The 133771-nt window shown below is 47.6% G+C and overlaps 3 protein-coding genes across 6 annotated transcripts; 2 read left to right on the top strand and 1 right to left on the bottom strand.

The window, feature by feature from the left end:
- The first annotated feature begins 23255 nt into the window (after positions 1-23255).
- Positions 23256-30940, top strand: LOC138117741 (uncharacterized). Its single transcript, XM_069028299.1, has 16 exons — positions 23256-23371; positions 23723-23794; positions 24183-24248; positions 24449-24520; positions 24608-24706; positions 25158-25265; positions 25918-25977; positions 26065-26163; positions 26615-26722; positions 28599-28670; positions 29059-29124; positions 29325-29396; positions 29484-29582; positions 30034-30141; positions 30770-30841; positions 30936-30940. Exons 1-16 carry the CDS (start codon positions 23275-23277, stop codon positions 30938-30940), a joined length of 1275 nt encoding a protein of 424 aa, XP_068884400.1. The 5' UTR covers positions 23256-23274.
- Positions 30941-41364: 10424 nt separating this feature from the next.
- LOC138117674 (protein tyrosine phosphatase domain-containing protein 1-like) lies at positions 41365-62538 on the bottom strand. 4 transcript variants are annotated; one of them, XM_069028199.1, is made up of 10 exons: positions 62504-62538; positions 51914-52006; positions 49074-49245; positions 48266-48346; positions 47925-48043; positions 47015-47152; positions 45137-46341; positions 44231-44416; positions 42735-42845; positions 41365-41936 (listed from the first exon to the last, which is right to left on the bottom strand). In XM_069028199.1, the coding sequence occupies exons 2-10, from the start codon at positions 51996-51998 to the stop codon at positions 41820-41822; spliced, it is 2214 nt and encodes a 737-aa protein (XP_068884300.1). In that variant the 5' UTR covers positions 51999-52006; positions 62504-62538; the 3' UTR covers positions 41365-41819. The 4 variants fall into 4 exon arrangements, with proteins under 4 accessions (XP_068884300.1, XP_068884301.1, XP_068884299.1 ...); XM_069028200.1 differs by lacking the exon at positions 62504-62538 and adding an exon at positions 60591-60663; XM_069028198.1 differs by lacking the exon at positions 62504-62538 and adding an exon at positions 57257-57588.
- A 17648-nt stretch (positions 62539-80186) lies between these two features.
- On the top strand, positions 80187-83655 carry BARX1 (BARX homeobox 1). The gene is made up of 4 exons (XM_069028107.1): positions 80187-80391; positions 82226-82511; positions 82647-82731; positions 83198-83655. The coding sequence occupies exons 1-4, from the start codon at positions 80187-80189 to the stop codon at positions 83360-83362; spliced, it is 741 nt and encodes a 246-aa protein (XP_068884208.1). The 3' UTR covers positions 83363-83655.
- Positions 83656-133771: the final 50116 nt, after the last annotated feature.

The raw sequence follows: 133771 nt of genomic DNA, 5'->3' as shown, positions 1-133771 counted from the left end.
ACTGAAATGAAGCTTGAAAGCAAATGAGCAATTTTCAAATTGTGAAAAGGACAGGGAGGAGAGGCCTGCAAACAGAGGAGGAGAGGAAAACTAATTGAATTACCTGGCTGAGCAGTGAGCAGAACACACTGCACATCACAATTTGCACAGCAGAGAGGTGAGGAAGAGCAGTGCTAAGAGCAGAATATTGCAGATTAACCATTTCAGAGTGCCCAGAAGGGTCAAACAGGAGCTGCAGCTCAACTGAAGGAGCGAGGAGATGCCAATGGGAGAAGCTGGTTGTGCTGTCACTCCAGAACCTGACAGCACCAAGAGTGCGTGTGGGAATCTGGGAGGAGAAGGAAGAGCCTTGGATCAAGCATGGAGAAGGATGGGGAGAGGCTGGGCAAGAGAAGGGGCTCAGAAGCAGCAGGAACAGGAGAGATCCCCGACCGTTTGCACCAGGTCTGCTCCTGATCCAGAAAGCTCAGGGAAAGGAAGGTGCTTGGAGGAGGAAGAGAGCACAGGTGAGGCCCTGAGAGCTGGAGGAGCTGTGGGTGCCTGGGTGAGCACAGAGTCCATCAACAGCCGGGAGGGGAGAGAAAAGGAGGGGTGGTGGCACCGGAGGGCTGGTGGAGGAGAGGGGCTGGTGCAGCTGGGCAGAGGGGGAGGCACCTCGGCAGGACAAGGACAGGGACAGGGACAAGGACACAACCCAGAGCCGTCAGAGGAAGGGATGAGGAGCACGGTGGGAAGAGGATAGGCTTGGCACGGAAAACGGGAGGGCCTAAGGAGATAAGAGTGCCAGGTGCTGTGATGGACCAAGGGTGAGGTCAGAGCCACGGCAGACGGGCGCGTGTACAACATCAGAAAACAAGAGGCAGCTCCTGCCTGTGGTTTCCAGGTACAGCACTCGGCTGCCTGTGACCAGAAGTGATTGATTACAGAATTAGGCTGCTGCTATTTTGGCCCTGTGACTTCAGATGCTGTAATCTAAGGCTGCTGTGTGCTTATCCTTGCAGCAAGGATAACTCCTGAGGCATAGGGATGCTTTGGGGGGAGACACGTCAGAAAGCTTTTCCCCAAACTGCGTTTGTAATCCTGCCACTCCTCTCATCAATCAGCAGGCGAGCACAGAACTGGCGGTGTGCTTCCTGTTGGAGTGTTGTGAATTTTCAAAGGCAAAGTGCACTATTGTTTGATAGCCAATTATTCACTGGCATTGATAAACAGGCTCTGCCCGCGATTACTGCAGCAATTACTCACTCTCCTAATTTAGACACAAGGAAAAATTAATCCAAGCTTCCAGTTGATCATTTATATCTTTGGCTTTCGTAATACACATCACAGCACGCTGAAAACAGCTCCACCACAAAGGAAACTGATCTGCCCAAATTGATAAGGTGTTTTACTCTCATTCTGTCACTGAGAGAGGCATGGCTGAGTCCAAGCTGAAGGGCTGCGGCTGAAGGTGGGGTTTTTTATGTTTTGGGGACATAAAAATATGAAAATAATTTTGTTAGACCTTAAATTAAAAACAGAAGGGAGGGATGTTACTGCAGCCAAAGGGAACTCCGTGTACAGCTAAGCAAGCAAATAAAACATGAGGATGTTTAAGTGGTTTGACCTCAGCTTGCCCCCAGGCCACCCTTCAAGCGCTGAGGGACCTGACTCCAGCCAGCAGACATCCAAATGTTCAGGGGAGGCTGGTGGGGAGTAACTGGAGAGTGCTGGCAGCCTAGTTCAGGATGAAGTGGAGCTGGCAGAGGCACATAAAGCTGTTAACAGGCTTGGGAAGGGTAAATTGAGACCATCTACCGACTCCTTGTAGTAAGTCAGGAGCTGAGAGAGGGAAAGGGATCCACATGCCACGGGAGCAGGGAAATGTTTTTATTCATTTTCTTGTTATTATTAAAGTTCCTCCACAGATCGCAAAGGGCACAAGGATGCTGTAGGGGCTGTGAGCCTGAGGGAAGGAGCAGCACACGGGAAGTGCCTTCTCCAGCTTCTCCGTGGCCCTGCTGGGGTTTCGCTTTCCGTGTCTGTCCCTGCACTGGCTGCTGGCCGGGGTTCAGCTGTCTCGGAGAGGAGCAGGAAGAGCCTTTCCTTGGACCACGTCTGGCAGCACATCCCTGCCCAGCTGTGTGCGAGGTGGAGCCTCTGCCGTGCCTGGTGAGCGATGTGCAGGGCAGGGGATGCCCGCTGCTCGGAGCAGGGCACACCTTGCTGCGGTTCCGTTTGCCAGCTCCCAGCCCCGAGTGCTGTCACCGCAGAGAACTTTCCTGTTCAGGTGCGGGGCAGAGCCTGAGCGACCCCAGGTAGGATTTTTCACTCATCTCTCACCCTGGGAAGCGCCCGTGCCCGGCAGCAGGAGGAATGCCGGCACTCTCCCCAGCCCTGGGGGCGGATGGGGTGAAGCACGGACAAGGCTGTGGCCCTTCTGCTGCTCAAAGCAGACTTGAGGCAGGTAACTGGGCGTAAAACGGAAAGGCAGCAAAATATTGTCATGCCCCCGACATGTGTCCCGGCTGACAGCGCGGTGGCGTGGGGCGCGGAGCCGAGGCAGCGCAGGCTGGGCACAGCACTGGCTCGGCGACAAGAACGAGATTGTTTCGCTTGGGAGCCAGTCAGGCCTCCACTCACTGCTGCTCCAGCGCGGTGATGCTGATTAGCAGCCGCTCATTAATGGGCAGCCTGGGCAGGGGCACTGCCCGCGGTGGGCTCTGCAGGGGCTGGAGGTGCTGCTGCCCCTTCCCAGCTCTGGTGGGGCCCAGGTCCCGTCCCCCTCGCTGCCACCGGGGCTCTGCCCATCTTTGGGGCGCCTGAAGCTCCTGTGAGCAGTTTAAGTTCCAGGCAAGCAGAGCTGTCCCTGCCTCTTCAGGAGGCAGCGCTGCTCCTGTGCCCGAGCCAGGCGGGGTGGGCCGGGCAGGAGGGGCACTGCTCTGGGAACGTGCTGTGGCCAAACCCCTCCAGGGGCTGGGAATGGGCACAGCACTGCCCGTGGGAGGTGCTGGCTGTGAGCCCTGTGCCTGCACATGGCACAGCCACGGGAAATACACGCCAGAGACTGCAGCACCCCGAGACTCCCGGCCTTGGCGTTGGCTCCAGGTGTGCCTGGTCACAAAGCACTGACCGTGATGTTATAACTGGGCTGATCGGAAAGAGAAGAGAAAACTATCAGAGCTCATCTTATCTGAGACAATCATGCACGCTCAGGAACTGTATAATTCAGTTGCCAGGCTTAGCCAAAAGTTAAAGAGTTTCTAAAGTTTATTTCCTGTCTTTATAGCAACTGTCTGGCCCTTTATTTATTTTCACTGAAAGCTGCTGGTGTGCTAAAAATATTTTTTGGAGCAATTCTTGTGGCAGATTGTATAACAATCGCAGGCTGAAGCCAGAGCAGTTGGGAAGTGAAGGATGCCTCCTTGGGCAATCTCTTCTCATGAACTTCCATCATTTTTATTTTTAAGCTTTGTGCTATAGCATTTCATGTCCCTCGCCACCGAGAAGAGCTGACGGCTCGCATTGTTGTTACCTTGAAAGGGCAGTTATCACGGCTAATCCACCCTCCAAGGTTTTTCCTCAGGATAATTATTGTTTTGGTGATTCATCTTGCAGACCCTGCCCTTCCTTATTCACACAAAATATCCTACTCCCTGCAATATTTCTGGGTCAGGCTCGTGCCACACGTGATTTCCTCTTGGGCATGCAAACAAGACAAGATGGATTTAAAGGTCAGCCAGCGCCGGGCTGGCCACCCTCGGCACTGCCCTGGCTGCTCCGTGTGTCACCTGTGGGGACGTCGTGACATGGGGAAGGATTGGGGCTGGACGGGCACAGGGTGGTCAGGTAAAGGTCACTCGTGTGGGGTGGGGGGCAGTGCCTCTGTTGTTGTGCTGGAAAATTTCACTGCTCCTGTCTTCAGTGGAAAACATTATCACCAGCACATCCTGGCATGTAATTTGGCCTCATTTATTATCATCCAGTGTTGGCTTAATGCTTATGGTGCATTTCTAAGGTACTTAGAGAGGGCTGTGGTTTTTCAAGGAAGCATAACTCATGGAGGACAGGGGAGGGAGAATCCTGAAAGTTTTTGGCACAAATTGACTTGAATTTTACTGAACATGAAAAATATAACCTGGGCAGGCTTTGGCATGCTCTCTTCATGGCCCAGAGGCCACGGGGGAGGGAATATGCCCGGCAGGCAGGATTACCACCTGGGAGAGCTGGGCTCTGCTTTCCCTGCCAGCGTGCTTGTCCGGGTCTGTCCGTACATCCTGTGCTCCCCACCAACGGCTTGTAGCAGGCACATGGGGTGGGTTCTGCCTCAGCATACAGAACCAGCATGAAACCCAGAGATGGCACCAAAAAGGTGGATCAGAAGCTTGGTTTGGGTTTGTTTGGGAGCTTTTTTCCCCACTTTCACTTTGGTGTTTGTGCTAGAGGGGTGGGCTCATGGCTCACAGCTGGTCTGGCCCTCCCCGATGGTGTGACACAGCAGGAGAGAGGGAGCACTGTCACAGGGAGTCAGGAACACCCCAGGTTGGATTGGATTGGATTCACCACCTTCACCAGGAGAGCTGGCAGTGTTTTAACGTCCCCATGGCAGCACAGCACTGGCAGCAGGCTCCTGCTGTGACTCTGTCTCACACAGGTGGAGCAGGACGCCCACCTGCAAACTCAGGGTATCACTTTGGCTATGGAGGAACAGCAGCCAGCACGCCCAGTGCTGACACACACCGAGGGAAACCTGCCCAGGCACCAGCCAAACCCGCCTGGGGACACGGAGCCCGAGCAGCTCTCCTCAGGCACTGCTGGCCAGCAAAGGCTGGGAGGCAGGAACGGCCCCAGCCTGCCGTGTGAGGTGCTGGACTGCTGACCAGAGGGCAGCTCATGGGCTGTTCTTGGGCCAGGAGTAGCTCCTGGTGATGTTCCTGACTGATGTTACTGTTATAACACCAAACTGATTTTATACATGATGGTAGTCCCACAACCCCTCCGTGTGGTACGTAGTTCTGACCTGTTTCATGAGAAAAAAACACAAAATAGAATATTCTAGTGACTTCAAAGAAGTTAACATACACCATGACTACACTGGTTTGTTTTGAAAACTCTCCCAGCAGCCTACACTTACATTTACAGTTTCTTTGAATGTATAACACCAATGGCTCAGAGACCTGGGGCTGTCGTGGCAGAAGAGAGATTCAATCTGCTACTGCTTCCTTGAGTGTTAAATGCTTTGAATTGGCTTCACCATGTGTAAAATCCCATTTTTTAATTTTCTTTTCCTGGCACAAGAGTTCTGGAACAACACTGCTGAGAGCAGCTACCTGGGCAGTAAAGCTGCTGCCAATGCCTAAAATACCAAAATCACTTTTATTTGGGTAAACAGTGCTAAAACACTAATGCTGTACAGGTACACCTGGTAAAGATTTGCTTGGGATTTTATTGTACAAGGAAAATACCCACCCAAATTATCCAAGCAATAACAGATCCACTAAACATGTCCAGTAAGGAATCTAAAAATATGAGGGAGGGTTATATTCACCATGGTTTAGGTAGTAGAGAAAATAGAGTTTGGTTTGGTTGCTCACCCTATTTGTAGTTAACAGTTTTCGAAATGCTTAGTTGGAATTGACCAAGTTTTGATGAAGCTCTCACAGATGCATGTTAGAAGAAGATAATAAGAAAATACCTGTGTATTTTCTGTTAGGTATCAGAAGCAACACTTCCAAAGGTTTGATGGAACTGTCACATGAATTTAACATGCAAATCCTTGTTAAAAGCTCTGCTGACCATAAGCGGAGTTGTGGAAAGTCAACAAATCACCTCTGGAAAAATGGCATTTATGAGTTATATTCTCAGAAGAGTAAAAATAGAGCTCCATCTGTTTGTTTTCCTTTATGAAGTGGCCAACTGTAACACTCCCTTACCAGCCCTAAAAAAGAATTTACATAAAAGATGGTGACGCAAACCCTTATCTCATGACTGTGTCTCATTAGGTCATCGATGGTGGGCAAGAAACAGCTTCATTTTCAAAGTGTCTTTGCCATCTTCCCTGGCCGTGAACCAACTCGAGAAAATGTTTTGGGGCATTATCTGCACAGCAATCTGTTACCTTAATAGTGCAAATCTGTCTGTGGGACGTGCAGTAAAATCTGAGTTGTTTATCACCTGTAAGGCAGCACTGACAGGGAAACCCTCCCACGAGCAGTCATTAGCAGTGCTCAGAACTGCACTGGCCAAAGGGCAGCAGGGGCGTTCTCCCGGAGCACTGAGCTCCACAGCTTCAAACACTGCTGGGCAGAGCTCGTGGAGACCCAGACCTGCCAGCTCTATTTCATGATCTGTTATTTTATTGTAGGAAAAACACTTGCCATGGCTTATCTGTCTGACAGTGAACACATTTGGTGCTGGAAAACAAACATCTGAACCTGTGCCAGGGCCTCACCACCCTCACAGGGCATAATTCCTTCCCAATATCCCATCTATTCCTGCATCCTGTTCCTCCAGCCCTTGTCCCCAGTCCCTCTCCAGCTCTCCTGGAGCCCCTTTAGGCCCTGCAAGGGGCTCTGAGCTCTCCCTGGAGCCTTCTCCTCTCCAGGTGAGCACCCCCAGCTCTCCCAGCCTGGCTCCAGAGCAGAGGTGCACAGAAGATGTTTTGTTGTCATCCAGTCACAGAATTTGTAAATGTAAAAGCAGCACTGGACTGTCTTCTGTTGCAAATTTTGATGGAGAGAGCTGTGTTTGGAGAGGGATTACATGACCAGCTCAGTGCTGTTGTCCACTGAGTGCAACACCCTGTCCAGTACCAAATTCACTGAGCGGCACTTCAGACCTTTATTTTTGGAGATTAATTCCTGAGCACTTGCACTCCCACCAGTCACCCTAAAACCAATTAACACAGTCCCAGAGCAGCTTAGATTTGGCTACTGTCCGAGCTGCATCTCCACGGAGTCTTCAAATACCTGGGATGTCCCTCTGTGAGCCAGCAGTGGCATGAATGGGCAAAGTAGGCAGAAAACTTTGTGTACAGCCGTGCTGCATCTGGATCCAGACACAGGCTCCGAGATTCACAGGAGCACAAGGCTGCTCCCAAAACCAAAGGGAAGCGGATAGAGGGGAACTGGGGAGGGTGGGGTTGTTGGGGTGTCCCATGTAGGGCCAGGAGTTGACTCAATGATCCTCATGGGTCCCTTCCAACTCAGGATATTCTGTGATTTTTAGTTCCTATGTTTTAAGAGCAGTTGAAAGGAAAACTCCTATGTTGGCCCTGCTTGAAATACAACACTGCAGTCAGTGAATGGGATTTGAAGGACAAGCAGTAGTGGGTATTTTTTCTTTAAGAAGGTAATCTTGGAATTTCTTGGCCACATTTCAGAATTTCTGCAACACAATGGAGTTCACTGAGTCATGGCAATCCAGTGGGAACACAGGTTTTGCTAGGGCTGAAATGTGAAACTTAACAATTCTAATAACTTTAAAATATTTTAATTTATACTATGTTAGTATAATTAAGAATACATAATAATTAGTATCTTAGCTAAGACTTCTCTTAATATGTTAATGTAATAAGGAGTTAATTGTTCACTTTATTTCAATCAAGCATTTGAACAGCACCCTCAGGCACAGGGTGGGATCCTTGGGGGTCTCCTGTGCAGGGCCAGGAGTAGGACTCAATAATCCACCTGGGTCCTTTCCAACTCGGGATATTCAAGATTCTGTGAATTATTCTGAGTTCAAAGTGAAATCCTGTCCTGAGATTAAGGTAAGGATTTCCCTTGACTCAGCTGAACCCGGGTTTAAACACGTCTGTTCCTGCCTAAGGACAGCTTTGCAGAGCTGCTCGTTGGCACTGCACCCATTTCAACTCTCTGCACAGTAGTTTTACATATTTCACTGCACATTTTTGTGACAGTCAGCTGAAACTTTTTAACAGCCTTTAACAAGAATCCTATTTCCTGCCTTTGCATCCTTCAGATACTCATGTACTCTGCTTATTTCACACTCCTTGGTTATTCTCAGGCCTCATGTTCCACCTATTTCACTTACCTGTAGGTTTTTTCCATTGGTCTGATGAGGTGTGCCCTAAGCCGAGGAAGAGCTGCTGTGTTGTCTGTGCATCCCCAGGTTTCTGTGCATCCCCCTTCCTTGCAGCACGTAGGATAAGGCAATTGGGGCAGTGTTGGGCAGCTGATGAAGAACCCATCAGGAATTACATCAGGCTCTAAAAACAGCCCCAGCCTTACTCTGTAAAATAAACATTGAGGAAAGGCTCTGGCTGCTCTTTTGCAGCAAGACCCTTCAGTGCTGCTATGTACCAGGACCCAACAGCACCAGCCACAGCTTCCCCAGGCACAGTGTGAGCCAGGGTCAAATTTACTGTTGCAGGAGTTGGGAAGTTCAAACTACACCTCTCCTTTTCTTCCTTATCCCTCCTCATTTTAGGGAGCCACTGCAGGAGAAGCCACTTCCAGCTGAGAATTGGGTTTAATGTGTGGCAGCATTTTGGGACACTGGCATTGATTGACCACTGCTTGCTCCTTTCCCCTAATTTACACAAGAGTTCCTGGGAGTGTACTAAAGGGTGTATAATATATAAGGTGAGGTACACAGGGAGTAGAAAACTCCCTCACAGAACTGGGACTTCCATGACTTGACCCTTCTCCCTGCTTTTATCCTGTGCTGGGTTTAACTAATCAGCTTGACATCATCTGTATAGGAGAGTTTTAATGTCAAAGGAGTATTTTTTCAGAAACATTCTCCTATTTCAGAAAGGACCATTTCAATCTCCAAAAATACACTCCTTAGTAGCATTATGTGGCTTGTAATAGCTTTATTTTGAAGATTGCTTTAATACAACAGCCTGGAAGAGAACAGTGTCTGATTTTCCAATGCCTCTTCACTTGGAGTGGTTTTAAGTGTCTGAAACAAACCAGCCTAAAAATCCAATTCCACTACAACCAATAGAACAAATAAGAACAAATCTGATTTCTCGTGTTGCAACAACACACACACTGACATCTGATGCTTCCAGTAGCTCCTGCCAGGGCTCATCTTTACAGAACCATGACATTAAAGACACAGCCTCAGCTTGAGGGCTGAAGGCCACACCATGCTCTAATGTCTCTAGAACTGAGGGATGTCCACTGTCTTTTGGGAGGCTCAGCTGAAGGCAATAATCTCAGCTGGACTTGTCTCACTGGTCTCTTGACCAGTGTATCTGAGACTTCCTCTCTCTCAAGGGGTTTGTTTTTTTCCCTTTGCATGTATCAGGTCATTTGTATCATTTGTCTTGTAAAGCAAAAACCTGTCTGCACCTAATACTGAGTCCAGCCTGCTGTTTACCAGGGGACAGAGCAAGAAGGGCTTTTGGGCATAAAGGCATCACAGAATCTTTTCGGGTTGGAAAAGGCCCATTAGATAGAATCCAACCATTAATCCAGCACTGCCACTAATCTCCCATCTATCCCTGCCCTCTGGCAGTGGGAAGCCATTCCCTGTGTCCTGGCCCTCCATGCCTTGTCCCCAGTCCCTCTCCAGCTCTCCTGGAGCCCCTTTAGGCCCTGCAAGGGGCTCTGGGGTTTGCCTGGAGCCTTCTCTTCCCCAGGGGAACATTCCCAGCTCTCCCAGCCTGGCTCCAGAGCAGAAGGGCTCCAGCCCTCGGAGCAGCTCCATGGCCTCCTCTGGACTGGCTCCAGCAGCTCCTCATCCTTCCTATATTGGAGACCCCAGAGCTGGACACAGTAGAGGGGAGCTCTCGGCTGCCACAACCCAAGTTCTCAACATAAGAGAGAGAATTTTTAATGCACTAAGTTCGCCTACCACGACCATGGCACAAGCACCCCGAGCCCCCTCTGGAAGCACAGGGATGTTTATTAGCAGTGGTGTCTCTCATGGAAAAGCCCAACAGGTCTCAGCTTTCACACCACAGGGAGATTGCAGAGCACACCTTTCTGCATGGAAGGGCACAGCACACAAATAATCCTCCTGGGATGTGGAGCGGTGCTGGAGCCGTGTATTCTATTTTTGGAGCAACACTGGAATGTTTCCAAGACCACCATGACACTATCACTGCACTATGGGTGGTAAACAAGTCTCTACTGCTACTGCAAACCTTCCTGCACTGCTTGCTGTGCATTCTTTAACCACTCTTTATTACAAGCATTCTTGCCATGCTGCCATCTCATCCTTAGACCCCTCGGAATACACACCTGGAAAAGGCAAACCAACCCTGTGCCTCACTGAGCAGATCCTATTTACTGGGTGGAATCCAGAGAGAAGTCAAGGTGAGAAACTACCTGGTGAGACAAGACTGCTAAACCAGCAGCTGCAGCGGGTGGCACAGATTATTCAAACCTTTTGGAAGTATACCCCTTATAGTTATAAAATGTTTGTTAGGTATTTGAAGCTTTTAAGGCATTCGGTACTGCCAAAATCAAACTCACTGGTGTTTCTCTGCCTGAGCCTTACCTGCAGGTACCTTACCAGCTGCATTTATGTTAAAACTAAAGTCTAGATTTTTGTGCAGCAATTTGAACTCATGGTCAGAAACCAGGCCTGGAGCAAGCAGAGTTCCTGCACACTCAGCAGTAAATCCTTATTCCCCATCTGCAGTGAAGTCTCATACCAAAGATCTTAAACAGAAGTTAATGCCAGAATAATTTCTAGTTAACACTACAATAATTAACACTGATTCTAGTTAACACTATAATTAGTGATAGAATTATAGTGAAGACCAAACATGGCCTCAAGTTTGTTTCAGTGTGGGCACTGTTTTCCTTTAAAACTCATGTCTTCATTTTGGAGAAAGTAAAGGCAATTCACCATCAGTTGCACAAAATGCTGTATTTTATTAACTAAAAAAAAAGTACAGTTAAATTCATACAAAAATGTTCAATATAAGCAATACTTAACATGTTTATGATCTAGGATTGTGTCTGATTTGCAGTTTAAATAGTGGCTCGTGTAAGCACATTAATGCTACAAGGTGCTCAGCAAACAAGTCTCTGTACCCCACAGAACAGTGTTCAGCTGGAGCCCTACCACAACTACTGCTGTGGTGCAGTGCAATTACATCAGAAAACATGGACTCATTCCAACAATTCCATGAGAAACCACACCACCATCTTTAACTGGGAACTTTCCTCCAGCAAGACTCTAAGTAAGGCACCACTGAGAGCTTGTTTCACTCAGAGTGCCCATGCCTGGTGAAAAAGCACCAGATTTCAGGGGAGCTGGAATCTGATTCTCTTGGGGAAGGAAAACTGGAGTTTTTCTCCCTGAAATGCACCAAGCCAAAGGCAGATGTATTTTAGCTCCCTGTGAGCACACAGTACCAGTACCTTGACGTTAACAAGTTCACACCACCTTCATCCTAACCTCAGGGGCCTCCAGCTTACTCTGGGAGGAGCTGCCCTCTGACTTACACAGCCCAAGGAGACCACAGCCCAGTGTCCCCAAAGTGGCAGCCCCCAGTGTCACCATGCTGGATTCCAGCTAGCACTCCTACACTTCCATTTGGGACCAAATCTGCCAAGACACAGCTTTCATTAAGCCTCAACATGCTTAGAAAGTCCTTTCTCTCCATGTACCAAAGCTGCAGAGGTTTGTAGGCTGGAGCCAAAGTGGTCCTGGTGTTATACTAAAGCCCTAAGAAAGGCAGCAGGTTGTATAGTTACCTCCTTGTGAGCAAAATCCCTGCCCTAAAACTATGCAACCTACTACCTCTTCCTAGGAGCCCAACGCTTCCTCTGTGCAGTTCTTCACTCTCTGGAGGACTTTAGCTCACCAGCTGCTCTGGGTCTTCTGCCCTGGCTGGGCACACACTCCAAGGGGACACTGTCAGCACTTACTAACAGTGGCTCACTCCTTGTAACACTTGTGAATGGCTCCATTTTCACTCTGGCTAAGCTAAATTTGCCATCCTAAAAAGCATTTATTTCCATGGGATTTTTGTTACTACAGCAAGCTGCTTGCTGGGCATGCTAGCACAGAACCAGTTACAGACTGGGTACACCAAGGACAGCAGGAGGAAAGAGAATGCAATAAGCTTAAAAAGTCTTTTTACAGAAACAATACTACCTCAGAGGAAAGTGCTGGCTCTTGGATGCTCAAACTCCATAGCTTCACACCCCCCCAGAAAGGTGAGAGGTCAGTTTTGGCCAAAATTGGCCAACACTTAAATTTTGCATTGAATCTGGAAAAGCTGGAGAAAAAATGTGCAGACTTATTAACAAAGTTATTAACTTATTAACAAAAGATAATTTTAAGTTTTCCCTCCAACTTTCACCAAGCAGTTGGGAGTCACAGTATTTTAATGCATTATGGAAATTGGAGTGTCAAAACAGTTCAAGTCACAATGTACAAGCTTGAGCTACATGTATTTTACACTCTCCTGACTGGCTTGGAATAACTTCCCCCTCTGCAGTGCTCCACTCTACCTAGAACACGGGCATTTTCCATCTCCAGCCAGCACTGTGCCACTCACCTTGGGAGACAAGTCATGTTAAGTCAAATATATCCTGTGGGGGTTGCAGCATTCACACTGACTGCCAGTTCTGTACATTCTGGCACTGATGCTTTACAACCCTGATCTATCTGTTTTCACTCCATGAGTATTTTTAACCCACGACTGACTGCAGGGAGCGCAGTTTGTTTTACTCCTCAGGGAAGGCAATAGATTGTATAGTTATCTCCTGAACAGGGTAAAATAACTACCCTACAACTATACAATCTACTACCTCACTCTGACAGAGAAGCACACACTTCAGCAAAGAGCTCACACAGCCAACCCCAGTTTCATTCTGAAGGATGTTTGATGCGTCACTGAGCAAAGTTAAACACCCCAACAAGAGGAACACCAGTAATTTGTACTTGATTACCCCACCATACACATACAGGAATAATCTATTCTTTTTTTTTTATTCATTAGAGCAGAAAAATTAATGCAGAATGATACCTAGCTTTTCCAGGAACTAGAAAAATCTAAACACAATTCCCACAGCTATTTCACAAGTCTTTTGTCCTATCACAAGCACTACAGGTACAGAAGTTCAGCAAAATCTGACATTGAGCTTAAAACTGAGAAGCTTCCATTGTTGATTATCTGCTGCTTTAGGAAAGACAGTAGATTGTATAGTTATCTCCCAGTGGTGGGTATGACCCTAAAACTATACAACCTACTACCTCATCCCACAGTGCAGGCATCTTCAGAGCTGGGGAAGATTGCTGCTTCAGTCAAGATAAGTCAGGCTAGTTGCAGACAGCATCTGTAATACTCACCATAGAGAAAGCCTTCCCCTCGCTGCCCTAGTCATGTAAGGAAGTTATTTTAGTAATAAGGCTCCTTCATTTCAAAATTTTACCAATTGCTTGCTTCTTAAGTAAGCAAGTTGTAGCAGTCATAGCAACTACAGCCATTAAACTTCTGTTACATCACTAGTGGTGTTCCACAGATGTAACTTCTCACCTGAAATCAAAAGAAAAGTCTATCAGAAACATTGTGGGCAGACATACATTTCTTCCTCTTTAGAACTCAAAAATGATGAAATCTAGGACCACAGCTATGTGACTGATTTACATGGATCAGGATGAGACCCCAATATTTGTAATTCTGATTAAGTAAGTATTACTACATAGAGTGACCTTTTCACCCATTGTAACAATAGCTCAAAAAAAAAAAAAAATCATGTACTGTCAAAAGCACTGCTTCAAGATTTTTCTGCCAGTCTTAAATTACATTAAGTCTTGTGCACAGGAATTCTTTTATTAGAAACAAAACTCAATAAGATTATGGCTTCTACCCTGACATTTAATTGTTAAACTGCTTTACCAAAAGGCCACTGAAAATACGTGCTTTCCCATCAGAAAGAAGTTTGAGTTTCTCTAACTGCTGCTGACGTAACTTTAAAGCCAATTTCTACATTAACACAGCTCAACATCATCTTGAAGTAAAAAACTCTTAGAATACTGAAATGAAAACACTTGCCAGACAGATGTGTGACTCAGAATCCCCTTCTTAGCAAGGACAGCTCGAGAACAGGGCTGGAAAGCAAAATTACTGTTTGTGCAGGTAGTTTATACAATAGCTGAGAATGTTTAGAGGAAAGCAGTTTTTAAAACATTAAATACATTTTACTAGTACTTGATCCCAGTTGTACACTGCTGTTCTCAGCCCACTCTCCAAACAAAGCCTTGACAGAACAAGAGCACCCTCATGCACGTTCGTGTCCTTGCCAAGCACACAGCGCGTGATCCCGTGCATTCACACACAAAGGGATGACGTTATTCCTTGGACAGACAGAAAATCAAATTACTTTCCAGCCCCCTCAGTGCCTTACTACAGAATCCTTTATACAAATAGCGATGACAAATTTGGGTGAATCAACCTTAAAATCTTGCTTTTAACTGGTGTAAATCCTGTTATTTGCTTTTGCTAACTTACACATCGACCAGAAAATGAACTTCAGCACAGACACAAGCACTTGGTCCTGACGGCCAAAGCAGGAATAAATCAGAACAGCAGCTCTCGGCCAGAGTCAAACCTTTACAGAGCACTGGCCCCCAGCACATCCTTTTAAATCAGCTCAGGCAGAGCTGACATTCGGCAGGGAAGCTGACATTCCTTTCAGCTCCCTGTTCCTGCATCCAAGCCTTCACCAGCTGAGCAGAATCCCTGTGAATTCCCACTCCTCAGTGGGAGAGGCAGCCTGGCCAGGGAGCTGAGCTGCACAGCACCAACTCTGCACCCTCAGTTTGACACTGACCCCACAAAGTTAATGAAGTCCCACGTTTAGCTTCTGAAGGAGCTTTAGGATAAAGCTGATGGTTCTGTGATGTACTGAAAATGTTCGAAGCACTTTGAAAACCCGCACAGGTGTTACACACCTGTTTAAATTTTACGAAACATGTAAGGCAATGCTTCTGAATTTCTTTTTAAAATTAAGCCTGAGAGACACAAGGATTACAATAAACCTAGAAATTCATCTGTCCATTTCTCCACCTTTAGACAAAGTTTAGTTGCAAACCTACCCAACCTGAGATATATCAAACAACTTTTATTTTTATTTCCATTGACAGCAGGACTGCCCAATCAAGCATTACGATTCTAAACCATTTTGTACTGCCACCACTAGATTCTCCTGTTCAGTACCTGCAGCACCTCAATTCACAGGAATCTGCCTCCTTCCACCTTTCTGAAACAGGAGCCCTTCATCTACTGCAGGTCTGAAAATGCTGTTACTTAAGGTTAAAAATGTCCTTGAAAAAATATTACTTAACTTCAATTGCTATGCTGTCAGTCTGACTTGTGACTGTGAAGTGCACACAGGCCATGAGGAAAGCCTCCTTCTGTAACAAATGCACTTTAAGAAAGATGATCAGGTAACCTGTCCTCTACCGATTGCAGAAAGGCAATTACATTTTATCTTACATCACTCAGGTACTACTTTCTGTTTTGTTTTACTACTAGAGGGGTGTGTAATTAAAAGAAATAAAATTCTTGTCAAAATCTTGTATTTGGAAGAAGTTCAGGTTACTTTCTGCTTTTACTTCTGTTTCCTGTGTATTCCTGCAAAGTCCAGGTAATTAGCATTCTGCTTTACATTAATCCTGCACTTTGGGGCATTTTTAACTTGTGGATTATTTCTAACAGTCGTTCCAAGCTGTATCACCTACATGCCATGTTCTGTGACAGATGAGATCTGCCAGGTCCCCTTGGGGGCGTGCTGAGTGCTGCTTCTCTCATACCATGCATCAGGGGGTTCTGGCACTCGCAGAGACAGGCAAGCCTGACAAACTATCCTCCTGGCACAGCCTCTACTGATCTGGTATGTTCTCATCCCCAGTGAATGCAGAGCTGCAAAGGCTCCCTGCTGCTGAAGTCACCGTGCTGATGATGTCACACCCAGTGCAGCACCCAGGAGCTCAGGGTTATGCACCCGCACGTTCACTCCTTCAGCACAACGCACGCCACGAGAGACAAGCTTTAAGCAGTACCTGGGTCATTTGCTTTCCCTGTCAAAAAAGCCAGGTTCCCAAGGGCTGCTTTTCTTGTCAGCACGTGTTTAAAATCCCCAAAGCAGTGAAAGCAGACAAACTGACTCAAACTGTGGAGCTGGACAATCTCAGCAGCCCCAGCTCCCAAACGTGGTCCCAAGGCTGCAGCTCAGGCCTGCACAGCTCCCACCACACGATGGAGCTCCGGGATTTACAGGAACAGCTCCAACACCAACTCCTCACAGTTTTACCCCTGGATTCCAGCAGCACTCCCTGCACTGAAGCCGCACTTCCTGAATCCCACGAGCTTCCGCTGAGTGAATGTCTGCCGCCTTCTCCAGCCGTGCCAAGCATCCCAAATGACTGCACGCACACTCCTACCTCAAATGTGCTCATTGCATGGGGCTTTTGTTTGACTGGAGTGGACTACAGGAAGAAAGGGAGCAGCACAATTGATATAAACTTAATTATTCCTGATACTGCTTCCCCTCATTCCACTCAACCACCCCTGCACTGCCTGTCATCAGGTGCTACAGGCACATCTCAGCCCCTCATCCCAAAACAGGCTCAGGAGAACCCCATAGTGACTGACACCAAAGTTTTAGCATAAACTAAGAATTTTTCCTCTTTCATATTCAGTTTTGGATTGTGCCTTCCTTTGTCTTAATAACGTCCTAATCTGAAGGTAACACCTCCCAGCTCAAGCCCAGGCACCTTTTTAAGAGTCCCCTGCTTAGACCCAAAATTGAAAGATTTAACACCTTTTTCTGGACCTGCCAGCCCAATGAGCAGCACTACGCTGGAGCAAGTGTAAATCACACCAGAAAGGTGCTTTCAGCTGGGAGACTGTACAGAGGAGAAAAGGAGAACAAGCAGTCCCAGCACATACAAATGCACAGATGTGCTCCTGGGCAGCACCACAGTCTGCACACCAAGACAGGGATATGTGCCCACAATGGTATTTTGTGGAATTTTTTACACAACATTAAGATTAATAGCACTGACTGCTACCAATAATGCCTTTATCTACTGCTTCAATTAGAAATGCAGGGGTTTTTTTTCCCAGAATCTATACCCCCCTTGCATTTAATTAACAGAGAGCATTTTGGCTTTAACTAATTATCACAAGATATTACTGTTTCACTACATTTTCAATTAGTGTGTTTGGTTTTAATTTATTTTTCTAACCATGTAGTTATAGATGGAATATAAATATCCAGAAACCATGGCCTGAGAGAAATGAGAAGTCCCCACTGGCCACTCAAGCACTAAGTGAAGCCCATCTCCTGTGGAAAAGTAAAGTATGTGAGCACAATTAATGATTTCTACTATGAGCAGAGAACCAAAGGAACACAAATCCTGGCATCCTTCCCTACACACACTCGATTTTACAGCATTAGCATTAAACTCTCTGAATCTAAGGGGTGCATGTGCCACAGCACTGCACAGTGCTGTGAAACCTCAGGGAGGTTTGGTCACATTTTTTACTCCTCTTGGAGTACACCTCTCTCAGTACACAGAATAAAGGCAGATATTTATAAATAAGTAAATAAAAGTACACTTCAGCTTCAAACATTACAAAGGCCTCAGTGCCCTTCTCAAAGGAAAGCATCCATTTGGTTATCTGGTCCTGCTTCAAACAAAAATGTGTGTGTACATATATATACATAAAATACATGACTGTGGATTTATTCACTAGATTTGTGTCTCCTAGGACATGCTAGGAGCAAGCAGGCTCACTTTGTCTGCAAAAAGTTTACACATTATAACAGCTACACAAATTCAGCACGAAAATCAGTGCACAAAAATATTTCAAGATTGCTGTGTTATGTTATTAACTGGCAACATAATCAAACATCTGTTGCCCTCTATAAGCCCTGGGAGCCTTTCACTATTTGCAAATGAACTGACGTTTTCCACTACTAAAAACAGAGGAAAATACAGAAGGCATTTATCAAAAGGAAAGTGAAGTAAGGATACAGCTCATTGCAGTAGAAAAACAAAGCAAGTGAACTCATGTTTTATCTAAACTTCCTTTCAACTAAGGAAGTACTAAATCTCCAGTATTAGTATGCAAAATAATTTCCTAGCATGATCTGTGTGAGGTGAGGTTGCATGCAAGATACACAGAGTTCAGCTTGGGAAAAACTCAGTGAAAAAAAATTACAGCCAGCAATTTTCTATTCAAAATATCCCAATACAGCTATTTACTAAGTCCCTCTTCAGGAAGCTATCATCGGGCAAACAAAAAACCCTAATTACTGCATGTTGACTGCAGCGAGTTTGAACCACCACTGCAAAAAACTTTTTGGAAGTTCAGACTATTTAACACCTGAGTGTTGCTGTGAACAGAACTGGTGAAATTTGACAACAGAAGCCACATCAGCAAATAACTGTTTGGTAAGGCCCCTGGCAGCTGGGGATGTTTGAAGATGCTCTGTTTCTTAAATATTATTTTATTGCTTTTGAAAGGACAAATTGATTTTCTCAAAAATCCTGTGATGGATTCCGTTCGCCCCACTACTGCTGTTGAGCATCGGTCCTGTGTACATTTCTAACGGGAATTTTTCCCTGCCAGTTAAGACTTGCACTTCAGTCACAAAACTGCCTGTGCAGAGCAGTACAGATGGAGAGGAGCACCGACAAGGTGGGAAGGTAAACACGGATTATCCCGACCTTGCCCATCAGGCTGAGTTCTAACTCCTGCCAGAAATAAATCACAGAATTGTTAAGGTTGGAAGGGACCTCTGGAAATCATCCAGTCCAACCCCCTGCCAAGGCAGGGTCACCCAGAGCAGGTGACACAGGAACACATCCAGGTAGGTTTGGAATGTCTCCAGAAAGGAGTCTGGAGATGTCTCCACGCCCTCCCTGGGCGGCCTCTTTCAGTGTTCTGACACCCTCATGGAAGGTTGTAACGTAAAATCATAAAAAGACAATTTGACGGGGTAACACCTTCATCTAAAACTGACTGAGCTGCGCCAGAACAAAGTCACCAGCAGCAGCTGCGGTGTGCCAGGGCCAGACCTCGCTCTGTGCCACCAGCCCTACACGGGAACCCACATGTGCTGAGCCCTGACGCGGTCCGGGGACTGAGCTGCCCATGCCAAGGGCAAGAGCCACTTCTGCAGCGCCCAGAGGCCAGCCAGAGCTTCGGACAGAAACTGCATGTGCGTATTATATCAGGGCACATGTGTTCCACGGAGGAGCCGCTGCTCAGGTGCGCGGCCAGCCCCGAGCACGCCGTGACCTGCCCCGGCTGCGATGTGCCCGTGACACTGCCGCCGCACGCTGCCTGCAGGACCGCACTGTCACCGGTCCCACAGCTTCCGACCCATTTCCAGGACCAGCTGCTCGTGAGGAACGGGGCGGGAGCTGCCTGGGGGCGACGGGCCCGGGGAGGGCACAGCGCCCGTGCCAAGCAATGCCGCTCACCGCAAACGACACCCCTGAGCAGCCCCCGTGCCCCCCTGACAGGGGCTGGGCCGCCAAAGCACTTCCACCTACTTCCCAAGGGATTTTCTTCACCTTTCGCCCCCTCGGCTCGCGTTCAGCCCCCGCCGCCGCGCTCCCGGTGCCCGGGCACGGCTGAGCCCCCCAGCCCCGGTACCGGGGGGGGCTCCCCCGGCCAAGGTCCCCCCGGCCCCGGCAGTGACGTACCTGGCGCTGGCGGCTCCCGGGGGCGGCACTTCCGGAGCTTCCAGTGAGCCTGGAGGAGAGCGGGGGAGAACGGGGGGAAAAGGCGTCGATGAGGGGAATAAGGACAATGAACCGGGCCCGCGGCAGAGGCGGCGGAGAGGCCGGGCCGAGGCCCCGCGGCCGCCGTACGGGCCCTCCGGCTCAGTCCCTCCACCCCCGCCCTCCCCCCGCCGCAACCCGCTCCCGCGGCCGCTCCCGCGTCCCCCCGGCCCCGCGGCCGCCGCCCGGCCCCGCCGTCCCGGTACTTGCGGGACCCGGATGGAGTCGCGGCCGCTGCGGCCGCCGCTCCCGCGGCACCACGGGAAGGGCGCCGCGCCCCGCCCGCCGCAGCCGCCGCCCGCCCGTCCATCACCCGCCGCCTCCTGCGCCCATTGGGTGTGGGGCCGCGAGGTCCCGCCCCCGCGCGGGAATAGCGCTTCTCATTGGTCAGCTATGAACAGGGCTCCGCCCCCTCCGCCATTTATTTCGGGCGCGTTCCATGGCGCTCCCGTAATGGCGCCCCCGGCGGCCGCCGCGCCGCGCCTGCTCCGGGCCGCGCCCGCCCTTCCCCGCCTCCACCTCCGGACGGCCGGCCCGGCTCTGCCGGGTGTGACCCCCGCGGCCTGGCCCGGCTCTGCCGGGTGTGACCCCCCCGCGGCCTGGCCTGGCCCGGCCCGGCTCTGCCGGGTGTGACCCCCGCGGCCCGGCTCGGCCCGGCCCGGCTCTGCCGGGTGTGACCCCCCCGCGGCCCGGCCTGGCCCGGCTCTGCCGGGTGTGACCCCCCCGCGGCCCGGCCCGGCCCGGCTCTGCCGGGTGTGACCCCCCCGCGGCCCGGCCCGGCCCGGCTCTGCCGGGTGTGACCCCCCCGCGGCCCGGCCCGGTTCTGCCCTGCCTTACCCGGCTCTGCTCTGCCGGGTGTGACCCCGCGGCCCGGCCCGGCCCGGCCCGGCCCTGTCCTGCCCAGCCCAGCCCAGCTCTGCCGTGCCCGGTGTGAGCCCCGCGGCCTTAGCACCATTACCGGGCTTAGGGGCCTCGGCTTCCCCGTGGCCCACCGCGCAGAACCGTAGAATCATCAAGGATGGAAGAGCCCTTTAATGTCACCCAGCACTGATACTGTGAGCCCTAAACCGCTCAGCGGCAGATCCAGACACCTTTCGCACGCTTCCGAGGATGGGGACTCCCCCACGGCCCTGGGCAGCCCTCTCCAAAGGCTGGCCACCCGAACAGGGAAAATGTTCCTGGTGCCTACTCTGCATCTTCCCTGCCTCAGCCCAAGGCCGCTTGGTGTGATCCTCTCACTGCAGGCACGGCACAAGAGACCGGCCCCACCTCCCTGGGGTCAAAATAACCTTTTCTGGTTATATTCCTGATTTTTTAACATTTGGGGGTGAACAGGGTCTGTAGGGAGCATGAGAGCCTTTCAGACAAGGAGAAGCAGTCCTTCAGCTCATTAGCATGTCTGCAATATCACACCAGGACTAATACAAGCTCAGGGAGAGAAATGCTGTGTTTAAAATCGAACTTCAAACATAGCATTTGTTTTCCATGTCTCTTAATTTTCACAAGATTTTTGGGATAGATCTTGATTCTAATAAGTAAAAATATCCAGTAGTATACTCAATATAATATTTATATATATAACTGTATATCATTATATTCAGTATAAAATATTGAAGTAAATAAATAAAACTGTGAATGCATAGTGTATTCTTGCCAGAATTTTTTCTTCTTTTGAGAAATTTTTGAAACTATGGAAATTGTCAGTTCTTAACAATTTTTTTAAAGTTTATAGAGTTGGAATGATGGAGGTTTTGTGCATCTGGTGTCCTATCTCACTGCAAAATTAGTAATTTTTATCCCAGATTCGGGAAGGGAACATGTGCCTTGGTGGTGGTCATGAGATCAACAAACAGATTAAACAATGACCCAGCTGCTGATTTCATAAGGCAGATGTTTTGCATGTTGAACAAACTAAATCATGGCACCTTGACAGCTAAAATGCAGTTTTTAATCTTGTGAAGGTAAAACTTTATCAAGTGAATTCCTCTGTGTGCTGTATCGTGCGTTAATCTTCCACGCGGGGTGTAATTTGCCCGCTTGTCTGAGGAATGCAGGTGCTGCAGGGCGAGGAGCTGTGCGGAGGAGCGCCCGGGGACACCGAGGAGCGCCCGGAGGCGGCTGCACTTCCCCGGCAGCTCACGAGATGGGGCGTGAGGACCCGGAACGGAGCGCTGCAGGTCCGGCCCACGGCCCTGCTCTGCTCGGGCACTGTTCGAGCTCTGGCTCGCAGAATCGCCTAGAAGGAGTAGTTATTGCAGGGTATCTGCCGGGAGTCCTGCTCGGAAAAGGGCAGATATATCTCCGTTTGGTTGTATCTTGGAATAAACTCCTGTATCTTAATACTGTTTTGTTTTTGGTTTGTTTTTTTTTTAATTGTAATACCTTTGATAGGTAAGGACTTAGTGAGGTATTGATCAACAGTTAGGATTTCCAATAAATACATTTTGGACTTAGTAGGGAGTTAGCACTTACAGGATAGAAAGTATGCAGATTACTAAAATCAAAAGGGATAGATAAAAATTCATAGCAAGTTTATGTTTTCTCCAGTTTCTTAAAAGATTTGGGATGACTGTCTTTTCTCCTGAGTACAGATTTTTTCAAGCTCATATTTAAATCTCTCCAGTATACTTTCAATTGGACTATTTCATAGCAGACCAACAAGTTCTTCCATACCTCAAATAAATGATCTACAAAGGAAAAAATAAGTGGAACAGTTTGAGTGATGCAGGAGCACTTTATTTCTCTGATAACTCAGTGTAATGTAGAAAAACACTTTGCTGTAAGGCTTGAGTAGTTATCAAGACAGTACAATTTGGTTGCTGCTTTTAGCCAGGGATATAGAAACCACGAAAGTCATTCCTCATTTATTTTTAAATACAATATGTGTTGCACAGCAGCTAGGAAATCAGAGTTAATAGATTAATGATTGGAATAAAACCAGGTAACTGGACAAGTATAATCATGAACAGCTGGATAAGGCTGCCTGTGCACACACACAGATCAGACATTGCCTTTGGGGATGACAAGACCTGGCTGTCATGCCAATTATGCACCAAAACCCAGCACTGAGCACAGAGCACACACTTGGTGTCAGAGTGGCAATAGTGGGAATCACAAATGTGAGTTGAATTATGGACTTCACATTGACATTGCAGGTAGAACCATGAAATGTCTCACTTGTCCAATGTCATATAACTCAGCTCTTGTGAAAAAAACTAGATTGGATGGAGATGCCTGGCAGGACATACCCTCCTCACTGGGAGGGCAGCTCTTGAGATCCATTCCCACACGCTCCTGCCCATCCCTGAGGTCACAGCAGGCTCTGAGGTCACAGCAGTCTCAGAGGTCAGAGCAGGCTCTGAGGTCAGAGCAGGCTCTGAGGTCACAGAGGTCCCAGAGCCCTGCGCTTGCACAGCACCCCAGCGACCGAGCAGTCCGGCGGTGACCACGGCTGTTGCGGCAGCGGCGGCGGCGGCGGCGGCGGTGCTGACCTTGGGACAGCAGCGTCAGGACTGTGGTGGCAGCGAGAGCGGCGGGACTGGCTGAGGGCGAGGCAGCATGGCCCTTGCTCTGCGCCTCGTGCTCCTGCTCCTGCTGGCAGTGGCCCTGCCTGCCAGGGCTGCCCAGGCTGCTCCGATGCCAGCGCGCGGAGCAGGTGAGCCGGCGGCCGGGCTCCCCTTTCCCGGGACAGCGCTCCCTTCTCCCCGGGAAGCGTGGGGGAGGGTTTTCCCCAGGGCTGTAGGGAGGGCTGTGGGAGTGAGAGAGCCCTGAGGGGCCCTGGGCTGCTCCAGCCGCCCCTCCTGGGATGTTGCCCAGGGCCTGCCAAGAGGGAGGAGAGGGACCAGGAGCCAGCCCAGAGCTCCCCAGGCCCCTCTGCAGCTTTGGCCATGTCCATTGGCATCTGGCTCCCACGGCCTTTCCCAACCCCCTTGCCGTGCCCCGTTCCCTAAGGCAGAAGGGGATCCCAGCACACTATGGAATGGTTCTGATCTCTGCTCCCTTCTAGACTGGGATCAGGACATGGATTATCTGGAATCCCTCCTGGATGACGGTTTGAAGACCTCGGCACATGCTGGAGGCAAGTTCTCAATGTCCCTTTTTCCTGACACAATGATCAGTGTCACTGTGGCAAGAGCTCACTCATGTGCCACTCTCCTTAACGTCACCTCAAGGCTGAAGGGTTCTGGAGACCTTGCCCTGCTCCCTTCTCGAGCCCTGAGTGATCCCACAGGGTCGCTGTCGGGGCAGGAAGGAGCATTTAGCTGTCAGTCTCCTTCCCGTGTGCAATGCCAGTTGCTCCTTGCGTGTGCTCTGTGCAGCCACGGAGAAGAGCAGAGAGGGAAGGGGCCGGGCCCAGGGCTGTGCCCCGGGGCGCTGTGCCCGGCGCGGCTCCTCTGCCGGCCCCAGGCAGCCGGAGGATGTCGAACAGTGCCAGGGAAACTGTTCTGTCCTGACTTTCTTTGCAGCTGAACCTCTTGGTGAAGCAGCTTCCCAGCCCATGTCCACGACTGAGCCTCAGGGAGAAGATGAGGGTAGGTCAATGCCTTTCCCCGGGGAGAGCTGCCAGCTCAGAGCCCAAAGGTGGCCAGCGGGGCATCGCTGCAGGTGCCAGGACACAGCTGTGCCCGTGTGTGCCCTCGCCCTGCGGGATCCCCTCCCCGCTCCTGCAGCTCAGTGCTGCCCATGCAGATCAGCAGAGATGACAGAAGCTTCTCTGGCTGTTGAGTTACAGGTGTGTCTGCAGGGAGGACTTCTCCAGCTCCTTTGCTGGTTCCTGCACGCAAGCCTGGCTCCCATCGCAGGGGTGAGTAGTGAGTCCCTGCTGACCCCACAGGCTGAGCACTGGTTTTGTGGGATCCACTCATCTGAAATGGAACTACTTTCTGTTAAGGTCCTCCAAAAGGAAAGACCCAAGCTAGAGGAGAATATAAAGATCTGAAGCCTTCTGAACTTCTGGACCAGTTGCTGAGTGATCTGGAGAGACGGCGTGGTGGGTGCACTTCCCTCAGCCTTCTCCTGAGCCTCAGCAGCCGGGGCTGTCGCTGCACATCTGCACACGCCGTGCCCGGCACAGGGGAAGGGATCCATCGCAGCCTCGCGGCCCCGCTGCTGCTTTCACGCCCTGCAGGGCTGTTTCCCAGCCTGGCCTGGCTGCAGCTCCTCCCCAGCCTCTGCAGGAAGGCATTTGGCATCAGCTGACAGGGTGCCCAAACTGTACCACGGGCCATGCACACCCTGAGATCCCCTGCAATTTCCTGGTCTCTGGGTAGATCAGGAGTGGAGGCTCTTTGGAGGAGGGAGGGCCCTAAAGGGAGACCCCAAAGCCCATCCAATACCTGGAAGCTTATCCACGACTTTGACAAGAATTACCTCCTGAAGAAGCCACCACCCAAATGGGGAACGGTTCCACCTGACCCAGCTGTCCCTCTTCCTTTCTCCAGAGATGGAAGCAGAGGCTGTGCTGAAGGCGGCGTTTCCCGGAGGAAGCAGTGGCTCATTGGCAGCCTCTGCTGCAGGAAGGGAGGCCATGCCAGGCACAGTCACAGGAGGTAATTGCTGAGCCTCTGGGCCTGAGCCCTGCTGAGGCTTGAGCTGCCATCTCTGCTGCTGGGCTTTGGGGCACAGCCCGGGCAAGAGCGGCACAGCACAGAGGAATTCTCCCGAGCAGGCTCAGGGCACGCGGGTACTGAGCAGTCCTGCTGGGCTCCCTCCATGGGAGACATGTCCCAGAACCTGGGAGAGGCTGCAAGGGTGCCCATGGTGGGGAAAGGGCAGAGGGGCAGAGCAGGGCTGCTGTGTGTCCTGCCAGTGCCTGGCTCTGTCCCCCTGTGCTGTGGGAGCTGTCCCAGCAGAGGGAGGGAGGGGCAGTTGGGGCCCTGCCTGCTGCAGATTTCCCAGGGCTGTAGGGAGGGTTTCCACCGTGGCAGTGGGAGAGCCCTGAGGGGCCCTGGGCTGCTCCAGTAGCCCCGCTCTGATCATCAGAGAGAAGATGAGGGTGGGTCAATGCCTTTCCCCGGGGAGAGCTGCCAGCTCAGAGCCCAAAGGTGGCCAGCGGGGCATCGCTGCAGGTGCCAGGACACAGCTGTGCCCGTGTGTGCCCTCGCCCTGCGGGATCCCCTCCCTGCAGCTCAGTGCTGCCCATGCAGATCAGCAGAGATGACAGAAACTTCTCTGGCTGTTGAGTTACAGGTGTGTCTGCAGGGAGGACTTCTCCAGCTCCTTTGGTGGTTCCTGCACGCAAGCCTGGCTCCCATCGCAGGGGTGAGTAGTGAGTCCCTGCTGACCCCACAGGCTGAGCACTGGTTTTGTGGGATCCATCCATCTGAAATGGAACTGCTTTCTGATAAGGTCCTCCAAAAGGAAAGACCCAAGCTAGAGGAGAATATAAAGATCTGAAGCCTTCTGAACTTCTGGACCAGATGCTGAGTGATCTGGAGAGACGGCGTGGTGGGTGCACTTCCCTCAGCCTTCTCCTGAGCCTCAGCAGCCGGGGCTGTCGCTGCACATCTGCACACGCCGTGCCCGGCACAGGGGAAGGGATCCATCGCAGCCTCGCGGCCCCGCTGCTGCTTTCACGCCCTGCAGGGCTGTTTCCCAGCCTGGCCTGGCTGCAGCTCCTCCCCAGCCTCTGCAGGAAGGCATTTGGCATCCGCTGACAGGGTGCCCAAACTGCACCACGGGCCATGCACACCCTGAGATCCCCTGCAATTTCCCGGTCTCTGGGTTGATCCGGAGTGGAGGCTCTTTGGAGGAGGGAGGGCCCTAAAGGGAGACCCCAAAGCCCATCCAATACCTGGAAGCTTATCCACGACTTTGACAAGAATTACCTCCTGAAGAAGCCACCACCCAAATGGGGAACGGTTCCACCTGACCCAGCTGTCCCTCTTCCTTTCTCCAGAGATGGAAGCAGAGGCTGTGCTGAAGGCGGCGTTTCCCGGAGGAAGCAGTGGCTCATTGGCAGCCTCTGCTGCAGGAAGGGAGGCCATGCCAGGCACAGTCACAGGAGGTAATTGCTGAGCCTCTGGGCCTGAGCCCTGCTGAGGCTTGAGCTGCCATCTCTCTGCTGGGCATTGGGGCACAGCCCGGGCAAGAGCGGCACAGCACAGAGGAATTCTCCCGAGCAGGCTCAGGGCACGCGGGTACTGAGCAGTCCTGCTGGGCTCCCTCCATGGGAGACATGTCCCAGAACCTGGGAGAGGCTGCAAGGGGTGCCCATGGTGGGGAAAGGGCAGAGGGGCAGAGCAGGGCTGCTGTGTGTCCTGCCAGTGCCTGGCTCTGTCCCCCCGGGCTGTGGGAGCTGTCCCAGCAGAGGGAGGGAGGGGCAGTTGGGGCCCTGCCTGCAGCAGATTTCCCAGGGCTGTAGGGAGGGTTTCCACCGTGGCAGTAGGAGAGCCCTGAGGGGCCCTGGGCTGCTCCAGTAGCCCCGCTCTGATCATCAGAGAGAAGATGAGGGTGGGTCAATGCCTTTCCCCGGGGAGAGCTGCCAGCTCAGAGCCCAAAGGTGGCCAGTGGGGCATCGCTGCAGGTGCCAGGACACAGCTGTGCCCGTGTGTGCCCTCGCCCTGCGGGATCCCCTCCCTGCAGCTCAGTGCTGCCCATGCAGATCAGCAGAGATGACAGAAACTTCTCTGGCTGTTGAGTTACAGGTGTGTCTGCAGGGAGGACTTCTCCAGCTCCTTTGCTGGTTCCTGCACGCAAGCCCAGCTCCCATCGCAGGGGTGAGTAGTGAGTCCCTGCTGACCCCACAGGCTGAGCACTGGTTTTGTGGGATCCACTCATCTGAAATGGAACTACTTTCTGATAAGGTCCTCCAAAAGGAAAGACCCAAGCTAGAGGAGACAAGAAATCACTTGAGTCAAATGACGTCCTGAACCAAATTGTGAAGGAACTGAAGGGAGGACATGGTGGGTGCACTTCCCTCAGCCTTCTCCTGAGCCTCAGCAGCCGGGGCTGTCGCTGCACATCTGCACACGCCGTGCCCGGCACAGGGGAAGGGATCCATCGCAGCCTCGCGGCCCCGCTGCTGCTTTCACGCCCTGCAGGGCTGTTTCCCAGCCTGGCCTGGCTGCAGCTCCTCCCCAGCCTCTGCAGGAAGGCATTTGGCATCCGCTGACAGGGTGCCCAAACTGCACCACGGGCCATGCACACCCTGAGATCCCCTGCAATTTCCTGGTCTCCCAGGACATCTTGAGGGACGGCTTCTCGGAGGAGGGAGACCCCAAAGCCCAGCCCCAAGGACCTGGGCATTTTCCTGATCCTGATCCATGTCTTTGACAAGTACTGCTTCCTGAAGAAGCCACCTCCCTGATGGGGAACAGCTCCATCTGACCCAGCTGTCCCTCTTCCTTTGTCCAGTGGCAAACATGGAGGCTCTGTGGAAGGCGGCATTTCCTGAAGGATGGGAGGCGATGCCAGGCAAGGCCACAGGCAGAGGAGGTAATTGCTGTGTGGGCTCAGCCCTCGGGGGGGACGGTTTGGCAGCAGCTCTCCACCTAGGGCCGGCCCTGTCTGACAGGGCCTGGCTCTGTCCCCCTGGGCTATGGGAGCTGTCCCAGCAGAGGGAGGGAGGGGCAGTTGGGGCCCTGCCTGCAGCAGATTTCCCAGGGCTGTAGGGAGGGTTTCCACCGTGGCAGTGGGAGAGCCCTGAGGGGCCCTGGGCTGCTGCAGCCGCCCCTCCTGGGATGTTGCCCAGGGCCTGCCAAGAGGGAGGAGAGGGACCAGGAGCCAGCCCAGAGCTCCCCAGGCTCCTCTGCAGCTTTGGCCATGGCCATTGGCATCTGGCTCCCACAGCCTTTCCCAACCCCCTTGCAGTGCCCGGTTCCCTAAGGCAGAAGGGGATCCCAGCACACCATGGAATGGTTCTGATCTCTGCTCCCTTCTAGACTGGGATCAGGACATGGATTATCTGGAATCCCTGCTGGATGATGGTTTGAAGACCTCGGCACATGCTGGAGGCAAGTTCTCAATGTCCCTTTTTCCTGACACAATGATCAGTGTCACTGTGGCAAGAGCTCACTCATGTGCCACTCTCCTTAACGTCACCTCAAGGCTGAAGGGTTCTGGAGACCTTGCCCTGCTCCCTTCTCGAGCCCTGAGTGATCCCACAGGGTCGCTGTCGGGGGAGGAAGGAGCATTTAGCTGTCAGTCTCCTTCCCGTGTGCAATGCCAGTTGCTCCTTGCGTGTGCTCTGTGCAGCCACGGAGAAGAGCAGAGAGGGAAGGGGCCGGGCCCAGGGCTGTGCCCCGGGGCGCTGTGCCCGGCGCGGCTCCTCTGCCGGCCCCAGGCAGCCGGAGGATGTCGAACAGTGCCAGGGAAACTGTTCTGTCCTGACTTTCTTTGTAGCTGAACCTCTTGGTGAAGCAGCTTCCCAGCCCATGTCCACGACTGAGCCTCAGGGAGAAGATGAGGGTAGGTCAATGCCTTTCCCTGGGGAGAGCTGCCAGCTCAGAGCCCAAAGGTGGCCAGCGGGGCATCGCTGCAGGTGCCAGGACACAGCTGTGCCCGTGTGTGCCCTCGCCCTGCGGGATCCCCTCCCCGCTCCTGCAGCTCAGTGCTGCCCATGCAGATCAGCAGAGATGACAGAAGCTTCTCTGGCTGTTGAGTTACAGGTGTGTCTGCAGGGAGGACTTCTCCAGCTCCTTTGCTGGTTCCTGCACGCAAGCCTGGCTCCCATCGCAGGGGTGAGTAGTGAGTCCCTGCTGACCCCACAGGCTGAGCACTGGTTTTGTGGGATCCACTCATCTGAAATGGAACTACTTTCTGATAAGGTCCTCCAAAAGGAAAGACCCAAGCTAGAGGAGAATATAAAGATCTGAAGCCTTCTGAACTTCTGGACCAGATGCTGAGTGATCTGGAGAGACGGCGTGGTGGGTGCACTTCCCTCAGCCTTCTCCTGAGCCTCAGCAGCCGGGGCTGTCGCTGCACATCTGCACACGCCGTGCCCGGCACAGGGGAAGGGATCCATCGCAGCCTCGCGGCCCCGCTGCTGCTTTCACGCCCTGCAGGGCTGTTTCCCAGCCTGGCCTGGCTGCAGCTCCTCCCCAGCCTCTGCAGGAAGGCATTTGGCATCCGCTGACAGGGTGCCCAAACTGCACCACGGGCCATGCACACCCTGAGATCCCCTGCAATTTCCCAGTCTCTGGGTAGATCAGGAGTGGAGGCTCTTTGGAGGAGGGAGGGCCCTAAAGGGAGACCCCAAAGCCCATCCAATACCTGGAAGCTTATCCACGACTTTGACAAGAATTACCTCCTGAAGAAGCCACCACCCAAATGGGGAACGGTTCCACCTGACCCAGCTGTCCCTCTTCCTTTCTCCAGAGATGGAAGCAGAGGCTGTGCTGAAGGCGGCGTTTCCCGGAGGAAGCAGTGGCTCATTGGCAGCCTCTGCTGCAGGAAGGGAGGCCATGCCAGGCACAGTCACAGGAGGTAATTGCTGAGCCTCTGGGCCTGAGCCCTGCTGAGGCTTGAGCTGCCATCTCTGCTGCTGGGCATTGGGGCACAGCCCGGGCAAGAGCGGCACAGCACAGAGGAATTCTCCCGAGCAGGCTCAGGGCACGCGGGTACTGAGCAGTCCTGCTGGGCTCCCTCCGTGGGAGACACATCCCGAAACCTGGGAGCGGCTGCAAGGGGTGCCCATGGTGGGGAAAGGGCAGAGGGGCAGAGCAGGGCTGCTGTGTGTCCTGCCAGGGCCTGGCTCTGTCCCCCCGGGCTGTGGGAGCTGTCCCAGCAGAGGGAGGGAGGGACAGTTGGGGCCCTGCCTGCTGCAGATTTCCCAGGGCTGTAGGGAGGGTTTCCACCGTGGCAGTGGGAGAGCCCTGAGGGGCCCTGGGCTGCTCCAGCCGCCCCTCCTGGGATGTTGCCCAGGGCCTGCCAAGAGGGAGGAGAGGGACCAGGAGCCAGCCCAGAGCTCCCCAGGCCCCTCTGCAGCTTTGGCCATGGCCATTGGCATCTGGCTCCCACGGCCTTTCCCAACCCCCTTGCAGTGCCCGGTTCCCTAAGGCAGAAGGGGATCCCAGCACACCATGGAATGGTTCTGATCTCTGCTCCCTTCTAGATTCACAACGCGACTTGGATTATTTGGAAGTGCTGGCGAATGATGGTGTGAAGATCTTGGAGAATGCTGGAGGCAAGTTCTCAATGTCCCTTTTTCCTGACACAATGATCAGTGTCACTGTGGCAAGAGCTCACTCATGTGCCACTCTCCTTAACGTCACCTCAAGGCTGAAGGGTTCTGGAGACCTTGCCCTGCTCCCTTCTCGAGCCCTGAGTGATCCCACAGGGTCGCTGTCGGGGGAGGAAGGAGCATTTAGCTGTCAGTCTCCTTCCCGTGTGCAATGCCAGTTGCTCCTTGCGTGTGCTCTGTGCAGCCACGGAGAAGAGCAGAGAGGGAAGGGGCCGGGCCCAGGGCTGTGCCCCGGGGCGCTGTGCCCGGCGCGGCTCCTCTGCCGGCCCCAGGCAGCCGGAGGATGTCGAACAGTGCCAGGGAAACTGTTCTGTCCTGACTTTCTTTGTAGCTGAACCTCTTGGTGAAGCAGCTTCCCAGCCCATGTCCACGACTGAGCCTCAGGGAGAAGATGAGGGTAGGTCAATGCCTTTCCCCGGGGAGAGCTGCCAGCTCAGAGCCCAAAGGTGGCCAGCGGGGCATCGCTGCAGGTGCCAGGACACAGCTGTGCCCGTGTGTGCCCTCGCCCTGCGGGATCCCCTCCCCGCTCCTGCAGCTCAGTGCTGCCCATGCAGATCAGCAGAGATGACAGAAGCTTCTCTGGCTGTTGAGTTACAGGTGTGTCTGCAGGGAGGACTTCTCCAGCTCCTTTGCTGGTTCCTGCACGCAAGCCCAGCTCCCATCGCAGGGGTGAGTAATGAGTCCCTGCTGACCCCACAGGCTGAGCACTGGTTTTGTGGGATCCACTCATCTGAAATGGAACTACTTTCTGTTAAGGTCCTCCAAAAGGAAAGACCCAAGCTAGAGGAGAATATAAAGATCTGAAGCCTTCTGAACTTCTGGACCAGATGCTGAGTGATCTGGAGAGACGGCGTGGTGGGTGCACTTCCCTCAGCCTTCTCCTGAGCCTCAGCAGCCGGGGCTGTCGCTGCACATCTGCACACGCCGTGCCCGGCACAGGGGAAGGGATCCATCGCAGCCTCGCGGCCCCGCTGCTGCTTTCACGCCCTGCAGGGCTGTTTCCCAGCCTGGCCTGGCTGCAGCTCCTCCCCAGCCTCTGCAGGAAGGCATTTGGCATCCGCTGACAGGGTGCCCAAACTGCACCACGGGCCATGCACACCCTGAGATCCCCTGCAATTTCCCGGTCTCTGGGTAGATCAGGAGTGGAGGCTCTTTGGAGGAGGGAGGGCCCTAAAGGGAGACCCCAAAGCCCATCCAATACCTGGAAGCTTATCCACGACTTTGACAAGAATTACCTCCTGAAGAGGCCACCACCCAAATGGGGAACGGTTCCACCTGACCCAGCTGTCCCTCTTCCTTTCTCCAGAGATGGAAGCAGAGGCTGTGCTGAAGGAGGCGTTTCCCGGAGGAAGCAGTGGCTCATTGGCAGCCTCTGCTGCAGGAAGGGAGGCCATGCCAGGCACAGTCACAGGAGGTAATTGCTGAGCCTCTGGGCCTGAGCCCTGCTGAGGCTTGAGCTGCCATCTCTGCTGCTGGGCATTGGGGCACAGCCCGGGCAAGAGCGGCACAGCACAGAGGAATTCTCCCGAGCAGGCTCAGGGCACGCGGGTACTGAGCAGTCCTGCTGGGCTCCCTCCGTGGGAGACACATCCCGAAACCTGGGAGTGGCTGCAAGGGGTGCCCATGGTGGGGAAAGGGCAGAGGGGCAGAGCAGGGCTGCTGTGTGTCCTGCCAGGGCCTGGCTCTGTCCCCCTGGGCTGTGGGAGCTGTCCCAGCAGAGGGAGGGAGGGGCAGTTGGGGCCCTGCCTGCTGCAGATTTCCCAGGGCTGTAGGGAGGGTTTCCACCGTGGCAGTGGGAGAGCCCTGAGGGGCCCTGGGCTGCTCCAGCCGCCCCTCCTGGGATGTTGCCCAGGGCCTGCCAAGAGGGAGGAGAGGGACCAGGAGCCAGCCCAGAGCTCCCCAGGCCCCTCTGCAGCTTTGGCCATGTCCATTGGCATCTGGCTCCCACGGCCTTTCCCAACCCCCTTGCCGTGCCCCGTTCCCTAAGGCAGAAGGGGATCCCAGCACGCCATGGAATGGTTCTGATCTCTGCTCCCTTCTAGATTCGCAACGCAACTTGGATTCCCTGCTAGTCCAGATGGATGACGGTTTGAAGACCTCGGCACATGCTGGAGGCAAGTTCTCAATGTCCCTTTTTCCTGACACAATGATCAGTGTCACTGTGGCAAGAGCTCACTCATGTGCCACTCTCCTTAACGTCACCTCAAGGCTGAAGGGTTCTGGAGACCTTGCCCTGCTCCCTTCTCGAGCCCTGAGTGATCCCACAGGGTCGCTGTCGGGGGAGGAAGGAGCATTTAGCTGTCAGTCTCCTTCCCGTGTGCAATGCCAGTTGCTCCTTGCGTGTGCTCTGTGCAGCCACGGAGAAGAGCAGAGAGGGAAGGGGCCGGGCCCAGGGCTGTGCCCCGGGGCGCTGTGCCCGGCGCGGCTCCTCTGCCGGCCCCAGGCAGCCGGAGGATGTCGAACAGTGCCAGGGAAACTGTTCTGTCCTGACTTTCTTTGCAGCTGAACCTCTTGGTGAAGCAGCTTCCCAGCCCATGTCCACGACTGAGCCTCAGGGAGAAGATGAGGGTAGGTCAATGCCTTTCCCCGGGGAGAGCTGCCAGCTCAGAGCCCAAAGGTGGCCAGCGGGGCATCGCTGCAGGTGCCAGGACACAGCTGTGCCCGTGTGTGCCCTCGCCCTGCGGGATCCCCTCCCTGCTCCTGCAGCTCAGTGCTGCCCATGCAGATCAGCAGAGATGACAGAAACTTCTCTGGCTGTTGAGTTACAGGTGTGTCTGCAGGGAGGACTTCTCCAGCTCCTTTGCTGGTTCCTGCACGCAAGCCCAGCTCCCATCGCAGGGGTGAGTAATGAGTCCCTGCTGACCCCACAGGCTGAGCACTGGTTTTGTGGGATCCACTCATCTGAAATGGAACTACTTTCTGTTAAGGTCCTCCAAAAGGAAAGACCCAAGCTAGAGGAGAATATAAAGATCTGAAGCCTTCTGAACTTCTGGACCAGATGCTGAGTAATCTGGAGAGACAGCGTGGTGGGTGCACTTCCCTCAGCCTTCTCCTGAGCCTCAGCAGCCGGGGCTGTCGCTGCACATCTGCACACGCCGTGCCCGGCACAGGGGAAGGGATCCATCGCAGCCTCGCGGCCCCGCTGCTGCTTTCACGCCCTGCAGGGCTGTTTCCCAGCCTGGCCTGGCTGCAGCTCCTCCCCAGCCTCTGCAGGAAGGCATTTGGCATCCGCTGACAGGGTGCCCAAACTGCACCACGGGCCATGCACACCCTGAGATCCCCTGCAATTTCCTGGTCTCTAGGTAGATCAGGAGTGGAGGCTCTTTGGAGGAGGGAGGGCCCTAAAGGGAGACCCCAAAGCCCATCCAATACCTGGAAGCTTATCCACGACTTTGACAAGAATTACCTCCTGAAGAAGCCACCACCCAAATGGGGAACGGTTCCACCTGACCCAGCTGTCCCTCTTCCTTTCTCCAGAGATGGAAGCAGAGGCTGTGCTGAAGGCGGCGTTTCCCAGAGGAAGCAGTGGCTCATTGGCAGCCTCTGCTGCAGGAAGGGAGGCCATGCCAGGCCAGGCTGGGAAAGCAGCTTCCCAGCCCATGTCCACGACTGAGCCTCAGGGAGAAGATGAGGGTAGGTCAATGCCTTTCCCCGGGGAGAGCTGCCAGCTCAGAGCCCAAAGGTGGCCAGCGGGGCATCGCTGCAGGTGCCAGGACACAGCTGTGCCCGTGTGTGCCCTCGCCCTGCGGGATCCCCTCCCTGCTCCTTCTCAGGAGAGGTGGCTGTTTGGAGGAGAGAGGGCCCTCGCCCGGCTGCAAAAGCCGAGACGTTTTCTGAAAGTTATCCCAAATTTTTTACAAGCATGGCCTCCTGACAATGCCACCCGTGAAATGGGGAACAATTGCATCTGACTCAGCTGTCCCTTTTCCTTTCTCTAGGGATGGACCAAATGGCCACGGAGGCAACGGCACTTCCCAGAGAAAGCAGGGGCTCATTGGCAGCCCCTACTGCAGGAAAGGAGGAGCTGCCAGCCACGGGCACAGCCCCAGGAGGTAATTGCTGTGCGGGGCTCAGCCCTCGGCGGGGCTGTGTGGCAGCCACTCTTCCCCCAGGGCCCGCCCTTGCAGGGCCCGGCTGCAGCCAAAGCTGGAGGCGCCTCGGCTTCGAGGCCTCTGGAGCTCGTTCCGCAGCCCCTGGCAAACGGGACTCGTGCACCAAGGTCCCTCCCGCTGCAGCCGCCTCCCGGAGCTGGCCCTGAGTGCCCAGAGGCCCCAGGCACAGGGGCAGCCCCGAGCGGGAGCCCTGCCGCCAGCCCAGGGCCAGAGCCAGCCCTGGCTGCCACACTGGGCAGGGCTGCTGTGTGTCCTGCCAGGGCCTGGCTCTGTCCCCCTGCGCTGCGGGAGCTGTCGCGGGGCAGGGAGGGTCGCGGTGGCAGCTGCTGCTGCAGGGATGGCTTTGGCCCGTGTCCCTCGCAGGAGCCCCTGCCCGAGCAGCTGCGCTGCCCCCGGGCTCTCCTCCCGGCCCTCTGGGCTTTGTTGGTGGCACAGCCTGGGCCCAGGGGCGGCAAGGGGCCTGCAGGCCCCAGCTCTGGGGAAACAGAGAACGTCCTGGCTGTATGCAACGTGCTGCCAGCTCAGCAGTGGTGCCCAGCACGGGCTCACGCTCCCCATTGCTCCCACAGAGGCAGCAGGAACCACAACACGAGTTCCCAGTGACCAGAAGGGGAAAGGAGATGGGTTCTGTCAGGGAACACGTTGTTTGCTGGAGTTCATGGCCATCATTGGTGGTGCAGCGCTTGTCTTGATGTTGTGCTGTGTTGGAGTTTGGTATTGCTGGAAGAGAAAACGGTGAGTATTTTGTTGCTCTCCCCCTCAAACAGCTTCCTTTAAAGGCTGCTTATAGGCAGGAAACATTCCCAGTGAGGCTGCTGTGGAGCTGTGGCGAGTCCGTGGTTGTCCAAACAACTCTGCTGAGGGTTCTGCTGCTGTCCAGTGCTTTAATTGGCCTCTTAATTGCTGGGCCTTGTCCTGGGGAGCCCGCTCGGGCTGCAGCCAGTGCTGGCTCCCACAGAGGCTGCCTGGCCAAGAGCAGCCCCAGGAGCACCGGGCAGGGGCAAAGCAAGGCGGGGAGGAGAAAGAGCGGGGCCGAGATTGCCCTTGAAAGGCAGACGTGCTCTGGGGCCCGCTCCTGGCCAGGGACCCTGCCCAGAGCCATCCCCGGCTGGCTGGGGCCTCGAGGGGCAGCTGTCCACCTGGGCCAAGGTGTGCCAGCAGCTGCAGCCGTGCCGGGGAGCCTTGCCAGCTCTGGGCCCTGCTGGGAGGAGGGTCCCTGTGTGCCAGGTGCAGCTGGGGGCCTCAGACACCTCCTCTCTCCACAGGTACATCCTTGAAGAAAAGCTGAAAGCTGGTGGCTGGTCCCCAGACTTCTACAGCCAGAAGAGCTACAGCAGCAGCTCTGCGTCTGACCAGTTTTCATTTGCACCTTCAAGCCCTGCACTGCTTTGAGGCCACAGGCCCAGCCCTTCATCCAGAGCTGAAGGTGAAACTCTCAGGAAAGGATTTGGAAGTGTTCAACTGAACCTTGACTGAGAGCTTCTAAAATCAGCTCTTATGTTCCAATAAAGAGATGGAGCTGGCACAGCAGTGTCCAGGTGGTACCACCAGCAAAGCCCTCACAGCACCAGCACTGGCTGAGCTCCATGTCCGGGAGCAGCCGTGGATGCCCACGGTGCGGGCAGGCAGGAGCCAGGCACGGCGCTGCTGTGACCAGTGGCGAGGCCCTGAGGGGCTGGGGGAGCCCACGCTGAGGGTCCCTGGGCTGTGGGCACGTTTCTTTCAGCGGGATCATCGGGGCCTGGACCTCCTCCAGTGGCATGCCCAGGAAAAGAGGGGAGCCATTGGGAGCATCTCCAGGGACACAGCCTGACAAGCAATGTCAGCAAGCAAAACAAAGGTCCTCCCTAATTAACACAGACTTGATGGGACCTAACTGATGGGCCGTTACCAATCCAGGGTGCTGCATGGGGTCTGCTCCTCTGGGCGAGGGCCTTGGCGGGGAAGGGCCGCAGCCATGGGCTGGATGGGGCTGATGAGCAGCGCCAGGAGGCACAAGAACCCGGCTGCAACCACACTTGATTTCCAGGTCAAAACACTCAGTGTAGCTAGGCTGGGGTTCCCCAAAAGGCAAGTGGGGGTTTTGGAGTCCCCTGTAAGGTGCACGGGGAGCTGGGGTCCCTTGTGAGATACACGGGGATATTTTAGGTTCCCTCTGAACTGTGGAGGGCACTGGGGTCCCCCGTATGTAATGCAAGGGATTTGGAGTCCTGTGTGAGGCGTGCAGGGGGTTTGGGATCTCCATTAAGTGTGCAGGGGACTGGAGATCCCTGGAAGGCATGCAGGGGGCAGAGGTCCCTCTGAGGCATGTATGAAGGGCTTGGATTTGCCACTAAGGTATGCAGGGGGCTTGGGGTTCTTCCTCAAGCATGCAGGGGGCGGGAATCTCTCCTGAGGCACATGAGGAGGTTTTCAGATCTCATCTCAGGTGTGCAGGGCCTGATGACCCCCACAAGTCATGTGGGTAGTTTGGAGCCACTTGTGAGGCATGCAGGGGGTTTGGGATCTCTCCCAATGCGTGCAGGGCGCTAGGGTCTCTCGTGAGGTACATGAGGGGCTTTTGGGGTCTCCTCGCAGATGTGAAGAGGGCCATGGACTCGCATAAGCACGCCGGTGCTTCGGGTCCCTCCTGCTGCACGCAATGGCGCTGGAGTCTCTTGTGAGGCACGCAGGGGCCCGTGCGGCTCGGGGCTGCCGCGGCCCCCAGGGGCACCCAGGGGGTGCGCAGGGATCCTTGGTGTGAGGGGCCGAGGCCGCGGTGCCGGCCGGGCTCCCGCTGCACGGCGCGGCACGGCCGGTGCTGGGCGCCGGGCAGGCGGCACCCCGACCCCCACGGGCCCCGCTCTGCCTCCCTCAGCGCCGGGAGCGGGGCCCGGAGCACAGCCCCGGAGCCAGCGTGGCGGGACCGGGCACCGCCGAGAGCCCGGGGGGCACCGAACCGCTGCAGGAGGAGCCGGGAGCAGCTCCGGGCCGGGTCCTGGCGCTGCCCGCCGCGCTCTGCCGGGTCTGTGGCCGTCCCGGCCGGGAGGGGTTCGGTCTGCGCCGCGCCCTCCCCACGGAGCGCGGCTGCGAGTGAACACCCGGCTCCTACCCCTGCCTTGTGAACGCTGAGGAGGACTTGGGGGCGTCACTGAACTTGCCAGAGAGAGAAACAATTCCTAGGAGAGCTGTTTAGCCCTTTTAAAAGATTAACTGAGAAACACCTTAAAATCCCAGGCTAAATCGTGTATTTTAGTGTGCGGTGATTCCTTCAAGACACTTTGTTTGTAACTCGCATCAGGCCCGTGGTGCCGGGCCGCGCTGTGTCCCAGCGAGCACAAACACCCAGGAGCTTTGATGTGTGCAGCACGTCTGGGAAGAGGGAAACGAGTCAACATCTGTACAGATTCCCAGTCTGCTTTCAGGGGTGTCACACAACAGGAGTGTTCCAGGATGAAGAAGCATTTTTACATCCTCAGGACAATGTGCTGCTCTGGGCCTGGTGATGGATCGGAGAGAAAAGCCCCATTTGACAGACTGAATTTGACTGCAGGACAGGGATGGCTCAGCAGAGAGCCTGAGGACCTGTGGTGCCAGCCAGTGACCGGGCACTCAGACACAGCTGTAAGACCCCAGATTATCACCCTTCAGCTGTGAGGGTATAAAAGCCCAGGGGTTCTTTGTTCAGGGTCCCTCAGAGGCACCAGCTCAAGCTGTTGCTCTTCCACCATGAACAGTATGAACTGTTTTAAGGATCCAGAGGTCTGACACTCTGCTATGGAGTATATTCCACATTTCCAATCTCTTGGGCATTTGAGAGCTTTTGATTTCCTTTTGCACCCAAAATAAACAAACACCCAAAACTGCACAAATAACTCCTGTATCATTTCCTCCTTTTATTTTCAGCTGATTTTTACATTGTTCTATTTGCTCTGCTACCCTTGTCCTCCTCTTCCCAAAATTCCTGGGCCTATTCAACTCCAGTCTGGGATGGTGCACATTTCTTTTAGTTCTGTAGGAATTTATCCCTAGCAATCCTGCCAACAACACCCATTTAAATGCTGCAAAAACCGAACTCTCGGCTGCAGTGTATGAACCACACTCCGGTGTGTGAGATGGCAGAGCACTAGAGCAGGCACTAAAGAAGGGGGCATTTGGCTACACAGGGTGTAACTTGACCATTTTTCTACTCAAAGTCCTTACAGTGATATTTTGGTGATTACCACATCTTACCACACGATAGAAGTGAGATGGCTGTGGGCTTGAGGCAAGAAAGAAGAGCCCTAATGGTTGCAGAGCTGGACAGCACCACAGCAGTGGAGGGGTTTGTCCTGTATGGCACGGTGGGGATCCAAGGATTCTGCTCTGACGTGACTGCATGGGAAGTCTCAATAGAGAGAATGAGTGTTCAGTGCTCTACTGCAGTAGTTCTTGCAGGGGAGGCTGCTGCTGATATGGAGGTGACTCTCCAGTGGGAGGGGAATTCTCTGAACAACAGATCAGCAGAAGCCAGCTGGGTTTTGCTCTCCCATCCTGCTGCAGCAGTGTTTGGTCAGGATTTGAGAGTCAGCAAGGCAGGGCAGTGCTCCTGAGGAGTGTAAAGGGAAATCTGCCCACACAGCACCCCCAGCTGCAAGGCTGTCACACAGAGCTGAGTCAGGTTTGGTGCACGAGGACCCCATAAGGACTATTTGCTCTTCAAGGATTTTAGAGAATCCTCATTCAATTCTGGAAGGGACCTCAAAGCCCATCCAGTGCCACCCCCTTGCCATGGGCAGGGACACCTTCCACTGTCCCAGGCTGCTCCAAGCCCCAATGTCCAGCCTGGCCTTGGGCACTGCCAGGGATCCAGGGGCAGCCCCAGCTGCTCTGGGCACCCTGTGCCAGGGCCTGCCCACCCTCACAGGGAACAATTCCTTCCCAATCTCCCATCCATCCCTGCCCTCTGGCAGTGGGAAGCCATTCCCTGGGTCCTGTCCCTCCATGCCTTGTGAAGAGTCTTTCCTCATCTTTCTTGTAGGCTCCCTGCAGCTACTGAATTTGGTCACCCGATTTGCATCACCTTGGTCACAAATTAATTAACAGGCGGCTGCTGAAGTTTGTAGGTTTGATTATTCGCTTAGATGGGCAGTTTTTGGTTTTATCCATGATGGGTTCAAGCAGATGTGGTGGCCAGTTTGGCCATAATTCTAAACACACTTGTCAGTCACCAAAAAATGTATTAAACAAAAAAGCTGCCAGTTCTACACTATCCTGTGTAAGTGATTTTTCAAATGCCAACACCTGACATTAACTTCAGAAAGGTTATTGTAGCTGGAGCTAATGATATGTGAAAGCCCTTGTTCATACACTGCTTTCAACAATACTGCCCTGGTGTGTCTTGGGCTGTAGAAATAAACAGCTAAAACACACAGCTGAAGTAACCAGCGCCAGGAGTTGGTGCTGGCTCTTTTGGAACTGCAATCAACTCAAATAATTTCTTGGGAAATGGAGACACTTGCAAGTGCATTTTAGTGTTCCCAAGCCTGAGTGCTAATGCCTGTCATGTTGCCTTGCTCTTTGCAAAGCTGCATTTGTGTTTGTGATTCACATGTGATATTTTCCTTTCAAGTGTGCCTATTTTAGGATGATTCTGCCAAAGTAGCTTTTTTAATTTGGATTTGGTATAAAATCACCCAACGGTTGAGGCATGTATAAATTATCTGTATTTCAAACTGGTCTATATTTAACTCTAAATGTTAAGTCATTTACAGAAAGGAATAAAGATATTTCTGAAAAGGATAGATTCTTGTCTAACTACTTAAATCTATCAAACTGGAAGAGCTGTTCGTTCTGCAAACTGGCATTCCAGTCCAGCTCCTAAGGCTGTAATCCAAAACTGTGATGTCCCAGTTGTTTCTGTTTTATTAGATAACAATGCCTCTATAAAGTGTGTTGCAGGTAGTAAATTTTGATTAATTTTTTTTAGTATTATTATATCACACTTCTTTATGCAAGTATATGCTGAATGTAAGTATGGACAGAATCATATCTTGATGAAGATTTCATAATAAAGTGTTTTTTCACTTAAGATCAATAAAAGTTTCACTAATAAGATAAAAGTTTACTGTTACTCAAAGCACTTAAAATGCCTCAATCAATTTTCTGTTAAAAACAGTTTTTCTTAGCCAAAAAAAAGTCTAAATTAGGGCTTGATGACTACTGCTCAACACAGTGCATTTCTCTACTGCAACACCTTCTAGAAATACGTTGGTTACAATTATTTAAGAGATCTAAAGGAAAACATTGTCTGCTGTCAATAACAGATCTCAAGATCTGTCCATCTGTCCATTATTACTCTTGTCTTATTTCAAAATTTCTGGAAGGAAAAGCAGCTTCACAGGTTCAGTCAATATTTATTTTCTGCAAAGTGAAATCAAATACCATTAATGTAAACATATGTAATACATAAATATTAACTCAATCCATTAAACCTTTGTGGATAATGGCACTGAACTTATGGCAGTCGTGTAACTTGAAAAGGTTTCTTGCCAGTAGCAGAGGTTTCTAAATCAATAAACACATCTGAGAACAGAAGAACCCTTCACAATATAAAAGCACAGTACCTGAAACCAAGTGCTACAGAGAATGGTCACATGGAGCTGTTCTTTAAAACTATGTAGATTGAGCAATTGCCACTAAAACTCCCTCTAAAAAAATAAAATTATTTGTTAATAACTTCTATTACCTAAAGTTAGGTATATCATGCCAGGTAGCACAAAATACAGTAGCTGGAAAATGCAAAATAATTTGGTAGGCCCATCTAATGCTTCGCCAGAGCTGTGTAGAAATCAAGAAGGATTCTCTGTTCCTTCTTTAATCCTTTTCCTTTTTTCTTCCAGTGCTTGTTTAAATACAGTTTTCAAGGTATTGTAAACATATGGTCCATTCTCAGAATCGAAGCTTGTCTAATAAAAGAGAGAAGTTTCAGTTCAGTTGTTAAATAGATGTCATACAGCAAAATTCAAAGTAGATGCACAACATTAAAAAAAAAAAAGAGCTTTGAGATTTATCAAAGAAAATACGCGTTTTTGATGGAGTGCTTAATGGTAAGTGTTTTCAGTTTTATACTGACTAGACATTAAAATAAACCAGAAGACGAAATTTAGAGATTGTTTTAACAGGCAGATTTACAAGAGATGAGGAAGCAGCATGGTGAACATTCTGTTCAAGTTCAGATTTCATTGGCTGAATCTGAGAAGAAATCTGAGCTGAGCAATAACTTCACCTGTCACTGTTATTAAATGAGCCCAAAGCAAAAATTAGTTATTCACATCCTGTGGTACAGGCCTGGAACGTAACTGACTTGCAGTATAATTTCAGAAAATGATTTAATTTGATGGAAAGACTTCATGTGGTACAGAATTTACCAAAGCCTTTGGTAAGATACTCCCAGTGATTAATCAGTGTCACCCCTTTCCCTAATTTGGAGATGTTCATGAACTGGCAGTGATCCAGAAATAGAAAAATGAGACTCCAGGATTAAGGCTGTAGTAACAGAATTTAATTTTATTGAGAATATTTCCAACTCTCTATGTATGTGATTATTGTAAAATGTAAACTCTGAAATAAATAAGTTTCACACTGAAGTGTGAAGGAATTACTGTGGCCTTTCTCACAGAGGCCTCCCTCTGTTGACTGATTCACCTTTCATGATTTAAACCAAGTAAATACAATATCACAGACAGTTATTTAGGATCACTTGCCTTGGTGAAAGCTTTAATAGCACGAGCAAGTAAGGCCTCCTCCACATCAGCTGGCAGCACTTGCAGGTTCACTACACAGTGTAAAATACAAAGGATAGTCTGACACTGTTCCTGGTGGGTAAAAGGAACAGCAGCTCATTAGAAAAAATACTTCAATGAAAAGCATTTCATCAGTCAGGTTTTGTTAACTGCTGTTTGAACATCAGGTTGTGCCTTCCTGTACTGAAACCTTTAGGTGCAGGAGTTGGTGGAGAATTCCCACCAGCCTAAAGAGCCTCTGCATAATTATTTCAGTCACAATGGGAAAACTCTTCTGAGTACCACAAACTGCTGTGGGAATTCCTCAGAATTTCTGTGAATTTCAAGATCCCCTCCATGAACAGTACCCTTCCTCTGAACTGGCATAGGGAAGGTGAGATTTGATCTTTTCAGCCCCAAATCCTCCTTCCCATCCCTTTTCCAGCTTAATTAAGGGGCTGGAGCATGTGTCACACAAGCAGCCTGCTCTAGGTAACTCTGTTTTGAGCAAGACACTTGGACTAGAAGATATCCAGAGGTCCGGCCAACACAGCTGTTGTGGGATTCTGAAATAATATAGGATAAGGATATTTAAAAAAAAAATGTTCCTTTCCCATTCATTTCTAACAGATGTCAAGCAGTGTTTATGTAATATGAATAGAAAGTTAAAACTGATTAAGTGGAAGAACACTTCAGGAAGAAACAATGTTTTCAGATGAACTTGGGAATTCTGAACATCATGTCATGAAGATGGAGACTGCACATGAAGTTCTGACCACCTATTAATCAGAAGTTGTATTTTTGGGTGTCTGGGGCCTCTATTTTCTTCATAAATACCTGGGAAACAAGGAGTTCCCGGAGAGTTAGGAAATTTGTATAATTAAGAGACCAAGAATGGAGAATTTTATTTATTTTTTTCATCTACTGTGTATCTAACCTTTGGGGAAAGCACAGTTAAACAATTTGGATCAAAAGTAACTGGTTTGCATAGGGATTTCAGAATACAGGTGGCCACAGTTCTGACTTCTGTAGAAAAATTAGGCCTGGCTTCTGATTCTCTGAATTAGCAAATTCGTCCTATTCCTTGCCCCAGCTCTCGCACAGCTGCCAGGTTAAGATGTTTGCACAGCAAATGGGACAACCATGAAGTGCAGCTGCCAGGTGGGACATAACAAAAGCCACCATGGAGTCACAAAGGTTTCTCATCTTTGCCTCCAGATCCCCAGCTGAAGGATGTGCAGGGAAATGTGCTGCAGTTGAGCTGCTGCTGAGTGGTGTTCCAAGGTTGTGTCTGGTATTTTTCTTGTCATATGCATTGCTGTAGTATTGATTGTGACAACATAGCATTGAGTGACAACTTATACAATTCCATACAGAATGAATTCTCATTCTGATTTTGAAAGAGATTGAAGTGGCTTTTTTCAAGTGCAATTCTCTTGCCTAAAGTTAAAGAATGAATTGTCAGATCCAATATGTACCTTTCTCAGCAAGTAGAGTGCATCCTGGGATTCTGTGCAATTTTTTGCCAGCATGTCAATATCATCTTTGGATATAATAGGTTCTTTCAGCTGCTCTATCCACGACCACATCAAGCTGCAGAGGATAAAAGGATCTCTCTCGGTGCAGATTTTATCCCAAGCTCCATCTCGAGAATTCAGTTCTTTCTTAAAACAAAAAAAAAAGAATAAAACAAATCTGAAAATGCATCATCTATTTACCTTTGCCAGCATTCTCTTTGATTGTACAGTACTTGGCTGTTTATGTTCCAACAAAAAACACTTAAGAGTTATCAAAAAAATTTATATTTTTTTCGGGAGTATCAACATTAATCAGCAGTAATACAAGTGATTCTTTAAAACAAAAGGATGACATAAGCAGTGCAGCTGAGAACCTCCCAATACTCCACCAGAATACATAAACCAGCTTTGCATTCCAACTTCAAAGCAAATGTTGCTAAGAGGATTTGGGTTTGAGGATAAGCAATTAAGTTTCTACTAAATTCTTTTTCTTTTACTCATGAATCCTCTGATCAGTTCTGAGAAAGCACTGATGATAACCAACTCAAACCCTTAAAACCTGTACTACTTCTGTGCCACCAGCAGCCACACTACAACCAGAGATAATGGCATCAATTTCCCCCAGTCAGGAAAATTAACATAACCAGAACCTCCACCCTCCTGCTAGAGACCAGAATTTGCAGGTGCATTTTGCCAGCCTGTGCAAGAACTGACCCATAACTGACAAGTACAATCATTTACTGGACCTCGTATAAACTGCTATCCCAATGTGCCATTTCAAAGCTCCACGTGGCATTTTTGTCATTCCAGGAACTCAATGAAGTGAAATATGCAGAGCCCATAGCATGGAATTGCGTTCAAAATTACCTGCCACATTTCTACCTTCTGCTTCACTTCATCCTCTCCCAGAAATTCATTTATATCTGCAAGTGCTTTGGCTGCCAAAACCCTTCGGGCTTCCAAACTTAACTCCGACTGCACAACAATGTGTGGAATTGTCTCTGACACATGTCTGCTACCTTGGCTTTCATATCCAATGGAAAAGTTCACTTTGGAAGAGGAAGAAGAGTCAGAGTCCTCAGAGAGATAGACTCTTCTGCCATATATATTGGTCTTGTGGTCCTTCCTATGACCAGTCTCGTTGGCAAAGTTGTGCCTCGACACCCCAGTTTTGGGATTGTGGATGGATGTGAGGCCTGAGGAAAAGGTCCTGCTGCGTTGTATTTCTTTGGTAGAATTCCTTCTGTGATAAAGTGAGGAGCCATCCTTCCGTCCATCCAAACTGAATTTCCCTTGACTCCAGAACGTGCACGTGTTATGCACTAATGCTTCTTTGTTTAACTCCAGCTGTGGCTTTGCTTCACCTGTGGCAGAACATTCCTCCCCACTGTTTTCCTTCTCTTTGTTGTTCACTAAGATCTGAGCAGGCACTGTCCAGACAGTGTCATCCTGTTCCAAGAGAAACCCAGTTCTCCTGAGATCTGACTCACTGTAGCTCAGACGCCTTCTCAGATGAGTAAGAGGCTGAAGGCATTCGACATTCCTTCTTCTACAAAAAGAGTCACATTCATGTCCCAGGGAGAAGGGACAGTCCTGGGTTTCGAGAGCAGAGGAGTGGGTGTGGGACGAGTCTGACGTGTCGCTGTCCTGCCTGGCCAGCTCCCGGTCGAGCTCCGTGGACGCCAGCTGGGACACGGTCTTCTCAATCTCAGCCGAGAGGTCTGGGATGTCCAGCAGCTCTGCCTCTATCACCTGTCTGTTTTCAGCCAGGTCCAGCAGCAGCTTGCACACCAGGTGGATGAGTTTTGGCACGTGTTTGAGGTGCCTGCTCTCGTAGCCGTGGAGCAGGTGCCTCTGGCGGGTCAGGTACTGTGCCAGCGTCACCGCGTGCGCCTTGGGCTCGCAGCATGAGAAGACATTGCGCAGGGGGACCAGGAACTGAGAGAACTCCCTGACACACAGTAACTGCCCCCGGGTCTGGATGGAATTGGGCCTTTTTGCTCTGACAAACAGAATTGCTTGGTCAGCACTCATTCTTGTGGCAAAAACTAAGTAGCAAGCTATTAGAACACCTGGAAAATACAAAGACAGGGTTAGTTGAGGAACTGTCAGACTAAAACAAATACTCAGTGGAAATATGGGATAGAAATTAATATAGGTGAAGACACAGTGTCCTCTATTACATGATGCTGTTACTTAAATGTAACTAATTGCATGTGCAGAACCACCAGACAGTGAAGCCCTTCTCACTGCATTGCAGTGGGAGCTCACCACAGCCTCTCCAGGAGCTCCACCATTCGCAAACACGGGAGCAACGGGGCTTCTATGGGGAGGGCACAACCAAAACGGACTTGAAAGGAGCAAAATAAATCTTAGGTGCTCCACCAAATCTACCTCATCCCACAGTGAGTGGCACATTTGTGAATGTGTAATAAATACTAGACAATGAAAGTGTACCAGGAGAATCTTTCCCCACCAAAAGCAACTGTCACATTTGAATGTAATGGAACCATTATACAGATTAAAAACTTCTCTAACCCTACAGGTCTTTGGTTTTAATATACTAAAACTGATCTCCTCTAGCCATTGAGGACATTTGGACAAAGTAGTTCAGCACTTTTAACCATTTTATAGAGGTACATCTTGCAATGATGTAGAATGTAGCCCAGTTATGAACAGTTTATAACCAGAGAGGGTTGGAATTTCTAGAGGAACCCTTGTGCTGCTCCTGCATGGGGCACGTACCTGTCCTCCCGAGCCCTGCGTGGCAGTGAACAGCCACCCTCCCCTCCTGCAGGGCGAAAGCCATCACTTTCACCATGTCAAGGATAGTCGTGAGAGATGCCACTCCATAATCCTTCCATCCAAAATTATAAAAATAAACTAAAATAAAAAGAGAGACAGTGATTTTCTGCCACACCGAATGTGAAATGTGTAGCACTATATGCAGAGTAGAGATTACTAATAAGAAATTATAGTACTAAAATTACATAATGGAGCTTAAAATCTGACTAGACCTTGGTTGCAAGAGATTATTTTCCCATTTCAGTGTATGCTTGCTATTGAAATTTGATAGATACATGAAGCTAGCAAAGATTTGTCAAACTCAAGTTCAGCTAGAATGTAAAAGGTGTAACAAAACAGTGACTCATGCAAAATTACCAAGCTATATATAGGAAGAGGGTAATTTTTTCTTTTCAGAAATAAAAGCACTTCTTCAGTCAACAGCTGCTTCCTATGGAGAGGAACTTTCTTTTCTCACCATAATATGAAAATACAAAACCACTGCCAGTGGCAGTGTCCCCACATGAAATAACCTTTTATAGGGTAGATATGAAAACATGAGTGTACCAGAATTTGACACACCCTTTGTGGTTCAGATATTTGTGAATGCAGAAGAAAAAGAAAAATGTAACTGTTGCCTGCCCTTTTTTCTAAACACCTGAACACAAACCCTCCATCTCTCTCTGCATAATACACAATCTTCAATAATATGTTACTTGCTCTTTATTTTATTTGCCAGGTTTCACATCTACATCCCATTTTGTGCAATATTTCTTACACAGCTGCGTTTAACTCACAGGAATTCAAGTAAAAATATCCTTAAATGCCAAACTCAATAATTAACGAGGAACAGCAGCAGGAGGGAACTTACTGCCAGCCTCCATGAAAGCCTCAGGAAGGTAGGTGAAGCCACTCTCCTGCTCCAGGGGGTTCCCACAGCTCGCGTGCTCCCCAGGACGCTGAAGGTTAATTACGGTTTTTATGGCACATCTTAAGGAAGGAATAGATGAGTCAATGTATTACATGCAGCCAAAATCTCATTATCCCTTATTTTCTGAAACATACATTTATTCTTAGTGGAGAATAAATCTTTACCTGTAGAGCGTTAAAATGAAAGGATCTTTATCAACAATCCAAATCTATGTTGAAAGAGAAAATGGATCAGGAATTACACCAGTAATACTTACAATAAATAATGACTAAATTTGTTACCTTTCAAACTGCTCAATAATGTTGTACTTTTCAATTAATTCTGTCGAGGGTCGAGCCATAGCCAGAATGTTATCTGTTATCCTAAGAAATTAGAAAAGTAGATAATAATGTTATCATGAATCATTTCCTGGGTATGAGTCTTCCAAAATAAGAATACCATTATATTCAAGAAAGAGAGAAATAACCTTTCTGACTAATTAGAAATTACTTTTTAAAAATTTTACTATGCCACAGTGTTCATGATGAGTCTTATTAAACTGATATAGATAGAATATTATCAAAAGACAATTACTGGAACTGCTTAAATGCCAGGACATAAGTAAAAATTCCTTTGAATAGAAATCTGGACCCAGATCCCTGTTTGTCCCTTCAAGGTTTGTAACTGCTGTTCAAGCATTTGCTGTTAGGAAAACCAGTAAGAACGTAAGAATACATTTCATGTGACTCTTGCTGCACATGAACATCCTTCTGAACACATGCCCACATTATTTCATCTGCAGCAAATGCTTTTACTTTTCAATTCAATTATTAACATGTTTAATTAATTTGCACCCTAATCCTTAGTAGCCCAGAACAGCTTTTTTATAATTCATGACAGATAGGTATTTATTCTTTTGGATGTGAACCAAACTCACTGTAAGTCAACAGAAACCTTTCATCGTCTTTCCTGGGCTGTGTACAACAGCCACTACGTCAAGTCCTAATTCCAAATCAAATTCTCGTTTTGCTTTACATTTAGCAGCTGATTAAAAAAAAAAAAAAAAAAAAAAAAAAAAGCCCAGCTATTTTTCTTTGTTGAGCTGCTCACCAGGAGGAGTAGAGCCCCTTGACAGCCTGCTCGTGCTCGGCCCAGCGCGCGGGGTTCTCGTACTTGCAGGCGCGGCCCCCGCAGGCCATGGAGCACTGCATGTGCCCGGGGATGACGTGGCGCAGCCGCTCCCCCACCTTGGTGTACTTGGCCGTCGGGCGCCTGGAGCTCCCTGCGACACAAGAGCCGCGTTAGCGAGGGAGCTCAGTGCAGCACCCGCACCTGCACGCTGCCGGCTCAGCCGCGCGGGGAGCTGCCAACGCCGTAAATACATGGAATATGCATCTCAGGCTCATTGTTCGAGTAAGGATTCTGAGGGGGAAAAGTTGTTTGCACTACTGCCAGTTATTTTTTCTGATGAAGTTAGAGGTGAGTGACATCCCATGCAGCTGAAAAAAAAGTCACAGTCCTCTTCAACCTGAAATCCAAAACAGTTAACCATATCCTTGGTGTATGCATGAATGTGTGCTCTGTTCTACCTGTTGTTTGTAACTGAGCTGTTAGAGTAAAAAGCATGTATTGACACTTGAATAAGAAAACAATGAACAAAATGTAGAATACAAAATACAGGAAGAAAATCAAACCCCACTATTTTATCCACACATAAAAAAATACAGCTAACAGAACAAAAGTATAGTAATACCGAGAAAATACCCAGAACTGCCAACAGTCTCAATGAAAAGTACTTTACTTTTTTTTTCAGGAAAAGTTGCATCCAGCTCCTCGGGGCTGAGCGACGACAGAGCCACCATGACCCGGTGCGTGGACGAGGAGAGCAGCTCCACCACGGAGCTGCGGCGCCGCTGGCTGAGGCGGAGAAGGGGATCGGAGGAGGAATGCCTCCGCCCCTGGAAGAAATGGCTAAAGATGCTGACGGCCGAGCGCCTGCGGGGGGAAGGCTGCATGGCTGCCCGGACCCAGCTCCGCCCGGCGCCGCTGCACCGGGGCGCTCTGAGCGGAGGGGAAGTTGCTCAGCGCTGAAGTTGCGGGGAGCGGAGCATCCCCGAGCGCGCTCCGGCAGCTGGTCCCCCGGGCTGAGCTGTCGCCATGGTTACGGAGGATGCAGGCGCTTCTCTCAGCCAGCCCCGGGCTGCTCCCTTCCACAGGGATTGCGTCTGCTTGGGACAAACTGTTCCGCCGCTTGATGAAAATAGTTGCATTTCAAGTAGGTAATTTTCAAAACGCGCTGGGAACAACCAAAATATTTTTCATAAACAATGGGAGTATTTAGTTCCTGCTCAATAACAGGCATTCAGAACTCACTAAGACACAAAATACTCGATTCAACAGAACAATCAAAATGTAGCTGGAGGCTCTGCCTCCTGAGAGATCTGTAAGGAAGTACATTATACTCCCCCACCTCTTGGTTCTTCATTCCACAACCACCTCTCCTCCTCCACTTTGCTGCTCCAAAATGCATCATTAGCTGCGTAATGATTGGGATTAGTGTGTTCCTGCTGAAATGCTTCAGTACATGATGAATTGTAGACTGTTTGCCTGGACCATTCACATCTTCTAACAAAACACAATTTGTTATTCCAAACAAAAGGCTGATTTTTTTTCAGGGCACAGCTTTTTTATGAAGCAAAGCTGTTAACCCTGCAGCCTGAGAGAAGGCAGCTCATGCGGAGGAGAAGGTGTGTCAGCTGGGTGCTTCAGGCTTCTGAAGGTAGGTATGAGGTGGCAAATTGCCTCCCACTTTGCTTCCAGTGTGCTGAGCAGAAGAATGAGGTGGCCAGGAAGATTGCAGCACTCAGAAAAGCAACTGTGTGAAGAATGGATTATATTGATGTAAAAAGCCTCTGTCATCCCAGTATCTCTACCTTAGACTGCACGGAAAGAGGAAGGCTAGGGAGATCAAGAAAATCCACTTTAACTTTGTCAATAAACAAATTAATCCCATTTCATTTTCCTAAAATACATACTATTGTCAGTCTGTGTTTCTTCTTGTACTGCAAAACTTCTAGAGAGGAATTTGCCTAAGAGGAAGTTCCCTTCTGGGACAAATTCACCAGGCAAAAACCTGCTGCTTCTAGACAGTGACAGCAATTGAGGGCCTGAACTGTGACTGCTGCTCCCCAGCTCTTACAGAGATGTGGCAACATTTGCAGTGGGTACCAGGCCTAAAACATCAGCAGTGGTATCATGTGAGGAAAGGAAAATGTTCAAAACCTTGACTCTTCATTCATCAATGAATCACTGATGAAACAAGTAATATCCACAGGTGAGGAAACATGTAAATACACTTTTATTTTGGGCATTGGGTGGAAGAGAAAGGAGATGAAAAAGGCTATTTCAAGTGCTACCTGTATCCAAGAAATGTGAAAAATATTTTCTAATTAACTATATTCCTTTCTTATATTTAATAATTTTTCTCTTTCCAGAAACTTCTTTTCAGTATATATCAAATGATAATGGAGCCAGAAATGAGGAAAATAAAATGCTGCACATCATTATTTTCCTACTGAATCTAGCAGGTTTGCCAACAAGCACTCACCCAAAACGGTAAGAAAGAATTGCATCCTGTAAAAGTTTAAATAATTAGAAAGGGGAGTTTTGTTGAAGGCAGGTTTGTATTTTCAGAGAGCTAGGCAGTTTCTCAACACAAAAATGGCATAGTTTCTTCCATCACGAGATCTGACAAAATGAAAATTGCAGCAAAGATCAACGTATTATCACCACAACAAGATGATGAAATAATGCAGTTTGGTTGTGTTGTAGACATTTTAAGTTTATAAACACAGATAATATTTCTGAGGGTTTTTTAAATTTTCTGTGGATTTTTTCCAGAATTGGTCTAAGCGTTTATTGTGAATGGCACATCAGAGACAAATTCTTACCTGAATTCATATTTGCCAGATACACGCTGCTCTCTATCAACGAGGAGTATGGTAGTTCATTTTGCAGCAAAACTCCTGCAGCCATTGCAGTACCTGTTGAAACAATAAAATATTCACTGAAAATCTACAACAGAAGCTCAAAAAATGCAAAGTAAAGCCAAGTATCTGGCACCTGGTGATGGAGTCATTCAAGATTTGGGCAGTCAGGCATGGGCTGGTACTTGATAGACAGATTGTCTACAATCCACGTGCCCTGTCTGCTCTCTTCCCTCCACTCCTGGGGTTTGAAATCACATCTGTGATGATACTTCTCTAACAAGGAAACTGAACCCAGGAGTGTCTCTAAGCAGAAGACAGATTTCTCTAATGTTATTGCTAATACAAGGTAGGTCCTGCTCTGAAGACCTTCTATCTGACAGAAAGATAAAGGGAAGCTGTAAATATGGACACGATAATCAGTCACTGTGATGGTTAAATAAACTCTTTATGTGGCTCTTGAGTGGAAATTCTTACTCACTATAAGATCACCATTCTGTTTCTCTTATCTCTATAGGAAAATAGATGCAAGCATAACAAAAAAAAAGGTTTTTTTGTACCAAACCAAGTACATCTCTGCTGTATCGTTAACTATAGAAACTTTGCTAAATAGACAAACCTTGCGTTCCCAAATCTGCAAAACCAGTATTAGGATTCAGCAGCATAAATAGGGTTTTAAAAGACAGGTTTGCTAAAAAAATACATTAAAAAATAGAAGAGTCTTGTAGGGATTAGGTGATACAACAGTCCCGTGTGGTGCTGTTTGCTGTTCATTGTCCAGCTTTTATCTCTAATTCTGCATAATTATTTTTGTGGTATTTAAACAAACTTTATTCATTCAGATATTACATTATCTACCACATATTTGAATAAATTATTCTTCCAACAATGCTAATGGACTTTATTCCACAAAGTCACCCAGTACAGCTCTGTTCTTTTCAAGATGCTTAATGGTGGGAACAGATCACAGATCCCCATTAAGAACCCTTTCATAGTGCTGCACCAGTCCTCTCAAAGGGATGAGAATTATTACATTTGTCAGTGAAAGACAAAGAGCCTTCTGAAACTTCAGAGATGCTCAGAAATGTATTTCTAATGTAAGTACATTAAGAAGAATATGAATTAAGAATACTCTAAATAAAGATTAAAAGAGTATCTGGAGCGTTTTCTACTCAGCTACTTGACCATCTGACTCTGTATTCTGAAAAGTCAATCTTTTAATAAAGTACCTTCATATAATTGCATTCTATTTGGAGAAGCTTCAAACCCTCTATTTTTTCTTCAATGGGCTTTGAAATCAGTAAGTGATAGCTTCCATTATCAGAGGAAACTTTGTACCTAAATAAATAACTTGATTTTATCCCCAGAATTTCTTTTTTAGAGTTAATAGTGCTGGATTAACAAAAATTGTTGGTTTCTGTTTCTCAGAAATTTCTCCAAAATTCTTAATAGCTTGTCCAGATAACATTTGAAAAAGATATCTCATCATACGGACAGCAGAATCACCACCACTATGACTATTTAGTTTTCCTATCTCCTTGTACTCAAGAGATTAAAAAGAAGAGAGAAAAAATATCAGGGATATTTCTATCATCTAAAATTATTTTCCTTTTTTTTTACTCAGGAATCAGGCTGATAAGAACTCTTAACTGGAAAGGGATGAGATGGAGGTTAGTGCAGAAGAGAATATACCTAGAGTATTACAAAATAGTAGCAAGATTCTTCTAAGTGGCAGAGGTGAGCTATGTGTTTCTTTCTTGTCTGACCAATTTTATTTCATTTATACACCAAATCCATAATTCCTGCGCTGCCCAACTGACTTGAATATTTTGTCTGTGCCTTTCTGTTCGCTAAACTTGACTGACAGCTGTTAAATTGCACTCCCTCAAACAGATGTAATGTGGTAATTTGGCACAGCTCAGTGCTGATGTTCCTAGAGAGGGGCATTACGTTTCTGCACCGATAAAAAGGGTGTAGAAGTAAAAATAGTGCTTAGGTAAAAGCAACAGCTCTCTCCTGCATCATCTCTGTACCAGATATTCACATTTTAAAGACATTCTTCAGCATTTTGCTCATCCCGTGAACGCTCGGTGGCTGCGGAAGGCACAGCCCGGAGCGTTATTCCAGGTCACGGTGCCCGTGAGCTGCCTGGGGATCCGAGTCACGTACCTTGTGGCAGTCACCATATCGCCTTAATCAGCTCTGCTGCTTTATCTCTGCCGTGCATTCCTATTGCCATGACAGCAGAGAGGCCGCCCTTTAATCCCGGCTCCCCGAGCGAGAGGAGAGGAGCGGTGTCTCCCTGCGGTGAGGTTCCAGCTCTGTTCCAGCCCAGGCAGCGCTGCCATCCAGCGAGCGGGAACACCCCGGCTCCGGACACCAAAACACCGGGAAATGTGGCTGTGCTGTCGGCTGGCAGGAGGGAAGAGCAGGACCACACTGCCCAAGGAACCTCCTGGAATCCTGATGCCAAGCGCTCGGGGTATTTCAGGAGGTGCCCTCCAGGCGTGGGTTTGATACGTGGTTTGATGTCTGCATGCAGTTTTGAGTCGCTTTTTCTTTCCCCCCGCTTTTGAGCTGAACAATTTCTACCAGAAGGGGTTTTTGTTTCCTGTTGCACTCGATTCACGTGTTGCATTTGGTAACACGACAGCTGCCAAGTCCCACTCGGTGCTTCACACATGCAGGGGTGGCTTTCCTGCAGAGGAAGCACTGTGGGCACCTCGTGCCGCTGGGGGTGAGCTCGCTCCGGGCATCCACCTTCTCCTAAGCAGTGAAGCCTCTTGCCCACGGCCATTCCCTCTGGAATAAAGGCACTTCTCTTTGTAAGGTCGCAGGTGGAGCAGTAGAGTGCCGCGCAGGCAGCGGGACAACTGGGACATCAGGGATCCCAAGGAGCAGGTTCCATGCTCCTTCCAAAGGCTGCCTTCCACAGGCAGTACTCCTCACTGGCTCTCAGGAGCCAGCAAATTAACAACTCTGCCTTGTCACAAAAAAGGTTCCTTTCTGGTATTTTGGGATCTGGAAACCAGTGGCTTCCAGTGACTGGGTTGAATTTTTGCTCCAGACTGAAATGAAAGGAGCAATGTCCAATATTGCAGCAGCCAGAAAACAACTATACAGCCAAAAAGTGAGGAGACAAGAAGATGCTGGTTTTGCTCTATCTCAGCAATTAGGATGGTTATTTAATGAATGCAATTACTACCTTTTACTTCAGAACACGTTTTCAGACAGAGAGAAGAGCTTGCATTCCCAGCTGGAAGGATTCCAGTTAGGGCAGTGTAGCTGCCAGCACGGACAGTAATCCCATTGTAAGGCTGTGCCCCTGTGCACCTCTCCACTGACAGCGAGGGCCCAAATCTTTAATTCGTGTGGCTTTGCTAAAGAAGAATGCCCCAGCAGACCATACACTTAAAAAGATTACGTGTATGTATTAACATGAAAAAATTTTAGTACGTTCTCCATTTTAAAATACCAGTAGATGGAAAAAATTATTTTAAACCTCAAATATATTCATACAATAGAGGCAAATGCTGATGCTTAGGCCTGTCACATGAAATTCTGAGGTTATTTTTACTGTTTTCTTGTCTTCTAAAGTGAATTTGTTCTTTCCCTGTTGCAGTCACGTGTAAGTAACTACCAAGCAGCCAAAATTTTAAAGGAACATAGTCAACTCACTGCAGGTAGGGGCCAGGGTAGCTTGGTACCTAAGCACTTGGGTAACACCTCTAAAATTTCCTGTGGCCTAATTCTACGAAGCTTTGCTTTTGTGAGCAGTCCCACAGAAATCAACAGAATGTCTAAATATAAGATCACACGGGATAAAGTTTCACTGCCAAAATGCAAAATCCTGTAAACTGCACTAATGGAGATGTTTTAGGCAGATAACTAAAGATAACTTAGATGATTAAGACTAAGTAAAAATAGGATAGTGTAGAGAGGACTGGTTATATTTAATGAAGTGGTTAAGAGCTACTAAATTATAACTTTGTCTCTCAATTCAGGCTTCGAATCTGATGCTTTAAGATTGGCAGATCATGAGAGTTTCTAGCAAAAAATCTTCTAAATTGGCTGAGACATAGTCACAGGTACAGGAAGCACTGGTAAATGAAACTGTGTTTTAAATTACCACAGACTATCTAATTTTAACATTGCCAGGAAAAACAAAGCATTTCTAAAGGTTTGTAAAAAATTATGATAACTGGGGGTTTTTGCTAAACTGCCATTATTATGATTAATGAAACAGGATGCAAAGGTTGTTGTTCTAATGCCTGTATCAGTGAAAAAGCTCACTGGTAACAGATATTTCATGACTGCTTAAGCTACACTTTAACCATAGTCTGGAAGGCAGTTTTAGCATGGAGCACACATTTCAGTAGGCACACACCTCAATTCCTGAGCTGTGTTAAAAAGCTCAATTATTTGAAATATGAAATGTTTACTACCTGTAAGCAAACGCCAAAATATTGGAAAAGCAAATGAACACACGGATAAAGGACAGAGAGAAAACTAGGTAAAAATTTTAACAAATTTTCATATAGTTTAGTTATACAGTATTTACACAGCAGAATGATACTACAGCTGCTGTAAAACTCCAGGGATTTCACTGGAACCATAACCAGAACGATTTGTTATTTCTACATGTGTTTTACCCTCTTTGGGAAAAAAATATTCCCCACATGTCTTAGCAAAAGGTGAATGTCATTTAATCATCAAGTTTGATATTTACAGAGGACTCTAACTGCTTTCATGTACAAAAGAGACAAGAGAATATAATTCATTAAAAAGTTATGTAGGTGTTGGTTTGGTGATTCAGTGTTTGCTATTCATGGATTTTTTGACATAAATAGCAAGAAACTGCAAGCTAAACTGATGGACATGTCTCTCAATTGACTTGAGTCATGTTATTTAAATCACCTCTTTCTGGGGTAGTGCTAACCCAAGAGTTACCAGAAGTTATTTTAAACTACCTTGAACAGACTGGCAGGCAGTAATTACTAGCGAGACTTATCAAGGAGATGGCATAAAGTGAATATATTAACAGTTCTACAAACAAAAATGGTGACTCCGAGACCCTTGATCATGAATATCATGCTTACCAAGAGACTCTCAGACTCGTAACACTGACTACAGGCAGAAGAATGAAATATTGTCAGTAACTGTCAGCATTCTGACAGCACTCAGAAGTGAAAGTTTAAAAATTATCTCTGCAAGTTAGAGGAATTCTTTTTAAATCTAATACAGTCAACACCATAGTAAATTTACATGAGTTTTAATAGTTTTAATAATTTCAGTGTAACACCTTACCTGTTACCCTGCAAAAAGAATGAGTGAGAGCTGATCCCTTCATTGTTGCAGTATCAGCCTCAAGAAACACGTTGTAGGGGAGTCACGTTTTACAGAGGAGAAGCTGAATGAATTCCCATGGTGTTTCCTGTGGCTAATCCGATCGGGGATGGTAATCTGGGAGGAGCCAGCAACGATCTTTTCTTAACCTAAGGCTGTGCGGGGAGTGCCTCGGGGACTATGCAGATAATCATCCCTAAACTGCTTTCTGCGTCTGCCCGGCCTTTGAAGGGATTGAGGCAAACAGGCCACACCAGCCTCATATTTTAATAACTGAATCTTCCAGCTCTGCTCATCCTGTTCACCTCATTTCCTGTTATTAACGAGTAAATATATATTTATTTGTGTGTGTCTACATGCATCACACAAGCAAACACAGAGCTATAGAGATAATTTTGTGAAGTGAGATTAATAACAGTTAAACTGATACATTGATTTTGAAATGCCATGCAAAGAGAATTAGATAGAAATGTTCCATTGTTATCTGGACATACTATTGTTATCTGCACAAAATATTTTTGCTCAGCCGGTAAAAGCACAGAATGTCACTGAAGTATTTTCAACAAGTATAAATTAACTGCATTTAAAGTAATATCTCAAAACCTAAAAAAAAAATCATAAAATTCATAAAATTCATAAAGTTCATAAAATATAATCAACTGTAATCAATGAAAAAACAAAGATTTTGTTGATTTAAGTAAATACTAGATAAGTAAAAAATGTAAATAAAAGAGGATAGAATACCTTATTCTATTTTTAAAATAGATCTTATCTCCAAGTTCAAGCACTGACAAAAAAAAAGAGCTTTCATTTCTTTCCATCACTTCCCTCCATGTTTTGTTAAAAAGTCCCTACCATTAATGAAGCTAGGGATTGACTAAAAATACCTCCCAATTATTTAGAAACAAAGTATCCTTAAAATTACACATATAGTTTCTTAGTATACAAGAAAATCACATGCACGAACTGAAGGGTATCCAGCCATTTCAGTAAACAAACATCACTTTTATATACAGGTATGGAGTTTGCCCAGAGCAGCTGTGGCTGCCCCATCCATGGCAGTGTCCCAGGCCAGGTTGGACGGGGCTTGGAGTAACCTGGGAGAGTGGAAGGTGTCCCTCTCCATGGCAGGGGGTGGAATGGGATGAACTTTAGGGTCCCTTCCAACCCAAACTGTTCCTTGATTCTAAGTTTGTGGCGGGGGGGGAAAAGAAATTGCGACTTCAAAAGATTTGTACACAATTTGGGAAAAGCCACTAAGATACCTTGGCTACTAAAAAGTCCGAACAGATTGAGGAGCCTCAAATCCTCCTTTGCACACCTTTCTTTGGTGTGTTGGTAGAAGTTTCAACTCCAAAGGGGCCAAGCACCCACAGCTTCCCCAGTCTGCAGCTGCAACTGGGGGGTTTAAAACCTCCAAAAATTGATCCATGTGGGTTCCCTGGGTGCCAAGAGCTGGTGTCCAGTGCCACTGCTCCAGCAGCCCTGCTCAGGGCCAGGGAGGCAGGCACACTGACTCACTCACTCGGGTGCCGGTGAGAGCAGACCCCGACAGAGGCCCAGCAGAACAGTGCTGACTTCCTGGGAATTACAGACCTTCAGCGGGAATCTGTATTGGGAATGCAGGGTACAAAGAATCAGAGGTCAGCTATAATGAAATACATATTATACAATGAAATAAATCTACTCTTTGCATTTCAGCTGTGGTCTGATGGTTGCCCTTGGTTACCTGCCTGGGTCAATTCACACAAGGAACAGCCCCACAGCAGCACTCCTTCGTTTCATATTGTTCAGACACTACAGAAGTGGCTCTAGAAATCTGAATCTGTGAATTATGAGTAAAGGGACACATGTATTTTCCAAGTGTCAGCACACAAAAATGTGTTAACAAATGGAGCATCTGGCAAAACATTTTGTAGGAGGAACTGGAGGAAGCTGGCATGATTTTAGTTCACTAAAGAACAAAGAGCAGCTTCAGAAAACTAATAAATATTAATTAAATTCTTAATATAACCATACTCTTTGGGGGAAGTTCTGAATGTTCACATTTGAGAAGCTGTCACTGACATACCTAAGTTTTCTTTCCATGTGGATAATATAACGCTATTCACCTATCTGATTCCAGAGGGGTGCTAATTCCTGGAGGGACAGGTAAGGTATTACAGTGCTCTGCTGTATCCACTTGTAGGTGTCAGAGCTCTGCTGGCTGCCCCTTGTATCTGTTCCCACATTTGTACTCCTCAGTATTAATGACACTTTATTCAGCTGAGGAACTGATTTTTTCTAGTGCTTTGCAGAGTTTAGCTAATTCCAGGCACCCCTGCCAGACGTGGTTGTTCTAACAGGCCATGTCACTGTATTTTAGTCAAGACAAGGCTTTGTGATAACTGAGGGTGGCTTTTTGGGAGAATTAACCAACAGGCTGAAATAATTTGCCCTTTCCAAGGAAAGAATACAGAGTAGGTGGGATGCTAATGACTAAATTAGCAATCTTCATGTCTCTAGGCTTGGCATTCTCCTGTTTCAACAAAATGAAGAAACTCAGGTCCTCTGGAAAATTCTGCTGAACTATTATTGCCATTTAAAGAAACTAACAAGCTTTCCAGGTAAGTGGAACAGGATCACTAGGCTTCTGGCAGCTTATTTCTCTTGCACTGCAGGAGCTGCTTCATGGCTACTTCACAGCAGACGTAGCAAATCCACCTGTCCCGTGACCTTAGGTACAAGTTTATCAGATTAGGCAGGCAGAAAAGTGTCTGAATTGCCTCATTAGAATTCTGACCACTGCTTGCACTGCACTGTTTTCAGGGTACATAGACAGAATCAAAACATCACATTATCCTAAAACTTAAAGATGACTAAAACCTAAGATTCATTTTCATTTAATACAAACTATGGGTTTGGATTCCTAGCTGGCTTTGGGCATTCCCAGCTGCTCCTTTTGCTTTTTGCTCTTCTCATAGTTTGGATCATAAAAATCAATTAATATTGCTTTATTTTCAGTTTGTATTGAAACACTGCAGGGAAGGCTTCAGCTTTGTGTAACTTTACAACTGTATAAATGTTATTAAAGACTTTCTATAAGTTCTGCTTTTAGATATTTATATATATATATACACATACATATACATATAGATTCTTTTCTGTCCATTAAGCATAATGCTGTACCACCACAAATCAATCACAAAAGTAGAGTCAAAGCCTCTGGTAGACCTTGATGATACCAGCAGTATTACAGTTGTGAGAGAAATGTACACATTTAGCTGCTTAATGAGATCCCACAGCAGCAGCCCACCTGTGATCCCTGTCCTCTTTCATCATCTCTACTTCTGACAGTCTCTCTTTTCCTGTTGGTTCCACTGTTACCTAAAATTGCCAGTAAAGGACAAAATGTAGTGAAATGTTAGGTAAGCAGCAGAGTAATATGAAAATTCCAATTCAAAAGACAGTTCTAAACCTGAAAAATTGTATCAGGTGTTATTCACAGGTCATTCAATGGACTTACAATGCAAAAGGTGACTACACACCTAGGAAAACAGTGTAGAACCACTTAAATTAGATCTAGCTATAAAAAGGAAAGCTCTGATTTATGAGACAACTACCTTCTTCCAGGTCAGATTTCCCAGTTTCTAGATAACTCCTCTCACAATTTTACTGCTGTTACACAAGATAAAATAGTCATAATGGTATCATTGGATTTACAACAAAGTGAAATATTTACTCAAACATGTCGAAGAAACGCTTTTCAGGTCATTTTATGCATCCAGCCAAGCAAGTACATCATGAGAGAGGATTACATTGCTAATTTTATCTCTGAGGTGATACTCTCAGAGCAGCTGGCCCTGCAGACTGTCTCCCTCTCTTACTTCATCTTGCCTTATATATGCAGGTACTCTCTGTGTTTCACATAAACTACTGATGGAAACAAGAGATGGAAAAATCACAGAATCCCAGAACAGTTTGGGTTGGAGGGAACTTAGAGCTCATCCAGTCCCACCCCCTGCCATGGCCAGGAACACCTTCCACTGTCCCAGGCTGCTCCAACCCCCTCCAACCTGGCCTTGGGCACTGCCAGGGATGGGGCAGCCACCACCTGAATCACAACCTGAAAATGCTTTCAAGCAATACAAAAGTGCAAACACATTTATTTTGTACACATTATTTTGGGATTAAGTCCTCCACAGATGTGGAGCTCAGTGTTGCTAAGTGGGGTGAAGGACTCCCAAAAACACATCTCTGAGAAAAGCAAAATCAAGAGATCTGTGTAAAGAGAAAACACTGAAGTCTAGATTATTAATATATCACATAACCTTTAATCTTTTTGTTATCCTACTGAAGAGTACAGAGACAGTCTATTACCAAAAGCAGTTATAGCTACATCTAAAAGTTACTATTGAGTGTGTGGATTGACCTATGCATTGAGGTCCCTCAAACGGGACTGACTGAGCTGCGTTTTTCAGAATGATTAAGTGATGACTAGAGGTGGGGTACCGCCGCTACAAAACATGAAGACATCGCTGAGACAGGGAAAATCAGTTTCCATTGCGCTCCCCTGCTGTCATTCACGGTCCTCTCTCTCCCTGACAGCTGTGGGCCTTTGCGAAGGTAAAACGACACAGATCATTTATTAAATTAAAAGCATTTTGAGGTTGTGATTCAAGAGGTGACAGCCCCATCTCTGGAAGTATTCAAGGCCAGGCTGAACGGGGCTTGGAGCAACCCGGTCTAGTGGGAAGTGTCCCTGCCCAGGGCATGGGGTGGAACGGGATGCACTTTAAGGTCCCTTTAGCCCCGACCAGCCTGGGCTGCTGCGGTTCGGTTCTGTGACTGTTCAGCAGCGGGCGGCAGAAGGGCTGGTGTCACCGCGCAGCCCCCGGGCGGTGCCGGGCACGGCCCGGGGACAGCAGGAGGAGCCCGGGGAGCCGCGCGGGCCGCAGCGGAGTCTCGGCGAGGGTAAATCCTTAGCGGAGGGGCCGGGCCGAGGCAGCGAGCGCGGGGCAGCCCGACAGCCCGGAGGAGGGCGCGGGTGCCGCGGGTTCGGCCGGGGCCGGGCGCTCTGAGGGGCTGCGAGGGGCTGCGAGGGGCTGCCAGGGGCTGCGAGGGGCTGCCAGGGGCTGCCAGGGGCTGCGAGGGGCTGTGAGGGGCTGTGAGGGGCTGCGAGCGCCGCGAGGGGCGCGGGGCGCGGGCGCGGCGGGGGCGCGGACCCACCTCAGCTGCAGGGCCGCTCGCGCCGCTCCGCCGGCACCGCCCCGCAGCGCATGCGCGGGGACACGGCCAGGGACCGGGAGGCGGGACCGGGAGAGAGCGGGATCCGGGAGAGAGCGGGATCCGGGAGAGAGCGGGGTCCGGGAGAGAGCGGGATCCGGGAGAGAGCGGGGTCCGGGAGAGAGCGGGGTCCGGGAGAGAGCGGGATCCGGGAGAGAGCGGGATCCGGGAGAGAGCGGGGTCCGGGAGAGAGCGGGATCGGGAAAAGCGGAACCGGGAGAGAGCGGGATCCGGGAGAGAGCAGGGTCCGGGAGAGAGCGGGGTCCGGGAGAGAGCGGGGTCAGGGAGAGAGCGGGATCGGGAAAGGAGGGACCGGGAGAGAGCGGGGTCCAGGAGAGAGCGGGGTCCGGGAGAGAGCGGGATCGGGAGAGAGCGGGATCCGGGAGAGAGCGGGATCGGGAAAGGCGGGACCGGGAGAGAGCGGGATCGGGAAAGGCGGGACCTGGACAGAGCGGGGTCAGGGAGGGAGCGGGATCCGGGAGAGAGCGGGGTCAGGGAGAGAGCGGGGTCAGGGAGAGAGCGGGATCGGGAGAGGCGGGACCGGGAGATGCGGGATGTGGGAGAGCGTGCATGCGGGATCGGGGGACGGCAGGATCAGGGAAGCGGGGAGTGGGATGCAGGGGAGGGTGGGATCGGGCTCGGGGAAGGGGGGAGCCGAGGGTCTGGGGCGGGGGTATATGTGTGTATATGTGTGTGTTTGCATGTTTGGGTGTGTCTGTGTGAATATTTTCACGCCGTTTTACTGACACGGTTTAATATTTAATCGTGGGCCATAGAGTTTTGGTGGTTAAAGGTCGGGAATTTAATTAAAAATGTCCAAATGACCGTGTTTTTCAGGTGAATGGTGCCTACAGGTGGAGGTGTGGTCGAATTGACACCCTGAAGGTTTCAGCTTCATCCCTCTGCACCATCCATGTGTTAACATCTCAGCAGGGATTTTATCGACGAGTTGCCACACAGACATTGGTCAGGGCTTTGAGAGGCTTAGCTGAAGTTTCTTGATAGGCATGAAAGGTATTTAGGTCTTGGACAGAGTGTAATAGGTTCATAATGGTTTATTTTCATACTGGAGTTGAATATACAGTCACTGATTAAAGGAGGAGCGAGAGCCATAAACTGGTGCACAAATCACAGTGCTGGGCTGAAACATCTGTCCGAGGGTCAGCAGGGTGTTCTTGGAGTGAGTGCCTGGTAACACGCTTGGGAGGTTGAGTTGTGGTTTTCAAGGTACTCACAGATTTTTGGCAGTGTTCTTTGTCTGCCTCGTTAGCTACATTAGTACATTAGCACCTAGAAGCGGTGTCTCTAGTATATCATATCAATTACTTCAACACTATCAGGGCTTACATACTTTTAATTTACATTTTTTTAAAGGTAAGGACAGGGTTGGGAACTTTGTGGAAATGCTGAGAAGAATTCTGTCGCTCCTTTCTGCTAAGCAGAAGGAGGTGTCAGCATAGGAGACACAGGACTTCTTAAAATGGTCAGTCCCATTAGTACTGAAGTGTCTTAAATACGTCTTGATTTTTGGCAACATAACATATTCCTACAATAATACTGATTAATAAACTAAAGATAAAGGCTGTGTGACTCTTCCTTCTGTCTCCCTCTAAAAGATTCAAATAGGGTTTCCTTGTGTCTGCCTATGAGAAAATGCTATTAAAATTCACAAGTTTCATTTTTTAAATGACTGCAGGGCACACATTAAGTGTTCAGTCACACAGTGAGATTTGTGCCTTTGCCATCAATTATCATTCTCATGTGTTTAGGGTTTGGCTTGGGGCTGGAATGCTGTGATCGCACTATGTGATCTGTTCCCAAAATTTGTGTTTATCGTTACATAATTACATGAATAAACAATCTTTTGCATGCTTCACAAAGAATCTGTAAAATTCAGAGAAGAAAGCACAAAGCTTTCTTTGTTTTGTTGTAAAGATGCAACCACAACGGCATGAAAATTAATGCTGGCTTTGCTCTTTTTGGTCTGAAATAAGGAAAAAGTTGAGGTTTTTCACCACGTTGTGTCCTTGGTTGGGCTCGTGGTGCAGCTGCACAAGCACTTGTGCTTTACAGTGGTGCAGAGGGGGCAAGGCTGCTTCTGTTACAAGGTGAGCATGGACAGCCCCTCAGGACCATAGCACAGAGAAATCCATGTTCCTGGAATGCTCAGAAATGTTGTACTTAGAATTATATGGGATTTTTACGTCAGAGGATGAACCAGAGCCAGCAGAAAACTCACTGAGGTTGACCATGAGGTGCAGGCTCCCAGGTACAGCCAGGAAAAGGGGCTTTCCTTGGTGAGAGCAGCTCCAGGCGTGGAAAGGGGAAAAGGAGACTTCTTACTTCCCCAGGAGGAAGTGTGAGTCCGGGCTGGGGGATGATCCTAGGAGCATAAGGAGTCTCTCTAATGCTGTGGGGCCGAGCTGGAGCCTGACACAGAAGGAGTAGCTCCAGGGATGCTGAGCCTGCGGCCGCCAGCCCTGCGCAGCCCTTTGCTGGCTGGAGCTCATTTCACATCAGCCCGTGCCGCCGTGTGGCAAAGGAGCACGGTGCAGCTGCCGGCTCGGGAACGCTTCGTTCTTGTAAGGTTCTGCCCGCTTTCTGTGTTCCTTGGGCTGCTGGGCAGAGGGGCAGGGTGGGTTTCATCTCCGATGTTGCTGCGCTTCGCCTCAGCAGCTCCAGGGCAGCGCGGGAGTCCCGCGGGTTCGGCGCGGTGGTGGTGCGCACTGTGATGTTATTCCAGCACAAAGTGTGCTGTGCAGCCAGGTCTCCTGAGCATTTCCTGATTCCAGCCAAGCAGGTGACTGAAGAATAACTGTATGGGGATAATCCATAAAGTGGGGTATGAAGCCTTTAACCTTTTGTCTTCATTTTTTCATCCAAATTGCTCGGGGTCCTTTCCTCCCTTACACAAGCACCAGATTTTGCAACCTTCCAGTGCCTTAAGGGGGAAAGGGACTTTTTGTATGGGCAGATAGTGATAGGATAGCGGATAATAACTTTAAACTGTCAGAGGGCAGGTTTAGGCCAGATATAAAGAAGAAATTCTTGCATGTGAGGGTGGGCAGGCCCTGGCACAGGGTGCCCAGAGCAGCTGTGGCTGCCCCTGGATCCCTGGCAGTGCCCAAGGCCAGGTTGGACATTGGGGCTGGGAACAGCCTGGGACAGTGGAAGGTGTCCTTGCCCATGGTGGGGGTAGCACTGGATGGGCTTTAAAGTCCCTTCCAACCCAAAGCATTCTGTGATTCCATGATTCTGTGATTTGAACACTTATTCCACTTTTTGTTTCCTGCCACCCCACTTGCTCCCTGGGGATAGCAGCATTCTTTTCCAGCATAAACACAGCCTTTACAGAGATGATTCAGGTTTTCTCTGGGAGCCTTTCATTTGCACTGTTTATGCAGGCACATCGTGCATTGTACAATACCTCTCTTGTTTGCCATGAACATCAGCCTGATGGGAAGGCAGCAAAAGACTCTGAGGGATAATCAGCAGATGTAATGAAACAATGCCAGCAGCAGGAGAAAATAGCTGGAGAGGCTGCTCCTGGGGCTGGACACATCCTCAGTGGAGTGTGGCAGTGCTGTTGTGAGTGTGGAGAGGATCCCAAGTGAAGGCAGGTTTGTGTGCAGAGTCACTGGAGCTGGTGGATCATCTAGATACTGAGTAATCTGCTGGAACTCTCACCTTTTCCTGGGAAAAGGTTTCCTGGGTTTTCCGGGGGATTTAGCCTGGGCAGGATGTTGGTGACACCTCCTGTCCTTTGGCACACAGCAGTGCGAGGAGACCCTCACTGCCCACTGGCTGTGGTGTCAGAGCAGGACAAGTTCAGCAAATGCAATTCTGCTTTCTGTAGAGACCATTTCATATCCTTTCTTTTGGCTTTCTGTGGATTTGATTCCTATTCCTCCTAAAAATGTGCAAGGGCACTCTGCCAAGTTACCAGTCTGCTCCCAATTCTGTAGAATTTTCTTGTTCTCATTGTTTTTTGGGTTTTTTTCCCTTTTTTTATGGGCCTTTGTATTCAGTTTCCTTTTACTCACCTTTTTGGTCTTCATATGATTCACATTTGTTAACTTCAAGACCTTAGAGCTGTGCTTTGGCCTTTACAGCTCTGACAGTTTGCTAAGTCAAGTGAGAAGCTGTTCAAAGCAAGTTTGTTATCACAGAAGAGTAGATGTTTCTGTAGTTTACATTCACCTGGATGTAACTGTTTGGCTTTCTAAAACAAATACTTAAATATTTTGTGTTTACCAAGCCTACGATGGCTGAAGTTACTTGCAGCTCTGTAGCTGCAAATTAATATGAGCCACCATGGAGGAAAACAGATTTTACTGGGGTAATACAGCAACTCTAAGTTTGCAGGGAGCTGATTTAAACCATATGCACTCAGCCTTAAGCATTAGTAAAAATATCTTAAGTGAGATGTAGTTCATTCTGGTTGTGATTCTAGTGGTAATTTTTCTCATGGTTGAAGCTTATCAGTCTACAGCTTTTTTTTTTTTCATCAGTTGAATGGGGTTTTGGGTGACTTCTGCATTAGACTGGACTAGTTTTGCTGACCTAGAGGTAATAAATGCCAGGTTCCCTATGATGCTTAGTGTAAGGTCAAAATCATATACAAAATTTGTTCGGTTTCCTAAACTCAAGAGCTGCCAAGGCCCTTGGTGTACATCAAAGGGGCTGATTTGCTGCCAGAATGAGTATTATCCCCATCTCAGATTAGAAACAGCTATTAACTAAATAACAGTTTTCTATCCATCAGTTCAGCAGAACAGAATGGCTGCTTCCTCAGGGAGACGTTGAAAGAGGAGGGATTGAGGCAGTGAGATTTATTTTGAGGTGGGTTTTTTTGGTTTTTTTTTTTTCTGGGAAAGAAAGAACAAGGACAAAGAAATAAAAATAAATTTTAACAAAACTCAGGAGCAGAATGAAGCAGTGTGAATCTTCTGGTTGCCAAAACAAACCACCTGCCACAAGATTGCTGTAGGAAGAAGATCAGGAAAAGTGAGCTGCAGAAGTGAAGTCTTGGGGGTTCTGAGCATTTAGGCACTGAGCAAAACCCACAGAAACCTCAGGGTGAGTTAGACTTGGACCAAGAGAAGTGCAGGTGTTGGTAGGAATTTGCTGGCACACCCACAGCTGGGTGTCCAGAGGGAAGGGACAGCTCTTGGTACGTGTGGAAATATTGCTAGAGATGCCTCACAGGTTCTCTGAGCAGCAGGGCTGTTCCAGCTACAGCTGCCTGGTAAATTGCATGATATGTTTAGCTGGGATTTTCATTAAGTCACATGGAAGTCCCTGAATAAACCCATCCTAGCAGAGGAAATTGTTTGTGGAGCAGGTGATGAGCCAGAGCGTTCAGCCCTCTGGCACTGCAGCAGCAGGAGCAGGGCTGGCGTGTTCTGGCTCAGCGCAGCAGCGCTGGGGTCGCATCCCAGCCCCTGCCCTGGGTTCAGCCACGGGGCTGCCCAAGGAACCTTGTTCTCCAAGCTGCAGGCAAATGCACAAACCATAACTCTGCCTCTCGTGACATAATAGTGGGGCAGCAGGAAGGGATTTTAGGAGCTTGGTGCTACTAAAAATACACTGAAAACCTTTAGGTGAGGGGTCGGTTTGCTCCAAGCTCGCAGCATCTGCAGAGCACTCCAAGAGATTTTATGGACCATCAGAGAACAATGTCTTGGAGCATTAGCAGAGCATCAGGTTGTGTGTGAATGCAGGATGCTCAGAAAGGTGTATTTGGAACACATCTCCACCATGGGAAGTTCCTTCAGTGCACCTGGGCTTGTGGAAGGTGTCCCTGCCCATGGCAGGAGATGGGAACGAGATGAGCTGTAAGGTCCCTTCCAGCCCAAACCATTCTGGGATTTGATGATTTATCAGACATCAGTCTATATTGCAAAAGTGGAGTGTTCAGATTTTAAAACAGATTTGTTTTGGCTATGGGCTTGTCTACCATCCATGGAGATCTGTGCCAGTAAAAACAGATGTGGAAGCTGTCTGTCCAGAGGGGAGCTGAGAGCATGTGCAGTCATGCTGGAACAACATGGACTCTTGGTTCCTTGGGGACATGAGCAGCACAATGTGAAGGACCCGTTAGTCACAACTAACTGTTCTGGAAGTGACTTTTCTGACTCCACAGAGTGATTTTGTTTTTAATAGAAAAACACAGTGCTTTAAAATTGTAATTGAACTTGAGGAAACTGCATTTGATTCAGGGATATTATGGAAGCAATAAAGAGATTTAAAAGAAATCAGCAGTTTTCTGGCAATTATTTGCTCAGCTCTACTATTAATATTGGTTTGTTTGCCAGAACATGATCAAAAACATTTGGCAGGCAAGACTTGGTCAGGAAAGTGAGCCAGTAAAATTGAGCTGTCATCTAAGTACATACAGAAAAACTGTTCACTTGGCATGAAAAACAGACTGTTTACAGAAATAATAAACATGCCCTTGAAAATTATGTTCCTTCTCTCTAAAATCACGGAAGGTCACAAGACTTTGACCTTACAGAAGGAGCATAACACTTTATGAGACTCCTGTCAAAGCACATGATAAAAAATAAATACACTGAAATAAAGAAGTGTCAGGCTGATGGCCCAAATGTGCCTTCCTGCTGTATCCTGTCTCCTTCCCGTAGGATGTGGTGAGGCTGCTGCCAGGCCGAGACAGCCCAGCTGGAGGGGAGGGCAAATCCATCCATTTTCCTGACATATCACTTGATGTAATTAACTCGTGTTTCATCTCCCAAGTAAACCTTGCGAACAACAAAACGTGTCAGAGTGAAAGAGAAGTTATTGAAAAGCGTAATTTGCAAAAGCCCTTCTGGTGATTCAGCTGCTGGATAGAGCCCCAGATGCTGAGTGTCCATGAGGAATACGCTGCGCTGGCCAAGGCTTGGTGGTTTCTCTGAGCCCTGACATGGAGGAGCGAGGAAGGGAAGGATGGTGGCTGGCTACAGCTGGAGGAGGTGCTCACCCCCTGGCCAGCTCCCCCGAGGGCAGTGGCCTCACCTGTTTGCTCCTCAGGACTCCCAGGTTTACTCTTTATGTGGATTCCTCCTTCTGCCCCCATGAAGCTGTTGGGTTAATGCTCCTGCCTGAACTCCAGGCCTGGCAGTGAGACACACCACTGCTGTGCTACCTGGAGATTTCATGGACTGACATGATGCCATACAGCCATTCTCCCTTCCTCCCACACCCCTGTAGTTCAGAGGGAGCAGAAGCGTTTCCCCACTGCCTTCCTCCGTTGCCAGGATCCTCCTCTCACACACAGCCCGAAACTAGCCAGATGACCTGTACTTTGGAAGTCCCCCAGTATTATACATGTGCAGAACATAAAAGATACCTAAATTTGTAAAGCCTGAGCTCTCTGCATGCTGAGGGTGAGTGTGCAAGTATTTGGCGTTGGGTCCGTCTGCCCCCAGCCCCACAAAACAGTTTAATCCAGAAAAAACAATCTAAAAAAAACTTCATTTGCTGGCAGTTTAGATTCTGTTTAGTTATAACTCACAACCTCAAAACATAAGAATTAAGTTTAATAGTTCATAAATTATACAACACACAGCACATACTGTTGTAATCTGTGCTGCACATATCTATATGAAGTATTAACATCGATGTTTAAACAAAATACAAAGTCACCACAGGCAGTCTTAAATCTCAGCTGTACAGTTTTGCTGAACTATTTTGGCTATAGACATGATTTTTCACCCCTCTACCCTCATATGGTATTAATTCAATTGTTTTATATGTTATACACGCGTAAGAACTAGAAGGGATTTCCTCAAACAACAAACACTGAGGATTAAAAGGTCGATGTTTATAAAAATGTCAAACTCCAAGGCTCTTCCATGAGTTGTGAGAGGATTGCTCTCAGTGAAGACTCAGAGCCAGTCATTCAAGAGTCCTCCAGTGAGAGAAGCTAATCCTGAGTTTCCACTCCTGAGTTCGTGGTCGTGTCCCTGAACAGAGCACCAGCAGCAGGAGTGCTGAAGGGAGAACAGGGAAGTTTGGACGTGGTGATCACTCTGCGTTGGGTTTGTGCTTGGGCGCTCCCTGGGAAGCCGCTCCCACACGGTGCTGTTGGCGCTCAGGCCGTGGTCTGTGGCTGCAGGGTGCTGAAAGGGGACCACAGGCAGGGAGGCAAAAAAAATCTTTAAAAGATGCTGTCTTAACTTCTTTTAAAGAGGTTTTTGTATGTCTCTGCTTTTTATTTGCAGCTCTAAGTGTGTTCTGGAAGGCGGTGCTCAGTCACGGGATGAGGTGGGAGAGCTTCTGGGGTCATTGGGCTGTGCCCATTCCCTGGGGAGCCTGTTCAGTGCCCAACCACCTTTCCCTGACATCCACCCTAACCATGCCTGACACAGCTCCAGCCATTCCCTGGGTCCTGTCCCTGGTCACAGAGAGAGGAGCTGTTGGTTGTGCAAATGTCTTGGTGCTGCCAGTTACCTACCAAACCTCCAGTGCCCTCCCAGCCTCCCCGAACTCGCTCCAGGAGTTCCAGACCTCTCCTGTCCAAGGAGCCCAGCACTGGACCCAGCACTGCAGCTGCAGCATCCCCAGGTCTGGGAAGGGAGGCACGGCCTGCTGGCAGTGCTCCCTCTCAATATTCCCTCTTTCTCTTGCCCTCTGCACTCACATTCTTCCTACTCTGCAGTTCCCTTTTGCGGGTGTCTCCACGGCAAGCCGAGGAGTTGCTCTCAGCTTGTATTTAACATGAAAACACCGAACGGGTGCCCACCCAGCTCCCTCTCCCTGCGGTCCCACCGACCCTGACTGCTGGGGCAAGGCTGCTCTGGGGGCTGGCAGCCCCTAACACGGGGCGAGCCCGCGGCATTGGGAACAGGGACCCCCGAGGCACCCTGACCCCATGGCACTGGCAGCAGGGACCCCCTGACACACCGTGAGCCCCTGGCACCGGGAGCGGGACCCGGCAGACCCCGGTCCCGCGGCGCTCGGGGACGGGAGTGTCCCCACCTGGCGACAACGGGGCTACCTGCGCTCTGTCCCGCCGCCGCCAGGGGGAGCTGGCGCCGCGGGACACGGACCGGGAATGGGGACCGGGAATGGGGACAGGGAATGGGGACCGGAAATGGGGACAGGGGATGGGGACCGGGAATGGGGACAGGGGATGGGGACAGGGAATGGGGACAGGGGATGGGGGAGACGGGAATGGGGACAAGGGATGGGGACAGGGAATGGGGACAGGGAATGGGGACCGGGGATGGGGACAGGGGATGGGGACAGGGAATGGGGACCGAAAATGGGGACAGGGGATGGGGACCGGGAATGGGGACAGGGAATGGGGACAGGGGATGGGGGAGACGGGAATGGGGACAGGGGATGGGGACAGAGAATGGGGACAGGGAATGGGGACAGGGAATGGGGGATACGTGACATGGGGACAGGGGATGGGGACAGGGGATGGGGGATACGTGACATGGGGACTGGGAATGGGGACAGGGGATGGGGGATACGGGAATTGGGGAGACGGGAATGGGGACAGGGAATGGAGGATACAGGACATGGGGACAGGGAATGGGGGATATGAGGTGCGGGAATGGGGGATACGAGATACGGGATACAGAGATGGAGGATACGGGATGGGGGATATGGGGTGCTGGAATAGTGGGCACAGCCTATGGGACGTGGAAATGGGGGCTATGGGATACAGCCTGTGGGACACGGGGGAGAGAATGGGAGATACGGGGAATGGGAGTGGGGATGCAGGAATGGGGGATACGGGATGGGGGTATGGGGTGGGGGATACGGGATACAGGGTGCAGGAATGGGGAATATGGGATAGGGGTGTGGGAATGGGGATATGGGATTGGGATATGGGAATGGGGCTGTGGGAAGAGGAGATACAGAATGCAGAATAGGGGTGCAGGATGGGGGGTGGGATAGGGAGTGGGTTGGGGGTACGAGATACAGGGCACAGGATAGAGTGCAGGATGGGGATGTGGGGTGAGGGTGTGGGATGGGGTTGTGGGATACAGGGTGTGGGAGGGGGGTGCAAGATAGGGGTGCAGCACAGGGGTGTGGGATGGGGTGCAGGATGGGGGTGTGGGATGCGGGATGTGGGATGCGGGATTCAGGATCACCCCAACCCAGGAGAGAGGCTGGGAAAGAGCCTCCAAGCCCAGCAGGATGATCAGGGGCCGTTTTAAATCAATCCATCTGGAGCTCGGCAGATCGCTATCAGTGGGTCTCGGAATGCCGTATTAGTGTCCAAAAATTTGCAAGTGTCATAATATATGTACGGGAAGGGATATTGTTTAAACTTCTTAAGCAGCCATGGCCATATATGGGTTTGAAATGTAGTTCTGAGCACAGTAAATAGAAATTTGCCATATCAGATGTAGGAATTGTAGGGTAAGCAATGTGAACTTCAGGTCTCATCTCGCCTCAAGTGGATGGCAGATCTCCTTCTGGTGGCTTCAGTGTGAGCAAGGGTTTCTCACCTAGAATTTAAAATACCTGCTGCACTCAGGTGAAGGTGAGGAGAGAAGCCCAGCCCTGTCACCTCTGTCCCTCATGCTGAGCACAGGTGTCTCCCTTACATATTTTAACCTCATCTACTGGTTTATGACCAAGGTACTTTTATCACAGGTTTTTAAAAATCTGTTGAACCTCATCCAGGCTATGGAGATTAAAATAGGCAAAGACTCTCAGCAGCATAAGCAGTGCATAGAAATCCTAACCTGCACAGCACAACTTTATCAAAAATAGCATATTCAGTGCTTTTGTGGTTCCAGCTGCAGCAGAGCAATTGGCCTGCTGGGTTGAATATCAGCAGCAGGCTGCAATGCAAAGAGAAACTTTTAAAAATAGAAGCCATTTGGGAGATTTCAGACACTGGGATATTCATTTTTGGAACGTATTTTTGTTTGGTGTGATTTTCTTTTGTGAGGCCAAGCTGCAACCATTTGTCCTGTTCAAAGACCATTAATTTTTTTAGGAATGAAGAGAGATTCTGTTCCTAATCCTTGTTTTAGGGGCACTTTAATGTTTTTGTACCTGTAACTTAAAATCAGATACACATACGAATCAAAAGGCTGTCTAGGAACAAACTGACAAGAGAAGAACCCTTCATCACTTAATGGTTTTGTATTGTTTGGCCTTTAGTGAGAGATATTTTATGTAACTAGGTCTCTAACTTCGGGGGTTTAAATACCTGTAGTGGTGCTTTTGAGGGATGGGGAAGCCAGCTTTAATATGATTTTAATATGTATAAAACATCCTGTTATTTTTAAAATAAAATGTTTCAATTAGCCGTTATTGAGCTAATGATTTAAACATCTCCCTGCTGATCGATAAACCCAAATCATCCAGATCTTACATAGCACTCAAGAACTGGGAACCAAAAGTGACTGGAGGCAAACCATAAAACTGAAGAGTGTAAGGATTTCATTCTGTTTCTTCACTTTCAAAAACCGAACTCCCCAACCCTGCACAGATGTAGTCATTAACTTAATTTTATGAACCATAAACAGTCCCGGTGCCGTCAGCCATCGAGCACAGGGAGCAGCCTCAGCACACACTGGGTGTTTACAGCTAACGGGGTGTCACCAAAGCGTCCTTGACTTCCACACAGATGCAGGGCTTGGCTGGATCTCAGCTCATAAAAGAGTGATAAGGACAAATCATTGTTTTCTGCCTGACCCTCGTTTATCACCTAGACACGAACGGTGCAGCCAGGGGTGCTGTTTCAGATGGAGCGTGATAATTCTCTGAACCGGTGCACTGATGTTTAACTCTCCCTTTTATATGTATCCCACCATTTGCAGAACCTGTCACCCGCAGTGTCACCTGCCCAGCTGCTGTCCACAGCTCCGGTTGTGGCCAGGTCGGGTTTGATGTGGGCTGGGGGCTTGGTGCTGAGCGCTGACTGGAGCCCAAGGCCATGGCACCACTTTTCCACAGCAGCTCTGGGCGGAGAAGGACGGGGGTACAGCTGGCACCAAGGGGAGCGGTAACTGCACTCACCTCTTAGCTGGGACCCCGGTTTTAGAGCAGCCACCGTGCTCCTGGCAGGGCTGGGGAAGCAGCTCTGAACCTACAGATCTCTTCATGGCCGGGAATCAGTTCACAGAGAAGAGGCTGTCCCAAGAAATACTGCCTGGACTGAAATCCAATCACGTGTGTGGCGAGTTACTGGTTTGTATTTCCAAGCATTGCATCCCTTGTCTGTGAACTAACTAAAAGTAAAACAAATAAATAAAAATTTTAAATCCTTTATGTAAAAGAAAGATAAAAGGAGGCTTTCACAGCGTGTGCCTTGCTGTTTGTGCTGGTTTGGTGCCCTGCACAATGAAAGGATTCGGGGAAGAAGTGTCACGGCTGGGTACGTGGTGTTACACTCGGGTGTGGGGTAGCCAATGGCAGCCGTGGGGACAGAGAGGGCACGATGGAGAACTTCTCATTTTGCTGGCTATTCTAATGGGTATAAATGAAATGTATTCAGACAAGAGTAGTTTCAGGGATGGTTTCCTTATGCTTGGACAGAAATGGAGAGCACCCCGTTTGTGAGAGCTGCTGGGGTGTGTGCAGCAGGGAGAAGGATGGACGATGGACCTCGAGGGGCAGGGAAATAAAGGGACTGCAGCCCTCACCCAAACCAAACTGCATCCTCTGGACGTGACTCTCAAAGACAATTCCATATTCTGACTTTCTGACGAGGCCAGGTGTTTACAGAAAATCATTTTTAGAGGGATTCGTGTTTAACTGCTGCTGATGAAGCTTTACTCAGCCATTAAACATAACTTATTACTCAGGGCTGAGCTATTCCCTCAGCCCGAACGCTCCTTCCCAATTAGCCCGTGATGTCACGTTTTCCACTCTCTTCGTACCACTTTGTGGATTTCCTGAATATTAAGTGCCGTGAGGAGGGAGCGGGGGGAGGTGGCTGTGCCGGGCCCCCCTCCTCGGGCCCCCGTGGGAAGGGCAGGGGCTGCTCGGGGGGATGTTCCCGCACGGCACGGGGCTCCCCGCACTGTCCCGCACCGGGAACGGGCAGAGCCCCGCAGCCGAGGGAGCCCGGTCCCGGCGGGCTCCGGCCACCGCATCCCCCCGGCGCTGGGCTTCGCCAGGCGTGGTGGGAGAGACGGGGACATTTTATTAGAGTTTTTAAAAAGGTGACGTTGAGAAAACGACGAATTGGTTGTATTTAAAATTCACTAAGAGCTTTGATACAAATAAAAAACCAAAACCACCCGAGTTTTTAATCAAACTAAGCAGCACCGCGGAGCAGCACTGCGGAGCGGCCCCGCGGCTACCCCGGTCCCGGTCAGCAGATCGGGATGTGACCGGGCTCCGGGGACCCCCCGCTCCTGGGAGAGCCGAGAGGTCGCTGCGAGAGCCCTGCCCGGCGCGCCCGGCGCTCGCAGGGAGCCGCGGGGTCCGTGCGGGAGCCGTGCCGGGCGGGGTCTGTGCGCACCGCACCCGCAGCGCGGGGCTCCTCTGCTGCCCTTGGCATTAAAAATATTCTCGCGACGGGGATATTTCCCGAGGGATCCGGGAGGCGAAGAGCCTGCGTTCCACTGTTTTCCCCGTTACGGTGGTAGGAGTCGGGAGAACGGCGGGAATCCAGCAAAACTCTTCTTCCCGTCAAAACGGGAATGAATCAGCGGAGCAAAAGTATTCCCACCCCAGGGAAGAGCTTTAAATCACTGGGTGAAATTGTTCCCTTTTTCGTAGCGACATTTTCACGGGTGGAACTGTCATCCTCGTCTGAGTTACTCAGCCAAAATAGAGACATCAAAATATCTGAAGCGTGGAAGTAAGCGAGAGGAGCCTTTAAAAATGCGCTCTGCTTTCACGTAAAACGAAGATTAGAACAGCCCCGTAATGGGATAGATGCATCGATAGTTTCTGAAACCAGTTAAGAACATTTGTATAAAAATTATTTTTAAAGAAAGCTAACTCTAGAAATAGTCTGCTTCTAGCAGTCCTATAAACTCTGTACCTGGTGCAAGAAAAAAACCCAACAAAACAACCCAATCCCAAACAATGCAAATAAACAAACAAAACCCGCAAAACAGCAACAACAAAACAACAATAATAAAAAAAAAAGCCGCTCAGCAAATGAGGAGAGATTTTGCAGATAAAGGTGATACCATTCTGGTTGCTGGGAGGAAAAAAGTGCATAAAATTTGGGGCCTGCAGCTTATTCATGCGGCTGCTCCCTAAAGCCCCACGTATTTTGCCGAACTCCCACTCTAAGAGGCTGCTTTTTATAAAAGTGTTTGCTTGAATCTACCGCCCAAATCGATGCAAAGTAAAAGCACGGGTTTACATACTCTGTAAGGGTACAGGAAATTAGACGATTTTCAGGCGCTGTGAAAGTTGTAGCAGTAATAGTAGTAGTAGTAACAATAATAATAATAATAATAATAATAATAATAATAATAATAATAATAATAATAATAGTAGTAGTAGTAGTAATAATAATCTGATGTCCTTTTCGCTACAGGATTTGTTTTGCAACGATTTTAAACTCCTGACTGTGAGTGCGACCGGATGGTGAAGTTCACCCTCTTTTTCTTCAGTGCAGCATAGAAATCTTTCAATAGGGGCTTTTTCAGAAATGCTAATTTTTATTTTATTTTTTCAGTGACCTCGGGGGCTGTAGGCCTGCTCCTGGGGTGGGTGTAGGATCCGCCGACCGTCCGTGCCTGCCTGGCTACGGCTGCTCTCATGAGCGGCCTCGGGGCAGATGGATCCCAAGGAATACAAAAATTTAAATTATCAAAGCTGATGCCGTATGATGGGAAATGATACCGGGTCTGTACCGCTCCGATCCTAACCTGCTCCGAGGTGGGGGTGGAAGCGTGATTATTTACAGTTATTCTTGAGTTTTGATTTATTTTAAATACACAAAAACCCCAAGGGAGGTGTGGGTAATTTCTTTTACGTGCACAATTTGTTTATGAGCGCGCCGGTCTCGGGGGCAAGGTTGTTTAAACAATCCGATGTGGATCTGCCTGCTCGCTTGAATGCGTCCAAAATTCTTCTCACTTTACTCATAATTATTCTCCTCGTTTCATGATAATAGCTCCAATGGCCTCTTTGTCCTCGGCCGTAAGCAATCAGCACCTTGGCACGGGAACACCTTGTGATCCAAACAGAGCAGATGGACAAAAGATGGGCGGACGAAAAGCGACGTCAGGAGACGGGGAGGGTTTTGATTTGGGATTTTTGATTAGTTTTAGGGCCCCGTTGGTCTCGGCCGGGGCTCCCCGGAGCGCAGATGTGCGCAGGGGCACTGGTGCCCCGAGATTCCCGGGAGGAATTAGGGGAAGTGGGGAAAGGATGGAGGCGCCCAGCCCCGGGGCCGCGCAGCATCTCGGTGGGCTCGGCGCTGCCGGTCCCCGCTGCTGCCCCCCGGGAGGAACCGCCGGCTCCCGGGCACAGCCCCCGCTCTGTGCCGTGTCACGAACTCGTTGGCGGTGCATCCACCGAGATGATGTCGGAATAAATGACAACCCGCGAACAGCAGGGAGCACCCGGGCAGCTAACGGGGGTTCAGCCCGTCAGTGTTTCACAGAGAAAGTGGCGTCATTTTAAATTGAAGAAACGTGGAGAAACCAGAACAAATCCGCGCGAAACTGCTCCGTACAAGTCGCAGTAACCATATGGAAGAGGTTATGTGGGCAGGCAGTGAAGTACAGAGCATAAATTAATTCGTTGTTGTCGCATGCAGCGGTGAGCAGTACAGTGAAACGGCAGCAGGACTCAAATAGCGCTGACAGGCGCAGCAGGGCGGCCTCGTGTTCTCCGCAGTTCCCTGAATGCCTCCACCTACTCCTGCCTCAATATTTAATTCAAATTACTGGGCCGGGGTCCCGATGGGCCGGGGGTCCCTGCAGCCGCGTCTGCGGCCGGATGCGGAGCCCCCGGGGCTGTTGGCTGGCTTTGTGGGGGCCGTGGCTGCGGGTCCCCCCACGCGTGTTGCGGGACCCGCAAGAACTGGAGCCCGGAGGGCGCGGGGGAGCCCGGGGCCGGGGGAAGCTGGCCGGACACTCGAGCCCCGACGGCAGCCGAGCGCTGGGACTCGTCCCCCCGTGGGCTGCGCTCACGGACAGCACCCGCGGGTGACTCCCGTGGCCGTTCCATCTTGCTTAGGCCTTACGAAAAGGAGCCGAGCAAGAGTCCGCAGCTGCTCCGCTCGCCCCTGCGCATCCCCCGCAGCAGTCGGGAAAACGGGCAGAACCCCCTTGTTTTGGTCAAAAATCGTAAAGAAGGAGGCTGAGCTTCCCTTGCCCCGGGGATGAGCCCGGCGCCCGTCCCTCTGCGTGGGCTGAGCCCGTGGGTGCCTCCCGCGGACACCGCCCAGGCCCGGTCACGCGTGTGCAGCTCCTGCCGTGGGCAGGGGCCGAGCCCACCCAAACCAGCCCCACACCGTGGGACCCCCCGGCCGGGCTCCTGGGGCTTCGCCGAAACGATCCCCCTGTAATCCATTAGTGCCGACATTTTCGGGAGGGATTGGAGCTCCCGCACACGAATCTGCCTCGAAGCGCGTCAGCAACGAGCAGGGGCGGCTCGTGGGTCTCTGCTGCTGTGCGTGACACAGGCTAAAGGGAATAGAATGAATCACCTTGTACCCAGCAAAATGTTCGTGTAAATGATCTAAAAGTGCAGGGAAAGGCTCCTCTTTGGGCTGGGTTTTGTTCCCTGACCAGCTCCTTTGAGATGTTTACACCGCTCTGGCCGAGGTCGGGAGGGAGCCTGGAGGCATCGGGCATCGGGCCTGGGCCCCTCCACGGGCAGCCCCGGCCGGCAGTGCGGCCCCTGCCTGCCCTCGGGCTGCCGGGGCTCCTCCGGGCCCCTGGTCACAGCACCGGGGCTGCCCTGAGGGCTCCGAGCCACCGGTGCTTCGGGGCAGGGGACGTGGGGGCCGAGACCGAGAGGCTGGGGGCCTCCGAGGGTCCGTGTGGCTCCGTGGCTCCGTCCATCAACCGAGGCACCCTGGAGCCGCGGTTAACCCGTCGGGAGAAGGGGATGGGGATGAGGACTGGGACGGGAATGGGAAAGGGACTGGACGGGAATGGGAAGGTTGGTGTGGGGACGGGAACGGGGATGGCGATGAGTATGGCGAGAGGAACGGGGATGGGGCTGGAGCCGGGGACAGGGACCGGATTGCGCTTAAGGATTGGGCCGGGGGCCGGTCTGCGCTTCGGAGGGGCCAGCGGTTGTTTGGGTGTCTGCTCTCCCGCAGCGAGCAGAACGGGTAATTTGCTTTATATGGCGGAGGATCAAATGCTGGGCTGTAACCCCCCGCTCCAGGTACTCGCCCGCCCCGGCCCCTTCCTTCCTCCGCAGCCCCTCCCGCGCCCTCCCCCGCCGCGCTGACGGCCCCGCCGGGGCCGGCCGTATAATAGGCCGCCGCCGCGGTCCCGGGGCGGAGAGACAGACGCTGCCCGGTGCCGCGCCCCGTGTGCAGGCGGCGGGGACGGCTCCGGGCCGCCGCGCTGCTCAGGGCGCCGCGCGGCCGCGCAGGGCCAGGGGAGGGGGCGGCGGGGCGATGGGCAGAGCCCCCGTTGCCCGGCTGCCGGCCGGGGGGCTGCGCTAGGGCGGCCCCGGCGGCCGGGGGTCCCCCCGCGCCCCGGGGGCGGCGAGGATGCAGCGCCCGCTGGAATTGGGCGCCGCGCGCTACTTCCCGGCCGAAGCCTTCCCCGACCACCGCTCCCACCGCTACCGCAGCTTCATGATCGAGGAGATCCTCACCGACCCCCCGGACGCCAAGGGGGCCGCGCCGGCCGGCGAGCTGCTCAAGTTCGGGGTGCAGGCGCTGCTCTCCGCCCGGCCCTACCACAACCACCTCGGTACGTGCCGGGGAGCTCCCCGCGGCTGGGGGGGCGGGCTGGGGGCGGCAGGCGGGGAGGCATCGCCCGCCGATGGTCTCCAGCGCCTTTGGGAGCCGGGTTCCTTGGAGGAAACCTTGTGAATTCTGCCTACAAAAATTGCTGCCGGGCTCTGCCGGCCCTGCGCATCCCCGCCGGCTCCCGCCGCGCCTCCGGCGCTCCGACCGGGAGCAGCCGAGTGTTTGGGGCCTAAAACCGAAGGAAGCGGCTTTACGACTCCAGCGGGTCTTGCTCAGAATGGCCTTTGAATTTCAGGGGAGGAAGTTGTTGATAGTTCTGTTTTGGGGTTTCCCCCCGTGTTTTTGGATGAGGTGAGAATTGCTGGAGATAAGCAGCGGGATCAGTGCGTGGCTGCGAAGAGTGGCAAGGGGCCCTGCGGTCACAGATTTAGCTGGAAACCCGACATATGTGTAAACATAAAAATATATAATATAAGGAGATATTATATTTAGTATATAAATACATGCTTTGTTTATATGATAACAATATAGAAGATGGAAGATACAACATTTAATCCATATTATAATACTTACATGTTTGGGGTCTTTTTAAAACGGGTGCCAGCATGCTCTCTCCTGTCGGATAAATATCCAGGACAAATGCAGTTTATTAACATATTCACATAAGGTTTGGGTTTTTTTTTTTAAATTGTTATTGGTTTCATTGTTATTGTTTGATTTTTAGGTGGGTTTTTTCTTTTTTTTTGTATGTGTGTTTTGAAGTTTTTTTAACGCTAGTGTTTAATGTATTTTGAAGGCCATTACTTAATATATTTTAAAGGCCAATATATAAATGTGTATTGGTGAAAGCTTTCACCTCCCAAGCCATCTTCATCTGCGGAGCCGTGGCTCTTTATCCATAGACCTGAACGGAAAAGGAGTATCCAAATTTCTTTTTCTGCGTTTAAGAGAAAAAGAGGAAAGCGTCAAGGCCCTGAGCAAGGGAGCAAAATGCATTAGAATATCTAGAAATAAGTATTATTTTCAAGATGAACTATTCAGAACTACTCGGAATAGCGGATCAGATGAAAGGCTCTTTACATCCCTCACGGCTCAGTTCCGCAGGGATAAGCGGGAGCAGGATCGGACCCTGCAAGGAGGGAGGCGATTTCAGCTCAGGCCGAGGAGAAGACCCCGCCGAGACTCCCCTCAAGTCCTTCTCCCGCTGTTGAGGTGGCTCCTGTGTCGCTGGCGGGGAGGACGGGCCGAGCAGGACCGAAGTCCCCGGGCCACCCGCGGGCCCAGGCCAGGGAGCGGAGCGGGGGCGCCGGGAAGGACCCGGCTGGGCTGGGCCGGGCCGGGCCGAGCCGAGCGGCGGCCCCAGGCCGCGGGGAGCAGCATCCTCGGGGCTGGCTCCATGTCCTCTCCCCGGGCGCTCCTTCATAGGCTGCGGTTCACGGAGAGAGATAGAAATTATTATCAGGGCAAAAATATCCTGAAAACTTGTAGGAAGGGAATCCTGGGACCGTGCCCGTCCCCCGCTGCTCACCGAGTTCATCCGGGTCCGGCAGCTGTTGGGTGACCCTGAGGCGAACGCTTTTGGGTTGCTTTGAGCTATTTTCACTTGTAACCCCCAAGTAATTCCGTAAATAGCATCTGCTCGTTGAAGGGTAAAACATGTCCCTGCACCGCGGAGGTGGCGGAACCCGGGGGACTCGGGACCCGCGTCAGTGCCGAGAATGGAGGAGAAGGGGCCAGGGTTCCTTGCAGGGGCTGGTCCCCGGGAAGCCGGGGCACCCTGCAGCCCCGGGGGTCCCTGCGCGCTGCCCGGCGCTGACCGCCGCTCTCTCCCGCAGCGGTGCTGAAGGCGGAGCCGGCCGCCGTGTTCAAGTTCCCGCTGGCTCCCCTGGGCTGCTCGGGGCTGGGCTCGGCGCTGCTGGCCGCCGGCTCGGGGCTGCAGGGCGGCTCCGCCTCGCCCCATCTCCCGCTGGAGCTGCACCTCCGCGGGAAGCTGGAGCCGGGGCCCCCGGAGCCGGGCAAGGCCAAGAAGGGCCGCCGCAGCCGCACCGTCTTCACCGAGCTGCAGCTCATGGGGCTGGAGAAGCGCTTCGAGAAGCAGAAATACCTCTCCACGCCCGACAGGTAGGCGACGGCCGACCTCGGACCCGGGACGCGACGCGACGCCACGGGACGGGGCTCATTTTGCATGAAAAAGTCGGAAAGCTGCCATCCGAGAAGAAAGCTGCCGGCCTGACCTCCTCTCTCTCTCGCCCGCAGAATAGACCTGGCCGAATCGCTGGGGCTCAGCCAGCTCCAGGTGAAAACCTGGTACCAGAACAGGCGCATGAAATGGAAGAAAATAGTAAGTGTCGCTTAACAGTCCGGCCCTTGGGCGCGCCGTGTCCGCGTTCGATGGGGCATCGAGCCCTGCCCTGAGGGCTTCGTCCTTCTGCATATCGGCCCGGGGCTATTTAGTGGAACATTAGGGATATTAATATTAATAATAATAGCAATAATAATAATAATAATAATAATAATAATAATAATAATAATAATAATAGCAATAATAATAACGGTGAGGGTAATATTAATATGCCCCTGGTCCAGCATCTCCTGGGCCTTGGCCAGACCCCCCTCCCGGTCCTGTCCGAGCCCTCCCGCTGTGCCGCTCGGCCCCGGGGCGGAGGGCGGTGGGCGCAGCCCGAGAGGACCCGCACCGGCAGCTTCGCTCCGGGGCACGGGAGGGAGAGGCGTTCCTGCGCCCCGGGCTGATGGCAGCACGGCTTTACCGGAGTGCCCCCCTCCTCCGCCCCCTCCCCGCCTCGCAGGTGTTGCAGGGGGGCGGCCTGGAGTCCCCCACCAAGCCCAAGGGCCGCCCGAAGAAGAACTCGATCCCCAGCAGCGAGCAGCTGTCGGAGCAGGAGCGCGCCCGGGACAACGAGAAGCCGCCCGAGAGCCTGGGCTCCCCGGCCGAGGTCAGCCAGGAGGAGTGAGGGCAGCGCCGGCCCCGCCGCCCCGGCCGAGAGGATGGAGGGCAGCTCGGACAGCGGCTGCGGCCGCCTTCGGCCTCGGGACATTTGGACGCTTTGACCGGCCGCATCCCGGTCTCCCCCCGCCCCGCCGCCCCTCTCCGCGCCCGCGGAGCGCTGCGCCACGGCCGCTGTGTTGTGCGACGGCCCGAGGGGCCAGGAGGACACTGGATCCCACCTTCCACATCTACTCGCTGTCTAAAACCCTGTGGTGCCCCTAGTTATTCGAAAACTACATTTTATGATCAGTTTTATTAATGCGAAGATATTTACTTTATTTCAATAAAGTATTTTATGAACTATTGCTCTGAGTAACGTAATGCTTTGGGGTTAACTTTTTAAAAATGTGTTATTTTTTCCCCCACGGAGGCAGGTTAGAGATTCAAACCCAAGTTCCAGGCAGATCTGCAGAGCAAGTGCAAAGCACAGTGGTACCGGGAAGATTCTCCCATCGTTTTCCGGGACCGTTCAGCTGCCGTGGCCGGGAGAGGCCAGAACCTCGGTCTTTCCTTGGTCAAATTCGGATCCTTTCGGATTTTAAAGATATGTTAGTTGCTGACAAAAGGTTAATTAACTTCCTCACTGCTCAACCTAAATGGTACTTTTAAAAATTGCTCTTCATGACCTGCTGCGATGTAACAGGAAATCCTGGCGCTTCGCTGTTCGGGTGTAGGTTTTTTTTATTATTTTATTTTTTTCGCTTGTTTTCCCCGAGTCCCTTCTCCACGTTTTCCGCTGGGATGTTAAATTATAGAGCATCCACCGAGACATGCAATTATTTCTATTCTGAAAAAAAAAAGAAAAAAAAAAGAAAAAAAAAGAAAAAAAAAGCAGCACCGCAGGGAAGGGCGAGAGGCGGAGAGCGAGGGCAGGGGAGCGGCGGGACAGCCCCGGCCCGGGCCGCTGCTGCGGGGGCGCCTCCCAATTAACGGCGGTAATTAGCGCTCGGGGCTCGGGGCTCGTCGGTGCCACCCTGCCCCTGGAGGTGCCCTGCGCGCCGGCCGGGCGGGGTGCGGGACTCCCTGGCCCCGGGCAGCGGCTCCGGGAGGCTCCAGCCCGTGCTCGAGGCACGAAGACGGCGGCCCGGTGGCAGCGGAGCACAGAGACAACATCGACGGGCTGTAACTCAAAACAGCCCCGAGTCGCCGTCCGCGGAGCCCTCGAGGTGAATCTGCGCTGAATTCCTGACGGTCGTTCCCAGTTTTCCTCGTTTCCCCTCTCCACGGCTCCGGCCCCGCTGCCAACCACGGCCCGGCTCGGGAGGTGCCCCGGATTCAGCCCGGGTTAAATCTGCTCCCGGGATAGCGGTGGAGGATCCGGCCAGTGCTGGGTAAACAGGAAACATCCTCGTATTCTTACACTGAAACGATTTAGATATTTAACAAAACAATTGGTTGGAAATGTTTAATTTAACCTGGGGATGAAGATGAATGCTGGGAAGAGGGAAGGCGGCGGCGGGGCTGACAGAGGCGGGGGAGTGCGGGATCCTTGGGCGCGGGCAGGACACTGTGGGCGTGTGGCTTTGTCACTTTGTTGTCACCTCTGGCTGTTGTTTCTGGTGCTTTCAGTGCGCTTGAGAACATCACCCGGTTTTAATTAAAAGGGAGATTCGCAGGCACATTAACCTAAACTAACAGAAGGACAGGCTGTGTCCGTCACCGGTGTCACTCAGAGGGCTGGAGCAGCCCCGCTTCACCCGGTGCTATAGCCTTCGCGAGAGAATGTTAGTATTTTCTTTTCACAGTTGAGTAAGTGACGGCGAAGCCATTACTTTTTCTCAGATCATAAGGTGATTACTTTTTTTTTCAGCACACAAAGGCGCTAAATAGGGAAAGTTCTTGGGTTTTTTGGGGGTGGGTTTTTTTGTTTGTTTCTCTCGTAGACAGGCGAGAGAGGCGTTTGGGATGCTCCGGTAAGCTGCTTTTCTGCCGGGCCGGGGCCGAGCAGCGGGTCCGGTCCTGCCGGGGGTGCCCGCGGTGGCGGTGGGGGCTCAGGGCACGGAGTCCCCCGGCTCCCGCGGCAGCGCCGGCCGCGCACCCGCGCAGGGGCCTCGCTCCGCGCTTCCACGCAGGACCCAGAGGTAAACTTCTTGTTGTTGTGCCGCCGCAGGAAAAGCTCCGAGGGGGCTCGGGCGAGCCTTCTCTTCCTGGCAGGTGCCCGAGAGCCCCGTCCCGCGTGGGGCTGCCCCCGCGCCCGGAGCCTCCCTCGGGCAGGGCAGCCCCGGTGGGGCAGCAGCGGCCCGCGGCGGGACAAGCCCGGGGCACCGGGGCGAGCGGCTCCCGCAGCCCGTGAGCGAGGCACGGAGCGGCTGTGGGTGTGCTGGGCAGGAACACACGGCACCTCCGAATGACGGGCTCCCCGCGGCGCCGCCTGCCCAGCAGAGCCTTAGCCACGATTTAATGACCAACTTCTGCTTCGGGAGGAGCCGCTTACAGCCCCGAGCGGGGATGAGCCGGGCTGAGGAGCCCTCTCGCCTCCTCACCGATGGTAAGGAAACCCAGGGTCTCCTCAGGCACAGAAGAAGCCTGTTAGAATTATCCGACAATACAACTGACTCGTGGGATTTTTTATTGGTGGGTTTTGTTTTGTGTTTTCTTGTAACATGTATATATAAGTACACACACATCTATTTCGATTATTTTATGTTTTAACGATTTTATATATAGCTTTCTGTCAAAATTTAATTTTCCACAGCTTCTCCAGGTAGGCTGCCTGCTGGGCTGGCCAGTGATAGCGCCTGGGAGCCAGGAGCAGAAGGGTCCCAACTGAGGTGCGCTCAAATGGATGGGGAGTTCCTGCCCACGGCACGGAGTGGAATGAGATGATCTCCAATGTCCCTTCCAGCCCAAACCATTCTGAGATTCTCTGATTCTGTTTGAAAAGCGAAGGCAAGCAACACCAGCGGTCAGTGACAGCCCTTCCAAATGTGTTTGATAACATCCCAGGGCATTTTAAAGCAGGGATGGCCACTCACCTTGACCAGCCTCAATAAACCTCGCTGGCCAATGAGCCACAACAAGGAAATTACAGCAGGCCTCACCTGCACACAGGTTTAGTACTGATGGATAATTTTGGACAGTGCAGCATAATCGTTCCACTTTCTAATTACCTTTTACAGCTGTAATGAACCCGTGTGATGCTGCTGGGCTGCGACGGGCGATACCCACATCCACAACACTTCAGCAACAGAGCTGGGTCAGCCCAGACACGCGGAGATGTCCAGCAGGAGGGAGCCCTGGGGAAGATCGGGATGACTTCAGTTCAATGCTGCAACCTCTCAGAGCCCTATTCTGCCTGTGGGAAAGATCTTGCTCTGCAGCACCCCAAAGCTGCTGGAAAAGCTGCTCCCCCACCCCAAGAGTAGTTTGCCAGTGCTGTAAAATTGTGGGACCAGTAAAGTATATTTATATATAAAATATATTTGTGTAGCTAATACACCTGATGTTTATTCTCTGTCTCTGTGTAAATAAGCTGTGTTACCATGCACATTCGCTCTGGCAGAAATGCATCCACACTGGGGAACTCCACATTTTAATTACACCAGCACAGGTGAAACAGCACATGTTTTCTCTGAAAACAAAGTAGAAGGGTGTAGATTGAAGGCTGGAAATGTGGGTCCTTCCATGTTTGAATGCTACTTGGGTCACAGGTAATCAGCAAACGTTTCGATGGTTTTCTTAACAAAAGTCCATTTAAGGTGAGTTTCCAATTCAAACATCCTAAATTCCCTTTTTATGAAGCGTCTCAAAGAAACCTGAGAAAAGTTCTGCTCTTTCATCAATGTCAATTTAAATATAGCTCCGTGGAGCTGGGGGATTTGAAGATTAATGCCATGGGTGTTTATTCAGAGGCAGTGCTTGCTCTGCCAGGAGCAGACTGACACCAGGATGGGGTTGTGAGGGGCTGCCCCGCTGCTGGGGAGCAGTGGCCTTGTCCTGACTCTCTGCTCCACACCTGCAAGAAAGGGGAGGTCTGCTCCACCTTCCTGGAAGAAAAAGTTGATCCTAGAGCAATGTTTTATGGGCACTTCTCACAAAAAACCCCAAAAGCACAGACTTGGTGCTGCCTTTTCCCCTCCAGAGGGTGGGAAAGTGTGGAGGGGGTGGAGTGGGGATGTGGATGGGGGAGTGCAGTGGGATGGGGAGGGTTTGATGGGGAATGGAGGGGGATGTGGGAGGATTCAAGGGGGAATATGGAGGGCTGTGAGGTGTGTGGAGGGCTGTGGGGATGACGGAGGAGTAGGGATGCAGGGGGCTGTGGAGGATGCAAGGGTATGTGGAGGGGGGTGATAGTGAGGGGTGTGGGGGGATGCAGGATGCAGGGGTGTGTGTGCGGAGATGTGGGGCTGGTGGGTGAGGGGGCTGGAGGGAGATGCAGGGAGGATGGAAGGGTGGGAAGTGAGATAAGGGGGGTTTGAGGTGATGTAGGGAACATGGAGTGGGAGGATGCAAGGGCGTGTGTGTGAGGCTGTGGGGTGGATGGGGGGAATACTGTGGGGCTGTGAGGGAGGGGGTGCAGGGAGTTTTTGTGGGGCATGGAGAGGAGGGAAGGGGATGCTGGAGCCTGCACCGCCCAGGTGCTGATAAAACACCTCACCTAGCGCCACGTGTGAGTGCTGAGCTGAGGCTGGGGTGGGTCAGGCCGTCTTGGATTTGGGCAGAAAAAGTTAACATCTGCCTGGGACTTTTCCTCACCAGTTTGGTCCAAAAGGGACCAAATAAAGGGGTTGATATGACCTACTGAGTTCAGTCAAATTCTCTGCAGCTCCTTAACTAACATGTGATGTCCTGTTATTAGATGTTTGTCTTAAGCTAAATGTTGGTTTGAGGTCATTACACACACATTAAATTTGGTTGTTTCAGCTGACTTGTAGAGCAGATAAAATCTAAATGCTAAACTCCTGATTCCCTGAAATTTGGCCCAGCAATGTGTAAATAAAGTTCAGGGCAAGTTTGCATTATCCACGCTAACACAACTCTCTGTGCTGTTATGTCTGCTTGGCTGAGCTTTGCCATGAAATCTGTGGGAAATGTGCCAGAAGGAAAGCTTGGGGACAGGGATGGTTACCTTTAATAAGGCTGGTGATGACCACTGGGTCAGCAGGCAGCAGTTTTCATGGCTTTAAAAATACATCCCCTTCTCCATGCAGTTGTGTGTGGATGGAAAAGTCAAGGCTGTTATGGGCTCATCCGTTTACAAACAGAGTCCATTAGAACATGATTATGTACAACATGGGCTCTTCCTCTGCAAGATCCTCAAATCCATTGTTTATCTTGTACCTATATTAACAAACCGCAGAATAAGCTCGTGGTGTTTTCAGAACATGTTTCTTTTTGGGATGGGAATGTGGGAACTCTCCGAAATTGAAATGGTACATAAGGCGAATGAGTAAGGGACAGATTTGTGCCTGAAGTTTGAGTATTAGCTGGAATGAGAAGATTCCACTTTTTCAAAATTATTTTCCCCTCAGAGATTTCGTTTAGAGAGCACTGGGCAGAGCACACTCGCTCTCTGAAAAGACATCAAAGTCAGAGGGTTTTATTCAAATGCAGGATACCACTGCAGGAGGAAACCCCTGAGTTATGTTGAAGAGTGCCTGCAGAGTTCAAGTACAGATGTGCCTAAAGCACCATCCCTGCTCATCCATACTCAGCAGTTACTCAGGTGTGACCTGCAGTGAGAAATTACACAAACCCCACTAATTGATGGCAATTGTTCCCAGCCTGATGTTTCATAACTGCCCAGCTGAGAGCTCCCTTGTGCATTATCCCCAGCCCTCAGAGACATCCTGCCAGCACAAGGCAAATAAAGGGTAAACAGAGCCTGGAGCAGGACAGGCAGATGTGCAGCAGAAAGCTGCGTGTCCTGGGAACTCTGACGTCTGTCTGGAGACACAGGGTTACAGTAACTGGGAGAGGAGAGCCTCAAACACTGCACCGGGCCATTTTACATAAATTACAGCCATTTTACGTGGATTAGATTAACTTATTATGAATTATCCTCTCCAACTCTCAAGCTTTTACTTTGTGAAGAATGAACATTTTGTCAGAGAAGAGTTCTGGGTAAAAATCTACATGTGGCAGGAGATGTCAGCAAAGCACAAGTCTGACTTTGGCTGGCAAGGAAGGTGCCCCCAAAAAGCACCTTTTTTCACCACAGCGAGGTCTCCGAGGGAGAAGCTGGCTGTCCATTTTGAGCTAACAGGCTTTTCCTTCTGTGCTGCTTGACAAGGTCTTAGCGAGATCCCACACCATTACTGCTGCTAGAAACACTTTCTAAGGTATTTACCAAAGATTAAACACAAGGAATACAAGTCCCAAATATTTTCAAATTATATCCTCTCTTAATTGTATAATTTGCTGAACTATGGATGTGAATAACGTCTTGTCTGTGTCAAAATAGCTTTTAGTAGATGTTTAAAGAAACAAATAATCTCTGTGTGTTGTCCTCTTCTCCTTTTTGTAAAAGTGAGAGCTGGGTTGCTGAATATTCCCATTTATTGAACAGAAATTCTCATAGGGTCTGTTCAGACTGTGCAAAATGCTGGATGTTTGTGCCAGTCCTTGCAGATGCTCAGAGCCTCCTCTCATTCCAGCTCCCTGAGGCTTCGTGCTGCCACAGGTAAGGTTTAAAGGGCCCTGTAGGGTTTTTTTGAATTCTGTGGTGTGCTGTGAACTTTCCACCTTAATGAGTGTGTAAATATTTCATATTCAGATTTTGTACTGTTAATTTTAGAAGTCACAGAGTGCTGCTTGTTTCCTGGCGTTCTCACTGGGCAAGTGTTCGTGTACAGACCGTGCGTGTAAAACAGAACAGGGCATGTTGAGCTCAGTGGTTATTTGAAGTTAAAATTCCTTATTCACCAGTATTTGCACTAGTAAAGTACAAGTGTTCAAATATTTGCAGAAAGCGTCTGTGAAGCAGCTGTAAATATGGCTGAATTTGCTTCTGCATTCCAATGAATATTTGCAAATTTTTGGCTGAGCTGTAATGCAGGTAATGCATGCAAGGGGACAGGTTTGTAGGTGCCAGTGCTTTACAATTCCCAGCGTGCAAATTGCAGCTAAGCCCACTGGATTTAACTTTTGTTAATTTAAGGGGAAAAATACAACCTGGTTTGAAAAAAAATCCCGAAACCCCCTTCAAGAAAACACAGAGAACATCAGAAGCTTTAGATAAACACACACATTAGTGGTCTGCAGCTTTCACTGGCTCCTGCGTGAAAAGTAAGCAGCGTGTATTTAACTCTTTAACTCCCAAGTGGCAGGAGCAGAATGCAAAGGCAAAGGAGGAGGAGCTACTGCTCAGGGCTCACTGCTCAGGGGTGAGTCCTGCAAGTCAAGGTCTCTTCCTGAGGCTCCAGAGAGCTCCTTCACTGGGTGGAAGATAAAGAATTTGCATCAGTTTTCAGAAAACATCATTTTAGCCAAATATGGTGTTTTCCGCGTGAAAATGGGCTCAGCATGATCAGGACTCAGGAAAGAGTACTTGGGTCCAAAGGGATGTGGTTTGCTAAGGTTTGGAAAGCTTGGCAAGGCTTGAAGAGCTCCGATCACAGCCTGGCATCCCCACTCCTGGGTGCTGCAACGTCAGATGGGCACAGCCATCCTGTCCTGGTCTGTTTCTTGTGTTGCCATCCTTTTTCCTTTTATGAAGGGATTTATAAAAGCAGCTGACATCCTGACAGACCTTTTTGTGACCATATTGAGATGTGAGCTGCTGGCTGGATGTGGAGGAATAAATAGTAAGAAAAAGTGTTTCTTTGTATCTAAATTTTTCAGTTCTCTACAGTCCCTCACAGTGTCTTCTCCCAGATGAGACAAACTCCAGAGGAGATGCTATCCCTGCACGAATCTGGAACAGTTATGTTTGGGTTGGGTAAGAAAATACTGCCTTTATAACCAGAGAGCCCAGAACTGGCAGCACCCAAAACTGGGTCAAAGACTGTGGTATGTATTTGAGTTTTCTGACCTATTAACATTAAAAACCCCGCCGTGTTTTCTTAGGCTCAGATATGTGCACTCTACAAAAATTCTCTTCTTGGACCTTACGTTTGCAGATCTCACAATTTCCAGGTGCATTTTTCCTGATGATATTTTCCATTGGTATTCATGGTCAGCGTGTCCTTAGTGTCCACAAATTCTCCCCAATACACATTCTGTTCCTGCATTCAGTGCAGGTGAAAGCTCCAAGGCCAAGCATAATTTCCAGGGTCAGAGATTTTATAAATAGAGCTGCTGTACCTGGGAGATGCAACATCTCCTCCCAGGAACGAACTGTAGTTTAATCCTGAATCCTTCTGTGAACAGGTTTTATCAATAGACAAGAGGGTTGGAGATAAGGGTTGCTCTAGAGAATACAGGTTTTATCCTGTTCTTTTCTAATAATAAGGTTTTTCCCTGCACTGCCCAAGTTCTTGAGCTGGGCCTGGCACAAAATTATTGATTATATTCGGATCCCTCGTGTTTCTCTTTCACTGCAACCCTTAAGAACTGACCTGTGATTAAGAACCACTTCAACAGTTAGAAGATGCATAATGAGATAGCTCCAGAGATTTTACAGTCTGGGTTGTGCTCCCCTTTCTTCACTTTGATCCTTTGCTTTCCATCACTTGTTGCTCGAGGATTTCCCGAGGCACAGGTGGACATGCATAATAGGCTCTAGCAGGCATTTCTTGTGTTTGTTTGTCATTTTCAGCCTAGTTGTCCTGGGCAAGGTGCCAGATTGTCTGGGAACAAGTTCTGTTGTCTGTGCAACGCATGAGGAGCTACTTCCCATTGCTTGCTTTGCTAATTTCCACCCGGTAATTTCACTCGATGCACTTACCCTGAGTGTTGGCACAAGCATAACAGTCTCTTTTCTTTCTTCCCCATGCAAACCTTTGTTTTATGGAGCTCTGCCATCATTCCCTCAGTGTTTTCCTGCCTGCAGGTGATACCTGCTGGGCTGTGCTGGGGTTCACTCCACTCTTTGGTCTGAGGAGTGATGGGTTTAATTTCTGACTGAAGAGCATCAGTGACTTCCCTGTCCCTGGCAGGGCTTTGAAGGAGATGATCTTTAATGTCCCTCCCAACCCAAGCCATTCCGTGGTTCTGTGACTCTTTGCAGGCACGTGCAGTGCCTTTAAAGCCAGACCCCAGCACGTCCCATTCTGCCTGGTGCTCTACTATGTCTTCTATCAAGAGCTGTTTCAGAGTCCTGGATGCACATGCACGGTACCCCAAATTCCCTATATCAGTGTTTTCAGAGTGAATCCCAGTCCTTGTCATCAGGTTGCCCTCTAATGGTTTGCTCAGAGCACTCTCAGGCTTTCTGATGACCCGAGGAACTTTTACTTTGATTCCCATGGAAGAGGCCTGAATGTTTTATTCCACGAGGTTCTGGAATGGGCAGTGGAGCTGTGCCGTACAGAGGGAAAGGTGGAAGCCTCCACGGAGACTGTGGTTGCAACCCTGCTCATTTATAAGGCTGGTTTTGATTTCTTTTAATTAACTGTACATGTTAAGAGCTGGCACTCATAGATGTCAAGGTTTATTACTGAAAAGTGTTTGTAGACTGTTTAAAAATTTGGACTGAAAACAGCAATAACGAGAACTTTTCCTGTATGCCTGATGTTTCATCCTATCCCTGATGATTCCCTGTGAATTCAGAGATGTTCTCTAAAGCCAAATGGCACAAAACCCCCCATGACAACCAAGCAAAAGGGAGAAAATATGGAAAAAAGTTTCTTGCATTGGTGAAAGTGAAAAACGTTCCCTCCAAATGTTTGAAGAATGTTGGGGGGTTGTTGTGATTTGAATTTTTAATTTTTTTTTTTTAATTTAAATTTTTTTGGTTTTTGCTTTAAACCTAGGTAATATGATGCACTAAAAGACTGGTGAGGAAGATGGGAAGTTTCAGCCCATTGGAGTTTTTTTTTGTGTTGGGTGTTTAGTGCAGCATTGTTTTGAGAAAAATAAACTTGCGGGGTCTGGCAGTACCCTGTGCTCCCCACAGATCCATTCTGTCTGCACTCAGGTAATATGTCCAGGCTGATTTTTCTCAGAAGATGTAACTGAGGATCTGAGTTTAAGGAAGAAACCTTTTTTTAAGAGTGCTGAGGCTGCTGGACAGCAGAGCAGAGGCAGGAGCTGTGTTTAGGAGCCCTGGTGCTGCACCGAGGGTGTGTTTGAAAAGCTGAAACTTTTCACAGCAGTACAGCTCCACTCCAGATGCCCCATGTGCCCGGGAAAGGCTCCGAGACCACGGTGTTCCGTGGAAGTTTTGGTGGCCTGGGCACTGACAGCCTTCATTCATTTGCAAGTGTCTGGCCTTGTCTAGAGAAACAATCCTGTGGTGTCTAAACTGGTAAGCTCAGCTCAAATCGTGGATGGGAGTGGTGTTGGGAGGTTAAAGGAAGCAGAAGGAATAAGTAAGGATTGCAGTGCTGTGTTTATTTTTATTTAATAGCCTGCATAAGTCTCAAATCGGCTGCAAACATAATCCAGAATAAAATTTTGCAGTTCAGAGACACCCCAAAGTGGAGCTGGATATTAATGTACAAGAAAAGAAGGAAAGAGAGAGAGGGGAAAAAAGGAAGAGAAAGGCTCCCCAGGAGTTTAAAGTGGGATTCTTGTTTGTGTTGGATCCTTGTCCTGTAAGCGCAGAGCACTCCGGTAACCTGAGGGATCAAAAGTGTCCTCAAGCCCTTAAATAGATGACTCGGAAATACTTGAAATGTGTTTCATTTTATGGTAAGTTTAATGTTTCTAATCTTGGTGCAATTTACAATTACAATAAATATCACGAAAAATTAATGTGGCCACTTCAAATACAAAGGAACGACAAAGTGTAATCTGAGAAAATTTTATCAACATGCAATTTCCTTAACAAAAACATCAATGTATCATTTCAGAATGCCGAGAAATATTTATCTTTTGGGACAGCAAAATCATTTGCAGAACGTTTTAACTGCTAAATAAATATTTTACTGGCAACTTCTGAGGCATCATAAATGCAGTCAATATAAACAAAGCAATGTGGAAACCAGCTCCAGCCTCAGTTCAAATGGTGGCTGGATGGTTCGTGGCAACACAGGACTCTGGGATGCATTTGGCTGAGCCTCAGTGCTTGGAAAGATCTGATTTCTTCCTGCTATTATAAGCAAGTTTGCTTAGTTTATTTGGAAGTTCTGGCAGCAGGAGCTACAGCAAGCTCTTAGGAGTGGTGATGCAAGCAGTTAGCATTCAACTGAAACTGGCTTTTAATAGTTAAATTTGATTTTTTAATTGAATCCAGTGCCTATGAAAGCTACAGGATTTGCAGCCTTGGAGGGACAGTTTGTCTGCGTGGCTGCAGAACAAGAACATCAAGGCTGTGGGGGCTCCAGCCTCCTCTGGGGTCTGGCTGATGTTCTGATGCCCTGTTAGCTGCTCTTTCCCTCCGACTGCCCAGCTGGAAGGGCACTTTGCAGGCTGGCTCCAGAGAGCTGCATTTGGAAAGCTCTCTGGAGACAGAGCAGAGACTTGTTCCACAGTGTAGTTGAAGAAAAAGTTATTTTCTTACCCGGACTCTCACTGCTGCCCTTGTTCCCAAGGAAAACACCAAATCTTAGACCGAGCTTTCCTTTTTGTGTGGTTATTACTCAGCGCTTGCCCCCTCTCAAGTGGTGCTTCTACCCGAGCCAGGTGACAATTGTCTGTTTCCCAGTACAGCTGCTCGTTCAGATCTGGGTGCCGTTGTTTGTGTCTGACATGGAACAGTGCCCCACTTGATGGAATATTCATTGAGAAGTGTCATCTGTATGTAACTGCACCCTTTGCGTTTCACCTGCGGTTTGATGATCCCCCTGGAGACCTGTGTGTGCTGATTGACACATTTGGTGTGGCTGGGAGAGACCATTCCCAGTCATGCCATGGCTCAGGAAAAAGCTGGGGACTCCGGAGGGACTCCCGAATTTTGGGACGGCCTGATGATGCAGCAGCAGTTATTCCACAGGCGGTCGAATGGGCAGTGTGAATGACCCTGGAAAGCAGCAGGACTCCCACAGGCCAGCAGGGAGAACCCCTGGTAGATGCTGAGGCCGCAGGAGCAGGGGCTGGTGGCTTCCCCGAAACTGCTGCTGCTGCTGTAGCTCCTCACCAGGAGCGGGCTCAGTGCCCTGCGTTCCTCTCCCGGTGGAGGCAGGAGTTCCTGTGTTACACGGTGATATTCTGCAGCGACAGGAGACACCGCCCCATTTGTCATGCAGGTGCTATTTGTCCCAATTAAGGAATGTATCTCGGGCACTGATGTGCTGGCAGGGGGAATGCTGAATGGCTGGTTTTGTTTCAGGGCTCCACAAGTGGGATTTTCCACTCCATCTATAATTGTTCTGTGTGAGTTCCTGCAGTGGGACCCCACTGTGCTGCCAGTGCCTGCCAAGGTGCTGAATGCAAAGCAATATCACATTCCAGCACTTCTACTTCATGGAGGGAGCAGTTTCCCCCAGCACGACTGAAATCATCAGAAGAATGCTGTGCCAAACGGGAAGATGAGCACACGCTCATTTCACAATGCATCTTTCACGTGGGACAGGGAAATGCATCTTTGTGTGTTCATACTTGTGCGAAAAACTGAGGCAAGAGAGTTTATTTAGCCCCAAATCCATTTAAATAGTGTATATTGCTAGGGTTTCTTGGTAGTAACTGCAATTTAATCCTTGCTTAAAAGGATTTTTTTTTTGATTAATTGAACACACAGGAAGAAGCCAACAATACTGTTCCTCACAAAAGAAACAGCTATTTTTAGGCATTTGCTTAAATTTTAGGTTGCTTTGTTCCTGTTAAATCTCGGCCTTTACTTTGGCAGAAATCCCATTTTAAAAGCACACTCTCAGGTTTGGGGACGTCAGCAGGATTCAGGGCTTTGCACATACTTGAGGGCTTGTCGGAAGAGGTTTTAGGGAAGGTTTTTACAGGATTGGGGCCATCGGTGAAGCTGATTGAGCCCTTTGCCTTTACAGGATTTAGGATGACATTTAGAGCTAGATTGGCTTTATTAAATAACAGCTGGGTAAGGTGTGTGACTTAGGCTGAATGAAAACTGCCATAATAGGAGATTCTGGTAATTGTACTGAGCTGGGTGCTTTTCTCATTGTTCCAGATAGTTTTAGAGTTAGTGTTTATTGTAAGTACTGGGAAAGAGATTTTAATTTTCTTTAAGAAATGGTATTTGCATGTCTTAAGAGCTTGAGCTTTAGCTTTTCTTTTCATTTTGTACTATTTTCATTCAGTAGGACTCCAAGTAAGGTGCAGAAAATGGGATTTACATGTGCACACAGGCTGGTGGATGTGGTGTTATCACCACCTGGACATCTGACTGGAGCTTGGGGCAGCTACACTCAGAACTCCACATATTTTTCCCTTGAAACAAAATATTTGCAAAATTGGAGAGAATTATGAATAATTTGTACCATTTAAAAATGATGATCTGTTTCCTACCTAAATCTAGCAATTTTAATAGGATTTTGGGTGCATAAATATTTGGATCTTCTGACATGGGCAGGTAAATTTTTTGGCCTTTGTCTTTCAAGCCTTCTATAATGCAAAGGTTGTTACCTGTTCACTGTGGCTCCCTGTAAATAAAGTATCAGGATTTAATACTGTAAATATTACATATTTTTTAATATTCTAAATCTTTCTTTCAAGTTAATGCAGATGAAATGAATCTTTATTTTCTTAATAAAGTATTTTGTTGCTGCTAATATTTAGGAATCACCAATCAGAAAACAGTGAATCAAAGAAGTACAGGGCACTTGTCCTTGAGGTTTTTAGTCCTGGGTTTGGGACACAGCAACAAGCAATTCAGCAAAAGTTTGAGTTTATTACAAAAATCCCTGGTTTTGACAAGGAAAATTGCTGATTTCTGAGGAAATTAAACAAGAAAACAGATTTCATTAGATTGTTCACCAACCTGAGTGTGTGTATGGTAAATTTAAAGAGAAAGAGAATTTGTTTTCCCTCCTGTTTCCCTCAAACCTGAAATACATCTCTTCATTTCTACTCAGATATCACACTCAATAAAACCTCTTTATGTGTCAGGGACTGAATTTCTGAATGGCATGACTTGATATAAGGTACCCAGCTGTTATTTCCCACTGGTTTTAAAACTGCCAATCCCAGCTCAAAATCAGGAGTCAAGCCCTGGGTACCATTAAACTGGTTTGAAAAGAATCACATAATTTAATGAGACTGTAATTGTTTTGCTTGTGATTTTTAAATTGTGTTTTTTAAAGCTTCTCTGTGCTCTTACTATTCACTCAGACACTGAGGGTTAGAAACTTAAAGCCTCAAGTTCATTTTAAAAATAACTAAGAAAAATCCCCCCCCCCCTCAATACCATGAGATTCAAGGTAAAAGATGACAGGAAATATTGTGCCAGTCCCTAGGAATAAGATAACTTCTTCTTTCATCTGAGGTCACATTAGAAATTACAGTATGAAAGGTGTGATTAATCAAATATGCAAATCTTTCTGTAGTTGTACAGAGTGATAGGGGAAAAAACCCCTTAAATTTGCTTTTAAAATTCATCCATTGTTACTCTGGTGTTTTATTTCATTTTTGACTTTCCACTCTGTGGCACTTTCAAGTAAAGCCACAGTTTATCTGCACCAAGAAGGAGAATTCTTTTGTGTTCAAGTTCATGAATTCTTCTCTTCTGAAATCTGCCTAATAACGGCAGAAATACACAATTGTGGGAGTGTTGAGAGGTTTTCTCTGATTAACAGATGTAAAATGTTCTGTGATCCAGAGGTAGGAAGCACTGTAAATGTTTACAGTGGGTTTTAAGTTGTGCTTGGTATTGATGTTGGAGGTGGTGTCAAAAGAAAGGCTTCCCTGAGTGCTTCTGAAATTCGTGTTGTCAACAGCCCAGAAGCTACTCTTAAATACATTGTGGAAATCTGACATAGTTCCTCCCTCAGCAGCTTGCAGAATAGAGTAGGATTAGCTCACAGTAAATTTAGCTGCACAAATAATCTGGTTTTACTACAGAAATTATGATACCTGCACCTGTATCCTGTTACTAAAGAGTTCTGAAGTAGGAGGGAACCAGCTCATGGGTCAGTTTGTGCAAGTACAAATGTAAATTGTCTTTTCTCTCTTGGCAGGTGGTTAATGCATAGCGTTTTCTGGCTGGTATATCCCAACCCTTTCACTTTAAACATTGTATTTATCAGCTCTTTATTAAATACACAAAACAAGACCACACTGGCCAAAATCTGTCACAGCACATTTTGTTGTCACAGTGCATTTTGCTGTGTGCTGAGGAATGAGAGTCCAAGCCGCAAAGTCGGCTCATTTCACCCTCAATGGCTTTTTAAAAAGCTTGCAGCTTAAAATAATACGTTATTAAGGTATTCAGACTTGTCAAAATTAATAATTAATATCACTGTATGTTCCCCACACATGCACAGAGCCTTTCACTCCCTTCCCTTGTTTGTATTCCAGCCAAGCAGCTCCGAGCCGTGGCCCTCGCCCACAGCAGGAGGGTGCCTGGGAGGCAGCTCGGCACTGCTGCCTCTTGGACCAGGCAAATGACCCATGGATCTATCAAAAATAATATTAAAAATGCAAATTTTAAGCGGCAGAGATATATAAAACTTAAATACTGGCAGCGTTCACTGTAGATGATGTTTGTGGTTGTCCCCCTTTGCTCTGCATCGGTGCAGCCTCGAGTCCTGGGAGCAGTTTTGGACACCACAACGCAAGAAGCCATTAGGCAGTGTCCAAAGGAGAAACACAAGGATGGGGAAGGGTCTGAAGGAGCCACACGAGGAGCAGCTGAGGGCTCTTGGTTTGCTCAGCTGGAGAACAGGAGAGGCTGAGGTCAGAGCTCAGCGGGGGCTGCAGCTCCTCCCGAAGGGCAGCACAGGGGCAGCTCCGATCTCTGCTCCCTGTGACAGGGACAGGACACGAGGGAATGGCTGGAGCTGGGCCAGGGGAGGGTTAGGGTGGATATCAAGAAAAGATTCTTCCCCAGAGGGTGCTGGGCACTGCCCAGGCTCCCCAGGGAATGGTGCCGGCCCCGAGGCTGCCACAGCTCCAGGAGCGTTTGGGCAGCGCTGCCAGGGATGCCCAGGGTGGGATTGCTGGGGGGTCTGTGCAGGGCCAGGAGTTGGATCAATGATCCCTGAGGGTCCCTTCCAACTCAGGATACTCCATTGTTCTGTGATTCTATGATATTTTTTGTAAGCAACTGAATTCTACTCAAATGAGTTTCCTGGAAAATTTGGGCGCTCTGAACTGCTGTCTCAGTGCTGGGTTTTTTAACCTTTTATCCTTTCTGTATGCAAATCCTCCTTGTTAGTTAACCTGAGGATTAAGGGATTTACATTATGGGTACACTTAAACTTATTTTCCAATGCCTAACTTGTCATGGGAATTTTGCATTCAACTGCAGCTCCTGGAAATTTCCTGCACTTCTGCATCTGTAGGACCACAACAAATGTGGCCTCTCTACTGCCACCTCCCTTCAGATAACTTGTCACATGTAATTCCATAATAAATTACTTACTCTTAAGGGAATCAATAATCAGAATTTAAGGAGAAAAAGGGAAAAGTGTGGGGTTTAGCTAGTATAAGCCTCAAATTCTTTGTCCTACTTTTGTGAATAATTGTACCCTTGGCAGAGATACACGAATCAGAATTGATAATTTAGGATATAGTTGATGTCCGCTGATTGGGAGTCAAATTACTAACGAATCCATGCTTTACTAGGAGTTGCTAAAGTATCACTGTCTCCCCCTCTGCTCACAGTGGTGTTGGATTTGGGAGCAGAAGTGCCAGGTCCATGACTGCTCCTTGCTTTCTCTGCAGCTGCACCAGACTGGAGGCTCTGGAGGTTTGCATGCAGCTCCTCTTTGCCCTGGACCCCACACCCCACAATAAATGTGCGATTTTTGTAGGGCCTACAAAAATCCCTGTGCACCAGAAAGGGAAAGGTTAAATGTGGCTGAGGAAGGCTGGGTGGGGGAAGCCAGGAAAGCTATTCCCAGTCCAGAAAGCTGTCCAGCAGTTAGTTCTAAGGAAACACATTTGCTTTTTCCCTCACCTAATAATGGGTGCTGGAATTAAGGTGGCTGCACTGCAAACCCTATCCAGATAATTTGGGCAGGGATCATGCTAACTCTAGCAAACAGTGCTTGGGGCCCAGAGAGATGCAAAACATTTGTAAAGAGATTTTTTTGGCTAAACTCCTGCAATTTGGAGACTACAGAACACAAGCATTTGGGTTGCAATCTAAGAAGCTTGCCTTTAACATAGAGATTGTGTTTCCTAAATGTTGGAATACTCTTATTGGAAAACGCAGCTTTCAGTTGGCCTGCTTTAGGATTTTAAGTTTAGACAGTACAAGCTTTGGAAATCAATAGATGTGTGTCAGAAAATACAGAAATTGTGGTTGTGGTTGTGGCTGAGCACGAAGCAGAATGATGGGCAGTTTAGCCGGTGTAAATTTATGGCTGGAACAATTTACATTGAGAATAAACAGTTTAATGGATAGCTGGAAGGATTAAAGGATGCTCAATCCATCAGATTAAACATGTCATTCTTGCTGGTGGATGGTGCCATTATCTCACGGGGAAATGAACATTCTTTCAGAGACGTTTTTGCCGTATCTATGGCCCAAGGCTGCCTTAATTCCCTCACTGATACCTTGGCCCTGCTGGGATCGGGGCAATTGACTTCAGTGAGTCAGAGATTTCTCCCGTTATCTCCGCCTGTGTGAAACCCCGGGGGCTCAGCTGCCTGCAGCTATTTCCCTCTGAATCAGCAGAAGGAGCCCAGGGACACGGAGCCCTGCGGCTCTGAAGCGGAGGCTGATGCTCTGCGTGCCGCTCCGGTTTGCGGGTTTCCATTCCCGACCGTGCTGAGTGCTGCTGACAGGAACAGAGATAACTGCTGCTGACACACCGCCAGCTCCACCATAAATCAGCCTGCTACACACTTTTCCTGTGAGACTTGGATACCAGATAAGGAAAAGCAATGCTAGTTTGGAAAGAAGACATGAAGAACAATTTTCCATGGATTGTAACGAGTGAGGTGGCCCTTAATTTCCTCCCCAATTTACCCAGTTCAAAAATAGAAAGGTTGATTATTTTTATTTTTTAATATTTGTCAGTTTTGTTAACCATCAGTCTGTAGACTCTTATTCTTTCACTAGCTGATGCAATGCAAGAAGAACCTTTTTCTTTTTTCCTCGATAAGAAATAATTTATGGATGGATTTTGTTTTGGATTTTATACAGTTTGAAAAAAATACACTTTTAATAAATAATGGTATGCAATAAATAAGGTATAATTAGGGAAATTATATCTAATAAATAAATATTAAAATAATATAAATATACCTAATAATTAAATATTATTAAATAATATTTAATAAATAACAAATAAATTATACCTCTCCAAAACAGGTGAGTCAGAGAACCCTCCTTTCCCTGAAAGGCATCCAAAACCCCCAAAGAGACTTTATGGGAACTAAAGCTCTAGATTTTCTCAGTTCTTCTGCCCCAGTGGGAGCAGCTTCCAGCTCCTGACTTTTCAATATGCAGAACTTCAGGTCCTCCTTCAGAAGCAGAACCCAGCTGCAATAAACCCTGTTTGAGGGGGGAAAGGGGCCACATCACAGCATCTACGGGCAAAGAGGGAAGTATTAACTTAGACAGATTAGAAAAATTCCTTGAGTTAATTGTGTGAAGAGATAATATTTAAAATGGCCTTCTCACATGGAAGGTGGAGATGTGTAAAGAGAGAAAAAGGAGGCAAAATTTTTGCTTTTGAGAAGTGGAGGAGTAGGGAGAGACAGGGAGAGTGGGACAGGCTGGAGCTATTTAATGAGAAGTTGCAGAAACAAGGAGAGATGTCTGAAGCTGGAAATTTTATAATGGAAAGTCCAGCAGTCACCTCTAAAATAAATTATGGACATGAGAGCAGCATGTGAGAGGTTTCATGGAAGTGGAATGTTCAAGCAAAGAGGATTCCCTTCTGAATATTTTTTTTTTTTTAGAGGTTTTTATATTCTGCTGCAGTTGATTTTGCTTCAATATTTTAAAAACTCAAAGAAGGGTAATTCTTTAGTAGTAATTTTATCTTTCATTGGTGTCATGCTGTTGACTAGCTTAAATATCAAATGGAGCACTGGGGACAAAAGCTCCTTTTGAACCTACAGGTGCAGCAATTTACAGAAAGATCCATTTATTACAAGAGGCTGTTTATGCATTATGACAAATCTAAGCCAGGTTTTACAGTTTTGCATATGCACTGTGGATATTAAAGTTTAAAATATTAAAGTTCTCAGAGTATGAATAATACAATGAAAGGTATGAACGATGTGAGTGATAACTGTTCTCAGTAGGAGCAGTGCTGTTCATTTTGATCTGCTGAATTGTAGCCCAGCTTTTGGAAAGATGTGGACTCCACTGAAGCCATGGTGCCTCAGAATTCGTGCTCCAGCTGGGCAGGAGCAGGGTTCCACCTGCGTGTGTGGAGCATTTCCCCGTGTGCCCAGCGGCTCCAGCTTCATCCCCACTGCAAAGGGATGGAAATCCAGTGGGTTCTGACAAGGCTTTAGTTCCTCACCCTCCCTGCTCAGTCCTGAATACAGGAAACATTTTTATGTCCTGTTTGCTCTTTCTGGACCTGGGTCTCGGCAGTAGTGTAACAACAGCAGATTAAATGATGCTCAGTCGGTCATCAGGTTTCATCCTGTGGCTGTTGGATCATCTCCCCTGGTTTTCATCTGTTGTGTACTTCACAGAGACGGGCTTGAGTGAGGGCTACTTCCAGCACAAATTGTAATCACTCCAAACAGTCACTCCTTTGGAATCTGCACATTTTTATTTCCATATGAGATGCAATTTAATCATTAAGGGAGTTTTTTTAGCACCAGTGTAGCGTACCTTCATAGGAAGAAGTTGACCCCAATTTTGTAAGCGGGTGTTTATGAAGTCAAAGGTGGACTCTTAAACAGACTTAGAAGCTGGGCCAGCAGCATAATGCCCAATCTGGCACACACAGGAGAAATTATCCACGATTAAAGACTTTCTGATTAATATGGCTTATGTGCCAAAACTGCACATGCAGCGTATGATCTCAATTAGAGTGAAACCTAATTCTTCAAGGCTAAGCTCCAGATTCATTCTGTAATTTCTTCTTTGTTTAACTTGGACATTTTTTGACAACAGGATCTGAAAGAAATGTGGGGGGAGGGCACAGGATGCCCCTACCGTTATAAATTGCAGTTCTGTAGAAAACATCTCTCATGGTGCTGCTCTGAATACCTTGACTATTTAATTTTTAGAAGGGTTGTTGTGCATTCCTCTAAGGCACTGCCATTTAGTGTTGCTAATGGAGCTGTAACAGTTTTTGGGAAAGAATGAATCCTCGTGTGCAGGTTTTCTGCTGAAAAAGTAACTCCTGCCAAAGAAAACTGCTTGAAGGTGGAAAGGAATAAGTATATAATCACGCCACTGTCATTACCTCTGATATTAAGAAAGTAGGAAATGTCAAAGGCCTGTAAGAAAAATAAGTTCAGGTTTAATGAGTCTGCTGGAGAGGAATTATCAACATTAATCATTTAGCTAGTGGACTAACATAGCTGGCATCAATAGAATAACTTTTTCCGTCCTGCTTTAACACACAGCAGTTGCTCTAGCTTGTTTCTGAGACTTTTTTTTTTTACTGCTAATCCCAAAACATCCTGGAAACACAACCTCTAATCCACCAGTATCTCTGCATTTCAAGCACTGTTCCAAACCAATATTAGTGCTGCTTAGAGGGAATTCAGCAGTCGGGCTCCTCACATGTGGGAGTTGAGGGGTCCCAGGCCCAGGGGAGCTGCTGTGGGGGGATTTTGGAGGCTCCCAGTGGGGCAGGGCACACAGCCCTGATGCTGTGCACCAGGTAAATAAATCCCTGTGCCTGCATGGAGGGTTTTCCAGGAGCAGGGCCAAATTCAGAGCCGAGGCTGCATCCCAAGGTGAAGCGGCCTTGGGCTTTTTTTGCTGATGAATAGCTGAACCTTGGTCTAGAAATCTTGTGAAAACGGTCCTTTTTCAAGGAAAAGAGACAGGGACATCATATCATGTCCAATGCCACCCCAGATTTTGCTTTTCTGTGTCTCCTCAAGAAGTGTGACTCTCTTGCCCCCTCAAACCAGGCTCTAGGGCTGGGTAGGAGTCACGAGCGTGGCTCTTCTGGGGTGGGAAGCTTTGTCTTGGAGGGAAGTTTTGCGAATCTTACAATGCATAAGGCAACAGATTTAGAACTGCTTTTTATGGATATGCCATTTTTAAAAATACAGATATTTTTCACAGATTCATCTGTATTAGAACAGGAGAAAGCAGTGTTTGTAAACCATAGCAAGGCAAATTCTGGAGAGGTGGTAGCTTCAAAGTCTGGGAGATGTTACTTCAGTGTAGAGAAGTTGATTTGGGGGATCTGTATCTTTTTATAAAGAGGTATCAGTTGATTTATGAAGAAGCAGTGCATGCTACAGCGTTTTATAGCTTCCATAATCCTTTCTTTTCTTTAAATAATAAAAAAGTTAAAAGTTGTGCCTCCAGACATGTGGGCAATCCTTCAAAAAGGGAATTTGGAAAATTTCGTAAGTCCATATATTTTTTGAGGTGCAAGGGAACCATTGAAGGCACATGTAACCTCAATCCAATTTTCATTTTCTTGATGGATTTTTACATTTAATGTGATGAAATTACAGGCAGGTGCCATCCTGAGGTCCCTTCTAACAGCAGACAAACCAATGTTCTGCCACTGCACAGAGCGTGACGTGGCTCGAGGACACTGTGTGCTGTTTTTCAGTAACAGAAGAGAAGGAAAAATGTGCTTTAAGTGGTAAACTGCAAAAATGGCTCATCTTGGTGGTGCTGCCAGGGCAGGCAGGTGACAGATGAAGCTCAGTGCTGCTCCCACAGCCAGGGGAACTGGCTGCCACTTCTGCTGCAGTGTTACATCCTGAAATGCCCCTTCCCTCACTCCAGTGGGCAGCTCTGCCCTGGCACCAGAGAGCAGGGATTTACACACAGCCCTTCTCCTGCAGGGCTGGGACCTCAGAGCCACTCCCACTCCCTGTAACACAATAACCCTTGTGGCTTCTGCGTGGCTGTGGCAGATATTTTCTGTGAAATGGAATCCATATGCTGGGGTGACCCTTAATGAAACCCTTTCTCTAATTGCTGTATTAAGCTCGCTATTTCCTTGTCATTGTTTACGCTTTTAAATCTATAATATATTCCAAATTAAGTATGTTTGAATGGCAGCATTCTGATCTAATTATAGACTTTATCATTGATTAGGCCAGACAATCCAAACACAGGCTCTGCTGGAATGGGTTCATGAATAAAATGACAGCAATGACGAGGTTCTTATTCTAATAAAGTAAAGCTACATAAAAATATTCCATTAAGTAAATTAGAGCTTCTGACTCTGTAATTTTGCAAAATAGAGCAGTATTTTCTAGACCATGTCCAGGTAATAATTTTCTAGCTAGCTATTTTTTTTTCTTAAAATGCTTGATTCATTATGTAATTTAGTTTTTAATATCATTTTATTCTTTGCTTCCAGTTGTTCAGCATGCTCAAAATAAAAATTAATATAGTTAGCATTCCTGCGTTTCTAATAGCAGTGCTTGGGTTTGCTTAGAAATGTGTTCAATTTCATAAAGTTAACACAGTCAAGAAAGCAACAATGGGCAAATGAAGCTGGGGGAGTGTGAGCAAAGCAAACTCATGAGAACCTGCCAGTGTTCACAGTTTTGCAGTGCTGGTGATGTCAGGATTGGAACAAGGGAGGCTTTAGAAAGAGAGGAACAAAGGTGAAGAGGGTGATTGTGCAAGGCACAGGCCTGGGAAAATGGAGAGAAAACAAAAGGCCCAGGTAAGGGATGGAAAGGTTGGACGAGTCTCTACGATAAACCCAACCAGAGAGAAATTCCCAAGGCAAACCAGAGGACCTGTGATGACATAGTTCCTTCCATAAAGAGTTTATAGTGCCACAACAAAATCACCAGTTAATGTGTATGTGGCACAAGATTGCCTTGTATGACTCAGGATTATACGGGGCAGTTCAAGAGGGCAAAAATTTTCCTACTGACCTCCAGGCTTCCCAACGGAGGGACTTCCCAGAGAGTGTGAACCTCCCCTTTTGTCCAAGGAAAGAGGTGGTAGGACAGAAAGTGGGAGTAGCTCCCACCACAGAGATCAAAGTCATGGCCAGAAGCTTGGGTAACACTTTCTCCATGTCTTTGTGCTGGTGCAGATTGGGGGTAACTGATTGGAGATCATGTTAGAGCAGCTGCAGGTTCTTAAATAGCCCGATGCAATATGTGTCACAGGATTTTATAAGCCTGAGGTTGCCATGCTCTCGCTTACTGTAGAGCTCTGCACAGCAATTACAGCACAGTTTAATTTACAAATCATTACTGTGTTTAGCCATTACCAGTACAAAGCAGTCACTTTCTCTGTGCAATTGAAGCCTAATTTTCATGCCATCTGAAGCTCTCAGGCATCAGGTAACACTTTATTTTATAAGGAAAAAATAACCATTTATTTAAATTGTAAAATCTGTGTATTTACAGAGTGGCTAGTTTTGCTCTTCAGGTTTCACAGCAATTACACTGGAAGCTGTTTCTGAGAATCTGGGTTCTTATTTCTGTAAAAATAAGTTATCAGCAATTGCTTCCTATGCTTGCATAATTTCTTGAAGAATTGTACTCTACGAAGTGAAGGCAATTACTTTTTAATGCTGCCTAATAATTCTGATGGTTTGTTAATGCACACAGAGCACAGGGGCTGTAAAAGCTGTGGAGCTCAGATACTGAGGCGATAACCTGGAACTTGCTCCTGGTGTGGTTGGTGTGAAATGTGTTTGCACCTCAGTGAGACAAAGAGGATTCAGAGTTAATCTTGGGTTTAAGTCAAAAGGAAAAAAAAGGCGGTCCTAAACATACAGAAGGCAGCTGATAGGAGCTAATTTGGAGAGGTTTTTGCATGGATAGGATCTCTATCCCTCCCAGGGCCAGTGGAACACCCCCTGCTGAAGCAGCTGCATTCGTGCAAGCCCACACCCTGTGGGGTTCCACTTCCAGGTTGGTTCTGCGCCCACTTCACACGTGGGGACTCTCCCATGGAACGGCAGTATTTTTGCTGGATGTATTGGCATCTCCTTTTGACGCCTTCCTTAGATTCCTTGGGGGGAAAAGCAACAGGAGTTTTGCAGAACCAAGCTGTAAATGCCTATCCCAAATCCAGACCCTCCGAGCAGGACTCAATGGCAGTGGCAGCAATTCTTTCCTGTGACCAGTAGGTTTCAAACAGAATTGCCAAATGATTTTTTTTCCTCTTAAAATGATTTTTTTTCCTCTTAAAAATTACTTCCTATTTTATACAAGGCCTGGGTTTATGTGTAATACTCTCTCCACATTTCATATTGCAAACATTTTATTACATAAAGGACTTGCATTCTTCATGGTGCAGCCTAGTCTGTAGGTTCCTAATTAAATTATTAAAACACCAGTCAAAGCTCCCTTTTAATGAAACCTGGACTATTGAGATAGGAATGAGCTTCCTGAAAAGGAAGGTTTCAGGATATCCATATTTTTTTCTGGTAGGAATAGTTTCAGTCTTTGGACTGAAGTTATTTCTTGCTTCTCCTGCAGCAAGGGCTGTGAACACCTTTATTTCTTCATGAAATTTCTACCTTCATGATTTTTTCTGTTCCTAGAATGTACTCTGAGTGCAGTCTGTGTGCAGCCTTGGGCTTCAGAAACTAACAAAATTTAAATCAGTTTTATACAAATAGTTTTGGTTAGAGAAGCTCAGTCTTGCTGTATTAAGTCTACAGATTGTAAAAGGTGTTTAATTACAGTATGTCGTTAATTAGCCCCAATATTCCTGTCAAGAATACTCCCTTTCTAAGTACCTTACACTCTGGTTCTTGTAGTTAGCAGAGAGACTTAACTCGCTGGCACTGGTTCTGTCTTTTCACTGCTCTTTCCCTGGAGCTGTTGGATGTTTGTCTGGCAGTGACATCCACTTTGTGCACTTTCTCTATGGTTTCTTCTTTTCCACAGCTGCTAACTTTTAAATGTTGCTTGAAAGTTGCTTTCAGCCTTTTTCTTGTATTTCCCCATAATATCGTGTTCTTAATTTTATTTTGTTTGTCTTATCATTCTTCATGCATTTTATTTCACATCTGTGTTTCTTTTGTTTTCTGATTCCACATGCTTTTATGCAGTAGAGAAGACTAATGGGGAAAAGACACAGGTTTGGAGGACACATGTCTGATAGAAGAGGTGCTATCAGCTGAGAACAACTAAGTATCTGTGGTTTTGGACTTCATAAAGCAATAACAAATACAGTAAAAAATGTATCTCCTTTTTCTAATACCAATTTCTAAAATCTAGGATCCACAAATTAGTTTTATTCAGGCATGTCTAACAATCTCTATATTCAATTAACTGGTTTTGGTGAATAGAAGGCTGGATAGGAGAGACCTAATCAACAGCTCTAAAAGACCTTGTTGTCTGTCTGTGATCTCTCTGACTTCTCCAAATTACACCCTTTCTGCCCTGTTGGAGCTCCTTCAAGGACAAAGCTCTTTTAGAAAGGTACATGTCTGGCATATCGAGTCAGGAGAGAGAACAGAGGTGAGCAGCATTCTAGGGAAACATCTTGTCAAAGTATTTCCTAATTGCACATAAAACTTTCTGGCAGAGGTAGACAAAGAGTCTCTGCCTCCTGCAGCCTGGATTTTTTTTTTTTGTTGGTTTTCTTGGTTGTAAGTTTTCACCCATTCTCCAGGTTGTCCTTGATCATACAGTAACTTTATGTGGCAGGAATCGCACTCTACCCTGCTTTAGAGGATATTCAGAGGATTTTAGAGGATACTTTGCGCTTTGTTGTGTTTAGTGAGCCCAGCCACTGCCTGCTAGCCGTGCAGGGACAGCAGCCCCTGCTCTGGGGCTGTCGGTCAGCAGCCAGCAGATGGAGACCCAGATCGTGAGAGCCGGGTCTGCAGGGTCCTCGTGCTTCACACCCAATCCTTGGCTGCCCGTGGGTCTCCGGGACACTTCCATGTGCTGTACCTTGAGGTCTGGTTCCAAACCATGAACTGGAGCCATCTAATCCTCTCCTCGATTTGGGCTGAAAACTTGGACAGCAGAAGCAAGGATGAGGTGGGTGGACGCTGTTTGCCTCACAAATGCCTTGTAGAGTTCCTGTCACAAAGGACTGTAGGACTCCTTTCCCTGCTGTAAAAGGAACAGAACCCCTGGAAATGGCCATTTATTGGAGGTGTCACCTCTCTGACTACTTAAACTCCCCTTACTCTGCTTTACAAATCCTTAATATTCTCTGGATGTTCTTGCTTGATAAATCTTGCTCAGATTCTTGGGCAGAAACAGAATATGTGTAGGCTGCCTGTTAAAAAGAAAGAAAAAAAAAGAAATTACCACTATTTTGTGTCTTAATTTTTCCTGCTCTGAATAGCTGACTTTTGGCAAAATCATACATCTTTTGCAATAATTGAATCTCCAGCCACTGTATCACAGACCAGGCTGTTCTGCGGCTCTTACTGATGGAAATCAGAGATAATCCTCTGTCAGAGAGGTGAAAAAAAGGCACCTGAAAATATTCAACACCCAGGGGACAACCTGCTGAGGGCCTCAGGAGTGCAGCACATCTTCAGTGCTGCCCTGTCTTTAGGAAACTGGTGTCAGCCATGCCCAGGTAACACTAAAATGGTTGCTGGGGAGTTAAAGCATCGTCAGCAGCAGTCAGCATGGAAAAATGCCTGGGAAAAAAGTGTGGTCACATGTTCAGAAATTCTTCAGCTTTTTTTTTTTAACAGTATTGAAGTAGATTGTGATACTTCCACCTACTTGAAGGAAAAGGCTCAAAGATGCTGCAAGGGGTCGAGCAGGCACGTGTCCCAAAAGGATGGCAGTGCTTTAAACCCAGCTCCAATTTTATTGCAACTTACCTTTCTGCAGGCAGCAGCTGTTTATAAACACAGCCCTTCCAGAAAGCTGGAACCAAAATATTTTAAATGTTTGAGTACAATATTTTAAAAGATGTAAAGCCTAACAAACATTAGTCTTTGTGTTTACAGAGGAGTGTGGAAAACGATGAGCAGAGGTGTTACGAGTGCAGCCAAGCCTGGTCTGTGAACTGCATTTTTTAGTAACTGAATGCTAATGATCCAGAACATGCCATAAATAATGTGCACAAGTGCAGACTGAGAATATTCCAGACCTGTTTTCAAATAACAGATATTTGAGAATTAAGATATTTTTTATGGCTATCTGTGGAAGTAGTGGGAGAAGGAACATAAGAAAAGACGCTTTCTGGAAATGATGGGACATTTTTTGACATATAGAGATTATAATTAGAGATTTCTTATATTTTCCTTAAAATGTAAAACACCAATTTCTGTAAGAGTTGAATGACAAATATACAAGTAACTGGGTATTATCTGCATTTTTTAAGGCACAGCTTTAACCTCTCAAAACTTCAAACTTCATGTAAAATATTTGCACTTTCCTGGCCTTCGGCACTGCAGACATCATCTGACTTTCTTGTAATTTCCCTTACAGTCACACATGACAGGAGAATCGTGACCAATTTGCTGCAAACTGAAGGTGAAACTGAAGTTTTGTGAAACTGAAGGTTTTGAAATTCTTTTCTGAGCCTGGATGTTATGTCTAATTTTTCTTTCATTTCCTTAGTAAATATAATTTCAGCTTTTAGGGTGGATTTTGGTTTGGTTTTGATTGACTGATGTGGGAGGCCACTGCCATGGCACCTGTATTTACACACTGTCCACACTTACATCTATGAGCTCCAGAGCTGACCCAGTCAGATTTATATGTCTGAATGATTCTGAATTTCCTGGTTCTTAGGTTGTGAAAGGAAAGAGAGGGCAATGGTAAATAAACACAGGATCTGGAAACCCACGGCATGGGGCACAGCAGCAGGCAGTGCTTTCCAGACCTGAGACAGAGGATGTTGTTTGGGAGAGGATCGATTTTCACCCTTGGGTTGTTGGGCTGCCTTCACCTGCCACAGTTCATTGTGGCAAACCATTAGCAAGTTGTAAGTGGGGAGCCAGACAGCAAAGACTTGCAAATCTTTGTTGGATGCTCCTGGGATGGGACAGGGACCAGCATTATTCCACAGACACTGGATCCAGCAGGACTTCAGTGGTCAGTGTGGGGCCAGAACACAGCAGCCTCAGAGAAGTAGTGGGGCTGGTGATCCTTGCTGAGGCAAATCCCAGAACAGATATTCAGTTCAAATGCTGTTAGTTTTAATCCACCCCTCCCTCCTTGGCTGCTGGGAGCTCTGTGGTTGTATCCTTGGATGTCACACAATTGTTGAGTCCTGGTGATTTCACCCAAGAAGCAGATCTTTTGTTCCCAGATAATGAAAATATTTATATTTACATTTACAGTATCCAAAGCACTGAATCCAAGACTATGAATATTTTGTTAGTGTTACTTCAGAATTGTCAGCACCAACAGCTCTTCCCCAGTGTACATGCCTGCAGGCCTACACACCAGAGCAACTGAAATCCAGCTGCAGCTTCTGTGCATGGCAAGGAAATTCAGAAAGGGAGTACCAGCGGTCAGTGCCTTCCACCCAGCCTGTAACTTCATGCTCGTGCGCACATAAGAACTGACTAAACCAAAATCCTGTTTTAGTATGTGTAGAAAATATTCACCGTAAGAGGAAATGAAAATTATTTAGATTAAAGTCAAAACAACAATTTAACATCCCTTTGTGTACACAAACACTCTTCTGAAAGTCACAAATCATAGATGCTAGATGTTCAGAGTAATTTTAAATGCTACTTACCTAAAGCCAGGAGATGAGAAACATGTGGCAGACCTTTTTTGCAAAAGTTCAGGGCGGGAGGGGAGCAAGAGGATGTTTGCATCTGCAGGAGGAGGGCCTAAAAATACTCTGAAAGCCGACAGTTCACTTAAATCATTAATCCTACACTGAAGACATTTCCACATTTTAATGGACTGCAATTAAACCCAATATTTCTTAATACGAGTGTCAGGTGTTTTCAGCAGTGATGCAAATGACTGCTTAGTGCTACAATTCTGAAGGGGAAGGCATTTAGACCGGGCTCATTTGAACAGCCAACTATAAACAAGAGCACATAATTCCATCTGCTTTTTGGCAATTTGTTGTTCCTTTTAGGTTCTCTTTCCCCGTTTGTCTTGTGGACACAGTTTGCAGGAAATGTCAGCCGGCGTGATTGATAGCATGAGATTGGATGTACTGACTTCATGCTTTCATAAAGCAAGACAGCTGTTGGGAGAAACTTTCCTTCAGGAGCTGGAAAGGTTTAAATTTTCCATCTCTTTGACTATTTGGCCTGATGAAGGATTGGGTTTTACCAGACAAGTAAATAAAAAGATGGCTATGATGTACTAGGAGGTCATTCAAATGATCTTTAAATAGCAATTACTGGAGGAGGGTGGAGGGAAAGCCCTCAACATTCTGAGTCTGCTTAAGTGAGCCCTAAAAAATTATGCTGGTGTTCTCTCAATTTTTTAAACCACCCTGTAAAACAGACAATTTCTAGTAATGTGATTTTACAATGAGAGTTTGTTGCAAGCAATGGAAGGGATTCTGTTGAATTCCCTGGTCATCACCTGACTTTCTGTGGCTGTGAGATGTTGGTTCTCTTTCAGAGTCACAATATACCAGTTTGCAGTTCAATTTCTTGGTCAAAGCAGATGTGCTGGTTAAATTTTAATTAATTTGTGTTTTGGATAAATTATTTTTATCCGTCAAGTACACTTTCCTTCCATGGCAAAAAGGAGAAAGAAAGTGTGGTGTTCATTTTCACAGTTATATTTCCCTGTGAAGCAAAAATATTTTATTTAGAAGAAAACATTTATCAGATGTTATGAGAATAATTTTGAAGAAGATCATTATGTGATGCTCTTATTTTTATTCCCCATGCAGTCTGTTTGTGGGGGTTGGATGTTATTTGATAGTTTGAAAGATGAATAACTGGGTTCTTGGCTATGTTGATTTTGAAAATCTTTGCCAGATCTATGGTCTTGCTGGAAATGGGCCAGAACCAAAACTCAGGAACTGAAAACCCCTGGACCCAAAAGTTTGGTGGAGGCTGCATTTAGAGGGTTGTTTGAGTCAGACTCCAGATTCCTCTTCAGTCTCATTATTGTTGAATTCAGTCACGTCAATATAAAATGTGGCAGTTGCTGCTCAAGAGCTGTGAACAATCTGGGTTGGGTCTCACTGTGTTTCTTGACTTCTGTGAAACTGCAAAAAAAGTGTCATAAATCAGCAGGAATAGGAACAATCACAGTGTGCTTTCTTTAAAACTGGAAACAAGGGGTAGGTCTGATTGTCAGGGAACCCTGAGCAGTGCAACAGCTTCCTGCCAAGGAGAGCATGGCCAAAATCCCTCATACTCAGTGAAGCTTTAACCTGTGCATTTCAGAAGTAAGGCTTGTCCCATGGATCATCCTCAATTTGCACCACGAACTAAGAGAGTGCTGGATTAGACGGGTTCTGTGTCCCCAGTCCTGATTTAAGCAGGAGAGGTGGAACTGGGGAGCACAAAGCCCTGCTGTGCCCACCCACAGCTCTCAGTGCTGTTGTGGACCCTCTGCCTCGTTCATCTCTGAAGTTTAAATTCAAGACAAAATGCTCCGAGAACGGGAAAATGTGTTTATAGAAGTGGTCATGATTGTAAGAAAATTTGATATTACAGTAAATCCTAAAAACCACCTCAAAGAAACTCTAAATGCTTTAGAACCAGATTGAAATAGCAGCAGTTTCCTTGGGCAGCCAAGGGGTGATGTTGGCTGCCATGCAGGGATGTTTGGCAATGCTCTGGGGTAAGGGGATACCAAGGAACTCTGTGGGTCACTTCATTTAGATCCTGTAAACATTTCCATAATCAGTAATCATCTGCACTGTTTCCTAACTCTGTGTGGATCACTGTAACAGTCTAATCACTTACACAAATACACAGTTCCAACACCACTAATTAGGATTCTGCAGAGCTGGAAAAAAGCCAGTCTATGTTCTACATGTACAATCAATTTATTGTTAAACATTTAAAGAGCCAACTATTTATTTATACCTTAATGAGAATTTTTTTCTTTCTTTTTTTTTTTGTTTTGTTTTGTTTTGTTTCTGTTCTTACTAATGAATCCTGAGCATCTTTCTACCCAGAGTGCTGCATTCACTCTTCCAGTAACCCCATTTAAACAGGTACTGGTTCAGCAGAGGGGAATTTAATGCTTTGCACTGCTCTGGCAGATTGTGGCTGCACAATGGTAAATAAGGATCTGGCAGGTCACTACTCAGTTCTGAACCATTGCTCTGCTAAATTCTCAAAATTCAGTGTGATCAAAGTACTGCTTTGGTGTTGTTAGAAGCCCTTTTACAGCATCAGTGCCTCAGGGTCCCAGCTGAGACGGAGCCCCCCGGCCTGAACACTGCACAGACATGGAGGAAGGACGACCCACGCCCTGAAATCCATAATCAGACCAGCAGGAGCAGACAGAAACATGGTGCACAAAAGGATGAGTCCATATTAGTGGCAGAGTCTCTAAACCAGCTTTTAGTATTGTTGCCTTAAACGCTGGGATGTGATGCCCTGCAGAACTTCCCTTCTCTTTGCTGCCTCAACAGATTGTTTTTTAAGTGTAAATAGCTAAACATAGTTTACCTTTGAAATAAAAGTCCTCACAACTTGCAAAACATCCAGAAAACAATTACACATGCTTAGAACTGTTGTGTGCTGCCTAATGATCACTTGATGTTGTAGTTCATACACTTCATCTGAGAAATCTGGGAAAATTCAAATTATCTGCTGTAATTAGGCGTTTATTTCCCCTTGCAGAGGATGGATGTTTGCATGTTTAAATCAATAATCAGTGAAACTGAATTACTGCTGTGCTTTCATTTTGCAAGAATAAAGTGAGTGGATCATCAATAAGAGGAGGAGGTGTCAGTGGAAGGGTACCTAACCACTATCACTGTGTGCTGCAGGCACAGGGATGTGGCTGTGCTGTGGAAGGTGTGAGGAGAGGCCAGAGGTGTCCTCTGGCTTGGATTTGTGGAGAACCTGGAGAAACTGAGGTATGACACCGATGGCTGTACATTTGGACTGCAAAGAGGATGTTGGCTGGTGGATATTTTGTCAGAGTAGAGAATATGAGGACAGAGATGATGTTTCTGTTGTGACTCATGAGAACTGCTGGGTGCTCTTCACAGAGTGAACTTGGGAAAGGCTGTGACAGGTGACAAAATACTCTGGTTATTCTCCAAAGTAACAAGAGGTTTGGGGTTGGAAGGGACTTCTGGAGATCTTCAAGTTCAATCCCACAGCTGAAGCAGGTTCACCCAGAGCAGGTTGCACGGGACTCTGTGATCTCCCTGTGTTGAGAGAGTCAGGCAAAAAGAATCCAACACATCAGAGCAATTTAATACTTATTAAAAACTCTTACAAATTCTGCTAACAAAAGCAGGTCCTACAAATCCCATATTCCTACAGGTGTGACACTAGAGAACCATTAGACAGCAGTGACACATTCTACCTTGTGTGAGAATGAATAGTCTGGGCAGGGACTTATCCAGGATCGTGTATTTCCTCACCATCTCCTCCATTTTCATTGGAGGCCTAAGTAGCAGCTTCCATTCTTTTCCCTCTGAACGTCCATTATTTTTCATCTGTGGCTGGACATGATCCCTGAGCAAAAATGAACTGCAAGAAAATCAATGAAGTGAGATATCCTGTACCTTTGTTGAGTGATTAAAGAAGAAATTGAAAGCTCAGTAACATAAAAAGTTGATTTTTTTCCCTTTTTTTTTCCCAGTAAGTTCAATACCACAAAAATAATCTTATTTATTTTCAGTCCTGCTGTCCTACTTCCTTCTCTGAAGAGTTACCCATGTCATTTTTAGCTGTAAAATTACTTCTTGCAAGAATAGAGAAAATAGAAAGAATATGGTTTAGAATTTTAAGATGGAAAAGTGATACTTGAAGCAGAACTTTTCCTACAACACTGCAGCTTTCAGGGCTCAGGTTTGGTCCCAGAAACTTCTGGGGATTGGATTCTGCAGCTCTTCTCAGGGCTGTGCAGAGGTGTAAGGGAGCACAGCTACGTCACTGGCATTTTATATCTTTTCACACTGTTGTGCAATTTTTATTGCAGTCCTAAATCAGTATAAACTGATCGCTGCCCCCATAAGTAACTCTGACATATAATTTAATGTATGAATTGAGACACAGAACATAAAGAACAGGTGATAAAATATTACGCCCACACTGAGAACATTAAAATGCTGATGTTTGGAACAGCTGGCTTAGCCCTTTTTTCTCAGCTGGAATAAATAGCAATATTAAAGGATTAGCATAACCAACAACAAGTGTTGAAGGACTTGATTTCATTCCAGGCAATAAGAATATTTAGGAACCAGTATTTTGAGCCTTAATCAGCAGAAGACTTTATTTCTTCCAAATACACTTTTAATAATGTTGTTTAGATATGGACAAACTAATTATGTTTATATCAATTTGATTTTCAGTTTGGAAACCTTTGGAGTATGAGTTCTTGAGGCATGGTTTTGGTTTTTGATTTTTATTAAACATTTTTGTGTGCCTTTATAAAAGAGTATATCCTGGTGGTTTTAAGAAGGACTTTTCGTTGGTTTACCATTACTAATTTAGAATAGAAGTGGAGGAAAAGTAGTTAACCATTAGAAAACACCAAGATCAGACAAGGAGTAAAAGTGGATCCAATCTTATGTATACGTGTTTGAGATCTCAAACCAGATTACAAAATAGAACTTAAAAGAACAAATGAAGAATATGAGAAAGATTTGTGGTGGTGTCATTCCTAAAATGAGAGAGGGAGCAGCTGAAAGGTCAGAAAATTGAAGCCTGAATATCAAATACATAATATTTGATAGGATACTCACAAGAGCATCAGTGCAGGTTTTCAGAGTGAGGATTTTCCTGGCTGCTCCTCAGTAGCAGTGCAGCTGCAGTGGGACCAGCCTTTTCCTGGGCCTTTTCCAGGGATGTCCTAAAGCTGAGGGAGAGGAATGGATGAGTGGGGCTCTGGGAGATCATCTGAAGGAAGATGCACACAGATGGCTAGAAGGAGCAGTGAGGCACCATTCAGCTTTTTCTTGCAGTTTGTGGGACAGTTTTGGAAGATAAAATGGTTCTTTTAGGGCCTTTCATTAGTAAATCCTTGGAACTAAAATAAGAGGATGAGGAGTACTGTGTGGCCTTCTGGCAAATCCCACCGGTTTTGTGATTTGATTTTCTTTCCTGAATGTTTCAGGAGTTGAATTTTGATGCCAGCTTAATTGTTAGGGTCGCTGAGTAGATCAGCCAGCTCTTCATTCATTTTTTAATGAATGACTTTCTGAAGTTAAATGGAAACATTCCACTCATCAAAACATCCTTCTGCTTTTCTTTCTTTGAAGGTTTCCATGGGGAAACCAGGACCAGACTCTGGACTGTGCGTGCCTTCCACGCCACCAGCACAGAGTTTGGTGGGTTTGACAACTTCACTGTGCAAACAGGCAGCAGCTCCGGGCAGGGGTTTGGTGCCCCGAGCTGGGGGTGTCTGTGCATGGCCAGGAGTTGGACCTGAGGATCCTTGTGGGTCCCTTCCAACACAGAATATTTTTTGGTTCTGTAATTCTAAGTTTAAATCCATCTGTGGCAGTGTTTTCCTTCACCCCACAGGCACAGTGAGGCTGGTGATGTAACAGCTGTGCACAGAAAGGGCTTCTCATCCTCCAGCTTTGTCACTGGGGAAATGAACTCTGTCCAGCTCAGGTAGCCAGGATTGGGGCCTCTCCACCAGCCTGAGCTGTTGAACAGAACCTGCTCATTCCCCCTGCAGGTTTGTTTAAAGTTAAGACATTGAAAATAGCTGCTAAACTCAGAAAAGGAGGGAGGTGTTTAAAGACTTAACCCAATGCCTTGGTTGCAGGAACAGAAGCCCTGGAAAGGTAAGATGGGCTTCCAGACAGTTCCATGATGTCAGGGAAGATTGATGGGAGACTGTCAAGCATTTACAGACTGTAGTTAAAAAACCACAGTGAATAGTAACAATTCACTGAAGTTTAGAACTCCATGGTTACCAGAGGTATGCAAAGGGGTTTTTATGAAATGCGAATCCTCCAAAATGCAAATTTTTCTTTTTCATGATTTTATTCAGAATTTCTGGAAAAAAAAAATCTGAATTTGTGGGACATCCCTTTGTTACACAAAACAAAAATTAATTAATTTTCCTTTCAAAAAAACACTGATTTAAGACTAAATTACAATTTTGTTTTCAACATTTAGAAGTTCCTACGGGGGAAAAAAGAGTGACATTTGGGAGAATGTAAAATCACTAATTAAAAAGGCGTAATGTTCATCTCATGAAAGGTGACCCTGTGGAGTTTACAAAGTGACACCATCACCACAGTCATAATGACCTGAGAGGGAATTTGCAGTTTCATGTACGGGCTGTTTTACCACAGGTGTCATGTCCCGCATGTCTCACCAATCTCCCACGAGAAGGACATGGATGTTAAAATAACTTGGAGAGGTTAAAAGATCTTCCTTGTTTAAAAAAGAAAACACTGACTGTCCGTGAATTCTGTGTTGGAATTTCACTGTATCCCATTCTGTGATCATTTAGTGAGCATTTACCTTTACAACAAGCTGTCCAGAAGGGCACAGGCTGTGGAGCTGTTGGGACACGTGTCCTGTTTCCACCAAGTGTAATGCCTTTATTGTTTGTGCATCAAGATATAAAGACTTCTTGTTCACATAATGGATACAGCTGGTTGGGTGGGGGGCAGGGAGGTCCTTACAAGAAAAAGGCATTTGATTGCTGCTGGGATCCTTGTCAGTAAAATACTCAAAGATGGTTAATTGGACATTAATGTGTCAGGTTTTCAACAAAATAACAAGAAATTTGCCAAAAATAAAGCCCAAAGGAAACACGCCTCCAAATTTTACAACAAAGCTTTGTTTAAAATAGAAGTTAAAGCAGCGAAGATTTATGACATGTTGACATAACTGATGGTAAAGGAGTTGGCTGAAGCTAAGGGTGTGAAGGTCCAAATGAGAACATCTGCATTAAGAAGCTAATTCTCTTAAACATACTGATCAAAATATTAATGCTACATGTAAACACAAGTGCTTTATCTGACAGTGATTTACATTTGGAACGACCTAATCCAACTGTGCTCTGCATCTTTATTCATTACCAGCAGCCTTTACTTAACACTTCATGCCCGCTTGCACAGGTGGACAATCTACTCAGAGTGACTATTGTGTTTATGTTATTTTTTCATAAGCAGGGTTTGAAATTTGTCAAACTGCATCATTGTTTAACTATGTGCCAGTCAAAGGGAAATTGCCAGATGGAGCGGCTTTCCCCTAACCTTGCTCCAGGCAATGAAATTACACATAGGCCACAGTCTTATGTCAAGTCTTTAAAAAAAACAAAAAAAAAAAAGAAGAAGAAGAAGAAAAAAAAAAAAGAGCCAGGCCATGAATAGGCATGACTATGTGCATTCACAAAACCTGGCTTTCTTATGCCACTAATTTTATATGAAGGCTCATGCCAATAGTAAATAAAACTTCATGTCCGTCATGTCACTCATTAACTAGGTGCTCATAATTTATATATTTAAGGCTTGCTTGTCCGCCAAGCAATCAAACAGTAAACCATGTTTTATAGGTGTTAGTGTTTATAGAAACTGTAAATAAATGTCAAACAAAAAAAATCGGGTTTCAGAAAAATGATCAGGGTTAAGTCATTTATCATTGTTCCAACTGGAAAAATCTGAGAACCTGTCAGTGCCAAAGCAAATGTTTCTCTGGCTTTTTCTAACATGCAGCTTAAACTACCAGATTGTAGCATTCTGTTAGCAGGGTTTGATGAAATGGAAAATTTGCAGATCATGTGTTTTTCTCTCTCAAAAAATGGGACAAGCTGGCTCTTCTTTAACACGGTGGCCTTGTGTTGTTACACTTGGTTGCCTTTCTCCTGATGTTTCCTAACCCCAATGATTAGGTGAGATGGTTTGGGCAGAAGTTACTCTGCTCTGGAGTAGTCCTTTGCGAGCGAAGGGAAGGCAGAGTGAGCCCTGCTCCCGAGGTGGGCACTGGCAGGGCTGCAGAGCCTGCTGTAGGACTGCTCCCTCCCAAACAGGGTGCAGCGAGGACTTGCAGGCACCTACTCCTTGCTGATCTCCATCCAAGTTCATTCTGACTCAGAACTGCCCTCGTGGGCCTCCAGGTAAGTGTATTCTAGCTGGTTGTAGCTGTACCTCCAAAGCTGCATGTTTTACATGCTGGTCATTTGTACTGTGGCTCAGATTTGGAAACGAGGAGATTTGGGTACTGAGGGGCTGCTGCTGGTGTGCACTGATGCTGCAGAGCACAGATGCTGCAGGTAGTACCTGCCATCTCTCTTCTGAGATGTTTGTGCACGTCAGTGCTAAATACAAACCCCTTTTGTGGTTTTGGTGGCTCTAAAAAAGAGTGTGTAATCCTAATGCTTTCCAGATTGGTTTGTCCCTAAAATTTGCATTTAGGTGGAGCTCCTTGATGGGTTAGAAACTCATGGACAGCCACCTCATGACATGGAGAAATCAGTAAGATGGTGTAGCCTACAGAAAAAAGGAGTGAACAAAGTGTAGGTGAAGACAGTGGCATACCTGTTACTGTTTCAAAAATATGATTAAAAGATTAGTACAGGCATTCTTGTGTCCATGAACATGAGGGAGGTGACTTGTGCTTTGGGAGGGACGGTCAAACTCCCTGCATGTGGGAGTACCTTGAGTGTTCCCAAAAGCTCCTGCTCTTACAGTCCAATTTGCCTGTACTGAGCTGTTCACAGTGAAACTAAATTAAAATCAGCCAGAGAATCCAGTGCCTCTAGAGCCTTGTTGGAGAGCTACTGCTGTTTGTGAAGTACCTGTGCTCTGCTGGGTTTTTCCTTGTTTTCTCCCTTCATACTAAAACTAATTCATTTTAGGTTTAAATTTCGTTTTTGAATTGTCATTTCCATCTTTATTGGTTTTTCACAAGCTTTGAATAACATTTGCCAAGAAAACTTGCCTTGGCAGGTCTGGCACAGCCCCCTCGGATGCATTTATGAGTTCTGTTTCAACAGCTATGGTGAAGGGGTGCATGACAGACCAGCTTCAGTATTTCCTCCACGCTGTTGTGCCCACCATACATTACTTTAGTTCTGAGTTATTTGAGAACTCATCCAAATTAAACAAATGGGCTCTCAACGTTTTGAGTATGGGAATGTGTGGTGTCCAATTTCACGGTATTTCTAGGGAATTTTTAACTGATGTTATTTCTGTCTGTTTGACCAAATTTTGAGGCCTTCGTTGAGGGCTCCACTGCAAACTGCTTCTGAGCTGTGCTGTGCACCTGTATCAGGGACAAGCCCTCAGATTTCCACTGAATTCTTACTCAGCAAAACTCCCATCAACTCCGCTCAGATTTGTGGCTCATGAACGTCCACAGAAAATTTTCCTGATTGCCGAAGCTCCTCGTGCTCATCAGTGATCATGCACTGTGTATACAAGGGACATTTGGAATGCCCTTTTGCGGTTCAATTTGATTTGCTGGTTTATGAATGGCATTTTAAAATATATAAAGCATATCTATTCCATATTTTCTTGCTTTCTAAGGACAGTCTCTGATTCTACAGGCTTGAAAAAATGCAGGCAATAAATACCTTCAAATAGTTACAGACATAATTCATGCCTTGTAATGCATGTTTTAAAAATCAGGCCTTTTTCTGGCTCATTACCCAGCCTGTAGATTTGATTTTTTTAATTAATGTAAGAACACCTTCTTTATGGCATGTTCATGTTTACACAAAAGTCACATCATTTTTCAAATTATACAAGGTGTCAGTGCTGAGGGTAATGAGCGTTATTGCTCACATTCCAAAACGAGCAGTACTTTTAATTTTTTTTTCCTAAATCCATCTAGAAAAGGAGAATCAAAAATGTTTTTCCCCGGTAGGATTTGTGTGCCAGACACAAAAGCCACGAAGCAGCCATCAGGTCTGCTGCTCCAGGAGGCGTTTGTTTGTAAGGGTTCAGCCCCTCCAGGCAGCGGCAGCGATGCCCGAGAGCTCCAGCGAGGTCCGACCCGCCCAAGGCCATGAGACATTTGCACCACTGGCAACAGCTCCCAGTGGACCAGTGGGATTCTTATCTGGCCATAGTGCAACACGCAGTGGACTTAGAGACAGTCTGAGCACAAGCAGAAGCAGCTCCTGCTGGCTTTCACGAGTCTGAGAACCTGGTTAAGTCCGTGGCGTGCTTTTGATTTTCATTTTATTGGGCATGGTCAGATCGCAGTGAAGAGCACTGTACAGAGCTGGTCGAGGGCTCTTCCTGTTAATTTCTCCTGATGATTGCAAGAAACTGTGTAGTCTTCATCGTCTTGCAGAAGTTAGAAACATTTCTCCTTCTTTCATTTTCTTATTGCTGCAAGTTGCCCCTGGAGACTGGGATTGACACCAGCGCTAATGGAGACACCTGGACTTCTGTGTGTGTGAGCTGCCTGATCTAGAACTGCGGTTCACCAGTGCTCTGTCAGCAGAAACACAGCAGGGCTGCAAGAAAAAATGTGAGCACCTGGCAGAAAGACATTTGAAAAATGGCCTTTAATTTTTTCTTGAAATCATCTGATTTTATTAACTCTGATGATTTCCAGTGTGTGAAACCTTTCAGATTATAGACCATGTTAAGCGTTATCATTCTGAACACCCAACAGCTCTCATAAATTTATAATTTTGGTTCAACATATACAGCACTTGTTTTCATTGTCAAGTCTGAAGGTATCAGAGCTCCTCCTCACACTGCTTTTGTGAGATGCGTGGTTCTCAAATTCAGGCAGGCTGTCACTCAGAACAGGAGGGCAGGGGAGCTGAGTGTCGCTTTGGCAGTGCTCATTTAATCTCTTATCAGTGCTCATTTAAGCCTGCCTTCGATGCTGTCAGGATCTGCACAGAATATCCTAAGCCAGCAGTGTCAGGAACATGCATGGTTTTCTAGGGAAAAGTCAGCCCATGGCTGTGTTTTGTCTTGGCAGAAATCCTGCTTGCTTCAGAAATCCTCAGCACTTTAGAACCCCTCCAAGCTGTGTGTTCCTCCAGGGATATTAAAGTTGCAAGAAGACTGCAGCATTTGGCTTTTACCCCCGTGCAAGGGCATCTTTTGCTGACGTGCAGCTGATGTGGATCCTCCTGACCACATTTCACACCCCAGCTGTCCTGCCTCCCCTCCCAGCCCCACTCCATGTGCCCGAAGGGTCCATGGCAGAGGCTGCCCAGGGATCTCAGCAATGCCCAGCTGTCATTTATTCAGTTATCATCAGAACTCAACAGCCCCGAGAACGGAGACGTGCAAGTGATTCTTGGCTCCCAAGTAATATTTTTGCCGAGCAGGATCATTGCCCCTGTGTTTGATGCTGAGGAACATCTTTGCAGACTTGCTGTACTTCTGACAGCTCAGGGACTTTCTAAGTTGAAACCTATTAATCATGTTTCTTGATGACTTACTCATTCAGTTTCCTCCTTTGTAAAGAATGTCTCTTTTAGTGGTTTAAAAACATGGGATAGGACTAAACTTCAGATGTCATAGTGTTGAAACAATGTGTTAGAGTCTTTCTCAACTGCAGATTTTTTTCAGTGCATCCCCTGTAACTGAATACAGATCCACATTCTTTCTGAGTGATAATGACTAAATGTTTCATTCCCTGGTTCAGCAACCTCACTTTCCTAAAACACCATGTACAGTGCCATGGTTTGGGTTTTAGAGCTTTTGTTAGCTCGGAGTTCACTGGAAATCACGTCAGGAGAACCATGACCTCCCTTCCTCTCCCACATCATTTAGCTAAGTAGGAGATGAGTTGGCTCATCCTCTTCCCAGGATGAATTTTAGGCCATGATTTAGCTTGAAATCCCTTCTGCTGTGTCTCCTGCACGAGAGCTTGTGGCAGTGCCAGCAGCAGAGCTCTTGACAGGGGGACAAGGGTGTGACAAGGCTTGGAGGGCTGGGGTGGGCAGCAGACTCGGTCTGTAGGGAAGAGGAGGAAACAGGTGTTATCTCACTGCTATTAGAAATTCCTGGGACAGCTGGAAATCAAACTGATGGTGCATTGAATATTGATAGAATTGTCATAATGGCCTTGGTAATGGTGAAATTTTTGACAGAGGGAAGGAAATTTGTCAAGAAACTAGCCTCGTTTTGGCATTTTCCTCTCCCAAAAATGCTGTGCAGAATAATTACAGTGCATACAGTTAAGGCATGGACCTTATAGCTGCTCTCTGTACATCACAGATGCCAGCTCAATGGTCAAATAATAGCTTTTTAAAAATTGTACCAAGAATTGTATCCAAACATTGGCACGAACTTGAACTGTTCAGAGCTTAAATCCGATATTTTTTTTACAGCAGTTTTTAGAGCTGTTGACCTTGAGAGCGTCCTGGTGTTCCAGGGGATAGCATTCCATTTTTCTCTTCACACATAATGAGCAGTGAACTCCTTGATTGTTGTTGTCTGTTCCCCCCACTGAGAGACCACTGCAGCCAACAAATCCAGCGTTTCATGCTGCAATCTAAACACAGTGATGCATTGCAGGTGCTTTCCTCATCTCCTCACACCTCTCAAAAACATTAGGGGGGATTTTCAACTTCCTATTCAACTTTTAAATGGAGAGTCAGGTCAGTCTGTGGATTAGAAGACTAATAAATCTTCTGACTTCAGTTATTGTGCAAGTATCCAGCTAATATCTGCTGTTACCCTGGCTCGCGGCGCTGGCCACGCTGACCTCGTCTCAGGCTGGGAGAGTGATAGCTTAATGAATATATCTAAAAGCCAATCATAAATTGCAAGCAAAGAAAATGTCACTTCTCTGATGTTTGTGTATAAAAATGGGCCCTTAAATCGCTTTCTCTCTTCATCATTCTTTGTTTGAGTTACCCGTAGGTGGCCGTTCCCGAGGATGGGAGCTGCGGTGCTGTAAATAAAGTCCAGCAGGATGCAAGGTGCTGAAAAGAGTGACTTCACTGGCTCTGATGCCCCGCCACAGTGAAATGAACGATTGTTGATTTGTATTTAATGCTCAATTTCCTCTCCATTACTACAAACCATGCAAGGCAGGCCTCGTTTCAGGCTATTCATAGGAGAGCTCAATCTATCCGGTTTCACATCTGCTAAAAGCCCCCATGTCATACTAATTACAGTCTTCCCCTGGAAAGAATTTGAGTTTTAAGGTCCAAAGAAAGATATACTTATTTATAACTAATGGTCTAATCTATACAGTCGCTTGTTTTCAAGCTAGAATGATACTTCTGAAGCTGTATTTGTGTTCCAAATGCAAGAGGGATGCAGAAGTACAGCAAACAATTGTCATTGTTGTACCTCTTCTAAGTATTTTACAACAAGTGTGTTCAAAATGGAAAGCCACAATGTCTCTGCCCTAATTTCTGCACCACAGCAATTACTTCTCCTTGGCCCTTGGCCTGTGCACGACCACAGAGCACAAGGTAATATTTGTGCTCCTTCTGAATCAAAGGAGATGACAGATTAACTCCAGACAAATGAGCCAAATTAGCAGTGTAAGTCTTCAAAGGGTATTTTACCTTGTTGTGTCCAATCTGCTTCTTTTACAGGGAACTGTGCACATGACCTCTTTTGTGATCAACCTCAAACTTAAAAGAAGGTTTTTGTTCCACTGTTTCTACTGAAAGCTTATTCCAGTCATTGCTTGAGGGTTGTATAAATATTTTTCTAAATTTAAAAACAAATGCATTATCACCAATTTTATCCATGTACTCTTCTACACCATTGTGCTACAGCTTGCTCTTGTTTTCTTCAGCTTTTGCCTCAGACGTGAATACTCTGGAAGTGAATTAGAGGCACCAGAGCTATTAATTCTTGCTTGACCCCCAAGTGCTCCAAGCTCCTCCCCCATTAGTTGCAAGGGAAGCAGTTCTGGAGTGGAGGTACACCAGACCCTCCCTTCTAGGATGACACCTGCAGCCCCGGGCGCTGTTTCATGGAGTGCTCCCTAGCAGATACACAGGGAAGGCACAGCAACTTCTCAGCCATGGAATGCTGCTCCTCGGCTGCAGCAGTCTGGAGGTTGAAGACTTCCTGAGCCAGAGGTGGTTTCTTGTTGCTTAATAGCCCTTGCTGAATATTTTGCTCCAGACAAAGTCATTTCTCAAAGTTACTTGCTCAAGACAGTCGCTTCTGAATGCAGGCAAGCTTGTGGCACTCAGCAGCACAGAGGCAGCTCTTCTGCAGCTTGGTACACAAAGACCTCCTGCTTTCTGTTTGTTTTAAATCTGTTTGTTTTAAACCTGTTTCTCACTAATTTCTTTTGATGTTCCAATTTTTTCCTATTACAGGAGGTAGGGAACAGTGGTTTACTGCTTGTGCCACAATTTGCTGAGTCTCTCCCCACTTCTTGCAGTATGCTTACAGTTACTATAAAACATAGGGATCTGCTATACTTTGTCTCAAGGCTTTATTTCTTTGTGTTGCATTTTATTCTGCTTTTCATTTATTTTAATAACTTCTTTTGGAATGAGGAATATGCTAAAGCCAGTAATACATTGCTCTTCACTGAACATCTGTTGTTACAGCCAATGTAAAAAACCCAAACAAACAAATCCATGACATTCGTTGCTGTTCCTTCAGTCTGGTCTGAGAATGGTTTGGTTCTCCTCACCTTTTTGTGAGGCTGCTGGGGCTTCTCCCCCATTTAATGGAGTTCTCTTTGCCGTGGAGCACCAAGCTTCTTGCTGAGCATCATTAGTTACCCTGAGTGACAGCAGAGAGAAACTTTCCTGCACTCTGAGTTTCCCCCAGCATTGCCCGCAGTACCTGCCTTCTCTCCTTTGTGAAGTGGCTTTGCTTTATCTTGCAACGCATCCTCCCTCTAGAGCAGAGGCTGAAGTCCTCTGCCTTAAAATCATTTGCAAGCTCATGCTCCCGTTGGCAATTCTCTCTGCCTCCTTTTGTTTCCCAGCACCTTAAGCCATGCAATTGTTTGGCCACCCATTTGTACTACACCTTGTTTTCCTTGCAGTTGCCTTTTTGCAGCCAGTCTCTATCTCCCTAAGTGGATTTTTTCTCTATAAAGTTTTATTAATCCGTGTGGTGCAAGTTCCTGGGAGTCAGGCACATCTGAGTGGCAGGAGGTTCCAGGCTTTCTCTGCACCCAGGACACATCTTCAGCTGGGTCACCCGGACCATGTGTGTTCTCTGCTTCCATTGCATTCACCAGGATTTCGGGCTCCACCACCTCATTCCCTGGACACTGCCACAAATCAAAGCTAACAACTGCTTCCATCATGTTTTGGGAATTGAAAAGCCATTCAGAATAATAAGCATAGAGGATTTCCTAATATTTCAAATTACCTTTTTCCTCCTTTAGTGTGAGGATTTTTGTGCTTTTTTAAAGTGCTGTTCCATACCATAGCAGTGATTTTCATTTCAAAATTTTTTTTAAAAGGAAAATAAAGTTATCTGGCTTTCTGGCTTCTAAATCACAAGGAGGAAGTCAAGGATTTGCTCCTTCAGGCTTTATTCTCACAATTAGGTGGTGTTGGAGAAGAGTTTCTGTTGTTAGAGCAACAACTGCTAGAGAGCAACATGAAAACCCTGTATCAGCCTTAATTTATTCCTATGGACGTTATAAATGAAAGTTCTTATATCAGCCTATATTACCCATATTATATATTCACTTATATTGCATGGCAATTTCAGTTTATTTAAGTGTACACTTGATTGTTGAATGGCTGCCCAGTTTTCACAGGAAGCATTTCCCCTTTTTGGCTGGATTTACTCTTGAAATGGGAAAAAAGGAATATCCTATTGTGACTCAAGGAGCAAGGCTTGTCAGCAGCCAACTGTTTCGTGGTTTCATTTTTAAATTTCCTTCCATTTCAGAAAAACATTGCAGCACGTAACAAATTGCATAAAACAAATTGCATAAAACAGAACTGAGATTTTCCTATTGCAAATAAAGTGTAGCCTGTTGGAATCTGGGGACTTTCACAGGCACTTATTTGCAGGTGTTTTTGGCCAACATTTAAGTACCCAAAAGAATACAATTTTAAATTTCATATGATATTCTGTACTGCACCATTTCCTTGAGCATGCTTCGAATACAGCAAATTATTCAATACATAAAAACCTTTTAAAAGAAGTTTTGTACTCCCACATGACCATTTGCCTGTGAAACGCACATTATATTTAGTGCTTGTTTATATTACAGTGAAGTGATGCCCATAGATGCCCCAAACTTACAGCTTTTTGGGAACTAAACTTTTTGGGAAAAGAATAAAAAGAAGTTTAACTCCTTCACAAGCTGTGAATGGTGATGGGGAACACATCACAGTAAGAGAAAACACAACAACAACAGAGTAAACCCACAAGCAGATCTGAATCAAACCAGAACCTGAGTGACAATTATAGAATCCCAGATTCCCCGACTGGTTTGGGATTGGGTGAGCTTCCAGCTCACCCAGTTCCACCCCTGCCATGTTCAGGGACACCTTCCACTGTCCCAGGCTGTTCCCAGCCCCAATGTCCAGCCTGGCCTTGGGCACTGCCAGGGATCCAGGGGCAGCCCCAGCTGCTCTGGGCACCCTGTGCCAGGGCCTGCCCACCCTCACAGGCAACAATTCCTTCCCAATATCCAATTAAATCTACACTCTTTCAGTTTGCACCCATTACTCCATTAGGATTTGCTCCTATTGTGCAGTGATGACAGGGAGCAATGATTTGAAGTTATCTAAGGAACTCTGATGCAAGTCATTAAAACTGCTTTGCTCTGTTTTCTGCTTTTGTGGGGAAATGTGGAATTGTCAGCAGCCAATGGACATGCTTCAGTTTAAAAATAGTCTATCAAGAAAATAGTTCTGGAATGTAATATGATCAGACACACAGCATAAACTTGGAATATTGTGTCTCAGGATCACAAAAAAAATGAGTGTACACTGTTTAAATCAAAGCCTTTGTCCTCAAGACAACGGCAGGCAGTTCAGTATCATTCAAATTCCATGTTAAATAATTAATTAGGACACTAAAGAGGACCTGCCAGTTCAGCTGGAGTTCATGGCCAGGTGTCTTAGTTGCATCACTAATTTCCTTTCATATAAGGCTCGTGCTTGCTGTGTCCAACTCATTGAGCTGATATGTAAAGGAGGAATGTTTTTATAGAGAGAGATACAAACACATTATAAATCAAATGTCATTGAGAATTTCTTGGTACTGTTTATGGTTTATGAGTCACAGCTGTTGAAAAGCTTATGATGAAAAAGTGATACCTTAGAAATGGCTGCAGAAATATGACTTGCAGTTTATTATTATTATTTTTTTTAAATACAGCAGAGTTTTGATCCTCAAATTAATTGCATTCCCTTACAGCAATTGTATAAACCCAGCAGGAAAATACATGCACAAATGGATGCAAGCCAATGTATTTCCTCTGAATACTATTTCTGTCTTTTTTGCATATGTGCTCTACCCTGATGGGTGTCACAAATGCCATTTCAAAGGTATTTACTCTTAAATGGCATGAGGGTTTTTTTTTCCCTTTCCTGTATTTGCTCTTTGATACAGAAATACAGATTTTTCGTATCAGGACAAGGGGAAGTGACTTTACAGGGTGTTGATGACAACAGAAAATCTTGAGCCACAGGGTTTAGGGTTTTTCAGCCCCCATACCCAGCAGTTGCTTGTGATGACAGCACAGCTTTTATCTACATACAATATTTTGTTACCTCAGGTTTGATATAGAAGCAGAGCTGCAAAGAATGGAACTGGAAACATTACCCTCACATAAAATCAAATGTGGTTTGTTTTGAGTGAAATCACAAGATTTTTTTTTTAATCTTTTTATTTCCCTTGACATGTCCAAAGACATGACTGTCCAGTGCTTGTCTTGCATCAGCTCATCTGTTGATGTTTTCATTTGCAATTTGGGCTTTTCCTCTTTTTTTAATGTAAGAACAGTCCCTAAACCCAGTAGTTCAGACATATTCATAGCATGAGACTTACTGGGTTTATGATGGAAGCAGCCCAGGAAACAACTTATAGAAAGTTCCTTAAATTTAAAATACTCCACAAATTAATTGGATTGTATGTCTGTTTTGAGTAATCCAGCCAATTAACTTGAAAGGTTCTATGAGGACTTATTGCTACAAACCTGCTGAAGTAACGGTTTCAGGTAACAATTCTATTTTTTTCTTACAGAGTGGTACTTTTTAGGATTTTTTTCAGGATCCTCTTATATTTTTCCTTCAGTTTTGTTTTTAAGAACAGTTCTAACCTTGTTTGGACTGAGATCTGAAAAAGAGTTAAAAGGAATATTTAAGTTTTGCTTCATGACACAAATAAATATTGGAACTGCACATGATGTTTGGACTTCGTACAGGGCCAAAAAGAAACAAGAGCTTCATGACCATGGTGGTGGCTTGATAAATCTCTTGGTTAGATGTTTTCATAGAAGGAAATAATTTGTCTTATTTCTTTATTTACTGTCCCACGTGATGCTGAGTTTCAAGGGACTGTCAGCTTGCTGTGGTTTATCCCTTTTCATGACAGACAAAAGACAAAGCAATGTTGAAATTGAAAACAGTCATGTTGCTTGCATCTCCCTTTTTTTTTTGCAGGAGCCAGTGAATGCCCAAAGGGCATTATAATGGATGGGTGTCACTTTACAAAAAGACCTTTGGTTGGCTTGTGCTTTTCAGGGTTTCAGCTCTTCACAGTACTTCGAATCTGACAGTGATTTTTTGACTGCCTCAAGTAAAGAACAAAATACAGTTAATTTCCTTCAGTAAAAGTGAAAAGGAACAACACTGCTGAGGTCTTTTGAATTAATAAAAGGTTCAGGAAGCCCTGGAAACTGATCCAGGTCTCGTCCTGTGGTGCAGACATTCACTACCTTCTTGTCTTCCAAATAACAGTGAAAATACATGTTTTGTGCAGTGACCATTACCAGCATTGATTTGTTCTGTACACAGAAAACAGGCTGGTTTGGGGTATTTAGACTCTGTATCTTGTCTAGGTATGGAATGGGAATAGATGGAGTCCCTATTCACACCGATTCCTTCAGCCTGCTCCTGGCAGCACTCAGCCCCTTTTTCTCCTGGTGACAGAGGAGGGGTCCAGGAGCTCTTCCAGGAGCTCCCTGTGAGTAACTCTGGAGAAGCCTGCCCTGGCACTGCTGGCACCTTTGCTGCTGCAGCTCTGGGCACTTGGCTTTCCTTCCCTGCCTCCGATCTCTGTGCTCTGCCCACAGTTAACCCTGGGCAGGGCAGATGGGGCAATGAGCACAGCTTTGGGCTCGGGGGCTCAGCAACCCTGGCTGTGGGCAGTCAAGGGAGCAAAGCAACAATGCTAAAGCAGGTGATTATCCAGTTCCTGTGTCTGCTCCAGTGGAAAAAGCCTTCCCCTAGCCTGCTCATGGCCCCAGACACTATAAAACAGATCTTGTTGGTAGAGATTATGAATTCCAGTGCTCTTTACGGTGTGTACCTACTTTTCTATCTGTATATGTTGCAATAAAACAACATGCACAAGGTTACAAAAATAGCCTGGAAGTGATTGACATGCTAATAATGCTCAATCAAGTCAATAATGCTTGTGTAACAAGCTCCTGAGAAAATAATATTTTTGGTCAATAACACACTTTTTAAAAATGAACTGTTTGTTTTTAATTAACCTCATATTTAGCCATTTAGTCATGCCATGTCCATCAAGCACGGTGGGGAAAAACACGTGCTGTCTTGAAGCACTGCCTTGTTGCCTTAAACTTCCATCTCTTCCTTCTTGGCTTTCTCTTCTGCATTCCACCTCAGCGTGTTTGGGAGGATTGAGGCAAATCACGGCTTGTCATGTTACTTCGAATTCAGTGCTTCTCCTTTGTAAGGAGGGTGTTAGGTGATTCATCTGTGACAGAACATCCCATTATGTTGTGACAGACTGTCAGAGGGAACCTGCTGTAAGTACTTAGCAACAATACGGTGCTTCTAATGTGTCACTTGACTCCTTTTCTTTTCTTTCTCTTTTCTTCCTTTTTTTTTTTTTTCGGCTAAAGGCTGACAGATTTTAATCCATTAAGTGATCCCAAAAAACAGTGTTTGGAATGGTGTAATGCTCAGTAAAACTGAGCAGGACAGACAGTGCCCACAAATTCCCCACAGGGAGGAGGGTACAAGTCCTGTGGTCTTTAGACTCTTCTTGTCACATGGTGTTAAGTAGTACATTGTGGGGTCTTGTTTGCTTTGGGCCTCATTTAGATCTTTTAAAGGGAAAATTATATGCTATCAGGTGAAGGATTTTCAAAACGAAAATGGGTTCATATCCCAGTTATGGTGGAGAATTGAAATAAATTCTAACAGTTGGGAGATGACTTTCAGATATGTAATTTCTTGTGTTATTCTCTTTCTGTGCTTATTTGCATTTAATGTTTGGGTTAGGCAAGCTCTGGAGCTCAGGGTTCCCTGGCTGCTGCTCTGCTCCAGGAACTTCACAGTAGCCCCTTTCCCCCTGCACAGGGCTTGTGATTAAGCACAGCATCCTTCCAGTCCTCTCATTAAAACAATTTGTTGTACTTATCAGCACAATCAGAGTGTGTGGCTGAATTCAGATTAAAAATAGGGGCGTGAAGTTGAACTTCAGACAACTCAGAGACTGCTGGCTGCTGAGCACTTTTGTAAATGACGAGCCCTAATTAGGTGCTTAAATGTCATGTCAGGAGCCTGTCATTAGGTGATCATTGTTCTGACAGCTTTTGTGTGCCCGTGTGCTCACCTGTGCTCACACCGAGGTCACAGAGCCTGTGGGAACCCTCACCTTGTGCTGATGCCAAACCCACTTATCCTCCCCAAGGTCAGTAGTAAGTTGATGACTTACAAAAAATCTGGCTCATGGTTTTGACAAACTTGCAGTAGATGACATCCATCAACCTGTGATTACTGAGCATTGTGCTTAAAATAAGACAAATACTGAAGGTTAAAGGGAAGACAGAAATGGGAACCGGATGCATTTTTAATGTAAAAAATGACCCCTGCTTAACCCTTCAGTATTTTCATAGAATCACAGGATCACAGAACAGGCTGAACTGGGCTACAAGGATCATCCTGTCCAGCCCCTGGCCCTGCACAGCCATCCAAACAACCCCAGCCTGGGCATCCCTGGCAGCAGTGTCCAAATGCTTCTGGAGCTCTGGCAGCCTCGGGGCCGTGCCCATTCCCTGGGGAG

Source organism: Aphelocoma coerulescens, chromosome 12, assembly GCF_041296385.1.
Source record: "Aphelocoma coerulescens isolate FSJ_1873_10779 chromosome 12, UR_Acoe_1.0, whole genome shotgun sequence".
Taxonomy (NCBI): Eukaryota; Metazoa; Chordata; class Aves; order Passeriformes; family Corvidae; genus Aphelocoma; species Aphelocoma coerulescens.
The sequence above is the reverse complement of the archived record's forward strand: the minus strand, read 5'-3'. Positions and strand labels throughout refer to the sequence as shown.

Coding starts and splice junctions, on each gene's coding strand:
- BARX1 (XM_069028107.1), top strand. CDS start 80,187: ATGCAGCGCCCGCTGGAATTGGGCGCCGCGCGCTACTTCCCGGCCGAA. Junction 80,392..82,225: donor GCCCTACCACAACCACCTCG/GTACGTGCCGGG, acceptor TCTCTCCCGCAG/CGGTGCTGAAGGCGGAGCCG. Junction 82,732..83,197: donor GCATGAAATGGAAGAAAATA/GTAAGTGTCGCT, acceptor CCCGCCTCGCAG/GTGTTGCAGGGGGGCGGCCT.
- LOC138117741 (XM_069028299.1), top strand. CDS start 23,275: ATGGCCCTTGCTCTGCGCCTCGTGCTCCTGCTCCTGCTGGCAGTGGCC. Junction 24,249..24,448: donor GCCTCAGGGAGAAGATGAGG/GTAGGTCAATGC, acceptor GTTGAGTTACAG/GTGTGTCTGCAGGGAGGACT. Junction 28,671..29,058: donor GACCTCGGCACATGCTGGAG/GCAAGTTCTCAA, acceptor CTTTCTTTGTAG/CTGAACCTCTTGGTGAAGCA.
- LOC138117674 (XM_069028198.1), bottom strand. CDS start 57,299: ATGAAGGGATCAGCTCTCACTCATTCTTTTTGCAGGGTAACAG. Junction 48,044..48,265: donor ATTATTGAGCAGTTTGAAAG/GTAACAAATTTA, acceptor TCCTTCCTTAAG/ATGTGCCATAAAAACCGTAA. Junction 44,417..45,136: donor AGAAGGTAGAAATGTGGCAG/GTAATTTTGAAC, acceptor TTTTGTTTTAAG/AAAGAACTGAATTCTCGAGA.